The sequence below is a fragment of the Perca flavescens genome, chromosome 13, assembly GCF_004354835.1.
Source record: "Perca flavescens isolate YP-PL-M2 chromosome 13, PFLA_1.0, whole genome shotgun sequence".
Classification (NCBI taxonomy): domain Eukaryota; kingdom Metazoa; phylum Chordata; class Actinopteri; order Perciformes; family Percidae; genus Perca; species Perca flavescens.
In genome coordinates, this window is record NC_041343.1 from 28,129,842 (window position 1) to 28,272,258 (window position 142,417).

The following is a 142,417-nucleotide window of genomic DNA, read 5'->3' on the forward strand; positions in this document are numbered from 1 at the left end:
AATACAAGTATAAGCATCATCTATATTTGAAAGTACCAAAAGTACTCACTATGCACAATGGCCCATTACAGAATGAATGAATGAATGTATGTATGTATGTATGTATGTATGTATGTATGTATGTATGTATGTATGTATATATATATATATATATAGTCATCATGTGCCAGGGGGTGGAGGGACCGATAAAAAAAACATCACTGGATTATAATGACTGATGCATTCATGTGTAAGTGTCACTAATTTTGCAGCTGGTAAAGATGGAGCAAATTTCAACTACTTTATCTACTGCTGGGTAGCTTAACCTATTATAATATATCATCATATTCATATCATCATATTAGTTGATGATATTTTGTAATAAGTCTGCAAAGTAACTAAAGTTATCAAAAATGTAGTAGGGTAAAAAGTAAAATATTGCCTTCCAAAATGTAGTGGAGTAGAAGTATAAAGTATCATACAATGGAAAAAGAAACATTTCAATTGTTCCTATTTTTTTCTAAATAAAAAATAGAAAAGTATCTCATAATTGTAATTGAAATTGAAGTAGTAGTGGCTATAGGTAGAGAAAAATACACAAAAAGTGGCTATTGATATAAAACATATGTAACAGCAAATATGATTAAAAAAAATAAAGATCCAAGTCTAAAAAGTATTTTATTTTCTGTGCTGCATCAGTTTGTAAAAGCCTCAGTGTCTACAACTCTGAAAATAAGACTATTTACCAAAATCTGAGACAAACAGTGACTGTACAAAGAATACAATACATGGTGATACCATACTTAGTAGGCATACTGGCTTTGCTCCATATTAATTACCACATAAATCCATATTTACTCAATAATCACAAACCTTATTCTTTACAAAACATAAATCGCAAAAGACAGTTTTCTTCACTCTGACTTGTTACAGTACATCATAATCATATCACCAAAACACAGCATGGAGGCTTTCACACCTGCCTCATTTAGTTTGGTTAAATCGCACTAGAGTTTGTGTTCCCCCTGGGTGCAGTTCATTTGGGCAGGTCTGAATGCATCAATCGCACTCAGATGTGCACCAAAAGCGGACCAAACTCGCGTGCCTAGACCCCCTCATTAGGGAGGTCTTGGTATGCTCTTAAACTCTGGATCGGTTCGTTTCTGGTGATAATGTGATCTGACCTCAAACTGCCCCAACTATGTGTACTCAGCAAGTCTGAGCTAAACAGTTCCTGTAGTCAGGTTTGCTTTGCAAAAACTGTAGCGGCTTGCAGTGTTTCTCTTACAGAAATAGACGCAGTAACGTCTGGTTTGACCGCGGGGATGCAAGACATATGCGCTACTCGAGTACACAGGACCCTCTTCCCGTATTTACTTCCTTGCTCCTGCCCCAGACGCATCGGACCAGTAAGCGCAGGTAGTGATGCATTTTGGTACGCTTAGATTTTTCTCTGAGTGAAACGAAACCAAAACCAAGGGGAAACCGCTCCAAGTGTACAAACTCAACGGATTCGGACCAGAGCACACAAACTATAGGCGTGAACACACCCCTAAATGTGCAATATTTAAAAATGGCAACTCGTACTTGCTGGTAATGTTGCTACTATTCTACAGGGTAGCTGTAAGCCATTTGGTTGTTTTCATGTATTTGACAGAGTGACAGTTCTTCACCGTTTTTCACACCTATGCTGAGGATTCGATCTGGAGTTGGGAGGTGGTGTTGACGAGGTCTCTTGGAAGACTTTCTCTGGCCTCGTGCATCTTTCTCCTGGCCCTCTGGAAGGCCTCTGACAGAGAAAAAAAAATACTAATTAACAATATGTAATTAAAAAAAAATAGTTAAACTACACAGTCAAAAATTAAAAATACAACTTAGCTGTCAAATTGATATTTAATATTCCAAATACTGAATAACTATTTGAGTGAATGTCTTTACCCAGGATGGTGCAAACAGCTCCTTGCTGACTAAATCCTCCCAGCTGCTCAAAAACTTTCTGCCTCCTCTTCTTCAACATAGTGGCATCAACAAAGGCCCTGAAAAACATGCATACATTAAACCACACTGTAAGTAAACTAAAACAGTTAATAGTGTGATCAATAATGATGGTTAATGAAATATTTTGCAAATAGTTTGTACACTTACAAAGACTGAGCATAATTCATTTCTACACCCAAACTGACACATTCAAGGTGTACTTACCTGGCTTGCTGGAGGCAGTGCAGATTAAAGGTGACACTTCCTGTGGTTTCAGTGCAAAAGCCAAAGCGACTCAGCCTCTCTCCCTGCAGCCATATATGGAAGTATAAAAATAAAAACAACGACGACGTTATACATTAGTGCAATTTAAGTAACGTAGTAGTGATCCTACTCTGGGTTTCCATTTAGCATTAATGTAAAGCAAAGATGCAAACGAAGAAAAGAAAAATGCAATTATGTTATTGTATTTATTTTGTATATTACGAAAAGAATTAACTGGATTGGATCAGACTATGAAAATACAATTTGATGAACAAACATTCTGTATTTTCACCATCTAACTACTTGCAGCATAATCAACAGCAGCAGAATATGCAGCTTTTTTTTTTAAATGTTCTACCATTTTTCTCTTCACTTTCTATTAGTACCAGCATATTTTCAGACGTCCCCCGTCGTCAGATGACCATATTTACTCTAACTGTTCTGACAGCCACAAGAAATGTATGTAAACATAAATCCAAATGAATCTGTGCTTCTTTGAGAGACAAGTGGCAAAAAAAGAAAAGAATGACCTTAAATTGTACATTCCTTCTCCGCATCTCTAGAGCGCTCCAGAGGTTTGAGCCTACCTTAAAGGTCCCGGGTATTCTGACATAGCTGTGGTCTTCAAGCTCTGGAGAACCTCCAATAAAGAAGCGCCTCAGTGCAGACCCTGTCCCCGTCTGAAGGGGTCTCCACGTATGGCATGTTATTGTATGTTTACCTGGCACACACAGAAAACACAAAATGTGGGAAAATAAGACAAAGGAACTGATTAAATGTGTACATGCTTTTGTCTTGTGGGATAATTAGTGATTAGTTCAGCATCTACATTTCTAATCCCAAAAGATAACTTCACACGTTCCTTTAAAATATAAAATGAAAAGTGTCTTTTATTAATGTTAATGAGAGCTGAAACAACAGTAAAGTAACAGCAAATATTTTGATAATCGATTACTCATGCTAAACATTTTTTAGTTCCAGCTTCTAAAATGTCAGGAATTTCTGATTATCGTTGTCATTTTCTCTATTTCCTGACATTTTCAACAACAACAAAAGGACAAATCAAGAAAAAATTATCGGCAGATAAATCTACAATTGAAATAACGCTACCGTCCTCATTTTAATCCAACAATTTTGCAGTGTACACAGCATACCAGGCATGGCAGGAAAAAGCAGATAGCCATAGCCTTCAGTTCGATAGCGCTGCCAGGAGTCCAGAGAAAGAACCTTGAAGTAGATCACTGGCCACTGGAGAACTGACCCTAAAAATAAGGAGAAAACTCAAACTAAATCTCTCATATTTAACTAATGCATGAAACAAACACAACATTCCATGGCTGATACTTACCCTCACTCTCTTTTTCACTCATGTAAAAAGCCTCAAAGCTAAAGGGGTAACTGAAGAAAGCTACATTTTCCTGTTGGCAGAGAGAATTTTGAGGGTTTAACAAATCTCTGCAGCCATTCTTTGAAGCCGTTAACCAGTTTATTGTACAGTATATCATACAGACCTTCCCTAATGTTTTGGCCCGGCAGGTCTGGGTAACACCTGAGAGAGACTGAAATGGCAAGCTGGACCAATCTAAAACAAACAAGAATAACACAAGTTGAACTGATACACTGAATTTAGTTTAATTGATTTAAAAAGGTATTGACATACCTAAGTATCAAAATGTAAAGAGTGTCATATACTGTATGTGACTTACTATTGGGCAGCTCCATGAAGAAGTGGATGTATAAGTTATCATATTCAAAGCCTTTGGCCGAAACTGGGTAAAGAGAAGAAAGAAATTGAAATGGCAAACATGGGCATTTTAGAAATATATACATCAGTGATGGCCACAGCTTTCATACTCACCTATCTCTCCATTCATCAGGTAACGCAAAATACCAACAGGAGGCTAAGGGAGAGACAAACAGACCACCATAAGAAGTGTTAGGTAGTAAGTCCAATGTTAATATTTGATTAGTCTACATCCACGACGTTTCACTTCCAGGATTGCTCCGTTGCCGCCGGAAATTCCGCTGGATGTCCCTCTTTTTGGCCGGATGTCCATTGCCTTCCGCTTTCTTTGTGTTGTAATTCTAACCTCCGGTGGATTTGTGAAGACTATTGGTTAACTGCTCCTCAGACCTCTAGAGGGTAAATCCAGACAGCTAGCTAGACTATCTGTCCAATCTGAGTTTTCTGTTGCACGACAAACAACTTTTGAACGTAGCACATGTTGCACCAAAATAAGTCTCTTTCCAAGGCTATTTTGCAGCTTACCGTCACCCATGACGATTGTGCCTGGTTTAAAGAAATGCCAATAAACCAGAGCACCTATTTTTCCCATCCCGGAATGCTGTGTGGACTAGCCATACCCTCCTCCGCAGCGCTGCGGAGAAAGGTCTGGCAAAGCTAGACTAATACATGATCAATTATTTCAGTCATTTTCAGTCAGTGATGTCAAACATGTTGGTTTCAGCTTCTGAAATGTGAGGATTTGCTGCTTGTTGTAATATATGACAGTTTGTCTGCTCAGACAAAACAAGCTATTTCAATATGTAACCTTGGTCTCTGGGAAGCTATATAAAGAGCTGCGAGCCCTATTTTCAGATCAAAGTCAGCTTTAATGATAGTTTATTTAATTACTTACCATCTCAAAGTCTTGTCCAACAAGGCTATTGAGGTACTCCTTGTGCCGTATGTACAGCTAGAGACAGAAAAAAGGGGATGTGTCAATTAGGCATGGGCCGGTATGAGATTCTGACGGTATAACCTTCAGCAAAAATATCACCATTTCACTGTATTGCACTTACAGCTTTAAAATGTGTTATTCTGAAATTTCTTGGTTAAAAACTTAATATAATAATACATGTTGTTTGACTCCATAATCAGTAATATGAACATGAATATTAAAAGCTATACTGTTCAATTCTGCTCTGGTCCTGGAGGAAAAATGATGGAAATTAACTCACGTCTTTGTACATGTTCTGCTCCCTCTCCTGTTCCTCTGGTTGCATGGCTGCGCATACATTCTCCACAGTGAGACGCCAGACTTCTCTCTTCTCCCCCGCTGTTACAATCCTGCACAACACACACACCAGACTGGTTGTCTTTTCATTTGTCCAAAAAACATGCATCCCTTTATCCTTATAAAAAACATACTTTTGTTTTCTTTGTTTGGTCACAATACATCCAAAATTTCTCGACAAATTTTAGTCTGGACCAAAGTGGTTGACTTTTAGTCAGGATGAGTGTGGCTAAATATGCAGAGTGTAGCTTTACATTGTACATTTCCTTTCAGATCATACAGTTGTTTTAAAAACATGTTGAGATGATATTCATCAATACTGGAGCCACAAACTGTCATGTTGTGAACTTGCCTGTAGGGCTCTTTGCCTTTGTTGAAGTCAGGTTTTACAATGACTGTTCCGCAGCCATCTGTTTTTATGGTTACCAGCAAATATTCATTATCTTTCTGGCCCAGCCTGAGAAACCAAACATGGAGAGAGAAAAAAACAACTGAATCAAACAACATCAACAGGTAGATTTTTTTTTTTTATGCTGTCAATGAAACCTGCTGATAGCAAATGGTTCCTTTACTTTGTTGGTTTCCGAGCTGCAAGACTAACCTCCTAAGGGGTAGAATCAAGCTGTCGAGGACAATACCGACCGCAGGGTAATATTAGATGGAAACTGATCAATGGCACTAATGGATGAGTCCACATGGAACAATAAAAAGTGAACTGAATGGAAATGGGGTCTTACCTTCCAGGGGGAGCCAGGTCTCCCATGATGTGCATGGTCTGCATGGCATTATTCACCACATGACTGCTCTTCACAAACTCCTCTGTGGGCTCCCAGTTGACGATCTTTGACTTAGGAATACTACAATCTCTGCAAAGTATGCCAGACCATCCAATCACATGACTGTGACATTACAATACTGTCTTTGATAGACGTAATTTGGATGAAAGTTACTTAATGAATTTTGATCTTAACTGCATTGTATTTACACAATTCAATGCACATACTGTATGTTCATAAAGTTCGTTACAAGGGGAGACTCTAATTACATGCATTTTGAGAATTGACAAATAGAATACAGACTTCCTCAATGGAAGATAATCTGGGTTACCAATCCGTCTAAATAAGTGAGCTTCACCTACATGGTGCGTCTGTCCTGCCGTCGGTGTCTCACACTGGCCATCCTTTCAGCCAGGAATGTGGGGCTGGATTTGGTTGTGGTCAATAAGTCAGTGGAGTGCTGCTTTCAGGATCAAAGGAACAACACGCTACTTACAAACACAGTTAAAAAAATAATCCTGAATACAGTAGATTTTTGTAATCTTACCATTACAGTGTTTTTTTTTAAACATATTTCATAACAAGATATTACTTTGAAGGTACCTGCGCAACAATGATCACTGTACACCAAAGATTGTGCTAAATAAGTAAAGACATGAATACAAGAAACTGCGATAAACTGACCCACTCTGTTTCTAATAACTTATTTAGGCTTCACTTTTATCTAAATATATAACTCTGTAGTGTTAATTATTGGATGATGGTGTTGACATTATAGAATGCAGCACAACCTACCAGTTGGTGCAATGGAAGACAGCTGGTGTAGCGGTCATGATCTGTGTATGTGAAAATCCTGTGATTACGTCGGCCCTTAGACTTGTTCAGGGCCTTGACTTCTGTGTGATACTGACGGTCCAGAGGGGTCTGACATGCTGCCTCGCTCTGGAACAGCTCCATCTCATACTGGGACCACAGACAGAACGACATGATGGTATGGAGGAGGGGTACAATAATAATAGAAAAATTTGCCTTAACTCTTGAACTTTGAGTTGTTTTATTTTTAATCACTTTGAGCTATATTAAGTCATTATAACTTGCTGAAGGTTTAAAGTTCTACCTGACTGAAGAGTTTCTCCTGCCAGCCCACCACCAGCTCTTCCTCATTATCACCTAGACAGAGTAACACATATGTCAAGTTATTAAAATACACTTTGAAGGAACATCTATCCTGAATACACGTACACATGGTTAAATAAAAGTTATACATAATGTCTTTTACATTCCTGTACACGTTCTGGTGTTATATTACAACATTATATGTTCATTTCTGTGGACTGCAGAACAAACAAAGAAATATATTTATTATTTTTATTAAAAAGAGTTTGTTTGTTTTTAGTTGCTTTTTGTAAATATATATATAAATGTAACGGATTGTGTTTAATGGGCTTATGTATGGTCTCGTATCGGTCCCAGGTCCCCGAATTGAATCAAAATCGCAGACTTTGGGAGACCAGTAAATACTGAATTGTTCTCCAAAGAATCTATATAATATCCTATCTTGATAAAACATGATTTACACCCCTACATCTTATCCTAAACTAAAAAGTGCTTTTGTTGCCAGCAATAGCTCAGCTGACAATCAAACCATTAAACAAGTCCTGACAAATGTGTAAGCAGAAAAATATACAGAGAGAATCAAAATGTTTACTAAAGATCAAGCAAAGAAGGCAAGCTGGTGGAAGTGGTGCAACACATGAGTAAAGTACAAGAGACAAAAGAACGTGTTAGTATGGACAAGTGAAAATAGTCTGTCTGTCCTATCGTGATCACCATCAGTCCTTCTCCCAGCAGTTCAAATAATTCACCTGTCTGGCCTCGTGAGGTGAGGGTTTCCAGTTCAATGTCCCCTCGGTCTTGTTGGGACAAAACTTGCTGCTGGAGGTGCTGGGAGAGGGCTGCTGTAGAGGTCACCTTCTCTATACGCACCCTAAAGTGGGAGACACAAATGAATACCGTGCTAATTAACTAAAAAACGTCAGCACGTTGGAGTCTTGTAGCTAAGCTAATGTTAACGTCACAATTAGCTATTTACCTTATTCTCAAGTTTTTGACAGCATCCCGGGACCGATACACAGCTTCTCCGGTATCTGTGTTCCAACTGTCCGCCATAAAGTTTGTATTTAGCAAGTAAACATTGAAAAAGCGCTATTGTTTTTTGATGTTAGTAAAGCTAGCACTTGTCGTTAGCTAGCTAGCTAGAGTTAATACGCAGCTACTTTCTCGTATTTTTCGTACACGCAACGACATGCAATTTGTTACCTAACTGCTTGCAGCGTTTGCAAAAGTACGCAGCAAGAATGTCGGCGAATAAACGGTTAATTTTGTAATTAACAGCTAGCTACTACAACAAGTTAACAAGTTTCCAGTCATGGACACATTAGCACTGCAAATTGATAGTTCTTCTTGTTGTGATTGTGAATGGCGGTTGGCAACCAGCTTTTGGAGCATTAGCCATCTTCTTCTTCTTCTTCTTCTTCTTCTTCTTCTTCTTCTTCTTCTTTAGAGTTTAACGGCAGTTGGCATCCAAGTCGTTGCATTACTGCCTCCTATTGACAATTTCTCAATATCTATTTATTCAGACCAATACACTACAATTTCCTAAAAACACCAGTACCTTTCAAAAACGCAAATACCGCCACCATCTGGGCTGGAGTGTGGTTCAAGAGGTCAACCTACACTTTCTTAAATCCTTATAAATAACCCAGTTATCTTCAAAAAAGAAAACAAAAAATTAAAACAAATTTCACCAGACCCTTTTTGCAGTATATCAGGTAAATGTAATGTCATCTGGTTTTCAACAAGTTGTGAAATCAATCTTTGTCTGGCTTGATGATATTTAGGACAATACATTATTACATGCTCTATGGTCTCTTGACTTTTGCAATATTCACACATTCCATCAACATGCTTTTTCATTATAAATAATGTTCCATTTAATCCTGTATGTCCTAGCCTCATTCTGGACACAATGTCTTCTTCTTGCTTACATCTGTATGCATTCCTGTTCTTCCCCACTTTTCCTTGAATTCTATACAGGTGCCTCCCAGACTGTTCCTTATCCCACAAAAACTGCCATTTAGCATTTGTTTTAGCTTTAATTATACTTTTGACTTCAGCTTTACTGTATTTAATATTCACCTCTATATCAGGCAGTTCTGCTGCTTTCTTCGCACACTTATCTGCTAATTCATTACCTCCTACACCTATATGAGCTGGTACCCATATAAATGTAGTACTAATACCGACACTTAATCAGATTGTTAGCTAGCTGCAGCATGTCATACACTATGTCCTGTCTAGACTCAGAATGAAGAAATTTAAGGCTTGTCAAAGCTGAGCTGGAGTCTGATGCAATCACAACTTGCTTAGGTCTATTGCTCTCTACCCACAGCAAGGCCATCCATATTGCTAACAGTTCTTCTGTGTATACAGCTAAATCATCATTAATTCTTTTAGCAGATTCAATGTTTAATTGAGGGATAACATATGCGATTCCCATTTTCGTATTGGTCTTCTTTGATGCATCCGTATATATAATGATTCCTTCTTTATATTTCCTTGAAATGTATCTCTGTACCCTGTAATGATCCACTTCAGTGACTTCCTTTTCCTCCAATAAGCCAAAGTCAACTGGAACTTCTAACAAAAGCCAAGGAGGAACAACTGGACAGACCACTGAAGGGCTTATGTCCAGTGCACTAATTCCCATCGTGATTACTTTCTGCCTTATTGTCCATCCAAAACTTTTAATTAGATCATTCTCTCTTTCTTGACATTGCCATAAAACTGACTGACTCAAATGTTTGTCACCATGACCCCCCAAATTTGCCCAGTACACAAGAGCCAGCTGATCTCTTCTAAGATGGAGAGGCATCTCCCCCATTTCTACCTGAACAGCTGCCACTGGAGTGGTCTTAATTGCCCCACAGCATAGCCTCAAACCTTGATTTTGAATTACATCTAACTTCTTTAATGATGTTTTAGCAGCAAACCCATACACTATACACCCATTATCAAAAACCGATCTCATAAGTCCTGTATAAATGGATTTCAGCGCAGGCCGACTTGCACCCCATTCTACTCCACGCAAACATCTCATCACATTCAACACTTTCTTACATTTATCTATAATTTTTTGAATATGTATTGTCCAAGTCAGTTTTTTGTCAAACCAAATACCTAAATATTTGAAGAATTCCACTCGTTCTAATTCTATTCCAGATAATTTGATTTTCACATTCATACTTATTTTCTTCCTAGAGAAGAATAAAGTCTTTGTTTTGTCTATAGAGATCCTAAATCCCCATTGAACGGCCCATTCTTGGATTTTGTTTACTGCCTGTTGCATCTTATCCACTACAAAATCTATATTTCTTCCCTTTTTCCACATTGCTCCATCATCTGCAAACAATGCTACCCCAACTGAATTTTGGACATCCTTAAAAACATCATCAATCATTATTGAAAATAATAGTGGACTGATAATGCTCCCTTGTGGGACACCATTTTCCACACTGTAGCTCTTACTTAGTTCCCCATTTATTTTTACTTGAATTGTTCTGTCTGACAAAAACCCTTTTATCCACTGGAACATTCTTCCCTTTATTCCCAATAGTCTTAACTTAATCAGCATACCATATTTCCACAACATATCATATGCCTTTTCAATATCAAAAAACACTGCCACTACAGATTCTTTATTCACCTGAGCCTTCCTTATTGTATCTTCTAGGTATACAATGGGATCCATGGTACCTCTACCTTTCCTGAATCCACTTTGATAATGTTGCATTAATCCTTTATGTTCCATCCAATATGTAAGCCTGTCATTTATCATCCTCTCCATAGTTTTCCCCATCTGAGACGTTAACGCAATAGGCCTAGATATTCGCTACATGAGGATCTTTCCCAGGTTTCCTAATAGGAATGATTATAGATTCAGTCCAGGTTCTAGGAATACACCTACAGTATTCATCCATATTTTATTATACATACTCAACAACACATCCTTCCCCTTATCACTTAAGTTCTCCAACATGGAATAACAGATTTTATCTGGCCCTGGAGAGGACTTGCCTAATTTCTTCAATGCCTTATTAAGTTCAGTCTTTGTAAATAATACATCCAATACCCCTCCTTCACTAACCTCATTGTCAAACACATACTGATATTTTTTAACTGTTTCTTCTCTACCTATCTTTTCTTCATGCTGTAAATTTCCTGTGCTATGCACTTTGGCTAATATTTTTGCCATAACCTCTGCTTTTTCCTTACTACTAGTGATATTTCTTTGCCCCTTAATCAGTATTGGATAACCATATTCCCTTCCATTCCCTTTCATTCTTTTAATCATGTTCCAAATTCTCTCCAATGGAGTAGTTCGACCAATAGAATCACAGAACTGTTTCCAGTAATCTTTTTTTCCTTGCCTTATTGTTTTCCTGACTACTGCCTGAGATTTCTTTATATCGAACTAAATTCTGAAAATTATGTGTTTTCTTTAACTCTTTAAATGCTCTATTTCTATCTTTTATGACTTCCTTACATTCTTTTGACCACCATGGTACTATTCTATTTAATGTCTTAGGCTTAGTCTTTGGAATAGACACTCCTGCTGCAACAATTATCCCACTGCTAACTTCACAAAATAATTTCTCGATATCATAATTATTATCAATAGATATCAATAATTCATCACTAGCTTCTCTATCCCAATCTGCTTTATTCAAAATCCATCTCTCTTCTCTTACTTCATGTTCCTTTCTTAATTCCACTCCTATCTTAATTCTAATAGGATAGTGATCACTCCCTACTGTATTGTCCCTCAATACCTCCCAAATACATTTAACTGCAACTGTTTTTGTGACAATAGTAAGATCTATTGCTGTCTCTGTACCCCTTGCCACATCTATCCTGGTACCAGAACCATCATTCAGACATACCAACTCTTTCTCTTCCATACAGTCTTCAATTACATTTCCATTAACCCCATCCCTCTCTCCCCATAATGTACTATGTGCATTGAAATCCCCACACCAAACAATTTTCCCTGTCAAATCCTTCCAAATGTCCTCCAGATGCCTCATCTCTATTTGCCTGCATGGATTATAAAAGTTTATAATAGTCACCTTATCCTTACTCGACCTTATTTCTGTAACTATGTACTCCATGTAATTTCCTGTCTTTATCTCTCTATACTGAAACCCGCTTTGTATAAAAATTACAACTCCTCCTCCTTTACCTATTTCCCTATCCCTTCTTATAGAATTATACCCCTTTATTACAAAATCCAGCCTTGGCACTAGCCATGTTTCCTGTGCACAAATAATATTAGGTTTTTCTTTGAAACTGTCAACATATTTCTTAAATTCTTGACCGTTAGCAATTAAACTCCTAGCATTCCACTGGAGTATAATTAAAACCATTATGTATCCCCACCCCATGGCTGAGACTGTAGTACTTCATCATTAAGAATATCTCTTACTCTTTCCCAAGGCATTCCCTTTGCATCCAAGTATTTTTCGGCAGCCTTAACAACTGGTCTGTGCCGAACAATTGATTATCTCAGCTATGAAGAGCACAAAATCACCTTTACTCACAATCAATGTCTCTTCTTTCAATTTATCACACTTTGCACATTCCCCTACAACTTTAGTCCTAGTCTTTATTGTCTCTACCGGCACACTTTTTGGGACTTTCTTAGTTGCTTCCGCAAAGGAAATACCTTGAATTACTTTAACTCGCTGTACCTTCTGCATTCTTTTGTTAGTCTCACAACCACCATATGCTGCACTATGTTCTCCTCCACAATTACAACATTTTGGTTTGGCCCCCTCTTCACATTTTCCATATTCGTGTTCACCACTGCATTTGCTACATCTTTGTTTACCCTTGCATATCGCAGCTACTTGCCCATATCTTTGGCATTTAAAACACCTCAGCGGTGGGGGTATGTACACCCTGACATCGTAACTCATGTAGCCAATGAAGACTCTTTCTGGAAGTTTCTCTTCCTCAAAAGTTAGCAAGACTGAACTGTCACATATATTTCCTTGCCATCTTGTTTTTAGTCGTTTTGCTTCCCTGACTTTAACGTTGTTTATTCCTTCTTTCACTGAATCCACTGACTCACTTAGAGGAATCCCTGAGATTACACCCCTCACAAACTTCTTATCAAATACCATTGAACACTTCACTCTCTGTCCATTTAGTGTATTTATCTTTATTGCTTTCTGTTGTTGTTCCACATTTCACCAGTAAAGAACCATTTCTCAATTTTTTTAGCACTCCTTACCTCCCCAATATCTTTGTGTAGCACTTTGGTTAGTAGGATTGGACTCCATTTATCAAAAGGAGTCCCCTCTTGCAACAGTTTGATAAATACCTTAAACTCATCTTCACTCCTTTTCACCGTATTTATTCCCTTATCGCTATCACTATCAGTCGTCATATCCCTGTCATTATTTTTTTTTTTTACTACTTTCCACCCTTCCACACTCCCGCGTCCAACATCCATCTCCCCAACTTCACTTCCTGATCCGTCATTACCTAACTCCTGACCATTCACAGCCCAGTTGTTGCCAACCGCCTGAAGCTCACTGCCAACAGACACACGTCTCCTCTCCTCCAGAAGCACTCATCGTCTTGCCTGCTCCATTGACTTATATAGGCCTGCTCTGCTCTCTTCCGACGCCCTCCAAATGGATAGTTGTCGTTGCCATAGAGATATGTAGGTTTTCTTCTTGGTTGGATTTTTTGGGCGGTTCGCAAATCAGCATTAGCGCCCCCCACTGGACCGGAGGATGGAGCGGTCCCATAGAGTGTAATAATATACAGTCTATGAGCAGTATTTTACATTACTATTCTAATGATGCTAGTTTCCTCTGCTCGCCAACACATTTTGTCTAAAGTGTTTTGATTGCAGTCGTGGAATGCAACTAAGTAGCCTACATTTACTCAAGTAGCCTACTGTAATTTAAAGTTCAAATTCAGGGTAGGCCTACTTTACTTGAGTATTTCCATGTTATACAACTTTATACTTTCTCCACTACATCTCAGAGGAATATGTTGTTTACTTTTTACTCCACTACATTAGTCTGACAGTTTTTCCTCCCCTTCCTGTCCAGTGAAAACCACGTATCTCCAGATGTGTGGATGTTGAATTTTTTTTGATAAACTGGAGGATGAAGTGTTCCCTTTATGTTGAGAAAATTCTCCTACTTCTTAAGCTTATTAAAGTTTTTAAAAAGCCTCTCAGATCAGCTGGAAAATGCATTGTCACAAAGCTGAAAACAGGGCTGTTTTTTTCTGACACCATGAAAAGTTTTAAACTTTTTAGAGATACGTGGTTGATGATGATGCATTGCTGTAGATTAAACTACCCAACAGCAAAGGAGTTAAAAGTAGCCCAACATTAAACATCTAGAGCAGTAAAATGCAACATACATATTAATGCAGCAGTATTATTATTAGTAGTAGTAAAACACTGACAGGAACATTTTACTGCACAATGAGTAGGCCAGGTCCAGGTACCGGCTACTATTACTTTAAGTACATGTAGCTGGTAATACAATAGTTGCATTTTACTTGTGGTGTAGTAGACAGGGGGGTCGGACTGGGGGTGTAAAGGGGACTGAGTACTAAAAAGATGCTAGAATGAATAGCTGTGGATGTGGGGTGGGGCCCATAGAGAATTACTTACAGGGCCCAGCTTTTCACAGTGTGACATTAGAACTTTTATTACTAACTTATTTTATAATATAATAATATATACATATAATATATATAATAATTATTATTATTAACTTTTACTGAAGTAAAGGACCTGAACAGTCCGTTACATTCCTACATTTTTTTTTTATTGCAAAATATTTCTGTTACAATTTGTCAAAACAAATAGATTGAATTTGTAGTACACAACTCTTTTCGTTACAGAACATGTTTTCATAAAAAACAAGAAACATAAGAAAGAAAAAGAATAAAAAAAGAATATAAATAATAACAAAAAGGTACATAGCCAGAGTATCAGACATTAAATAGCAGTTAAATTAATTATAAAGTTAAATCAGATAAGCATTGCATACATTTTGATGCTGCTTTACCCTCTAATCCAGAAATACTATCTATATAATTTTTTAAGTCAAGTTTAAAGACATTGAAAAGAGGTTTATTTTTCATAAATTTCGATTTATGAATAAAGAATTTTCAGTACAGAGGAGTTGGAGTCAGAAAAGTAAAACAAGATATCAAAATTAGATAAATGTATGTTTGAGCCAAGTTGTCCATTAATGAGACCTTGTATATCATTCCACAGAGAAGAGCTATGTGAACAGCTATAGAATAAAAGGTCTATTGTTTCTGTTTCCATAAAGCAAAAGCTGCATTTTTCATCTACGGTAGGGATAAATTTAGAGATAATCTTGTTACAGGGGTAAAAAAGGTGAAGAATTTTAAATGATATTTCTTTTACTTTGTTTGTAATTAAAAACCTATGTGGGTTACTCCATGCTCTATTCCAGTTAATATTTTCATATAAGTGGGCCCATTTGTATCTGGAGGCAGAGATAGATTTTGCACATAGAAGTTTTTGTATTACTTTGTTGTTGACTTTTCTGTCTAGAAAAGATAGACCATTTATTGAAATATTGTGGGAGAGAGATATATTAAATTGATCCAGATCTGTCTTATCTCTAAGCAGGGTGATGATCCCATGGGGTATAGCTCTGGTTACAATATCAAATTCTTTTTTTGGAGGATGGAAATTAAATTTATGGGTGAAGTCATCATAAGATAAAATGTGATTTGAGTTATTTAATAATTGGGATACCAGTAGAATATCATGTTTAAACCAGTTTTCTATAAAGAGTGTCTTGTTCCTATATATGATGTTCATGTTGTTCCAGATAAAACATTTATGAGGGGAGAAATTGTGTTTGTATAGAAGAGACCAACAAGTTAGAGCTTGTTTATGGAAGTTTGACAATTTAACTGGCAGTCTGTTAATGGAGTATGGGAATTGAAGCAAGAATGTGATTTTACGAAGTTTTTCAAAGATAAAATTTAGCACAATGTTCCACAAACTGTTTGGATTTTTCAAAAATCTTTTAATCCAGTTGATTTTTAGTATCTCATTGAAAAGTGAGAAATCAATTACCGATAAACCCCCCTCCTCAATTTTATTAGTCAAGATGTTTTTCCTAATTTTATGTGGCTTCTTTCTCCATATAAAGTTATATACTAGTTTATCTAGATTGGCACAATGTAGCTTAGGTATTTCAATTGAAGTAAATAAATATGCTGCTCGTGAGAGACCTTCTGCTTTAGAAAGAAGAACCCTGCCATACATAGATAAATCTCTTGCAAGCCAAGAATCAAACTTTTTGTTAATAGAGTCGTGTAGTAGAGATATATTACTCTCTGTCATCAACTTTTGGTTATGACTGATTTTTATTCCAAGATAAGTTACTAAATTATTTATTTAACCCAAATGTTTATTTTTAAGAGAAAACAGCTCACATTTTGAAAGATTTAGATTCAAGCCTGAGCTTTCAGAAATTTGGTTTACAACATTTAGTGCATCTCCTATTTGGGATTCATTTTTTAGAAACAGGGTTGTGTCATCGGCCAGCTGTGAAATTTTTATTTCTCTTTCATTCAATGTAATTCATTTGAATGAACTTTTGTGAATTAAATCACATAGAATTTGAGCTACAATCAAAAATAGAAGAGGCGAGGTGGGACAGCCTTGGCGGATACCTTTGTTTATGTAAAATCTGGGTGAGGTTCCATTAGCCAATTTAACACAACTGTTTCCCCTCATGTACAGAGTTTTTACAGCATTAATAAAATTCTTACCAAAATTAAAAAATTTAAGGTGTCAAAAATAAATTTGTGGCTTACTTTGTCAAAGGCTTTTTGAAAGTCTAAGAATAAAATAAGGTGTTCATCATCTAGAAAGTCTTTGTATTCAATCAGATCTTAAACTAGGCGAATGTTGTTGGCTATGTGACGATTTTTCATGAAACCAGATTGGCATTCATCCATTAAAGTGTGTAATTTAGATTTGAGACGTTTTGCTAAGATAGATGCTAGAATCTTATAGTCATTATTTAGCAATGTAATGGGACGCCAATTTTCAATTAAAAGCGGGTCTTTGTGTGGTTTTGGGATAAGGGTTATGACACCTTGCCTCAGAGAAGCAGGAAGCTCCCCTCTGTCAAGAGATTCTTTGAAGACAGCTAAAAGAAATTTACCTAGAGACTCGGAGAAACATTTATACATCTCAGAGGTCAGACCATCACAGCCTGGAGATTTATTGTTCTTTAATTGAGTTATTCCCCATATAAGCTCCTCAAGAGTTATGTCCTGACAGCAGATTTTATTATATTCTGCATCCACACAGTTTGGTGAGTTAAACAAGCTAAAGATATCCTTTGGATCTTTGAGATTAATATCTCTTGAGTAAAGTTTTTCATAAAAAGCACTTATAAAGTTTGATATCTCTTTACTGTCATTGCTAATCTTTTCCCCAATGTCAAGTTTTCTTATAGAATTGATTTCATTTCTTCTTTTTTCCATGTTAAAGAAATATCTACTGTTTTTCTCACCCTGTTCCATCCAATTCCTACGTGACCTTATAAAAGCTCCTTTTGCTTTGTTCTCATATAAAATGTCTAGTTGGTTTTGTAAGTCTAATAAGGTATTATTATCTTCTTGGCTCAAATGCTCTTTTTCAGTAAGTTTGTTAATATTGTTGATTAGCGTGTATGTTACATTTTTCTTTTTTTGTGCCAATAACTTGCCATAACCCGAGCAGACGCCTCTAATTTTATATTTGAGAAGTTCCCACGATGTCCCAAAATGATTCCCTTTTCTAGCAGCCTCCCATTCTTCTGAGATAAGGAGTTTTATTTTAATTTTTAGCTCTTCATGAGATAGTAGAGAATTATTTAATTTCCAATAACCGCTAAAGAATCTCCACCTTAGTTCCTTGCTGACCTGAATAACTAAAAAAATGGCCTTATGGTCTGTCAGAACAGCAGGAGAAACAGTGCATGACTCAATGGATTTACGTTCCTACATTCAGCACACGGTGGCGGTAACAGCACGGTATGATAGCACGTTACCATCAAACGTGAAGCGAAGAAGAAGGCGACATCTCCGACCAATCAGACCGCCTGGCGGGTCCTGGGCTGTTTTTGTGCTGATCTGTCACAGTTTTGTAAAACATTATAACGTTCTTGTAGAGATACAGCATGGCGTCGTTTGTGACTGAAGTCCTCGCCAGCTCTGGTAAACTGGAGAAAGAGGACCTGTCCAGCAAAATAAGCAAAATGTCGCGCAAGGTGGAAGATACAAAGGTAATCCACTAGCTAGCATAGCATTGGCTACGTAACGCTAAGTAAAGTTTGAACCAGCGTTAGCAGTTAGCGCTAACACTGAAAGTCATGAAACCTCTTTTATTCTTTGACAAACGTTAGCTAAATGTTTACGGTTCTTTCTAAAATAAGACTAAGCTGCAAATACGTATTAGCTAATACACAGCGGACTATTGAGCTAGTTTAATTTAGGGCATTCTCGTTAGTAACGTTAAGACTTAGCTAGCTGCTAACGTTATATTTGCTGTCAACTCAGTGGTGACATCTGACTACGTGGCTGTATTTAAATCCTTAAGAAAATAACTTTATATTAGCTGCACTAGAGTTGTCTTACAGTAGGTCGCTGTATTGAATAAAGTCAGTGGTGGAATGTAACTAACGTTAAGTACATTTGCTTAAGTACACAGTTGAGGTAACGTTTCTACTTCTTTTCTTTTCATGCCACTTCTACTTTTTACTCCACTGCATTAATAATTTTTGCTTTTTTTTTTTCTGTGTGCGTTTATATTCTCCTTTTGTCTTTCTTGTCTTGTGAGGACTCTAAGCAATGTCACATGAATGCATGTCCTCAGTTTTTTACTTTGATGTCTTATTATGAATCAGTGTTTTTGATGTGTGTGTAAAATGATTAATAGATGCATACAAATTGTGTATATTACATGACGTGATTATTTCCTGTAATATGCTGCCTGGAGAATGCCACTCTTCAAGGTTTTTTTTAGGCAATTCTCCTATACATTCTCTTTCAAATTATTTATTACATTTATATATGTATAAATAAAGAAACAAAGCATTTATCTGGCACTTTTAGTTACTTAACAAGTTAAAATGTGTGAATAGAAAACATATAAACAGCTTATTGAACAACTATATAATCATGTAAAAAAATGTAATGGTTCAAGCTTCACAAATGATGAGATTTGTTGGACAAAACAAATATTGTGAAGGTGTCATTTTGGGCTCTAGGTAATTGGGCCGTCATTTACTGTTATCACTGTTTTTAAAAACCAATCGATTGAGTAATGTAGAAAATAACCAGCGGATAAATCCATAATAAAACTAATCATTAGTTAATAGCTCCAGCTCAACCAACTCCAACAGTTAAATCCTGCTTTTACATTAATGCTGAGTAATAATAATCCAATGATAAAATGTATAATATTATAACCGCCACAGAGGACATTTTTATACTTTCAATACTTTAACTTCATTTTACTGATTAAACTTACATGCTTTTACTGAAGGAACATTTTCAATGCAGGATTTTTACTTGTAACAGAGTATTTTTACAGTGTGGTATTACTTCAGTATAGGATATAAGTACTTCCTCCACTGCTGGATAAAGTTTACCATGAGTGCATCAGAGTTTTTCTGACTTAAGCTTTGTGCATGTCAATGGCAATATATCGATATTATATCGATATCGTGATATGAGACTAGATATCGTCTTAGATTTTGGATATCGTGATATGACGTAAGTTTACTCTTTTCCTGGTTTTAAAGACTGCGTTACAGTAAAGTGATGTACTTTTCTGAACCTACCAGACAGTTCTAGCTGTTCTGTTATTTGCCTTTTCCCCACTTAGACATTATGTCCACATTATCTGAAATCTAAGTGTGAAGATATTTTGTTAAAGCACCAATTGTCAACCCTAGAATATCGCCGCAATATCGATATTGAGGTATTTGGTCAAGAATATCGTGATATCTGATTTTCTCCTTATCACCCAGCCCTAATGTCGAATGTTGTATATGAACGTTGTCAAAATGGCCATTAAAAGAACGTAACTAATTGTAAGTTTTTGAGGGTCTGAATTAGTTTTATCATAGGTAAGTTATGGACAGGAGATGTAGTGCTGAAACCATCAACACAACATTGACAAAGAAATGTACACCATCAATCTCTAGTAATAGCTAGTAATACCCTTGCATATGAAACGTCACATTGCTTTTCGGTTATATTATTATAAATGGAATATATTTGATTAAATGCACTTTATTGAGCTGTGATTCCTCTTTATTGTAGTTATATATTGCCTCTGTGTGCTTTTGTTGATGACCTTGTGTTATCCTGGGTTAACACTGTTGTTCAATAGACTGATTCAGTCATAATTTGATGCACTAAAGCATGCATTAACTCGTGATATAGACAGTATAAAGACTGTATTTTCTGTTATTGTGTGGATAAGTGTTATGATATACTTACAGTCATACATTATTGGCTTTAAGTGTACACAAACTGCAAACAGTCATGGTCAGGGCTTTAAAAAAAAACAATACATTGTTACAATGTATCTATTAACTCTGTTTTCTTCATGTGTATTTTATAGGAAGAAGTATGTGACATGATAAACAAGCGGTATGGTGACTTCCTCCCTAGTCTTCAAGGATCTGAGGAGCTTATGGTACAGGTTGATGAGGTCTCCAAAGAAATGGATGCCCTCAAAAACTGCATTGAGACTGAGGTATGTAGAAGTAGAAGGGAGTAGAAGGGACTGGATTCAGTTCTACTCTAGGTGGATTCACAGTAGTATATATTTATTTTAGTGTATCAGTAGCCTAACGTGTCTCTTGTCTTTTCTTTTTTTCTTAATTACTGTTCCCTTTTTTTAATTTATTTTCTCTCCTCATTTAATTGTTCATTTCTTCTGTCCCTTTTTTTTTTTTTTTTTTTTTTTTAGACTGTTTTTTATTTTATTTTTTTAGGTATTTATTTTCTATATGCTACCTTTCTTGAATACTTTTAGAGATCCCAACATGTAAAGCCCCTTGAGGGGTGTCTCGGTTTCCTTTGCATATCTCTTTTACTTATTTAGTTTTTTTACATGTGCTGAATAAATTAAATCAATGAAATAATTGTTAACGTTGGGTGTTTGTGTGTGTTGACACAGGTGCAGCAGAATATCCACGTGGCTGTGGCGGAGTATGCAAAGATAAAGCAGCAGCTGGAGAAAAATACCATCATAATGACAATGCTTGGACACCTAAAACAGGTACAACATACATTGCAATTTATTAAGTAAAATGTAGTCACAAATTATTAATTAGACTATATGTGTGTGTGTATGTATGTGTGTGTATATATATATATATATATATATATATATATATATATATATATATATATATATATATATATTAAAGTAACTTGCTTTTCTACATCTTGTTGTAAGGATACTAATGTCACTTTCTTGAACATAAAAGATAATGTACACTTTTCAATTAATTTCTTTCATTAATGAGCTCATAACAGCTATTATATGCATTGTACTGGTAGGGGTTTGGGTTTGCCATACATTAAATAAAGGTGTAGACTTGTTTTAGCAGAGAAACCGTGGTATTAGCATCCATAAGTGACATGTTTGAATCTTACTGTGTCATATCTTGTGTGTGCGACTCAGTTTCACAGTGCAATGGAGGAGTCCAACAAAGCTTTACTGGACAAGAAGTATGTTGATGCAGCTAACCATCTGGAAAGGGTGAGAGCATCTTAATCATGTCTGCACATCCTTACCTCCACTCTGAACTAGGGCCGGGCAGTTAAACGAAAACTGAAATCACGGCACACTAACTGAGCTGATTTAGATCCTTCTGTATGTACGGTATATTTCTTCAGGCAGGCTGTCAACTACCACTGTAATAGATCAAATTACATATCACCCATATCACCCACAACAAATCACTGCCAGTCACTGTTGTGTGCCGTGAGTGTTACTTCCAAAAAGAAAGAGGATGTTGTGACTGCACTTTTTTTACCGTGCAGTGCAGTTTTCTTTGATATAATTGATCAGGAGGGCCCAGTCTAAAGTCCAGGTGAGCCTGGAAATTGGCTTTAACTTGTGTAAGGAAAGGACTTAAATGTCAAAAGAATAGATGTAACAGGGAAACATGCCATGTTGGTGTGCAAACACAAAAAACACATGCGTGCGTGCGTTTTTGCAGCAACGCCATTCCATTCAATCATGTGAAAAGAGTGTCTGGATCAACTGTGATGACTGAAAACACAGCTGAAGTACCTGTGTAGACAAGCTTTTATACAGTTAAAATAGGCGCGCCATACCTTTTTTTAAATTAAGGTCAAGCATAGGAGAGGTTATGTTGGTGTATAATGTACACACATCAATTGCATGTCTGTCCGTCCAGGCAGAGAGAAAGAAACCTCTGGTGCTCTTTCTGAGCTTTTTTTCCAAGGTTTAGTGGAGGCGAGTTTTTCCTTAACTGAATCAAGGGTCTAAGGACAGAGGGTGTTGTATGCTGTACAGATTGTAAAGCCCCCCTTTGTGATATTGGGCTATATGAATAAAATAAAAATCCATATAAAAATACTGATTGATACGGATTTGACTGATTGTTTTCCAGGCAAGGGCCAGTGTGGATTCACTGAAGGGCTGGAAGACTTCCCAGCTGCCGCTGCTCAGTGCTCTTAGCTCTGAGTTGACCGTGCAGAGAGAGAACTTAATTTACCACCTGGGAGATGAATGGAAGCGCCTTGTCATCTGGAGTTTACCGTCCTCAAAGGGTAAGACTTTTTTCTTTTCTTTTTTCAATGTGTGTGTGTCTGTCTGTCTGTCTGTCTGGTGTGGTACTAAAACAACTATATGAAGTATAGTCTGTACCGTACTTTGCTACAAAAAGTAGGTTCATCAAACAAAATAAGCCAAACTTGATACAAATGCTACAGTTGTCAGTGTTGTCTCAAAGGTCAAAGACTTTACTTAGAGTTCCTTTCCTTTCTTACATCATCTACATGTGATACTGATCAGTCAGAGGATGTTGCAGGGTACTCTCTGGCTCTCACCTTTCCCATAGTATCGCATTGCCAGACCTATCTCTACAATGCTGTAGAGTAAGGTCTGGCTCTACCATACATACATTCTGGGATAGGAGAAAAAAACGCTCTGGGTTGTTTGCATTTCTTTAAACCAATCACAATCGTCTAAGCTCCAAAACTCCAAAGGTAGCAACGGTGACTCTGCAAAATAGTCTCGGAAGGAACTTGTTTTGTTGGAGCATTTGCACCCTGCAAATGAAAACTCCACATAAAATATTAAATTAACTGTTCACACAATACAGTAACACAAGCTATTTAAATTAGCTGATACATGGTTAAACGTCTTTGCTCTTACCAGTGTACGGCCGTGTGTAATTCGTCCACAGCAATAACCACCAATCGGTCCGAAGTTTGTTGTTGTTTCCCGAAAAGAGAACCGCAGCAACACACATCGCCGGAAGTTCCGGCGATTATCGTGGAAATTAATTGTTGTCGATCCAGACTACCTTTCACCTCATGACATTAATTCCAGTCATTGTCTCAAAAAAAAAATCACAGAACATTATCTGGGATCTCTCCAACCCAGCTTGTACACATTGGTCTATTTTATGAACCATGTTTTTTTTTTTTTTTTTACTTGTTAGTATTTCTTGTTTTGCATATTTCAAAACCGGACAGCAAACCTATCTGAGGCATTAGTAATGACTGATGGATGTGTACCACCAGAGCCTACAGGTCTGAAGTCGTTCCTGAAGGTGAAGCTGAATCTGAGCCATGGGTGCACTAAGGACGGTGAAGCGAAACCAACAGCTCTGCTCTGCTGCGTCCTGCAAGCTCTGGCCATCCAGGGAGACCTTCAGCACAAGATCAAACTCTTCAGTAAGAGCAAGCAACACTGCTCGCTGTTAAATATGCAGTACTTTCATAATCTATTATAATTGTGTTTTCATACCTTTTCTTACAACTTCACAATAGAAAAAGGTTATTCTAGGGTTAGCACTGTGGGAATATCAGCTGAACATACTATAGACTGACCCATCACAGTTTAAACATCTCCAATCTAACCACTGAGTAGACTGCAGAGGGCCCAAAGAAAAACACAACTCAACATTTAGAGCCACATTTTGCCGTTGCTTAAATAATGATCAATGGTCACTTATGCTTTTCTGGACTGGAAAACTAATTCAACATCCACATTGGAACAGTATTCTCCCATCATGCAACACTGTGGACATCCACTAAATGAAAGTTTGAATCATTGAATTCCTCTTCTTTTGTGGCCTATTTCAAATGTAAATAATACATTTGGTCTCTGATTTATTCTGTTTTTATCTCTGTTAAACAAGTTATAACTGAAGGAAGGAAGTAAAAAAAAAACTTCAAGATAACAGCTGATTACAAACTTTAGAACAGTCTTGTATTTGTTTTAAGCGAAACATTTTACATTTGACAACTGGAACCAGTCAGTGCTCTCTGGTAGACATGTGTAATGGAGACATCGTTTTGAAGCATATTTTTGGCATTTCTGCTCTGCAGTTTCTTGCACCTTATCGGCTGATATGTTCATTGATATTTATGTATCTGCAATAAGGTTTTATCAGCTGATTTATCGCTCTAGCTCTACAGCACAATGTATCCAAGGTCAGAATGTGCTCAGTGCTGCTGGTTTATGTTGTCGTTCAGGTCAGGTGCTGATGAAGACCATGCTGAAGCCGTTGGTGATGTACCCGTCACTGTCGGTGAGGGTAACAGAGCAGCAGGGTGAGGGAACCGTCTTGGCTTTACAGTGTTTGGAGGAGAGCCACAAGGAGAGGTCCACTCCTTCACAAGTCTACAGCAAACTGCTCCTGGTGCTCAGGACACTGCACTCACACCTGCTAGGTATAGGTCAGCTGGGCCCATAACGAATAAATGTATCATGCTTAAAGCTTGCTCTGTTTCACTGTGTTTTACTTATTATTCTTTTCAGATGTGTCCATTGGTGATAAAAAGCTCTCGGCTATCTTGGGGGAGCTTATTTGGGAGGAAATGTCCAAGTGCATCATCCATGAGTGTCTGCTCTACTCCATCCCCACCAACAGCAGCCAGCTGGAGAAATACAACACTGTATGTATGGGCCTGACAGCAGTTTGCATAGTACAATGCTATTTCAATGACACATAACAGAATTCCATTTTTTACTGAATATCTGTTTTGTTGTACACATTCAAGGTGATCAAGGAAACGGAAGAGTTTGAGAAGTCTCTGAAGGAGATGGAGTTTCTGCAGGGCGATTCTACAGACCTGCTCAAATACGCCAGGGATGTGAACTGTCACTTTGCCAGCAAGAAGTGCAAGGATGTCATCGTGGCTGCCCGCAAACTCATGACCTCCAAGATGCACAACACCGTCAAAGTATGTGTGAGCTAGGGCTGAGTGTCTGGATGAATAAACTGGAGACTGGGGATTGACTCAGCTGCTACAGACTGACATGGAAAACAGGAAACATTAAAAATGGATGTTATTTACTTAGCAAGTCTCAGTAACAAGTTTTTCCTGGGGATGCTATTAGTCAGGGGCAACCTTGAAGCCTTTTCTCTCATATAATGAACCATGAAATATGTCTACTTCTGATTGATTGATGTAAATCTCACATTTGCAGTGCATGTGCAGCTAATACTTTGCTTTATGTTTATGTTCATGCACTTGCACTCTTCCCTTTCAGGCTCTTGGAAACGGTCACTGATTTTTTTTTTTTTTTCTTTTCTTCTAGCAGTTAGCATTTTTTTCAGACTCTTCTCTTTCTTTATTTGACATTGGAAGATGGATTGTCACTATTGGGCACTATTGTATTACATTGCATTGTGCTGCCGTCCAAATTTACATGAAATATTACCCAAAATCTCCACATTGCTTATTTGTTTGTCTTTTTGCACCAATTTTCTCTTAACTCTGTTAGATTACACCAGACTACAAGCTGCGTCTTCCCAAGCTGCCTGTTCCAGCTTCAGAGCTGAAGGTGAAGCACGAGACCACAAAGAACGAGATAACGATGGAGAACAAAAAGCAGCTGTCTCCGTGGAGTATGTGTCTGCCAGCCTGCCGCATCAGTGAGTCGGTGCAGCAGCTGATGGAGCTGGCGCTCAACACCCTGAGTGAAGCTGTTGGAAGCTCCACACAATGGTGTGTTCCAGTGCTCAGAGACCTACTGTAACTATCTTCTTTAAGAGTCAAATGTTTCTAAACGGAAGAGTCCCATTTCATATGCTGTAAAGTTTCAACATTATTTATGATTATTTGATCAACTTTTTTTTCATTCTTGTAAATTGGCTTTGGCGCACAGCATTGCTGATGTATCATCATTGCAAAACACTGTGAAGCTACATAAGTAAGTACAGCTGCAGTGGACTGTCAGGAGGAGGGCAATGGCAATAAAAGAAGCGACGTAAACAATACTTACATTAAAAAGTCCTATCAACATCACACGCAAAACAAGTTGGGAAAAGTGGTCCAAAGTGAAGCAGCAGCAAGATAACCTGACCTCTAGACCCGAGGCGGAGTCCATCTTCACTGGATCCTGCCATTTCCATAATGCATGTCGGAGGGTTGAGGCTTGTCAAAACGTCATCAATGAATAAGTGAATAAGAAATCTTTCTGTTGTTCTTTTTAGTGCATTACAACTCTTCTTCACCGTGAGAAACATCTTTCAGCTGTTCTATGATGTCGTCCCGACGTACCACAAGTAAGGATGTTTCCGTCGTATAACCGGGCAGATCAAAACAAACACAGTTCTCCTCGAGGTGTAAATGGTTGCCTTCTTTTTCTCTGCTACTCCATCTAGGGAGAACCTGCTCAAGTTCCCTCACCTGGCTGCCATCCAGCACAACAACTGCATGTACCTGGCCCACCACCTGCTCACCCTGGGCCACCATTTCAGAACTCACCTGCCACAGCCCCTCAGCGAGGGCATTGCAACATTTGTTGACATGGTGCCCGGATTCAGGAAACTGGGTAAACAAATAGTAATACAGCGGTCTGCCAAATTTGGTACAGAAAAAAAAAACTGTTCTCGGACATTCATGGCCCACAGACAACAAGTCACCATCGGGCCAAAATGTCCACTTTCAACATACGAAATAGAAACATCTAATCTGCAGAATACCTTGAAATATGCTGAGCAGCCTTTTGTCATTTCCCGCCAGGTGCCCAGTGCTTCTTGGCGCAGATGAACGTCCAGAGAGCTGAACTGTTGGAGAGACTTTCCACCGCTCACAATTTTGGCAACCTGGATGATGAAGACAGCTACATTGCAGCCAGCAAAGCAGTAAGACAGGTGAGAAGAAAAGCTTTGAAAATAATATGTAACTGTTGTAAAAAGGGTGTGTATGTGCTTTCAGGCTATAGCTATGACTGCATGAGGCAAATCAATAAATTCTTTTATTCATGCACCGCTTCTCAATCATACCGTGGTCATCTGTTCGCTTTATGGCAGGTCATCCATCAGTTGAAGCAGTTGGGCACAGTGTGGCAGGATGTCCTACCAGTCAGCATCTATTGTAAAGCCATGGGCAACCTCCTCAACACAGCCATCACAGAAGTCATTTCCAAAATCATGATGCTAGAGGTTTGGCTTTTTTCTTTTCTTTTTTTTTTTTAGCTACAAACTCTTAAATCCTAGTCACTAATAAAGTCCAGGTAAAAAAATACAGAGGGGAGATGAATTATTTGTAACTACTGTATAAAAAAGATGATTTACATTTCTACAGCACTAATCTCATCCCATCATTTTCTTTTATTTTGGATGTAGTCCCAGGTTGATTAAATACCCAAATGTGTTGAGTTCAAACACAGAATGGTATAAAATGGTATTATCTTGATATGATTATGATCAATTGTATGAAATGAGCAATAAGGATTTTATTTCTCACTTAACCGTCTACAGGATATTTCCTCTGAGGACGGGGAGCACCTTCACACTCTGTGTCAAACCATCATTGAGGAAGGTCCGCTGGTCTTCATCCCTCTGGCCGAGGAAAACAAGAACAAGAAGTATCAGGAGGAAGTGCCTCTCTACGTGAGGAAGTGGAGTACCTTCAAGGAGCTGGTCATCGTGCTGCGGGCCAGCCTGCAGGAGATAGTCGACAGGTCAGGAAACAATAAAGTATCAATAGATTATAGTATAAAGTGAATAAAAGCAAGGTCTGGGGTATTTGCTGACCTTAAAAAATATTAAATTGATTTTACATATATTTATTTTTTTAAATCAGTGATTATTCTCAGGCTTGTTCTGCTCATTTCCCAAAATATACCTATGTAATCTGGACTTTAATTAACTGAGTTCGAAGAATAATGTCCCGGTATTCCATTTGTTCTATTTTACATTTACTTTTGTTTCCACTAGCCTTAAAGCTACACTGCAGTGCAACTTAAAAGATTTCAGTTAGCAAGAGATATTTTTACAAAAAGAGTGGTCAAAAGCAGCTAAGGCGAAGACATCGCGACTTTTAGTCGTTAGGCTGAGTCAAACTCCAAAAACACTGCCACAGAAGACATTATACAAGTGTTTTTTTTTATGCTTGTTAGGATACTGACTTATGTGAGTGCCTTTTTGGTATTAAAAGAAGCTTCTGGCTACCATCATACTTTTTCCCCCTTTTTAATGTGTGTGATTGGTAGCCTGGAAATCCAGACCCAAATTCGAAAGATTAAGTGTCTGGCACTGAGTAATGAAATTTTGAATTTGAAAATCTCACTGCACACAATTGGATAACACTACGACCAATCATAACAATACACGCGGTGACGTACCCAGAGCCCCATACGCTTAGCTACCAGTGGAGCTAACTGGTAGATTAAACTGTCGTCATCTGTTTAGCTATATATCAGATACACGATGTGATCGGTGCAGCTCGGCTCCAAGGGCATAGTTAATGAGCATCATTACTGAATGCCAGAGTAACCCGCTGAGCAAATCCAAATTGTGCTCTCGCGAGAACTCTGGATTTCCAGGGTATGCGATTGGCTGATTTGTCTGTGATTCCTCTCCACAGGTGGGCTGACGGGAAAGGTCCGCTGGCGTTGGAGTTCTCCAGTTCGGAGGTGAAGAATCTGATCCGAGCCTTGTTTCAGAATACAGAGAGGAGAGCTGTAGCTCTGACCAAAATCAAATAGATACTTGGAGCAAAAAGAAAGATACTACAGCACTTTTTCCTCTGAGGAAAATATGATTTACTCCTTCATTCATTTCCATTTTCTGTTGCGTTCAATATATGCATTCACATGTATTTAGGTCCAACAGTTTGTCACAGAGGCCGTGTCTGACCGAGGTGCTGTCGCTATATAAGACAGTTGTAATCAATCTGTGGGATATGTTACATCTCAGCATCCAGACTGCAATTAGTCCTTCAGAGATTACACGAAGGCTTCTTTACATCCTGCAGCATCCAGTCATATAGCTCTTCGTGGGTTTACCATGACAAAGCCAACTGAGGTTGTGCCATCTGTTGACATGATGTCTTATCCAGGGTTAACTTTGCTGCACATTGTTAATCAAACTTCATCTGTAGCGTGTTTGAGCTTTTTTGTACGGATGTCATTTGCGGAGAGTTTGTTTGAACCTAAACAACCATTTAGTTCTGACAAAGATTCCCCTGGGCCTTGCATCTCAAGCCATTAAACTTAATTCTTCTGTCATGTATTTATTACTTGTCCAAATAAACCAAAAGACTCAACTTTTCAGAACCTCTTCCAGCTGTTTTTGATGAATATGATGATGATCTTGGTGGCAGGGCATGCCACCTTGCCAGTACACAATGATGAGTGTGTTGTTGGAAGAAACTGCAACTGCCTATACTTTTGTCAGCAGCTGTGTAATGGCCTTGCAAGCACTTTCCAAAGTTTAGGGTCAGTTCTGTGTCCTCTGCACCACATGTGCAGATCTCTAGTATATCCAAATAAGGTGAAAAACTAATGCCATAACATTAAAATATAATGGTAGAAGGGTGAGATGCTTGTGAAATCCTAAATAAGGATATGCATTCAGATTGCATGAAACCAAAAGTACTAGCTCTAAAAATGTTCATTCGTGGTCACTTCAAATGATAAATCTTTGTTCTTAAGGAATCCGCTCCTAGACACTAGTACTTGCGTACAATGCTGCAAACGGATTAGGCCCAGTTTACATCCAGGACGTGGTTAAACCGTACACCCCAGCTCGTCCACTCCACTCTGCATTGGCAAATCTGCTTTCTGCTCCCTCACTGCGAGGGACACCGAATCACTCAACCAAATCCCGACTGTGTGCTGTTCTGCCTCCTAAATGGTGGAATGAGCTCCCAATTGAAATCAGGACAGCTGAAAGTTTACTCATCTTCTGTCACAGGCTGAGAACACATCTTTTCTCACTGCACCTTGGCTAAGAAGATGATGGTTATAATAAAAAAAAAAAAAAAAGAATTTCACTTATGTAGGACTTTGTAGTTTGGCTTATTGAAGCTAATATACTTATTGTATTTGATTCTTGCTGTTCCGACACCTACACCTTCACAGTTGAATGGACTTTGAAATGCTAAATTAAATGTAATTTAATGTAATGTAAGGCACCTTTGACCTCCTCTTTGCGCCACTAGTGGGCCAAAATGTTCCCTTAAACAAAAGATATATCAAATGTAATGGGAAGGGCACCAGAGCATATTCCTGCTCCTCATAGGATGAGCCATTTCCACTTGGGCACTTCAAGGGGGAGGGAAACCTTAGTGTCTCCCAGGAGAAAACGTCAACTTACACATAATATCATGATAAATCGGAGAGATTGATGATTCGTAACTTTGTTAAAAAAAGTGCTATTAAAATAAATATTACACATTTTAATAGGAATCTATTGTCCCTAATGTCTGTGGAGCTGCAGCAGCCCCAACGTGCAGTGTTTTGTTTTTTGTGAATGATGCCGGCCGGGCCGGGGGGGAGGAGACAAACCGCTGGACAGTCCCACAGCAGAGCCTTGTCACTCTCTCCAACAGTGTCTCCTACTTCATCTGATCAGACCTGATGACTCCAACAAGGAAGTCACTGTAAGTTCTGTCAGTTGCTGTTTTCATCTAAAGGTGTGCTCTACAGAGGTATGTCATTATCTTCTCTTTTTGGATGTTCTATTCAGCAGATAAATCGGTGGTAGAAACCTGTTAAGAAAAAAAACATTTTCAACATTATGTATATTTGAATAGTTGAGATGTAAAAATGCTTTTATTTCCACTATATGTATACTATATACACTTATGAAAATACTCGATTTTATTTGCAATTCAAACTATACTACGTAGATCTGGAGTTTTCTGATCTTTCAACATTTGAATCGGTGTAACGCTGTAACCTTACTGCTGTACCCATTATGTCTGAAGTACCTCAGTTACTTAAGTTAACTTGGTTATATTGTGTAGTTAAGCTGTATGTTACACTGTAGTACATTATATGTACTTTTGTGTGGATTCAGAAACTTGTTCACATTTTGTATGTGTGTTATTGTTGTGATACAACAGTGACAAGGGAAGTTATCACAGTTCTCTTGGACACATCTGGACAATACTTTCTCTAAGCCTTCTGGCAGTAATCTTTTCAAATCCACCGTGTTCCTCCTTGATTTTTCTCTGATTAATTTTAGGATTAGTGATAATCCCTACATGTGTAGCAAATTGGAGCAGTGACAGAGACACTGATCAGCCTACTTCCGACTGATGAGACCATGGATATAGAACAATGAGACCTCATGTTACTCCAAATAAGGAAGTAAAGCAATAGTTGCTTTTGGCACGTCTTCATACATCAGATGTGAAAAACAAACAATGCAACTGATCTCAGATGGTATTCTGTCTATAATGGAGTGGAATGAAAATTTCTAAGTGACCCCAAACTTTTGACCGGTAGTACATATAGCATTTACATCTATATACATATACTACTATTAGGAATAAGAGGTTAAGACAATTTGGAATACTGTTAAGTACTGCTTGGCTAAGTCCATGCCCAGTGTCGATCCTATGTGTGACCGATGCAGGCAACCACCAGCCACCTTTTCACATAATGTATGTTTTGGTTTTGTCCAATTAAGATGTATTAAGATATTTTGGAAGTATCCACAGACCCTTCTGCTTCTACTGCAGTATTTGGAGTAGCTCCACAAGATATACATCTTAGTAACCAGGCAAACAATATGATAGCTTTTGCATCTCTTTTAGATTAAAGCCCTTTATCATTTGACATTGCAGAAAATTCGCTGTTCCACAAGAAGCTGTGCTAAGAAATCTTATGCTACCTGGCAACCACCAGTAAAAATGGACGCCACGAATATTGTATTGTAGTTTTATACTACTGACCTCATATTATATATTTTACTTATTTATTTATAACTCTGAAATTTCATTTTATTTTTGTATGTTTTTTTTAAATTCATTTATTATTATTTAGTTTTTAGTTTTTGTGTGTCTCACCATATTTGTCACATTGAATTTTTTTTATTTTTTTTTTTATTTTACATACATTCAGTGTGATTACTAAACAGTACAGTACTACTATTAATAGGGATGGGGCTCTGTTGGAGCAGAAATAGGGGGGATATATTGTGCAATGTGCATCCAACTATATCTGTGCTTTATTGCATTTTATATGACTTTAAATAGCTTACCAATAAAAAGACCTTGAGCAACAGCAAAATGTACATGAAGGTTATTATCAAAACCTCTTGATTGCTTCCACCACTGTCTAAATTATCATTGTGTTGTTATCCAAGTATTGAAGCAGCACTAACAAAAAAGCTTTGGTAACTGTTAAAAACTGACATATTTGAGTATTTAATTCCATTGCCCAAACAGAGGCAAAACCTGAAGAGAAATCAACAACGTGAGGACCTCAGCAATGATCTCCACCGAGATGTGCAGAGGAGAGACGCTACAAAACGGTCAGTGCAACAGTCACATGAGGCGCTCCGTCAGGATCGAGTCTCGCAGGAACTCCATTCCCCCAACGCAGACTCTCACTGCTAAACATCTGCTGGCATACCTGCCCCGACCACAGTCAGAATCAGCCCGCTACACTCCTTACACCTGCAAGGTACGGCTTTCTATATTATAGGATGTCCAACTCCACTCAAAATTTTTTTTTTTATTGTTACTTCACTTATTTGAGCTTCACTGCAAAGAGGTGTATGTGAAAAGTTTGAGAAGGCTCTTTTCATCCGCTGAAGTGAAAAAGTATCATTGTGCTCACCGAGTTTAACACGTGAATGCACAAGATGATTTTGAACTAGAATTGAAACCACCAATCGCGGTCCAGTATGCAACTCACAAAAGTGTGATAGATTAAGGATTTTTCAATGAGGGAGGAGGAGTAGTTAAAGAGAGTAGTTTCACTCTGCTTTCCCGAAATACACACACGTGCACCAACAAGACATGCATTAATGGAGAGATGCCAAAGCAAGGGGGCTGCCAATGGACTGGCAACTGCCTTGCTCAACAGCACCTCAGCAGTGCCCAGGAGATGAACTGGCCCCTCTCCAGCTACCAGTCCACACTCCGTACTTGGTCTGCACAGGGACTTGAACCGGTGACCCTCCGGTTCCCAAGACAAGTCCCCAAAGACTGAGCTACTTCCACACCCTAATTCACATAATTCAACTTTTTTGTAATAATATCATATCAGACACTAATGATCAGATCAGACCCTCACCGTCACGCTGGTCGTGTCTTCCAGTTTCTGGCACAATATGGCTGTATCACCAATATCCACACCCACATTTCTCTGCCACATTTTGGAGGCGCTTTAGAATTTGACAGCCTTTAATAGGACATAACTTATTAACCTACTTGTCATTTATTTAGTGGGTTTTATACTTTTTGTATTTTGTGAATAATATGCATTGTTTTCCTTCCTTTCAGGCTACAGCTAAATCTACTGTTTCTGCCACGATGACCACAAAAAGAGCCTCTCTCATCCACAACTTGAACTATGCTAAGTGCTCATCACTCCAACCACCTCAGGAGGCTTCTCCCTCCCCGAGTCCCTGCAGCAAGTCCTCTTGTGTTCTGACTTTGGCTGAGCAAGAGTCCTCCCAACCGCACACTATTCAATCAGCTACCCTGGAACCAGTAGAGGAGACGCCAAAGCGTCAGCGTTCGCATCGCAGCAGAAACCTCAAGCGTTTCAGCTCCAGGTGGCAATCGAGATGCTCCTCTGGCATCAGCAACGTGCCCGTCTCTGCGACCGAGAAGCTGCAGAGTCACATGAAGCGCTGGAAGCTGCTGGGTGACGAGCACTCCTTGCATGTCCCTTCTAGCAATCAGCGCCAGCGTTACGTCACTAAGGATGGCAAGTGCAGGGTCAATCTGGGACCTATTGCAGACAAGAGTCGCTTTATCTCAGATATTTTCACCACATTAGTGGACCTCAAGTTTTGCTGGTTCCTTCTGGTCTTCACTATGTGCTACATTCTCACATGGGTGGTCTTTGGTGGGATTTACCTCTTCGGTGCCTGGTTGCGTGACGACATTGCACATGTTCACGACCCACTATGGAAGGCCTGCTTCCAAAATGTAGACAGTTTCCTCTCCGCCCTGCTGCTGTCATTAGAGAGCCAGAGGACTATTGGGTATGGCTCCAGGATGGTGACAGCCAACTGCCCTGAGGGTACGGTGCTCCTGATGATCCAGTCCATCCTTGGCTCCATTATCGATGCTCTGATGGTTGGCTGCATGTTTGTTAAAATCTCCCGGCCACAGCAGAGAGCCCAGACGCTGATCTTCAGCAAGAGATGCGTCATATGCGAGCGTGACGAGAAGCTGTGCATGCTGTTCCGCATTGGTGATCTGAGAGCGAGCCACATGGTGGACGCCAAGATTAGGGCCAAGCTCATCAAATCCAGGCAGACCAAGGAGGGCGAGTTCATCCCACTGGAGCAGTCGGAAATCAATCTGGGCTACGACAGTGGGCAAGACAGGCTTCTCCTGGTGGAACCCCAGACCATCACCCACATCATCAATGAAAGCAGCCCTTTCTGGGAGGTGGGGTCGGAGCGTTTGAAGAGGGAGACCTTTGAGATCATTGTCATCCTGGAGGGCATCGTGGAAGCATCGGGTTTGTAGAAGTATTTTTAAGTCGAGTGCTGTTCTCCAAATAAGGTTACCTCCATAGTAACGCAGCTACATTTCAAAACTTAGCATCAGTGTTATAGTCAAAACCACCTAAGCCAAGACCAAGTCATCACCAAGACCAGAGTGTATCGTGACCAAGACAAGAACAAGACTTTTAGGGGTTGAAACCAAGACCAAGGCAGGGCGAGTCTCACACTGCATAGAAAATGCTAACCACAGGCACTCCTTAAAGGTGCCCTGCCACACAAAACCGTTTTTACTTGCATTTTTTGAAATATGTTAGGTCCATATGTTTTTGAGTTATGTTGTGAATGTGAAAATGAACTGCTACCTCCTCTGTCAGCTCTAGTCACTGACAAGAAATAAGCAGGGAAATCAGGCCAATTACAAACGCTGGTCAGTCTGACATCACATTGCCTGAGCTCATTACTAAGGGTGTGACGAGATTAAAACCTGACGAGATTTCTCGTCGAGGTGAAAAGTTGTCTCGTGAGGCGATGTGATTGCCTATTACTATTGAAGATCCCCCTGCCACTTTTAAATCATTTGTGTGGCAACATTTTGGTTTTCCTGCGGAAATAATAAACGGCGAAAGAGTGATAGACAAGACAAACGCAATATGTAAACATTGTAAGAAAAAAATGCCGTATACCGCGGCTAACACGAGCACTATGCAAAAACACTTAAAGCACCACCACAGCTCTCTACCAACTACAGCACCCGCGACGAAAACATTAAAAGGCCAAACAACTCTAAAAGCCTTTGCATCTCTGCCACCGGTAAGTGCAAGAGCCACGGCAATAACGAGGGACATAGGCGTTTTCATTGCAGCTCATATGAGGCCATTTTCTGTGGTGGAAAATGTCGGATTTCGGCGACTCCTCCACACACTGGAAACGAGGTACGTCATCCCATCACGCGCGCATTTAACTCGCACTGTAGTCCCAAACCTCTACAAAGAAGCCAAGGTCAGTTGAATAAAAAAACTATTTTCCATTCATATATTTCATCATTGAGGATTTCTTTAAAAAAATTTTAAAAATCTCGTCTCGTCTCGTTCTCGTGAACCCAATCTCGTGATGTGTCTCGTCTTGTGGAGTAAGCGTCTCGTCACACCCCTACTCATTACTATTCATTAGCTCGCCCAGTTGAGCTGGGTAAAGGATGCTGATAGCCAGGCTCTCATTGCCTGGCTGTTAGCCAATCAGATTCAAACAGCGTAGCTTGTTGAATATTAATGAGAACTGGCAGAAATCGAGCTGAGTCTTCCTGTAGGCTTTCTATACCACGCTAAAATGGCTTGAAACAAGGTAACCAAGGCATATTTTTCCACAAAAAAATGTTACAGAGTCCATGGTAGAACTTCAGACATTACCACAAAGTAATGAAATATGTGTGGCAGGGCACCTTTAAAACTGATCTGAAAGATCCCAGCTCTGTCATCGTTACATTGTATTTCTTTTAGATGTTGTTTTGAAAATGAACTCCACATGGTTATGGTTTAGTTAGCCAAATTATATTACCGACGGGGAGAGGGGATTAACAGTAACAAACTTCAAATTAGAAATGAGTCAAGTTATGGTTGCATTTGAGCAGGAAGTTTTAGGCTACATTCAATCACAGTAATGATGTTCACACATACAGTAGATCAGACAATGCACAGACAATTTAGTGATATCCCTGCAGTTGTGGTCTTCACAGGTCTTAAAACAAAATCCCAAGTCCTCTTTATCTGAGACCGAGACAAGATTAAGTAAAAATGTGTCAAATCCGAGACAAGACCTTCAAAAAGTGGTTTTGAGACCGGTCTTGAGTACTACAACACTACGTTGAATTTTCAGATCCTTTTCCGTCCTGTAAAAAGAGTTGTCGAACAGTTTAATGGTGCATCTAGTAGGTGTGGTTGGATGGAAAAACCATGGCCTCATCCTCACTTATTATGTGTTTCAGTATCACCGAATACCCAACACAGCTGTTAGCCTCGACATATCTAACAGCAAAAAATGACCATTACATTGGTGTAAAGAGTTCGTCTAATCCTGCAGCTTAAAAGATTTCTTCCATAGGGTGCTGTTTAGGATAAATCACACTCTCACTGCTAATGAGCAAACCTTGAGAAAGCTGTTCAGACAAACAGTGCTCACATTATGTTCCATACTTTGTGATTCTAACTTATAATAGGAATCTACATTTGGGAATGAAATAAACTCTCTTCCAGTATTGTAAGAAAAAACAAAGCACAAATATCCATCCATCCATCCATCTTCGTCCGCTTATCCGGTGTCGGGTCGCGGGGGGAGCAGCTCCAGCAGGGGACCCCAAACTTCCCTTTCCCGAGCAACATTAACCAGCTCCGACTGGGGGATCCCGAGGCGTTCCCAGGCCAGGTTGGAGATATAATCCCTCCACCTAGTCCTGGGTCTTCCCCGAGGCCTCCTCCCAGCTGGACGTGCCTGGAACACCTCCCTAGGGAGGCGCCCAGGGGGCATCCTTACCAGATGCCCGAACCACCTCAACTGGCTCCTTTCGACGCAAAGGAGCAGCGGCTCTACTCCGAGCTCCTCACGGATGACTGAGCTTCTCACCCTATCTCTAAGGGAGACGCCAGCCACCCTCCTGAGGAAACCCATTTCGGCCGCTTGTACCCTGGATCTCGTTCTTTCGGTCATGACCCAGCCTTCATGACCATAGGTGAGGGTAGGAACGAAAACTGACCGGTAGATCGAGAGCTTTGCCTTCTGGCTCAGCTCTCTTTTCGTCACAACGGTGCGATAGATTGAATGCAATACCGCACCCGCTGCGCCGATTCTCCGACCAATCTCCAAGCACAAATAAAACATAAGAATATAAGGAATCATGCTTAAATGTAGTTTTTGCCATTACAGACATTAGTTAGCTAAACTTGCCATGTATAAATCATATCATATTACTTATTTTAATTATTTTAAGCTACTAATGCTCTATTTGGTTATGTAATGAGATTTGATAGCAGCAACCTGTAGCAAATGGTACAAGTTTTGTGTAGGATCTGATGGTTGCGGATTTAAGATACAGAACACCAACAGTTCCAAACAGCAGACCCAGTGGTTACTGCTGGCTGTATGAAACTTCTATCAGTGATTTTGAAAAGTTTAAATTAGACCACATTTGAAAAAAACTCTCTTCTTGGTTTAAGGATGTTGGCCAAGTGTGGATGGAAGACCAGAAATGTAGAAGACAAAAAAGTTTTTTCCCTGGATAAAGTGACATTTACCTGACCCTGATGCTTTGTTGTGTTGCAGGTATGACATGCCAGGCGAGGACATCCTACACAGAGGACGAGGTCCTTTGGGGCCACCGATTTGAGTCATGCATTTCCTTGGAGAAAGGGGCGTTTCGTGTGGACTACAGTGCATTCGACAAAACCTTTGAAATCCAAATGTCCCCACTCAGTGCAAAAGACAGCAGCACAGCAAAGTAAAAAGTGTTTTAGAAAAATGTTGGCTAAGAGTGACTGTGATATTCCCTGATAAACTATAACCATAATGTGCTAATTTAGGAATATTAATCTCAGAGCGGCCCTCATTTATGTTGTTCTATTGTATGTGTAATAAGGTTTGCTTTTAATTTAATCTAGGCCCTATGTTAATCATTATGTAATGTTTTGTGTTGAGTTTAAATAAAAATAAACATCCTGGTGATCCCAGTTGTCTGTGGTCCTTTGTGGGCAATTGAAAAAGTAGTGAGGTAAAATAATCTCGAATCAAAAGTCCATTTACTGTCTTTTATTTTAAATTTTTTACCTCTTGGCCTGTGGGGGAAATGCTTTTTAGGCCGCAGATGGACTCACTTGCCACAGGGGGATTTTTCGTAGCAATACCGCCAGTGGCCTCCACGGGTAGATGGCGCTGATGCACCGAAAACCAAACCGCCGAACCCCCCTAAAATCTGAAGAAGAAGAGCCGCCAGAAGAGCGCATGATGGGATATGAGAGTCCTCCGGCGGCGCGCTGCCGCCATGTCACCTAGGGAGAAGCACTTAGCTGTTCTCTCTGCTTTAGGCGTAGTTAGTCTTGCTCTATATTATATTCCTACTTTTCTTTGCGCGACTTTAATTCTTGTAGTGTGTTGTATTGTGTGTTACTATCACAGCGGAGAACCGCTTCCCGCCAGGTTAGGCCTCAATCCGCGGGCTGGGCTGAAGGTCCCAGCCGTGCTCCGGCGCTGGTTGTGGGGTTGGGGAGTGACCGGCGTGTCCGTAGCCGCACGGGGGAGAAGAAAGAGCGGCAGAAACAAAAACGAGCTACCGGAGGCAGAGGGACACTTCAGAGGAAGGCTCATTGAAACCGGGATTTATCGTAGGGAAAGCTTGGCAAGTGACTCGTTTCTTTTCAGCCCTCGGGATTTCCTAATGGGGAGTTACATCGGGAAACCCGAAAGTCCAACCGCCGACTGCGGGAGGCCGAGAGCAGGGAGAAATCCTCGAGAGCAGCTGCGGGAAAAGCTGTCCAGACCCAACCATGCTGTCTATACCCCAAACAGGAGGCTGTCGTTTGCTGGGTACGTTCATAACCAAACCACGCTATATCAACGTAGCTAGCTAAGCTCTCAGTCCCTTAGGAGGCGGGGGCATGCAGAATATAACTTTAAATTTCTTGGCGGGTTTTAACGTTAATTATTAACTCTTAAGCCAGTTTGAGGAATAAAAGATTATTTATTGTTACTCAAATAAACAAACATGTATTTAGTAGCCAACTCTTGATGGATATTCAATAGAGAGACAGACAGAGACCTTTCTAACAATTTGTGAACCATTGTTAAAGATTTTAGAATTGGGAAACATCAACACTCATTGTTTTGGTTTGGTTTTCAAGATTTTCATATATTTATAAAACACATGGGGCGGGGTATCGTTACAAGTTTTCGATAACATTACTAGGGCTGTGTTCGATTGAATAAATTCTTAGTCGACTAACAATCAATTGTATCGACTAATCAATTAGTTGATTTAATTGACAGATCTGTAAATTGAGTTTCTCCACAAAGAGTTTAATTTGTTAAGATGTTATATTGTTTTTTCCCTACAGGGAACCGCCGGGCACAGTCGGCAGGTTCACCATCACCCCCCAGCGTCACTATCCCCTGCAGCAGCCGGGTCTATCGTCAGTGGGAGTCCTACCTCCCGTCAAGTGGGATGGCTTCATGAAGAAAAACATCCGTAGCCCTCGTAACTCTCCGGGTGTCCTCAGCCCCGTCACTGTGAAGATCGCCAGGCCAGACCACCACAGCTCCCCTGGGTCTCTACATTCATACCAACACTTAGTCTGCCATCATGTTTTTATGATTGTGTCTTATTACCTAGAGACCAACCACATAAATTGTACTTTACATTACTGTGTACTATTTTCAAAGCTTGCTTTCAGAACATGCTATTTTTCATATCCTGCCTTTAAGCTATCAATGACATTTTGTCAGCTAAAGTTTGATAAAATGTTAGGGATTATTGGTGGCACAGATAGCGATGGTGTTTTATTGGACTATATAATATTGATAGGATCTTCTAGTATTTTGGCATAAGTCCAGTGCTTTATAAAACCCTGATTTGTGGGTTGTGCTCTGCTGTGGCTTTGCTGTTTGAATGTTAACACTGACCAGAGCTTTATTGCCACCTGTGTTTTTAGTTTGGACCATCTGAGTTGTGCAGGGCTTCCTAGGGCCCCTGTGGACCCCTGCTCCAGAGAAAGTGTCCTCAAGGTGTTGAAGGAAAGCCGCAAGAGAGAAGTGGAGGATGAGGACCGAAGCTTTGCCTCTGAGCAGAAAAGGAAAAGAAGGTACGACGCTTTAAGTAGACTATGGAAGGAACGGTGATTAACAACACAGTATAAGCAATGTAGCCTGTTTACCAAGGCTACAGAAAGTTATCGTAAGGATAAGATAAGGTAGACTTTCTTGATCCCACAATGGGGAAATTCACTCGTTGCAGCAGCTCAATGCAAGACAACTAAATATAAATAGGATAGAAAAATATAAAGGGAAATGGAAAAATGCCTTTGGTTGTCTGTGTTTGCCATCCCTCGAGTCTTTATTGATCGCTTCCCTTGATGATGTAACCAGATACAGGTCGCATGTTTTTACAAGGTGCAAATGGAGTCTTAATGTTCAGTGCAAGTATTACTGATACACCACATTGATAAACAAAGCAAGCCTCAAAAATGGATTGACTGATCCATCCAAAAAATCTTAGACAGTAAACTATGTTGTTGGTGTTTTTGTATGAACCCCTTTTAAGTTAACCCAACAGCAATTTCTGTCTCACTTTCCCCACGGTACGAGTCTGAATTGAATACTGTCAGAATAACCTAAAGGCTTACGTATGCACAAAGAAGAAAAAAAATCTGTTTAATAAACCACTGTAAAAAAAACAAAAAAAAAACATGTACAACCACAGTAATGATCTGACGAGCCGACTCCTTATATTTTCACTTTTACCAACTGCATGGATGAATGAATATCCTGCAAAATGCATTAGATAAAGTATGCTGGCTCTTTCTGTAAATTTTGCTGTCATGTCTGAATGAAGCTTTAGGGAACATTAATGTTAAAGAACATACTGTATGTCTGAATGACAATCAATGTAGTAAATAAATGATAAAGTCAGCCAGCAAAGTTATATCTTGCATGTCTGAAAAGGCCCTTCCTGTTATAATATAAATCAAGACATACCAACTTGCTGCTATTCAGGACTTGGTTCATACATTCTGTCTGTAGAACTGTTATGAATGTTTGGAATTCATTTGCATTTCCCAAGGCGTAATGACAGCGGTGGAAGTGCACACTCTGCTTTTGAACCTCTTTTGCCCAATGGGATGCCATCGCAGCTGGTCCCTAAGTAAGTTTAACTTTCCTGAAGTGACAACATACTTTCAAATCTTGTCTTTGAGTTTTACTGACTGTGTATTTGACATTGCAAAGCATTGTGTGAAGTATAGTGGGGCTGTCTAAATGTAGGTGTAAATGCTTTCCCTTCCTTCCTCCAGGCCAGGAAACCTGAAAAGAGGTATGACTTCACTGGCGGAGGATTCTATCATGAAGAGGTCTCGCACCTCTTCCATCAGCTCTGGCAGTGGGGTCCATGCCCCGAGAGGAACCCCAGGCACCAGGAGAAACCCTATCCAGAGCTCTTACAGCTCTTCACTAGGCCTCAGCCAGGTAACTTACCCAGTCCATTAAAGTGAACATGACGCTGCACAGATAAAGTGGAGTTGTTGAGCTTTATCTCCATGTTTACCATCACAGTGGAAGAAGCGGTCAGCACCCAGCTCCCCTTTGTCCAGCCCCGGATCATCTCGCTCTCAGACTCCAGAGGGAGCCTCCAAAAGAGCCAGGTATGTCACTTCTGGTTTCCTGTTAGTCACCCACATGTATTGTAACATTACAGTTTGTAACTTGTAACTTCATTACCAGAGAGGACGACGGGCAGTCTCCCAGCTCAGCATCCTCGGTGAGGTCAGACCAGACAGCCTCAGACAAGGCACCTGTGACTTGTAAGTCTCATTTATCTGCGGTGACTGTCTCATGTAGTGAGTTCTATGCAACAGATTATGCAAGGCTGTATAATATTAGCAAAACATTTGAATTGATAGTTAAAACTTCATGAGGCTACTTTGCTCAGTCAGTGACAGTAAGAGGTTACCTTTTGTTGAACTGAAGTAATTTCATAGCCATTCATTCAGGTTAGCGCCATGTTGGAAAATGTGATTAAGAAATAGGTCTAGAAGTGATTATATCAGTACCTGTCAAAAGTTTGGACACACTTTATATATCACTTCTAGAACATTTTTGTATCAAATTTTCCAACATGGAGCTAACCTGTGTCTTTTCTCTACCCTACACTAGATTAACTGCAGTATCCCTGTGTTAAGCTGTTGACATAAGACGCACGTCTTGCAGTGTGTTACATAAATGGGTAGTTCGTACTGTAATGTGTACGCTGTTATCACACATGCCTGCTGTGAGTTTAACATGGCATCAAAAGTTAAGAATGAACTGATCTGACTTAATAATACAGATTCTAAACCGATGGTCAGTCCACCGTGACTGAATGTAGCTGACAGCAGAATAAATAACTTATATAAAGACTTACTTAATTTTTTTTTTTATATATGATGGTTTTGCAGCCAAACTGACTCCAGTCCCCAAGGTCCCAGTCACTACCTCAACAGACTCTACTGGTAGTGGTGGGAAAAGAAAACGGAAGATCCAGCTGGTGTCGAGCCACCGGGACGATCACATCTCTCTGGTAAGGAGTGTTACGTTTTCAAACACCCAGTCATGTGTCGTAGTGACCTAGATTTCTTGACTTAACTCCTGGTGCTCGCTGATTTGCAGCCTCCGCCTCCAGAGCTGGGCTACTCGATCACTGTGAAAGACCTAGATGAAGAGAAAAAGGCTGCCCTCAGCAAGATCCAGAAGGTCCTGGAGACACCCGGTAAGTGGAAGTTGCCAGAGGAATAAACCATTTAACTCTTCTTTAACTTCTTCACTGTTTGAGTCATGCTGCACTGTTACTCTCCATTCATACATATGGACTCAGATGCTGGAAGAGTGACAGTCTGCCAGTCATTGTGAATTTAACTTTGAAATTGTTGTTTTCTGCCGCCTACCACCATATTGGAAAGCATATATTTCCCTGCTTGTTTTGTAAATGATGTTAAAGTGATTTCTCTCTTGGCTGGTGTGTCAGGACCTTTAGACTTGACCCAGCAGACTGTGGCCTGACCTCTTACCTTCCTGTTGATTTGTCCTTGTTTAGCTCCAGAGCCGGAGAAGTCTTTCTCTCCCTTAGCCACCACTTCCACCCAGCCTGCCTCCTCAACCAGCTCTACCACCACCACCACCCTGAGCAGCCTTCTGGCAGCTCCTCTGCCAACCGCCTCCAGCTCTGCCATCCCAGTCATCAACCTGGATCCCAGCCCCGGCAGCAGTGTCAGCACAGCACCTGCAGCCTCCAACCCACTACTGGAAGCTCTGAAAATGAAAATCAGCATTCCTGCTAGCTCCACATCTGCTGCCAACACAACTACAGGTATGAACCAAAGGTGTTTTTAAGGAAAGTTCTGAAGTCATCTTTGCAATACAAACAACCTATACAAAGTAATCTAGTCGAAGCTGTGACTTTTTGTTGTTTTTGCTATTTTAAAGCTGAAAACTACAGAGAAATAGTTTTTCTTTATTTTTTTTAATATTATAAATTAGCAGCATAAAAATCCCAATTGAAGAATTAAAAGAAAATTAATTTTCACTTCTTTGTTCTGTTACTATTCAAGTTTTAACACCATTAAATAGTTACATTGTATATATCTTTTTGTTTTTTTTGTTTCTGTAGTGTCCGCATCAACCACACCGGTACTACCCAGCGGCTTAACCCTGAAGGTTTCGACTTCAGTGGTTGCCCCACAGCTCCCTCCTGCCTCCCAGTCTCAGTCCTCCTCTGCTGGTGTGGAGCAGCCCTCTGCCTTTACTCAGGTTCTGGGTCAGCTCTCCAAGGCGTCCAGCAGCACTCCCCCTGTAGCAGGAACAGGCGTGTTTGGACTGTTGAGCCAGATCAGCACCCCCACTGCTTCTTCAGCCTCTAATCCAGTCACCGTTACTGCAACAGCCCCAGCCAGCAGCTCAGGGTCAGTCAGTAACACCAACCCTCTGCTGGCTTCAGGGTTCAAGCCCATTTTTTCCGTCACCGCCACCACCACCACCTCCTCAGCTACATCAGCCCCAGACAGCAGACCTCCCGCCCAAAATTTCAAGCCTATCTTTGGAGCTGCCACTACCGGTGCTGGCTTTGGACCGCCTCCACCCTACACCACCTCTAACCCAGCTTCTACCGTATGTTCAAGTAGTGCATCCTCAATGTTTGGCTCAACAAGTAGCACCACAGTTACACCATCTGTCTTTCCTGGTATGACCAACACCCCCACTGGCACAGCCTCCACCACCTCCATCACAAGCACACAGTCTGCAGCCCAGCCAGCTGTGAAATCCCTCTTTGGAAACTGGTCAGCACCATCCACATCAAGTACCAGCTCAGCCTCAGCGCAGGCCCCTAATACAGGGAGCACCTTTCAGTTTGGAACTGGTACCACTACAACTGCAGCTGCAGGAGCTGCTGCGCCCGCTGCTGCTACCACCACCTCCAGTAACAGCACCTTCGCATTTGGCGCCACACAGCCAGACCCCCAAGCAGCCAACCAGAAGGTATTTGCCTTCGGCCACGCAGCATCCAGCCAGAACACAACCACTGCTTCATTTGGTGGCTTTGCCATGGCCAACGCAGCCTCCACTACTGCTGCCGCCACCACCCAGTCCACCTTCACCTTTGGAAAGTCGTCGTTTCAAACACCGGCAGCACAATCGACCTTTGGCTCCTCAACGGCAACGGCAGCGCAGTCGACCTTTGGCTCCTCAACGGCAACGGCAGCGCAGTCGACCTTTGGCTCCTCAACGGCAGCGCAGTCGACCTTTGGCTCCTCAACGGCAGCGGCAGCGCAGCCAACCTTTGGCTCCTCAACGGCAGCGCAGTCGACCTTTGGCTCCTCAACGGCAGCGGCAGCGCAGCCAACCTTTGGCTCCTCAACGGCAGCGCAGTCGACCTTTGGCTCCTCAACGGCAGCGCAGTCGACCTTTGGCTCCTCAACGGCAGCACAGCCAGCCTTTGGCTCCTCGGCGGCAACCGCAAAACCGTTCACCTTTGGAGGCAGCGGAGGAGCATCATCCACACCTGCCTCTAACACCGCCCCACCCCCTTTCCCTTTTGGGTCAGCTGCTGTCACCACAACAGCCGGTTTTGGGACCCCAGCTAAACCAGCATTTGGAGCGAGCTCCACTGGTTTTGCTTTCGGTGGCACCACTGGTCCCACAGCTGCACCCTCAGCTGCACCGAGCTTTGGTGCGGCCACGCAGACTCAGAGCTCCTCTTCAGCCACCTTCGCATTTGGCAGTGCTGCTCCTCAACAGGTTCCTTCCGGGCCTGCTCCGCCAGCACCCAGTGGATTTAACTTTGGCGCTGGTATGCCATGCCCCCAGTTTGGTACACCAGTTGCCAATAATCCTGCACCACAGATGGGAAGCTTCAACTTTGGGGCTGCTGCTACTGACAAACCAGCTTTCGGTAAGTAATAAAAACAACCGTTTTTAGTTTGTTTATATATAAAAACCCTGCTACAGTGACCTTTCTGAAAGATTCTGAAACACAATTTTGGCTTTGCAATCAGTCAAACTTAATAGGTTATGGCATTTAGGGCATCAAAGGTCCCTTTGCACAAAACCTGCGTGTTCTGATCAATTGCTCTCTGATTTTCAGACACAATATTAGTATTGATTTATAATAAGTGCGGGTGGGGATCTTTCCAATGATCTAATTTCGATTGTTTTGTTTTTTTCAGAATCCATTCTAAATAGTCAATAAAATAGAAAAGATGGCACTATTTTTCGGCTCTTACTCCAGTACGCTGTATGTCAAACGATTAATTTACAGTCTTTTAGTCTATTTGATTGCAATATGAAACATAACTAGCAGTTCAGTGAATTGGTCTGGATGAAAATCACTGTCTGATGGAACAAAAAAGCAGAGAAAAATACAGCTTTTTTTTTATTTGAAAACGTTAACTGCAATAATTTGGAAATGAATGCTCTTGAAGGGAATTGTTGGGTCTCAGTAAATTATAGTGTGTGGTCTTCACTTACTCCATCTGTAAAGTGTCTGTTATGATTTAACACTATAAATAAAATAAAATTTAAATGTGTTACAATCGTTTGACTAAAGGAGGATAATAAAATTATATGAATGATAATGTTTAATCTCATTCAAAACTAGAAACTGCTCATACAAAAATAGAGAAAGGGTGAATGAGAAAATTGGAAACCCATCGTTATCCACACTGCTGTATGGGCAAACTGATATTTTGCTTCAAGAACCGGTCTGGGTTTCTGTCCCCTGTAGAATTCATTGGTTTATCCCTAGTTTTTTTTTTTTTTTTTTTTTTTTTTTGGTTTAATCAAGTTGTGTTTTGCTTTCTCTACAGGGACGTCTACCCCATCCTTCGGCCAGAGTGCTGCTGCCGCAGGTCCGATTCCCTTTGGAAGTCCTGGAACTCCAGCCCAAGGCTTCAATGCTGTTCCGTTTGGTAGGTCATAATGTTGTTGTTTTGATAGGGGTAGATACTTGAGCCCAGCGGAGCCCTGAGCGACCACAACTATTCAGGCCATGCCGAGTGTTTTTTCCACAGCATTGGACAGCAAGGTAAAAGGTGATGAGTAGTAGTAGCAGTTGGATGAAGAGCTGCACACTACTTGTACTATTTCTCCCTGCAATCTGTAACTTCTTCACAATCATAACGTCCTGCTGGTTCGCCGGTGGAAATGTGAGGCCACGGCTGCTGGAAATGTTTGTTTTGCACCAACAGTAACTTGACACAGTCCCTGCATGGCTGAAAACAATCCACAGCGGTGAATTAAGGCTGCTGTTGAACAGGAACATAGAAGTAAAAGTAAACTCCAAACCACAGAGTTACAAAAGGACAAAACAAGAAAAAAAAGTATCTTTCTCTCTTGTCACCTGCACAGCCACATCTGGGATTAACACAAGACGCAGTATTCGGGCATGACACTATCACAGGTTTACAGCGGGCAACTCTGGGGTTATCTACTGCTGTGAAGCCGCAGTGGAAACGAACGTAGCCACAGCTTGGCACTATTAAAGTGGGCTAAACCGATTGGTTGAGGAAAAGAGCATAAGTTTGAAGAAGGAAACATTTTTGAGGCTGTTGCTCCTGCATGTTATCTTAACATTTGTTACTGTGGTTTTGGACCCTCATTCTTGTGCTGGCCTTGTCTGGACACGTATGTTTCCCATTGATAAATGAAATACCATGTTAAACATATACTGATTTGATTACAGCAAAGACAACGTCAGCAGTATTGACAGCAAAATAGGCTACAGAATATTTCCTTCTGTATTGACAGGTGCAATATTAGAATTATTTTTTTATTACATTTATATCAAAACCTAGAGACTTTCAAACATCAACGTCATTTATTAAAATGTATTTGTGTCTAAATGACATATAAACATCTTTTCCTATTCTAGTTTGCCTGGAAACGCTTCCAACACGCTTGCATGAAAAAAAAAATAGGCATCGGTCCTATTTCTAGCATGCACGTGTTTTCGGCGCGGCTCGAGCTGCGCCTGAGATGTGTGTGTCATGCAGGCAGTGTGCACGCTCTAACCTGTAAACATGGGAGCCGAAATAAAAACGTACACGCCACGCAGCTGACAAGCTCGCACGACGCATCCAGTGTGTAACCGGTAGAGATGGCCCGATACCACTTTTTTGCTTCCCGATACCAATTCCGATACCTGAACTTGTGTATCGGCCGATACCGAGTACCGATCCGATACCAGTGTGTCATATATTTTATTATGTTTTAACAGCTGTATACTACTATCCCTGTATGGATGTGATATGATTTCTATCTTTGTTGTCGGTCTGGTTCAGGTTAAACTCTTTGTGAAACATGAACAAACACAAACAATGAATGCCCCAGAACTTTCTTTTATTCTCCAGTTTGACAGTCAGTTATAACGGAAAAAGAACTTAAACTACTTTTAATGTAGATTTTCTTTAGGGCTTTATTACGTGGTATCGGATCGGTGCATAAACTCCAGTACTTACCGATACCAGCGTTTAAGGCAGTATCGGAGCCGATACAAACATCTCTAGTAACCGGCCTAAGTTTATACACCTAGCATTATCTTACAATTACCAAACTGCAATGTCAATAAGAAGAGTGATCTGCAGAAAAGTGAGCAGAGCAGCAAAATGCCCCCCCCCCCTTAACCCAGAGACTGTTTCAGGCAATAACTTGGAAAATTTGGGTGCAGCCCTTTTTAAAGCAGTCAACTATAGATATGTATGTGACAATGTTAGAAGTAGAAAGAAATGTTATGTCGGTCCTCAGAAATGACATTAATCACACTGTTTTTATCATCAGGGTCTCCAGCGACTCCCTCCTTCTCTATCGGAGCCGGATCAAAGCCATCTGGAGCTCGCCAGAGGCTGCAGGCGCGGAGGCAACACAACCGGAAGAAGTAACCTGCTACTTGTGTCCAGCACCACTTTCAGAGGACTTCAGCTGTTGCTGCTGTTGCTGCTATGGTTAATCTGGCTAACCTTGCTCTGTTGTAAGCCCAACACCCCCGCCCCCAACCTGGCCACCAGGCCTTCCGATTCCTTCCCCTCCTCCAGTGGGTTGAGCTGGCCCAAAACATTGTTTGCAGAGGAGCTAGAAAGAGCACACCAGCTTGCTGAGTTAATGCTGCCTGGATGACTACATGACCCAGTGAGGGAATGTAGCAGTGAGGAGACAGAATCCATAACAATGTACTATACTTAAAGAGAGAGAGAGAAGACAATTGAATAGTTTGATTCTGAACAAAAGCATATCCAAAGTTCTCTTTTCCTTTACAGTATGTAGACCCTCCCATTGGTTCGTCTTAAGGAGAAAGTTGAGTCCGGCAAAGACATGGAGCCTTGGCTCAAACATTTATTTTTTTACGTGGAGCGCTCACTGGTTTGTATGTTCGAGAATATTTGAGTACATTATCTGAATGAGTCTGAATAGGGTGCAATGCACATTTGATTCAGATAAGGTACACAACTCTGCAGTGTAAATGTAAAGTTATGAGACGTTTGCATTTTAAATTATTTTTTTAATATGCTCTCTGACCCTGTAAGTGAATGATGTGTTTCTGCACTTAAAGGGTGACTTAGTAAATGTCTTAATGTAGTTAGTGCAGACCCTTGTGTTCTTGTTTCATACTCTTTGTCATTGCAAGCATTCCCAGAGTCCTCCCATGGACGGCCTTTTTTGATTGTGATTGCCAACGCTGATGTAATTAGCAGGTCTGTATCTGATTAGGGTGACTCTTAACTTGCTGACGAAACCAAAGCCAATTCTTCAACTTCATGCCTGTGAAAAGAATCTGTGATCTTTATCTCCTCTTTAAATCCTGAGATGAGTTTGTTTGTGCCAAACTACCTCTCTTCACTCCAGGCACTGAATCCATGTTACTTCACTGAAAAATAAATCTGACAGGATTGACTAGATAGATTTAGGTTTTACGTTTTTAAAAACACTGTTACTGTTGATGCAGATGTACCTTTAATAAATACAGTGAGTGCTTAAACATCTGCAAAGCACCACATTATCCCCACTTCTGAAATATCACTGTTATAATAGATTATACCACATTAACGTAACATCAGATTTACTAAAAAATAGTCCGTCAAATTGGAAACCCTCATCTGCTTGGAAATTACAGAAATTTGTAAACAAGCATTACAGTAAACCCATTGATGTCGGCAGTCCATGTTATTTTATCAAAGATTTCTGTTCTCCGTAATAATCCCCTCTTCTTGTGAAAAGTAAGCTGTATCTGATGCAGTTTTTGATGGTTAATTTTGAATTAATAAAACTGAATTTTGGATGTGGATGTTCCAACAAGAACACATTTTAACCCTTAAAGGTCCCATTCTTCTGTGTCCTACGGAAGCCCTGAGAGGCAAATGTGAAAACATGTTGCAGTTAAATTCTTCCTGATGCTGACCTACGTGCAGGCAAATGGCGCCAGTGTCCGGAGGTTCACGTTTACCCACCGACGGGCAAAATAGGATCCATAAACTACACACTCAAAAAAAAATTTTTATTATATACATAGTACACACTTCATATAATTAAATGTGTTACTTTTTCAGTGTGAACACATTAATTACTGAAAAAACTGCTCAGAATTGGTATGTAGTCTGGTTTTGGGACACAGCTCATGTCTTTTTTTGTTTTTAAATTGTGTCTTTTGTGATCTTTGTGAGCTTTTGTGTGCAATTTTTCTATTTTATTCTATTCAAAATAAATAAATTGCAGAGATTACTGTTCTGTCGCCTCCAGTCCAATAGGTGGCGGCAGGTGGTGGCGAATGTTGATAGCGGAAGAAAAAGATTGTGGCGCATGCGCTTTCCACCTGTAGTAGCGTGTATTAAGAAGTAGACGTTAGCAGTGCAAAGTACGTGGCAGAAAACTTTCGACATGGAGGTAGCCGCGCTGTTCGCCTTGACTTTGTTACTGGGTGCACTAGTTATTCTGGTCGCATTAGCGGTAGGCAGACGGAAAGAAGAAATAAGAGAGGAAATAGAGCAAGCGGCGGAATTTACCGGTAAGAGCCACACTAGCTAACGTAACTCTAGCCGAAGCTGTGACTGGTGGGGAGGGCGGTGAGTCACCATCTCTGTCACTATCTCTGTGGTCTTTGACACACGCGGTCATTCATTCAGTCAGTCATTCATTCATAACAAGAGTGAACATGAGAGTAGTGTACCTGCTACTTTACGCAAACACGCAGACGTACGAAGCAGTTAATAGAGACTAAAGCAACTTTGAGCAACTGCCACCTGTCGTTGGCCAATCTACGAAGGTTACACTGACGGGCCAATGGGATGACTTCTTCATGTCTAGCTGTCTATTAATTATGTAAACGTAGATTCAATTTCAAATATTTGTTTTTGACCCTTACCTTACCCTACCAGCTTCGCCGCTGCCTTTAGGTTGTAGAAAGTCATCTTTACAAATGGATGCTGTTGTGTTTTGTAACTGTACACAACACTGTTCAACCAGACTGACAACTGAAAGGGTAGAAAGAGACAAATAATATTTATTCATATATGCATGACAACAATTAACAACAACATACAATGTTTATATACATGTCAAACAGCTTCTGTAACCAGTTACTTATTAAATCTTTAAAAAAAAAGTTATTCTTAAAAAGTTTCCTTGAGTTTATTTAGGATTTTCAAAAAAATGCACAATGGATTTCTTACCGAAACAGAGTGTGTGCAGCAAATGTTTTGTGTCTAATCGTTATTAATATGTCAGAGGTTTGATGTCTGTTACCAAATGCTACAAGCTGCAAAATCTATGTCATCACCACGTCCATCACTTGCTGTGTGTTGTCCAGTGTGTCCGAGACCTTCTACGACGTTACAAGAGAATCCTTCGAGATTTAAGTCAGTAGTCTGAATAGTTCCGATGAGTAGCCCTATGTTTTGTTTCCCAGCTGAAGGCAGTGTTGTGAAGGGCCTTGCATCGAAGAAACCAAAGCAGGAGAAGCAGCGCAGCCGCAAGGATAAAGCCTTACAGCACACTTTCAGTCATCATCTGTTGGCAGCATCACTGAAGGTAAACTGGAGTTGGTAAAAAAAAAAGTGCCTCGGAACACACCGAAGCGACGCAGACTAGAGCGTACGTTCTGTGCGTGTGCGAGACGTAATACGTCGCCATAACAGCTATGGTGCGTTCTTTTTGTCCACCGAAGCCGATTTACGAGTCGTTTTCCGGAGTTACGAACCAGAAGTTGCAAAAAGAACGCCCCCGAGGTCGTATATATATACGACTCGTCAAGTCGTCTGAACTCAGAGGACCCCGAGTTCACTTTCAAAGATGGCTACGTCGTGCATCACACGTAGTAAACATTGTGGTTTTCTACAATTTTAAGCACTTTTGTCTTTGTTGTAACCAAATGAAGAAGTGGTACACATAGTGCTGTATACTGCTACCTATAGACATGTCTCTACAGTCTTATTAGGAGTTAAACATAGTGGTGTATACTGCTACCTATAGACATGTCTCTACAGTCTTATTAGGAGTTAAACATAGTGCTGTATACTGCTACCTATAGGCATGTCTCTACAGTCTTATTAGGAGTTAAACATAGTGGTGTATACTGCTACCTATAGACATGTCTCTACAGTCTTATTAGGAGTTAAACATAAACATAGTGTCTCTACAGTCTTATTAGGAGTTAAACATAGTGCTGTATACCTATAGACATGTCTCTACAGTCTTATTAGGAGTTAAACATAGTGCTGTATACTGCTACCTATAGACATGTCTCTACAGTCTTATTAGGAGTTAAACATAGTGCTGTATACTGCTACCTATAGGCATGTCTCTACAGTCTTATTAGGAGTTAAACATAGTGCTGTATACTGCTACCTATAGACATGTCTCTACAGTCTTATTAGGAGTTAAACATAGTGCTGTATACTGCTACCTATAGACATGTCTACAGTCTTATTAGGAGTTAAACATAGTGCTGTATACTGCTACCTATAGGCATGTCTCTACAGTCTTATTAGGAGTTAAACATAGTGCTGTATACTGCTACCTATAGGCATGTCTCTACAGTCTTATTAGGAGTTAAACATAGCGCTGTATACTGCTACCTATAGGCATGTTGCTACATATTAGGAGTTAAATACCGCCTGATTAGTTATTTTGGAGCTTGTGCAGCTGAAATTGGCTAGAGACGCTCGGTTGCTATATGACAACAATGGCTTTAAGCCGAGCCTTGAGCAGAAAGCAGAGCAGTAGCCGAACGTTAATGTTAATCAAAACGTAATTTCCATGTATCAAACTGTGAAATATATTTGTGTAATATGTCAATAACTGGGTGAATAGAATCCTAAATGTTACTAAAAATGTTACAAAAATCCATCTTTTCTCCGACTCGTAGTATTGTGTGACAAAAAGAAGGCAACAACCCCGCGGTTACTCGTTTTTCAACACGGATGTGACGTCACACTCGAGCTACTAATCGCGATTACAAGACAAAAAGAACGCACCACTAGAGATAGTCCGATACCATTTTTTTTCTTCCCAATTTCGATACCTTAACTTGCGTATCAGCCAATACCGAGTACCGATCCAATAGCAGTGTGTCATATATTTTATTATGTTTTAACAGCTGTATACTACTATCCCTGTATGGATGTGATATGATTTCTATCTTTGTTGTCGGTCTGGCTCAGGTTAAACTCTTTGTGAAACATGAACAAACACAAACAATGAACGCCACAGAACTTTCATTTATTCTCCAGTTTGACCGTCATAATTAGAGTTATAACTTATAAATAAACGATTTAAAGTAGTTTTTCTTTAGGGCTTTATTACGTGGTATCGGATCGGTGCATAAACTCCAGTACTTCCCGATACCGATACCAGCGTTTTGGGCAGTATCGGAGCCGATAGCAATACTGGTATCGGAACATCTCTAATAACAGCAGGCGGCGCTAATCTGTATTGTTGCCCAAAAAATTAAAACCGGCAGCTGATTGGATGAACACGTCACATGGGTCTGGCTGCTCCCGGATTTTACAACCGGGCATAATGGCGGCTCGTTCAGAATACGATCTCATATTGTACTAAAATAGTTCACCGAAACGTGTTTCTGAAAACATGTTAAGTGACAAATAGGCCGTGATGCAGTTGCTGAATCTGTCTTTCGTTTTGTTTTTTAGTTGTATTTGAATGCATTAGTTTTATCTAGATGGACCTTTTTTATAAAGCGTGTATTTGTAATATTTTCAGAGCCACAGTGCAAACGTGACGTGCCTGGATTTCAGCAGTAACGGGAAGTACCTGGCGTCATGTGCGGACGACCGCACCGTCCGGATCTGGAGCACCAAAGACTTCCTGGAGCGAGAACACAAGTGTCTGAGGGCCAATGTGGAGCTGGATCACGCCACGCTAGTCCGCTTCAGCCCGGACTCCAGGTCTCTTTTGATTTGGTGTCTTGTTGTTCCTTTTGACCTTTCTATAACAGGTTCATTCGTACAGACTATTCTCTGAATGAGGATGTTTTGTAATTTTCAAATGTAGTGTTTTATTTCTGCAAAAGCTGTAATATTGCACAAACCAGTAACATACGTAACCGGAGCAGAATTCCGCTTTTGTCGAACAGAAATGACATGATAATCCCATCAGCTCCTTTCACTGACTCTTACCTTTTGACTGCAGGGCGTTCATCACCTGGTTGGCCAATGGCGATACCATTCGAATCTTCAAAATGATCAAAAAGGACGACGGCACTATGACTTTCAAAGCTGCCTCTGAGGACTTTCCACAGAAACACAAGGCCCCCATCCTCAACATCGGCATCGCAGAGACAGGTACGCACAAAATGTCTTAAAGTCACGAATGGATCTGTAGTTTTTGTTAGTATGTTAAAGGTCCAATATGTGGGAATTTCTCCCATCTAGCGTTGAGATCATATATCGCAATCAACTCTCTCGCGCCGCGCAGTTCAAAGTACGTATTACAGCTACGGTAGCCTTCACACTTCAAAAAGCTTTTCAGTCTCCTTTTTTCTTTTTCTGGGCGGAGAAGAAGAGGACTCCTTTTCCTGAAATTTGGATTTTGAATACGTGTGGTCCTCCATGTTTCCTTCTTCAAACTTGCCACCAGGGCTGGGAAGCTACGATACCCGTTAGTAGCATTAGCAGCAGCTGTGAGTTTATCATGTGACAGCGAAAAACACGAAAGGTGGAGCAATATGTCCTGTTTGTCCCTTACCGGCTAACGTATTTCAAGATGGCGCATGAATATGGAGCGTCTACCCCGGTTCTCTTAATACATCCATGAGTTCATGCAAATGTAAAATTTCAAGCCAAAAGGAATACTTGGAATTGATGGTGGTGGTAAATATTTATGAAAAAGGACAAGTTTGAGAAGGGGCAACACAGATTTTGATAATGAACAACTAAACACGTTACACACTGGACCTTTTTTAAAGTCAGTATAAAGTAGTAAAGATTTATTTTTTTATTCGCAATGTTTCCCTGAAACAATGGGTGAATGTTTTTATGGTTATTTGTTTCTTCTTTGGTATGTTACCATTCAGCAAATTAAGTTTTTCTTTCATTCATTCATTCGCTCGCTCTCAGCTCATCAGCTGGCTCGCCCAAGCCCTCAGACAGTCCTGCAAAAACTGCAGATCTTTCCATTCATTTTGAATGAGGATAGTGTGTTTAAGCTGCGGCAGGGGTTGCCGCAGGGGGGACACGCAAAACAAACGCATGGTTTGAGGCAGAGTGAGAGTCCCATACAGTAAACCGGAAACATCACACACCTCTATCGCTGCCACAAGAAAGTTTTAAAGCACTATGAGTGTAAAAAAAAAAAAAAACCTGCGGAGAATCGCCGGATGGCTTTTTTTTGATCCGAATGCTTAATGCCAAGATGGGCTGATTCTATGTTTCCTCTCCGCAGGCAAGTTCATCATGAGCGCCTCCACCGACACCTGCATCCACATCTGGGACCTGAAAGGAGAGGTACTGGCCTCTATCAACACTAACCAGATTACCAATTCTTATGCTGCCGTCTCCCCGTGTGGCAGGTCAGTCCCACCCCGCCAAATGGGGATCACCTCCCCTTTTTTTTAAAAAAAGTTTTTTAATTTTTATTGTCCTACTACACTCTATAAAAGTAGATTTAATGTGTCTTATTCGACACTGATCAACAGGAAAATACTCTGTAATTTAAAATTGATTTCTGCAAAGTGATACTTTTTAAGGCACTGTAAGTTTTCCTCCCTTTTAAGTATCGTGTGGAAGTTTAATCCGATCTGATGAAGTCATTATCATTTAGCCTAACAAGTTGACCTTTTCATGTTTGAATTTTTTGATGTAAGTTAACTTTTACCCAACATACATGTGCTCCAGAAGGTACTCAGTCTGCTCTGTATTTTCTACCGCACAAGAGGCGTGATCAACGGGCAATGTTCAAATGACGCAATTGGATAGTCCTTCAACCAATCGGATCAACGATCCGGGTTTCTGCGCTTCAGTGGCCGCCTTGTTGAATGTAATCAAAAAGCTGCTTGGTCGCTTCTCTAGCGCCATTGTGTTAAACCCGCCAATAGCGCGCCAGGTGGATAAGCCAGTTTGTGATTGGTTCCTGGAAATTTGTAACTGAAGCAGGTAGATAAATGTACAGCTCTCCAGCCTGAGCTGCAGGGCGAAATCAAATCTCCGGCAGATCGGGCTGGGTTTACCCGGTCTAGCTCTGACTGCATTTGTGGTAATTTTCTCCAAAACAGTTTCCGGTCAGGTAAGGCTGGACGATATGAGACTCATACTTCACTGACAAAGTTTGCACTGTAAACTTAGGGCCGGGACACATCAGGCTGATTATCGGCCGGGGGACAGTCTGGCGAGGTCAGTGACTCAGATCTGTTGGGTGTGTCCCGTGCCGTCGTCCGTCTGGGGGGGGCTGTCGGCGTTCATTTTGGCCGACCTGACATGTTCGGTCGGCGGCAGGGCCGTCGGGACTCGCCCGGAAATGATGAGCGAAATGAGGTGACTAGAGTCTCTCAAAATCTGACGAAAATCTTTTAAACTGACCTTTGTTGAGCTGAAATGAAGACCGATTCAGCAGCTGCACGGCCTATTTCTCGCTTAAAATGTTTTCAGAAACACGTTTCAGGGAACTGTTTTAGTACAATATGAGATATCGTATTCTGAACGGCCGCCATGACAGTCCAGGTCTGAATATCCGGAGAAAACAAACCCATGTGACGCGTTCGTCCAATCAGCTGCCGGTTTTCATTTCTTGGGCAACATTACAGATTAGCGCCGACTGCTGTTATAGAGATGTATTACGTCTCGTCTTTTTGGTCTGTTCTGTGGCAGTTTTTTGGACCTCGGGGACGCGACTGATCATATCGACGGGGTTCTCTGTCAACGGTCGGCCGTCGGCTATATGTCTCGACACCATTAGCTAGAGTAGTAAAGGTGGGATATTTTCTTTCCTAAAAGAGTGCATATTATCCTATCTTTGTGGTTTTTAAAATAATTGAAGGAAATACACGCACACCCAGATGAACTATTTATGGTTATTTATTGAATATTTCGAAGAATTAAAATCAAAACCGGTTTCCTAAAAAAGTAGAAAATAAATAACTAAGACGCCAGAACGCTGTGACATCACTGTTGGGTGTCCTTTGGCTGAAACATCAACTTCTTCTTTAATAATAAACTCCTGGCATCATAATTATCGCTCTGTCAAATAAGCGGTTGAATACAGCACAGGCTACTTCTACAGAAGATAAAAACAAATGAAGTCTTGCGTGATTTGAGTGGAGGTGTAACTGTGTGTGTGTGTGTGTGTGTGTGCTGTGTCTGTCTCTGGGCTCTCAGGTTTGTAGCGTCCTGTGGCTTCACTCCTGACGTGAAGGTATGGGAGGTTTGCTTCGGGAAGGGAGGAGAGTTCAAAGAGGTGGCGCGAGCTTTTGACCTGAAGGGCCACTCTGCAGGAGTTCACGCGTTCGCCTTCTCCAATGACTCTCACAGGTAATGAAGGCTTTTCTTTTTTTTTTTTTTAAGTCTTTTTATTGGGGTTCTAGTATTCAATACACACATTTCTGTTCCAGCTATGTATAGAACCACTTTTTCCATGAACTGAACATATTAGGGAAAAAACACAGAAGGGATCGGACTATACACACATCCTATAAAACAAAAAAAGAAAAAAGAAACTAGTTTCCATATCTTGATCAATCCATTGAAATTGTCATGCAGGGTATGAGTCAGTTTTTCCAACGGGAGTATTTGCAATACTTCCCTATACCAATCGTTCAGTGTGTGGGTGTTCTTAGAATGAAGGCTTTTCTGATTACAGTACGAAGCCAAAGAGGTGGCTCACTGGGGGAAGAGTTTGGCATTTTGGGAAGTATGCTTATTTGCTTTCTTGCTGAGAATTAGATGAGAAGATTGATAACACTTATGTCTGTACGCTGAATATGGCAGTAAAGCTTAACTTTGAAGTTTGGAAAACAGCTGGCTTTGTCCAAAATTCTAAAACTTTTAAACCTTTTGTAATATATTATACACTTTACTTTCATACGGGTTAAATAAACAAGATCCTATCCTCATCATCTCTTTTTGTTTTTAATATGCAACATAATTGACTGTTTACATGCAAATAATATTCAGGTTTTTGCCCTTTCTCCAAAAAAGACAATATTCCGTGTAGTTGTGTGTACAACCATAGCAACACACAGACCTGACCAGTAAGGTCTGTGTGCAAAAGGCCATAAACGGTTTCAAACTGCGGTAAAAACCCTGATTGAGATTAGAGGATGGATACCCGACCTGAGCCCGACGGTACCCACCGGGCCGGGTTCGGACAGATATTTAGAAATGATGTTCGGGTCGAGCTCGGTCACATCAGCGCGATAAGGCATTGAACATTTTAAATTTAAAACAGCTTATTATGTAGGTAGCCAATGGGCCTGTTTCACTTGAAAGGTTTAGTTTTTGTGATTAAAATAAATTTTAAATATTACCCTTACATCAATCTTCCTGTGTGCGGAAATTTGTTCATGTAGTTGTGACAACGAAAAAAACACAAACCACGTTTTAATTGGAAAATGCTAAATTCGGAAAAAGGCCTTATTCAAAAATATCCAAACGGAATATGCTGTCTTACGTGACCTGAATCAAATTCAGAATATAATATTTGAATAATAGTGGAATAGTTGTGTGCGTGTAAACATACTCATTGTGTTCTTTTCTTTCTTTTTTTTTTTTTTTTTTTTTTTTTTTTTGTTGATCAGAATGGTGACGGTCTCCAAAGACGGTACGTGGAAGCTGTGGAACACAGATGTGGAGTACAAAAAGCAGCAGGACCCCTACCTGCTGAAGACGGTACCCTGCGTGTCATCGGAAGGCAGCCGGGTGGCCTTGTCTCCAGACGGCCGGGTGGTGGCCATCAGCGACGGCAGTAACCTGGCTCTGTACAACGCCGCCAGCGGGCAGCTGGAGGAGGAGCTGCACGGCGTCCACAGCGAGGAGATCAACGACCTTAGATTTGACATTAACGGGCGCTTCTTGGCGTGCAGCGGCGACAAGGCCATCCGAGTGTTTCACAACGCCCCGGGCTACCGGGCAGCCATCAGAGACATGCAGGACATGCTGAAGAAGGCCCAGAACGAGGCCATGAAGCAGAGACTGCAGCAGCAGATCAGAGAGGCTCAGAGCACCCTGGACACGGTGCTGGCTGCTCCTAGCGACTGAAAGAGCCCCAAAAAACTACACCCTGATCGGGATGGTGTGTCTGACTGACTGCTAATCTTTTGCGCAACCTCAACTCTCCCCTCTGCCACTAAATGATCCGGTCTGAGAATCTTCAAATCTGCATGCAGTTTTAATAAAGAACATCTTTTTATGGAAAAAAAATAAAACAATTTGAGTTCAGATCTTGTTGTCCTGTTTCGTGTCCAATAATGTCTTAAGCTTGATCCCTGCTGTGGTTGTCTTTATATTTCCCTTCCGCACCTTTTAGTTGAAAGTCTGACTCCACTCCGAAATGTGTTTTTGTTTTATTGTTCCTTCCCTTGGAAGTTTGAATTTCACTGTGCTGTATGTTTGTGCAGAGTTTGACACCAGAAGGCTGTTTTCACATTCATCCGCTCAAAGTTTCTCTGTCTTCACTTTAATTCCTTCACATCACAACTAGTCTGCAACCATGGTCCAGGATGTAACTTACACAGGTGTGTTGTGGAAACTTGAAAGTGTTGATCAAGTGGTAATTGTATAGTTATTAATGTATTTTCCCCTATATATTTAATAACCTAGACTACTGAAACCAAAACTATCTGCATGGCTAGATGAATGTACTAGAGGTAAGTGACAAAATGTGTTTTTCACCATTTGGCTGAACTCACACTTTAAAATAAAAAAAAGCGACCAGCTGTGCCACACAAAATGTTGTTTCCTACTGGAATAACCTAGACGAAACTCTGGTGCTTATATAAAATATTTCATTTTAAATAAGGTGAAGGAAGTCACTTTTTAAAATGAATTGTTTTTATGTCCCCAGCATCTTTCTACAAAAATAAATATAAGGACATTGATGTGGTCTGCTCAATTTTTCAAAAGGTTCCAGAAGATTTATGCCATCCTTTTTCGTCATGTCCCCAGTCTAGAATTTTCTCAAACCTATATTTATTTCCCAATATTTTGACTCTGAATTTTCCCTTTCCTATAAAAATGTATTGTTTGGCCTTTTTCCTTACTCTGCTACCAGAGCAAATCACTGCTATATCTATTTTACCTAATTACTCTCATACGGAAGAAGATTTTTCGACATTATGTCCCAGCTTTTTGTAGCAATTCTTTTCTGCGTTGTTCAACAAAGTTTCTCGGAATTGAAAAAAAATGTGAACGTGGTTGAACCGGAAGCAGTATCCGCGCAGTGAGGCACGTTTTCCTCGTGCAGCAGCATGGCCAGCGGTGGTGTGAGGAGATGTCTGTAGAGATGGTGGAGCTCTCCATGAAAGCACCGGAGCCGGTCCGAACGGCCGGGATCCTGCAACAGAACCGAGTCTTCCTCGACTTCTTCTGGGACTTGGCCAAGCCGGACCAGGAGGTCCGGCTGAAGGCGGTGGAGGACCTGATCCAGTACCTGAAAACCAACAACAAGGTGAGGCGGATCCGACCACTGACGGGCTGGACGGGATCTGAACCAGCGTGCTTATCCGCTCAAGTTAATATAGTAACAGTTGTATCGTTAGCAGTGGGGCGACGTATTCAGGAAAAGTAGTCATAATATAAAGAAATACGCGGCAGTCCTACATTCAAAATGTTACTTCAGAACAAAAAGTATTAGCCAAAATATACCTGAAGTACAAGAAGTAAAATCATCCGATACGGAGAAAATCAGATATCATGATATTATTGACCAAATACTTCGATATCGCGGCGTTACTTTACTGTAATGCAGCCTTTAAAACCAGGAAAAGACTAAACGTATGTTATATCGCGATATTACGATATACAAAATCTAAGACGATATCTAGTCTCATATCACGATATCATTATAATATCGATATATGGCCCAGCCCTATGCAGAATGGGCCCTGTCAATGTGATATATTATAGACATGTAAACATACTATTCTTTTCGCTGCCTTATATGCTTTTGGGTTGTTGAAGCTATAACAATAAATAAGTTTTGAATGTAGAACGATTTACAAAGTAACTAGTAAATAGCGGTGTAATAAATACTCACATACTTTACTTAAGTAAAGTACTCCACTACAAGTAAAAGTCCTGAATTCAAAATGTTACTTGAGTAAACGTAGATGAGTTGTATTTATAAAATGTACTTAAAGTATCACAAGTAAAAGTTATCATTATGCAGAATGGCTCCTTCCACAGTGTTATATTATTATAGAATACTGTATTGTGTTTTTATCACTAACAAATACATGTGAGAGCATTTTAATGTTGTAGTTCATTAACATGGAGCAACTCTTAGATACTTTGTATACTACTTGGTAGATTATTATTATAGTACTGCGTTATATAATGAGAACATAATATGTTTTATGTAAAAAAGTAGTAATGTAGGTAACCGTAGTGCAGTAAGAAGTACAATATTTCCCTCTGGTGTAGTGGAGTAGAAGTCTAAAGCAGTAGAAAATGGTAAATTACTAGTGTATCAAAACTGTACTTAAGTACAGTATTTGATTACTGAGTACTTAGTTACTTTCCACCGCTGCTAGTAACTACAGCTGTGAAAATAGAAGTACAGTATTTCCCTCTAAAATGTGATTTATAAAGTTGCATTAAATGGAAATACTCCCATTACCTCAACATTGTACTTGAGTACAGTACACTATGTTGGTTGATAACATACCTTGGAAGCTATTTTGCAAACTATCTGATCCCTGTAACCTTTAGACATGTCACATTGTAGAAGGACTGCAGTAGGCCTGGACGATATGGAGAAAATCAGATATCGCAATATTAAGATTTTATTTATTTATATTAGGACAATGCACATTAATGAACATTTCTGTAAATGCGCCAGTGTTAGCCAGTCGGCTATATATTCTTGTCCTAATACCTCGATGTTGATATTGTGGCAATATTATAGGGTTGACAATTGGTGCTTTAACAAAACATCTTCACAATGAGAGTTCAGATAAATAATCGTCATTGTAGATATAATGACTAAGTGGGTAAAGGTAAAAATAATAGAAGAGCTAGAACAGTCTGGTAACACAGAAAATGACATCACTTTACTGTAATGCAGCCTTTTAACACCAGGAAAAGACAACACTTAGCCATTTACGATATCCAAAATCTAAGACGATATCTAGTCTCATATCACGATATCGATATAATATCGATATATTGACCAGCCCTAGACTGCAGTGTTATGATAAGTGTGCCGGACAGAGAAGAGGCTTAACTGCGTGCATCATGGCCTGTTTCTCTCTGTGCTCTGCAGGCAGATGAGTTGGATTACACCTTTAAAAGGCTCGTGGATGGACTGGCTCACACACGGGAGGCTGCCAGACCTGGATTCAGCCTGGCTCTGGGACAGGTGAGTGGGGACCAACATCTGAACCCAACTCTTAATGCAGTTACTGTCTTATGGATTGACAAATCCACGCAGACGTGGCCAATATGAGTTTATCGCCGATATGTCTGTGTTGGATTATCATTTTATATGTCGGTTGATAAGTAACGTGGAATTGCAGTACAGGAGATTTAAAGATGTGTCCTTTTAATCTGTATTGGAACAAACTTCCCTTTCATATCAGGTCCTCCGAGATCTTTAAGTCTCGTCTTAAAACACATTTTTATTCTTCGGCGTATGATGTTTAGGGACATTAGTACAGAAGTTGTTTGTATGATGTCCATTGTGTCTATATGTTTATTGTCTTCCTTTGTTTTTATAACATAATATAACTTTCTACAGCAAGTAATTCAAGTAATTAACATTTATTGGCTTTAGCATGACGCACAATTTTTGTTTTTCAGGTCTTGAGCACCTTTGAAGTCGTCTCTTTGCAGAGTATACTCGACCGAATCAAGGAAAAGCACAACTTGCAGACAGTAAAAAAGGTGAGGTTTTTTATGCTGTCTCTGTCGGCTCCAAAAGTTTCAAGAATGGGCTCTTTATGAATTTTGTGGTCTTCTCTTGTTTTTTTTCAGAAACTTTTCAGAAATGCTGCGTTCGGAAACTTGTTTGGCGTCCTCGCCCTTCATCAGTCCAACCGCCTCTCTAAAGTAAGCACTATGATTCATCATTTTTAAAGGAGGGGTCCAGATTTGTGTGTGTTTGCAGAATAAAAAGAGCGAGAGAGACCATGCCTGAATCAAAACGTACATACTAGGGGTGTGAATCTTCGCTGGTCTTACGATTATCCTTTTCTTATCCCTTTCCTGCTTTTCAGCAACAAACTCAAGCAGTCAGATATATGAACTCCCCTTTTTATTGTATCTGCTCTTAAGAAAGCCACTCCCTGAATGTAGCGGAGTCTGAACACAGCAGACAGAAGGCAAAAACAAAACAAAAAAGTAACATCAGTAGGCAATAATCGATTATGGTCTGTTGCTGCAGCTATGCAGAATCGTCCAGGTCTGCATCGCGATGCATCGATGCCATGATTAATTTCAACACCCCTAGTACATACTTTGTGGACCGAAATGAACAATGAATCTACAGCCGCAGACTCTGTGTGTGTGTGTGTGTGTGTGTGTGTGTGTGTGTGTGTGTGTGTGTGTGTGTGTGTGTGTGTGTGTGTGTGTGTGTGTGTGTGTGTGTGTGTGTGTGTGTGTGTGTGTGTGTGTGTGTGTGTGTGTGTGAAGGCTGTTGTGTTGTCTGATCCTTTTGTCTTGTGTCCTTGTGCAGGAGCCGGCGGTGGTGTTGGGATGTGTGCAGCTGCTGCAGAGCCTCACCCAGCACAGACAGCACCTGAGGGACCTGCCTACCAAGACCATGATGGACATCCTCAGTGAGGTGACCCCTGCTGCTCACTCATATCAATACAGGGGCCATTCAAGATTCAAAATCCTTTATTATTAGTCAAATGTATTTACAGTATTCCACAGTCATCGCCATATCTCTATGATCATTATACATACATAATGCACAAGGAGTTTTGTTTTAAGCTTTAACTCAAATACTGAATTTCAATTTTAGTAGTTTGATTCTTTTATTTCTACAAATTAAAAAAAACATTTGGTTAGGTCGGCAACCAACTAGAGCTGGGCAATATATTGATATTATATCGATATTCGTGATAGGAGACTAGATATCGTCTTAGATTTTGGATATCATAATTCCTGAAATGACATAAGTTGTGTCTTTTGTTTGTTTTAAAGGAGTGATAGAATGATTATATAGAGTATTTCACACTGTTCCTTATGGTAACATTGGTTGGGCTGAAAATGGCCTGGTTGATATTTTATTGGCTCTATGCATCCCTGTGTTTTGGCCCTATTTGTAACAAGAGCTTTTCTTCCAAATATGGTATGCTCGTGAATATTTAGATGAGCTGCGCGCTGATTGGTTGAGCGAATTGCCATAGGCAGACATTAGAGATGCGCGCTAATTGGTTGAGCGAATCCCCAATACACACACATTAGAGAAGCGACAGAATCTCATATTCCAGACACTGCAATGTTTCCTTACCAAATTCACTTCTGAGACTTTTTTATGTGAGAAATCAACTATATAAAGCTCAAATATGGGCCGTTTTACGAAAATTGATGGCTAATTGCAAATATGGTAAGACCAGCCTTCCTTCACAGACCCCGGCCTGCTGTGAGCTTCGTTAGGCTGGCAGCCCTGACAGAGCTCCAGGGTCTGTAACTCCCCTCTTCCTGCTAGCTAAATGGCCCGTTGTGTAAGAGTGAGAGCGCGGTCAGCGAGCTTGTTACACCAGCAATCTCTTACCACATGTTACACACAATGTCACGCCACTTAGCTATACAACATATACCTAAATGTCTTATAAAGCTTACGACGGTGTCCGATTTCAAGTTAATTAATATTTGTGAAGTTTAGCTAGGTGTTTCGTTAGCTGCAACTGTCCCTTCAATCCTATCTATGTGTAGCTACAAATCACGGATAGTTAGCTTCATTTTTGGTTGTAATTCGAGTATATTTACAGTTAGAATTTTGTCACGCCACTTACACAACATCTAACCAAATGTTTTATAAAGCTAACAACGGTGTCCGATTTCAAGTTAATGAATATTTGTGAGCTGTAAGGGTTTCGTTAGCTGCGACAGTCCCTTCAATCCTAGCTGTGTGTAGCTACAAATCACGGCTAGTTAGCTTCATTTTCGGCGTAATTCCGAGTATATTTACAGTTTGAATTTCGTCACGCCAGTTATACAACATCTAACTAAATGTCTTATAAAGCTAACAATGGTGTCCGATTTCAAGTTAATGAATTTTTGTGAATTCCAGAGGAATTCTAAGAAGAGGCTAGCTATAGCTAGCCTCCTCTAGCTATAGCTCCATCCAGCCGCAGGCTCTATCAATGAGACTCGCGGACAAGAGGCGTGTATTTCACCGATCGTTTGTTTAAATAACTCAACACATTATAATTACACACATTATAAGATTAACTGGAACCTGTGGTAAGAGATTGCTGGCGTAACAAGCTCGCTGCCCGCGCTCTTACTCACACACACCTGGCATTAGGAAGAGGGGAGCTGCAGGCCCTGGAGCTCTGTCAGAGCACCAGTGTGTAGTAGTCCATTTGCCAAAAACCGGTGACTTTGCGCGGGTATGGAGTGTTGTGGGCTGCCAGTCGTAACGGAGCTCAATCGAGCTCAGAGCAGGCCGGGGTGTGTGAAGGAAGGCAGGCTGGGCGGCGAGGCAACAACACAGGCAGCACCGGCGCTGAACACCGACACAGTCCGACAAAATTTGCAATTAGCCATCCATTTTTGTAAAACAGACCATATTTGAACTTTACATAGTTGATTTCTTGCATAAAAAAGTTTCAGAAGTGAATTTTGTAATGGAATAGCAGAGATCTGCGTGACCTATATTCAGAAGACTACCTGATCTCAGGTCAGTTGTGTAGCCTATGTAAATGTTGGGGCGTGACCTTTCTCTTAATACACCCATGGGCTGACAAAGGCTCCGGTTTTTGGGAGGTTGACGTCAACTTCCAGCTTTGTTGGGATTCGCCCGTTTTCAGCGGCAGTTTCAAAATATGAGATTTTCATAGTAAAGGGGTGTCAGTGGGACTTTGAGCTTCTATGTATGTCCTATTTCAACTATGACAGGGTAAAATCGGTTTTGCATTCTATCACCCCTTTAAAGGCTGCATTACAGTAAAGTGATGTACTTTTCTGAATTTAACAGACTGTTGTAACTGTTCTTTTATTTGCCTTTACACACTTAGTCATTATATCCACATTACTGATGATTATTTATCAAAAATATCATTGTGTAAATATTTTGTGAACGCACCAATAGTCAACACTACAACATCGTTGCGGTATCCATATCGAGGTATTTGGTCAAAGATATTGTGATATTTGATTTTCTCCATATCGCCCAGCCCTACAACCAACGATTATTTTCATTTGCGATTAATAATCTGTTGATTATTTTCTCAACTAAAGGATTAGTTGCTGGTCTATAAAATGTCAGAAAATGGTGAAAAATGCAGATCAGTGTTTCCCAAAGCTCAAGATGACGTCCTCAAATGTCTTGTTTTGTCCACAACTCAAAGATATTCAGTTTACTGTCACAGAGGAGAGAAGAAACTAGAACATTTAAGGAGCTGGAATCAGAGACTGAATTGATTATCAAAATAGTTGCTGATTAATGTAATGGTTGAGAACTAATCGATTGATCTTTGCAACTCTATAACCCATCCATCCTTTCTTCTCTAACACCGGTGTGTATGTCCGGTCTGTCAGATCCCAGAGGAGGTGTTTGAGGAGGTCCTGCTGAGCGCGCTGCAGACTGACCTGGCATCAGCCTTCAGGACTCCGGAGCAGCTGCAGCTGCTGCTGGTCGCGCTGCAGCGCTTCCCGCAAACACTCAAACCCAAGAAACTCAAGAAGCTGCTGGGCTCCTCGACCATCATCAACGCTGAGAACATCCCCAAGTAAGAACAGTGTGAGCCCCCCCTTCACACATACGCTTATTTAATATTTTTTTGTGTGGTCTATATCGACAACGTTCCGGCAGATGTCCCTCATTTTCGGCCGGATGTCCCTCAGCTTCTGCTTCCTTTGTGTTGCCGTTCTAAACTCGGGACGATTCGGGAAACATCCTCCAAGCCAGAACGGACTATCTTTTTTTAAGTACTGTAATCAATTTTAGCCACATACTGTAGGTTTTAACCTTGTCAGATGAGGTGTTCTGTTAATTTTTTTGGAGTAAAATTCTTGTCACACACTCGACAGCCATTTTAATTCCAGAGCTCGCCCACCCTACGTGCACATGTTCCACCAAAACAAGTTTGGCAGAAGGCACTGTACCTGCATCCGGTGCTCAGCACCGCCCAAGACCATTGTGATCGGTTTAAAGAAATGGCGATAAACCTGAGCACGTTTTTTTTTTATTTATTTTTTTCTCCCATCCCCGGAATGCTGTGTGGACTAGCCAGACCCTCCTCCGCAGCGCTGTGGAGGAAGGTCTGGCAATGCGAGACCTTTTAACCAGAAATGTATACACCAGTTTCCCCTGCCTGGATCATGTGAGCAACATGTGGCATCTCTCAGGTTGACGGAGGTGTTGAAGATGGCGTCGCGCTCGGTGAAGAAGGAGTGCGTCCTCCCGGCGGTGGCCCTGGACCTCCTGAAGCTCTCTCTGAAGGAAGACAGCTTCCAGCTGTTCTGGAACAACGCCATCATCAACGGCATGTTAAAGGAGCCGCCGGGGCCAGCTCAGTGAGTCCTCACGGGGAGAACGGCCTTTATAGCGGGAGGGCAGCAAGGGGCTAAGAAATATGGGATCCTACCATCCAGAGATGAGGTCATTTCTGCTGGCCGTATCCTAAATTATTATTATTATTATTATTATTATTATTATTATTATTATTATTATTATTATTATTATTATTATTACTAGCAGCAGCATTAGCCAGGCCCAGTTACTGTCATTTATGGCAACATGTTGCCTTCCCAGTGAGTGAGTTATGGAAAAACTCTGAGAAACTCAAACTGTTGTTGCATAGTACCCTTCTGCTATCTAAAAAGTTTAAAGTGCTCATATTATGCTTTTTTGCTTTTTCCCCTTTCCTTTATTGTGTTATATATCTTTTTTGTGCACGTTATTTGTTTACAAAGTGAAAAAGCCCAAAGTCCCCCCCCCCCAAAGGGACTTACCATCTCCAACAGAAAACACTGTTCACCAACTGCTCCAAACAGCTCTATTGTAGTCCAGCCTTTACTTCAGAGACCAACGTGGTCACTTTGTAACACACGTTATAATGCTCGCCTAGCTGCTAGCATGGCACGCCCTCATACTCTGCTTCTGACTGGCTAGTAGTCCTTACCTAGCTACTGTCAGGGCACGCCCTCATACTCTGCTTCTGACTGGCTAGTAGTCCTTACCTAGGTACTGTCAGGGCACGCCCTCATACTCTGCTTCTGACTGGCTAGTAGTCCTTACCTAGATACTGTCAGGGCACGCCCTCATACTCTGCTTCTGACTGGCTAGTAGTCCTTACATAGGTACTGTCAGGGCACGCCCTCATACTCTGCTTCTGACTGGCTAGTAGTCCTTACCTAGCTACTGTCAGGGCACGCCCTCATACTCTGCTTCTGACTGGCTAGTAGTCCTTACCTAGATACTGTACATGTGCGACTCCCAACAAAGATGGAACAGAAGTGAGATGCCTCACTCTGTAGCTAAAACAGAGAGCTCAACACACAGGGTGAAAAGAGGAGCTGCAGCAATGTGTAGTACAAAAAAAGATGGTGTTTTTTGAAAATTAAACCATGTCTAATATTATGATATAACCTCTAAATACAATTATGAAAATGAGCATAATATGAGCATTTTAATCGAATCTTGACCTTAAAAATTAAATTGAAAATCAAATTAAATTGTGGATTTGAAGAAACATGACACCCTGACATTCAACTGAAGCCTAGTACACAGTGCTGGGGAATATAAATGCTTTAAACCCTCCTTCCCACCAATCACAGTCTCTTGGCACTCACCACAAAAGTCTTTAGAATTTAGATAATGTCCCCAAAGAAAGGACTTGGGGCTCCCAGTCAGGCTGACATAGAACATGTTTTTCTCTCTCTTATGTCCTATTGTCGGCTCCTAGTTAACTCCGTTCTGCTAACATGTCCCTCTGGCGTTGTCCTGTGTGTGTCCAGTTACCTGAGCTTCCGCCTGCTGGGCAGCGCCCTGCCTCTTCTGTCCGTAGCCCAGCTGAAGGAGGTGTTGTCTGGAGAGGTGATGATGCAGTACGGGGAGCATGTGGTGTCTGCTCAGGTCAGTGGCCTCGTTTATCCACTATAAACAGCAGGTTATGATGACAAATGAAAAAAAAAAAGTACTTGATGCAAGAAAATCCTCATGTTTTAGAAACTGGAAAACAATCCAAACAGTTCTGTCAATCAACTTAGTGTTCGTTCGGCTAATTATTTCAGCTGGACTTGTAGGTCAATGCATTGTTTGGCAATGGTTGTTTTTAATAAATGACGTGTGATTTGTGCAAATATCTTAATTTGTAAAGTAACTAGTAAATAAAGCTGTCAGATTAATGTAGTAAAGTTAAAAGTACAATATTTCTTTCTGAAATGTAATGGAGTAGAAGAAGTAGAAAGCGGCATGAAAAGAAAAGACTCAAGTACGGTACAAGTACCTCAACAAATGTACATAATTACATTCCACCACTGGTTTTAGCATATGCTCTGGATAACTATCTGTGTTATGTGTGTTTTTTAATAGCAATCTATGTCAAATGATAACAAAATGCAGAGCTGGTTACTGTACATTTTCGAGTAGTGACCCCAGTGGCAGAGAGAAGCAGGCCTTTAATTTGGCTTATATCAGACACCGGCTTTTATTTTTAATTCCCCCAGTTAATGTAAGCTCAAAATGTGCTCCATGTCTAGCTGTTGTCTCAATACATTCAGTAATAATGGCCGTTTCCACAGCAGTATTTTCATCGGTACTGCTAGAGGCATGTCAGCCGTTCCACTTTGCCGTTCTCCCCCAACAATGCTTAACGACATTGAATGAAACTCAACACTTCCTCCATCATTTTCACTTTAAAATTCTTGCAGCCTTCCCTTTACAGGACGTCTTTTTGTATGAGATATAGTTTTGTTGACTGTAGCGTGATATTGTTCAGGACCACAGCCTGAAGTTAACACTTTTCTGGCCACCAGCCCCTGCTGCAGGTGGATTTTAAAATGCGCTAGCCACACAGGCTTTTTACTAGCCATTTCTGTTTCGCCTCATGAAGGTGAAATGCACGAGCATCGTTCTTGAACTTGTTAAGAATACACATTTGAAGTGCTGTCATCAAAGTTATTAACCAAATGAATACTGCACCATATACAAACAATATATACAAACAATATAACTATAAAACAATACTGCACTGTAGTTTGTTCTGTACTGCTGTCGTAAATCGGCCACTCGCCAACCTTGCCGTTGCCGCCGACTGTCCACTTGGTATTTAAACGGCTTCCTTTACTTATCTTTGAATCATCTTCATCTTTTTGTCGGTGGCTTGTTTCGGCCGGCCTCTTCACCCCAGTAATGTGCCCCCACTTTTCTGAGCTCTAATCCAAGGAAATGGCAGACTTGGTTGAAACGTGATTGAAACAACCGTGGCAGAAAAAACAACTTATTAATCACTCCATTCTCATCGGCTTTCGGCGAACGTGGCAGACGGATCGGCAGTTTCACCCAAGAATGGCAAAATTCCCCTGCGTTTACCGCGTGATGGGTGTTGATTTCAGGCCCTGAATTAGTTATGATTATTATACTTATTAATTACAGCATAAACCCATTATTATAAAAAGAGAAACTCCGAGCAGCACATGGAGAAAATGACACACCCAATAAAGTATTATCAGCTTACTAATAGGGCTGCACAATATATTGTTTTTTTTATCGTCATCGCAACATCAACTGGCGCAATATACACATTGCGAAAGGCTGCGACATAAAACAGATTTTTTTTGTGTTAGTTGAAAGAAAATATCAGAAAATGTCATTAATTTTCTTAGTGGTGCTTTAATATTCAATTTGTCCATAAAAGAATGTGAAAATGATTTTTACTTTTATTTGTTTTAAATTCAACAAGCAATTTGTTGTATTGTAGAAGAGTACTGAAAGCAGCAGAAATGCAGAACTGAGCACATTTTAATATCCGTTTATGTATCGCGAGTAATATCGTTATCGCGCTAATCAACAACATTATCGCTTATCGCATATTTTCCTCCTATGGCGCAGCCCCACTGACTGATATCAATCATGTTTCTCTCCCAGAAAGCGGACCGCTTCAAGCTGGCCCCGGAGATGGACCGCTACCTGTCGGACTTCTTGGAGGGGTGTCAGGACGCCGACAGACAGCTGGCGGTGATGGTGGGCTTCTCCTCGCTGATCAACAAGGGCAGCCCCTTGGTGCCGCCGGTGTGGAGGGGGGTGCTGCACCTTCAGCCCGCGGCCCTGCAGCAGTACGTGGAGTGGCTGAAGAACATGTTCCTGAAGCCTCAGCTGGACAAGCTGCTGGACTGCAGCACTCACAAGCAGAAGGACAGTCGGGAGGGAAAGGAACAGTGAGTGTGCAACGCCTGTCGGGGTTGTTTATCAGCGTGTTGGTCTGTCTGCACGGAAACTGGATGAATGGAACTGTTGATTTTCCGTCCTCAGGAGGGAGAACTCCATATTCTATCTGAGGAAGTGGCTTGCCTCCCGGCTCTCCTCGGTCGTTGACAACCACCAAGTGAAGAAGCCGGAGGATCTCATCATGGATGTGGCCAGGTGAGACCCGCCTGTAGTTGAACGATGTCAAGGCCTCTGCGTTTTGTAAGAAGAGAGGACCATCAGCTGCTGTTGTGTTGTTTCTTTTCCAGGTTTGTCTTTTTCCACGCGTTCTTCAGTGCCAAGAAGGCCTCGGCCAGCATCCCAGAGACAAAGGGGAAGCTGTCTGTCCCACTGGATGATAAAACCAGAGGCGTGCTTGTTAATCATTTCTTTGGGTGAGAGATTACATCTTCTCTGCTGTTCTGAGACAGCCAGTTTTTTTTTTTTTATTTGCACAATAAAATCACAGAACACAACAAGAAAATTAAATTAAAATTAAAGGATTGTGCAGTTGAGATTAAGAAAACCCCGTAGAGAAGGAATCTCACCTAAGGAAGAGAAGAAGAAAGCATTTTATAATGAGCATTACAATTACCAAAATCCTAAAATCTACAAACTGAACACTAGTAAGTTCTGAATAAAAAAAAAAGAAGCAAAAAACAAGTATAATGTTGGCTACATAAAACAACAAAGGCATACAATAAATTACAAGAATATAGATAAAATGAGGATGTGTGGACTTATGTGTGTATGTGTGAGTAGTTAGGAGAGACAAGAAGGCCAAACCAAACAGATATGAACAGTTCCGATCAATACAGAGAGTTAAATGTGGTTTATCTTTTTATAGTTTTTGGCTGGAGTTGACTGAGATGCTGTGTTGATATAACGACCTAGTACAGTTTATTTATATAGCACCTTTGAAACAACTATGAGTCATATTTCACTATATCTGTATCAGTGTCTGTGTCCAAACTGGCAGTGACAGATGCCGCCCTCAAAGAGCCTGGGTCTGTCTAAGGTTTCCGTCTAAAAGGAAGTTTTTCCTCGCCACTGTTGCACTAAATGCTCGCTGCATTGTAAATTATAGAGTGTGGTCTAGACCTACTCTATCTGTAAAGTGTCTTGAGATAAATCGTCACAGGTCGGATTCGAACCCTGGACCTCTGCGTCGAGGCATAAACCTCTCAGTATATGTGCGCCAACCCGGCCACGTAATGCAGACATTTAACCCTTGTGTTGTCTTTCCTTCGCCCAGGCAACGTTTTGGTCGTCTTTTTCAACACTTTTGTCACTTTTATCCAATTTTTCTTTTTTTTTTTTTTGTCTCCAAATGCCATTTTTAATTGAACACCAAATTTCAATGAAAGTTGTGAACTGCTCAATTATTTTACTCGTGAAGAGCGTTCCACGTTACATTTTTTGACAGTTTTGGGTGAAAGAAACCCAAATTTCTGATATAGAAACTTTTTGAAAATGGGTCAAATTTGCAAAGTTTTATTTTATAAATTTTAAAAACATAAGACTGTAAAATAATAATTATAATGATATTTTAGCTTTTGAAATTATGCTAAAATCTGTTTGCTTTAATACCACTAACGAACCGCACCAGAGTCCCGCGTAGAAGCAGACAGAGACGCTGCTTTTTTTTAAACGGTCTTGGCCTGATTTTTTTTGGGTTCACACTGTCAAAATTCGTCAAAAATGACGTTCGAATATTCCCTCTAAAATAACACAGAATATTCGAACTATTCGAACATCTGGTTGCGCATGCATCCAAGGTGGCGCGCCACATTGTGACGTCGAAATGATGCAATGATGTATAAATAGTCACGGCGATCTCATGATGTCACATGTGTATGCGCCAGCTGGGCTGCGTCCAGTATGTAACGGCTTTCAGGCGCGCTAGCAAAGTAGACAGCCAGACAGCCTCTGCTACCGCGAGCGTTTTTTTAATAATTTTTTTTAATTCAAATATTAATTTTCACCTTCGAAATTCGTTTTTTTAAAACTATTCGAATATATATTCGAATTTAGAATATTCGTTGACAGCCCTAGTTCACACTGGGGCTCCATTGACCGCTTTCACACCAGCCCAAACAAATCTGCACTAACTATGCAACACACAGTAGATACCACTTTAACCAAACCAAACATTAGCAAACCACAAAATGAAAGCAAATCTGATGTTGTGCGTGTAATCTCATAATCCGGAGTGAAACCCTTTTTGTCTAGGTCGGCAACTACCGATTATTTTCATAGTCAATTAATCTGTCGATTATTTATTTCCTTGATTAATTGAGTCATTTTTTGGTCTATAAAATGCCGATCAGTGTTCCCCAAAGCCCAAGATCCTCAAATGTCTTGTTTTGTCCACAACTCAAAAATATATAGTTTACGTTCACAGAGGACTTAAGAAACTACAAAATATTCACATTTAAGAGGCTGGAATCAGAGGCTCTTTACAGTGTTTTTTTAAATTTATTTGTATTATTATGAAATGACTCAAACCGATGATTTGATTATCAAAATAGTTGCAGATTAATTTAATAGTTGACAATTAATCGATTAATCTTTGCAGCTCTAGTTTTGTCCAAAGACCAAAAGGCTCTTGAGGTGTCTCGTGGACACCGCTGCGTCCCTTTGACTCTCTGTCTGTCCCCCCCTCCAGACTCCTCCTGTCCCTGCACCACCTTTCTCCGACCGAGGACTCGGACAAAGGCACGGCAGCCAACCAAAAGCGTGTGCAGGGCGTGCGAGCCGACGGCACCATGTGGATCTATCACCTGGTCCAGTACGCCCAAGTCCTGCTCGACCAGCCGGAACTCGCCCAGAGCAGCCAGCCCTTCAGCCCTGAGCAGAGGGAGGCCTGGGACAGGTAGGACAACAGGGTCTCCTCTGAGTATGGCCTCTGTGATCCCAGAGCAAGACAACAGGATACAGCTTAAAGCTATAGTGTGTAGTTTCTGTCGCCCCCATGAGGAGTTCTAAGTAATAACAACAAAACTGTTGTCATTACCGCACTTGCTAGTAGCCAAGGAGGACATGGAGGATTAAAAAAACATGATGGACTCTTCAGAAGAGGTCATTATCTTCACTCAAGCTTCTGCACGGCAAAGTCACATGACGACACAATCTTCTGAACATAGTCATACTGAGAAATCCAGAGAGAGTTGTGTGGAGCTGATAGTCTTAATTAGCTTTGTAGCAACTCATTTGGCGATGGCTTGAATGTAACGGACATTCATTAATATCAGAAATTGACGCACTAAATCTTTAAAGGACAATTCTGGTGCAAATTGAACCTAGGGGTTAATAACACACGTGTACCGAGTCGACCGTCCTCTGGAATATGTTTTCATGCTAATCGAATGTGACCAGTTTTAGGGCAAACCGCTAATAAGCTAATAACGCTAGTCGTCGGGGCCACGCAAAAGTAAAAAGAAATAGCACCACACTTCCACGGTAGCATAATGAGGGTCCCTACATGTAAACCGAAGCATTGAGAACTTTGTAAGTGTACAGACAGTTTATTAAAAAGGTAGTTTTCGTTGTTTGACTGATCGTGACGGTTTTCCCAAGATGGCGCCTGCCTGTATACATGAACGCTACGGTCTTTCTAAACTACAGTACAGGCCAAAAGTTTCTCATTCAATGCGTTTCCTTTTTATTTTCATGACTATTTACATTGTAGATTCTCACTGAAGGCATCAAAACTATGAATGAACACATATGGAATTATGTACTTAATAAAAAAGTGTGAAATAACTGAAAACATGTCTTATATTTTAGATTCTTCAAAGTAGCCACCCTTTGCTTTTTTATTAATAAGGGAAATAATTCCACTAATTAACCCTGACAAAGCACACCTGTGAAGTGAAATCCATTTCAGGTGACTACCTCATGAAGCTCATTGAGAGAACACCAAGGGTTTGCAGCGCTATCAAAAAAGCAAAGGGTGGCTACTTTGAGGAATCTAAAATATAAGACATGTTTTCAGTTATTTCACACTTTTTTGTTAAGTACATAATTCCATATGTGTTCATTCATAGTTTTGATGCCTTCAGTGAGAATCTACAATGTAAATAGTCATGAAAATAAAGAAACACATTGAATGAGAAGGTGTGTCCAAACTTTTGGCCTGTACTGTATCTTTTTAATAAACTGTCTGTACACTTACAAAGTTCTCAATGCTTCGGTTTCCATGTAGGGATCCTCATTATGCTACCGTGTTATTAACCCCTAGGTTCATTTTCCGCCAGAATTGTCCTTTGATATTCCGTTTCTTCTAGTGGAGTTTACAGCCACCCTTACGTATGTAGTTGTACAGGTTTTAAAGAATAATTCAGTTCAAATTATAATATCTATCTACATTTTCTGGGTTAAAGATGCAGTAAGGTGTGCAAAGATTGTTGAAAATTGAACTTAACTGCCAAACAAATACAAAAATTTAGATTTTTAAAATGAATTCTTTATTTCACAGGTAACTAATACAGGTGAGCCAGAACAGAAGTGATGTGTTGTCTTTTCCTTGTTCCAGTTACAAGTCTAGCGGCTGCATTTTGAACTATTTGGAGTCGGGGAAAGGGTGGAGTGGGTCAATGCCAAAATACAGGGAATTACAATAATCAAGCGGAGAGGTGATACAAGCATTGATAAGTGTTTCCAGGTCCCAGGTAATGCGCACTGCTTAACTAGTTAGGAGTGCGTTTGATAGCGTCTACGTGTGTTTTGCAGCATGCTGAAAATGGTGGAAAACCTGAAGAAGGAAGTAAAGAAAGGCCCGGCTGCAAGGACCAGCGCGTTCCAGCAGCTCTTCCTGTTGGTCGCCATGCACCTCTTCAAGGTACTGTTTTTGTTATTGCAGCCTTAAGGATGTACTGTAGTTTCTTTTCCAAGCAACAAACACCGCCCGCTGACACAAAAACGTTCTCCTGAAAGGCCCCCGAAGAGCTGCTGGGCATCACCAAGGACCTGCAGAGCTGCATGGACAAAGCTCAGGAGAAGAAGGCCAAGAAGAAGAAGAAGAAGAAACCAGGTGAGGCCTCATGATGCAGCTGCTGCCTCCATCATCCTTTCACATCTCAGTGTACAGGAGTTCTTCAATCAATCCATCAATCCGATTTACTTGGCACATGAAATCCTACAGGCTACAATTCCAGCGAAATGAAATCCCATCCGCTCCTTTTTTTTTTTTTTTTTTTTTTTTTGATTCAAGTCCAGTAATTAATTATGTACATTTATGTTAAGTATTGTACTTAAGTACAATTTTGAGGTACTTTACTTGAGTATTTCCATTTTCTGCTACTTTACAGTCATACTTCTACTCCACTACATCTCATTTCAAATTTATTTGATAACTGAAATTACTTTGCAGATTAAGATTATTAAAACAAAAATATGAAGAACACTTTAATGCATCACTAATTAGATCCAAATTTTATAAAAATATATTATTCTGAAATGCGCCATTCTGCATAATGAGTAGTTTCACTTTTAGCGCTTTAAGTATGTTTTGATGAAAATACTTTTACTTAAAGGGATACTTTGTTTCTGATTTAGATTTTAAATCCTCTTTGGGAATGGTTTTGTATGGACCGTATGTCATGGCATGATTTCATTGTAGTGATTGTCAGTTGCTAGGTGAAGTGAAAACCCTTGAAAAAGGGTACAGAATTGGAAAAAAAACAACCAGTCTCGCTCTCATCGGCTTGTTTCCAGACGCAGCAGGCAGCTGTTTTCAGCAAAGAAAGCTCTAAAACCCCTGCTGTGCCTGTGCGGTACCTGCTTAGCATAAAACTGCATACAGACACAGTTGGCGACTAGCTGGTGAACACGGTGAAGCATTTAGAGCCAGATAGTTCTCTCAGAAGTTGACGGAGAGCAGACACGGAGCTAAAACGGGAGTGAATGTTAGACTTAACCAACCAAAAGGTTGCTCCATGACTGCTGCATGTGTAAACAGGCAACCGTGTGCTAACATGCTCAAACGTTCGCCATTACAACTAACCGAGGCCGATGATTTGCCAGATGTTGTGCTACGGCCAGTTCCTCTGCCCCAAAGTGGCCAAAGAAAAATCAATGAATACTCATTAATTTAAAGTAAATGAATGAATGTGTGTGTGTGTGCTTTATCCCTTGGTGCAGCCACGGAGCAGGAGGAGGAGCCCGAGTGGGTGGAGGTGCTGGTGGACATCTTGTTGTCCCTGCTGTCCCAGCCGAACCGGCATATCAGACATGTCTGCAGAACGGTCTTCTCCTCCATCTGCCCCCACATTACTGCAGCGGCCCTCACCGCCATCTTAGATGTAAGTACAACACACGTGCCATGTCGATTTTAACTCTGGTCTCTGATAAAGTCAAGTGTAGCTAGAAATTGGTTCACAGTTGGTTTTTCTGGAGCTTTCAGCCACATCTTGTGTGTGTGTGTGTGTGTGTGTGTGTGTGTGTGTGTGTGTGTGTGTGTGTGTGTGTGTGTGTGTGTGTGTGTGTGTGTGTGTGTGTGTGTGTGTGTGTGTGTGTGTGTGTGTGTGTGTGTGTGTGTGTGTGTGTGTGTGTGTGTGTGTGTGTGTGTGTGTGTGTGTGTGTGTGTGTGTGTGTGGCCTCATATTGTGGCTTTGCACTGGAAGCTTGTTGAAGTGACTGTAACGAATGAGTGTTTCTGGGCTCTGTGTAGGTCCTGGACCCAGAAAAGGATGACGAGGAGGACAGTGCTGTGGTTGTCACGGACGACAACAAAACCCTGAAGGAAAACCCAAATGAGGAAGATGACGATGAGGCGATGGAGGTCAGTTCTTCCCTCGCTTATTTATTTACAACCTGTGCTGGGGCCCGTCTCTGCCGGGACTCCCTTTTTTAAAAAGAGGTTTTTAATCACAGTGGGACCTATCCTGGTTAGATCAAATGTTACAGAACCTATCAATAACATCAGCTTATTATCTTATGTCTTGTATCTTATTATGATTTGAACTTTTATTTACTGATTCCATTTAATAAATGCGTCTTTACTGTAGAACTGCAAATGTTAATCAATTGGTTGTCAACTATTAAATTAATCGCCAACTATTTTGATAATAGGTTAATCAGTTGGAGTTCATTCTTTATGAAAATAATAGTCATAATTCTCCATTCCAGCTCCTTAAAAGTGAATATTGTTCTAGTTTCTTCTCTCCTCTGGGACAGTAAATGAATATCTTTGAGTTGTGGACAAAACAAGACATTTGAGGACGTCATCTTGGGCCGGGAAACACTGATCGACTTTCTTTTTTTAACACCATTTTCTGACATTTTATAGACCAAACAATTAATCGAGAAAATAATGTACAGGTTAATCGACAGTGAAAATAATTGTTCGTTGCGGCCTTTCTTTACTGTTCCAGTTCGATTTTTGTACTGATTTAGAAGAAGCGTTTGAAATCCTAAAATGTGTGGTTATTCCTCTGCCAGGAAGACAAGTCTGACGGATCAGATGATGACTCTGATGAGGAAGAAGATGACGAAGCAATGGAAGAGGATGAGGAGGAGGAGGAAGAAGAGGAGGAAGAAGAGGGCGAGTTAGAAGAGGGAGAGGTGGACCAAAAGTTCCGCCAGGAGCTGATGAAGGTCCTGCAGCAGCAGAATGCTCTGGTGGGTTTTTCTGATGTGGTCTCCATGTGGGTTTAAATGGATAACTACTCTTGTTTGTGTGTGTGTGTGTGTGTGTGTGTGTGTGTGTGTGTGTGTGTGTGTGTGTGTGTGTGTGTGTGTGAGTGTGAGAGATTGCCCCTTGTGGAATTAATAAAGTTGTCGAATTGAATTGGTATCTGCATATACGTATCTCTGCGTATATATCTATTTTATTGCTATTGTAACACTGCTAGATTCATGTATTCATGCCCTTGTCTCTTATGTGAGGACTTAGATGAGGTAAACAGAACAATGTGGGTCAGATCCCAGTTCCACAGCAGACTCTGCAGCCCTGTTTACATTGTGTTAAAAGTCCTGTGTTGTGCTGCGTGTTCAGGCCACCGAGGAGGACGGAAGCAGCGATGAAGATCTGGACGACGACGCCATGATGGCGCTGGATAAGGGCCTGGCGGCGCTGTTCTCGGAGCAGAAGAAAAAGAACCAGGCCAAGAAGGACGAACGGACCAAAATGCAGAAAGAGAAGACGCTGGTCCGAGACTTTAAGATCAAGGTACCTTATCCAGGACTTGTAAAACACTTTGGGGAAAATAATACTTGATTTCTGGTCTCACCCCGAGTCCGATAAGAAGCCTGATATCGCCTCCAGAGCCTGGCTTAGCTTACAACCAAGACTAGAAGCACATGGAAACTGCTAGCTTCACTGATATAAAAAGTCCACCTTCCACCACCCCCTAAGCCGTCTCCTTCCCTTGTTTGGCCTGCTGTAGGTGTTGGAACTGGTGGAGGTGTTCGTGTCTCGGCAGGCTGGCAGTCCTCTGGTTCTGGGCTTGGTGGAGCCTCTGCTCGCCATCATCGACCGAGGAATGAGCGCCGACAGCGACCAGCAGGAGCAGGACTTCCTCCGCCGAGCTGCCGATATCTTCAGGTAACGCGTGCTAGCTGTGGTGTTTTTTTCACTGATTTAATGTTTGTTGCCTTCATCCTTTTGTTTCTTTTGATTTCTTTACATGTTTGGTGTTAAGCATGATTATGGATTCAGTTTGAAACGCACTTTTTAGGGTGTTTTTTATTTTTTTTTTAAATCCACCGGAACATTGTGTCCAGTACTCTGATGTCCCTCGCTCACATTTTTGTTTTGATAAATCTTAAATTTCGGTTTAGACCTTAATTACGACAAAGAAAGTATTTTCTTTTTTTTTTTTTATCGATTATTTTTTTGGGGCATTTCCCTTTTGTTTGAAAGTGGATAGACATGAAAGGGGGGGGTGAGGGGGGGAAGATGAGGGATGACGCACAGCAGGTGCGCCGCTGCAGGACTCGGCCAACATGGGGCGAACGCTCTTACTGGGTGAGCTAGAGGCCGCCCCGACAAACAAAGTTCACTTCAGCCTCTGAGTTGTAACGTGGTGATGATACCTCCCTCTCGGCGAAACAGAAATGTCAAGAAAAACGCCGGCAACGTGACTGCAAGGATCCTCCATCGCTGTCAGTTGCATCTAAATAAAATCTAATTTTAACCCTGATATAATTGATTTGGCTAATTTAAAAGGTGCCCGGTTTATTTGTGTCTTGTTCAGAGATGACACTTAAAATCAACCGGCCCAAGCTGATGTCTTTGCCAGAAAAGATGTTGAATCTGAAACAAATCTTCCATTAAGAGCCGCTGCTGTCTGGCTCAGCGAGAGTTTCAAACCTCTCGGTCTTTGTGTTGGATGGTGTGCCGATCGTTACTTTTAAGTGAATGCATGTGCCTCTTGTTTGTGATTTTTCAGGAACCAGCTGTGCAGGTCCAAGGTGTACTGCAGGACCGTGGGTGACAGACAGGGGGAGCTCCATGACCTGCTGGACAAACTGATGACTAAATGCCAGAAGCTGTCCGACTCCTCAGTCTGCCTCTATTACTTCAGGTACAACTTAGTGTTTAACACACAATATTTGTGAATGTGTGACTAACGAGGAGTTGATTAGTCTTTTGTTGACATGTGGGGGGAAAAAGGTCAATGGTACAGAGAAAATAAAATCAGATCTACAGTATATTGAAGCAGAGCAAATGGAGGGTATGTCCAGCTGATATATTCCCACAGTGCTAACCCTAGACCAACCTTCTGTTCCCTGTTGTGAAGTTTGAAGAAGAGCTTTGCTAAAGCTAACGTCGCCCGTTAACTCCAGCTTGTTATAGGCTGCAGTATTGTGCACTTGACACTGAAACAGGAAGCTGTTCCTATTTAAATCTGCACACATTTTGATGCTAAGCTTCCTGTTTCATTTACCAATAACTGCTGGTTTCTTCTCTTCTTATTCAACTGTTGCTCAGAGGGATCTTGGTCTCTTTCTGCCCTTTCAGTTGTCAGTCTGGTTGAACTGGTTGTACAGTTTTATGTTCTCCATGTCCAAAACTAAATAACATCCATTCGTAAAGGGGACGTTCTACAACCTAAAAGCATCAAAGACCATTCAGAAATGTATAGAGTCGAGTACATTGACTCAAGAGTCTGTTCCGGGGGTTCAAGAATGTAATATTTAGGGCCGTACACATCATTTGTTGTCTTTTGCTGATGTTGAACTGTCCTTGCAGTGCATCTTTGTACGTGGTGAAAGTGCTGCGAGGAGCTCCACCTGCTGAGGCCAAAGAGGAGCCGACGGCCGACGGAGCGGCAGCAAATGACGTACGTTCACACACCGACTGATTCATTTGTCCCCTCGCTTTTCATTCGCTTGATTTCCCTCATCTGAACCTCCTTGCAGTGGGTTGCTGCCGTGTTTAGATCACTGGAAGAAGTTGCAGTTGTTATCTCACATGTCCAGCTTCACACCAGAAACATTCCAGGTCTTTTCCTTTATTTTTTTTTAAACTGGGCCACATAGTGGGCCAGTCCTGGATAACTTGTCCCCCTTATGAGAGTTTCTTCCTCACACAGACTTTGTGTTTGTTTTCATAAGTGGTATGTCATCATTTTTAAGTTCCAGCTTCTTAAATGTGAGTATTTGGATTTTTTTTCCTTAGTTTTCTGTGATGGTTAAGTGAATATCTTTAGATTTTGGACTGTTGGTTGGACAAAAGGACACATTTGAAGTAATTTTGTAGCTCCTACGGAATCTCTGCGGTTTGAAGTTTAGTTTGCATATTTATTTTACAGAGCAATATTACGATTATTATTAAGACCTTCCTCGACCGCTACGCGGAGGAGGGTCTGGTCCACACAGCATTCTGGGATGGGACAAAAACGTGCTCTGGTTTATTGCCATTTCTTTAAACCAATCACAATCGTCGGACGGAGCCACGGAACCGCTACAAAAAAGCCTTTCAAAAGTAGTTTTAGTCGTGCAACAGAAAACTCCGATTGGACAGATAGTCTAGCTAGCTGTCTGGATTTACCCTGCAGAGATCTGAGGAGCAGTCAACCAGAGTTACCGGAGTTTAAAATGCCAACACAAAGACGGGTAACGGACATCCGGCCGAAATGAGGGATATCCGGCAGAATTTCCGACGGCACCTGAGAAATCTCGGAAATAAAATGTCGTTGATACAGACAAATGCAAATTCCTGCCTTGCTGGGCTAATGTGCCCAGCCGACACATGTACGGAAAAAAAAACCCTTAGAATCACACCTGTCGTCAGAAAGAAAATCTGAGCCCTGACGTGTCGTTTGCTCTCGTGTGGTTTGTGTGCAGTTAAGGTTCATGGGCAACTTGGACGTGGATCGGGTCTCCGGCGTCTTCAGAGACGCCCTGGCCTCCTTCATGGGCAGGAGGAAGAGCCCTCTGACCGCTCAGATGTTCACAGACTTGTTCGCCAGATTCCCCGTGAGTACAGCGACACGTCTCGGAGACGGAAGCCGTGTCGGCGCCGGCAGCAGTAGCTCATGTGCGTTTCTGTTTCCAGGGTCTGTGTGTGCAGCTGTTGGATCCAGCTGTGCAGCACATCACATCGGGGGTCAGAGTACACCAACAGGTAAAGGAGACCCTCCTCCCTCCATCTCCGCAGCTGATAATTCATTTATTTGAACTACGTTCCTGTTGATGGACATTGTTGTGTGTGTTTGTGTGTGTTTAGGGCCAAGCGTGTGTGTTGGTGTCGCGGGCGATGCAGAGCAGGGAGGTTCAGCAGCTGCTGAGCGGCGCCCCGTGGACGGAGCTCTGTGCGAAGGTCGCAGGTCAGCTGGCGGCGGTAGGTTGACACAGCTCCACATCCCCGTCCCGGGATACATCACAGGGTTAACGCTGAGATGCATGGGTATTCATAGCATACGTAACTTTCTGTCCCTCTTGTGGTTTTCCAAGCTGTGGTAGGCAGTTTATTTTCAGCGTTGTTGGGCAAACAATTCCATAATAACCAGCATATTGTAATTCAAGTGGTCTGAGCGTAAGCTGGACTTCTGCATCGCCTCTTGGCTCGGTTTCCCGGCTTTATATAATCTAGACGTGACAGGAGACCTTGGCCAATCACAGAGAGAGAGAGAGAGAGAGAGAGAGAGAGGGAGAGGGAGAGGGAGAGAGAGAGAGACTATTAGCTGTTCTGTGCATGCAAAGAGAGGTCTCACTCTAATTGAAATTCTGGCGGCGATGTTTTTGCTATCTACCCACTGCAGCTTTAATTTTAGTTTTAATTACGCTTAGTACTGGATGTTTCTTTTTCGGTTTTAATGTTTTCCTCTATGCTTGTATTGTGAACTTATAGAATAGGATGCACTGCTGTAGATAAAACTTCCCCAACTGTATATAAAGGAGTTAAAATGAGCACAACCTTAAACATCTACAGCAGTAAAATGCAACATTAATGCAGCAGGAATATTAATCCAGAAACATCAGATAGAAAACATTGACATTGTTTGACTGCACAATCCATACTTTGACTTTTAATGCTTTAAGTACAGTACAGGCCAAAAGTTTGGACACACCTTCTCATTCAAAGTGTTTCTTTTATTTTTATGACTATTTACATTGTAGATTCTCACTGAAGGCATCAAAACTATGAATGAACACATATGGAATTATGTACTTAACAAAAAAGTGTGAAATAACTGAAAACATGTCTTATATTTTAGATTCTTCAAAGTAGCCACCCTTTGCTTTTTTTGATAACTCTGCAAACCCTTGGTGTTCTCTCAATGAGCTTCATGAGGTAGTCACCTGAAATGGTTTTACCTTCACAGGTGTGCTTTGTCAGAGTTAATTAGTGGAATTTTTTCCCTTATTAATAAAAAAAGCAAAGGGTGGCTACTTTGAGGAATCTAAAATATAAGACATGTTTTCAGTTATTTCACACTTTTTTGTTAAGTACATAATTCCATATGTGTTCATTCATAGTTTTGATGCCTTCAGTGAGAATCTACGATGTAAATAGTCATGAAGATAAAAAGGAAACTCATTGAATGAGAAGGTGTGTCCAAACCTTTGGCCTGTACTGTACATTTTACTTGTAGTGGAGTATTGTCACAGTTTGGTATTGGTACTTTTACTTCAGTAAAAGGATCCCAGTGCTCTCTTCTTCCCAATTAAAATTCTGTCAACCTCTGAACTGATTAAAATTATTTTCCCATGTGTAATATAAAACGTGAGGCTATAACTACACATCAGTTCTTCACTACAAGTGGAGCATCCTTTAATGATATTGTTCTTGAAGGTTTATGAAATTGCATCGTGCCGCGATGAAGGATGATTAGAGCTGCCCTCGCTGCCCTCTGTGTGTCTGCGGGACAGCTGAGAGGAAACGCATGCATAATGATATGCTTCTGCAGTCCTTTACCGGACCGCCTCACCTCTGCGCTGCCCCGTCTTTTTTTCCTCCGAGACAAAAACACACCTGCCAAACAACCTATCTCCTCCGTCGCGTTTTTTCACCTTCAGTTGCCAAAAATGTGTCACTGATAAGATTCAACGTTTTCTGAGCTGCTTTTCTTTATCGAGCTTAATAAAACTTTTTTGCCGCAGCAATGTTTCAAAAATGACTTTTACCAAAAACTTTACTTTAAGTCCCCCTGTCTAACATTCATAATCAGTAGAGATGGCCCGGTACCATTTTTTGCTTCCCGATACAGATTCCGATACCTAAACTTGCGTATCGGCCGATACAGAGTACTGATCCGATACCAGTGTGTCATATATTTTATTATGTTTTAACAACTGTATACTACTATCCCTGTATGGATGTGATATGATCTATAACAGCTGTATACTACTATCCCTGTATGGGTGTGATATGATCTATAACAGCTGTATACTACTGTCCCTGTATGGATGTGATATGATCTATAACAGCTGTATACTACTGTCCCTGTATGGATGTGATATGATCTATAACAGCTGTATACTACTGTCCCTGTATGGATGTGATATGATCTATAACAGCTGTATACTACTATCCCTGTATGGATGTGATATGATTTCCATCTTTGTCGGTCTGGCTCAGGTTAAACTCTTTGTGAAACGTCAACAAACACAAACGACGAATGCCACAGAATTTTATTTTACTCTTTATTACGTGGTATCGGATCGGTGCATAAACTCCGGTACTTCCCCCTACCGATACCAGCGTTTAAGGCAGTATCGGAGCCGATACCGGTATCGGAACATCTCTAATAATCAGTATATAAACATTTAATAATAGGTTTTCAACACACTATAATGTAGTTGCAAACCGATGTTTATTTATGTATTTGTCTACAACTTCAGTGGACACCCATAAGTAATCCTTATAGCTGCGTGTGCGTAACTACATTATAGTGTAACCGTTAATTACAAAACATGCATTAAATGTTTGTATACTGCTGATAAATGCTTAGTAGGAGGACTCAAAGGCATACATGACCTTGGCCTTAACCTCGGAGTCTTCTCCTCTCAGAGTCTTCAGCAGGCGGGCCGAGCGGAGAGCAAGGTGGTGAAGGAGAAGGTGGTGAGAACCCTGGAGCTCTGTCAGTTCCTGGCCAAGCACGTTCACCAGCAGGTAGGTGTGGGTCTGCCCGTGGGAGAGGTAGGGAACCGTTGATGTGGTCTCAGTCAGGACTCAAGTCTCCTCTGCCGCCTGCTCTGTGTAGAAGCTGTCCGTGGACCTGGAGCCCCTTCAGAAAGTCCTGCAGTCCCTGACCAGCGCCATCGCTTTCAACAAGACCGGCAAGCTGGAGGACACCTACTGGGCCGTGATGAAACACTTTGGAGTCATGTGAGTGGTTGTGGTGTGAACTCAAAGGGTGGGGGGGTCTCATGCAGTGTATGTTTGCATGCACACATAAGTGATCAGGTTAGTGGGAGAAATCAGGTTACACAGGTAATCAGGTTTCGGTGAAATCCTTCTATACATGCAGGGGGGGATGCAACGCTACCCAGCCACGGCAGAGCACCGTGCGTCGCCACGACGTGTAGTTAAATTTTTCAAGAGGTGCACGTCAGCGTAGGCGTGGACGCAGAGGGGTCTGCAGGGGTACACCGTTGATTCGACGCACAACCATAAAAAGGCCTTTAGTCGACTAAGACTTCTTTAGTCGATTTGTCTTTTTTTCTTTTCATGCTGAGTGACTTTATTGCCAAGAAACGTATGAGCACGTCTAAAGTGTTGCTTTTGCATGATTCTTTGTGGAGCAACTCTGGTTTTACTTGTTTCCGGTACGGGACTCTCACACCGCCTCAAAACACACGACAAAAAAAAACTAAAAACACAACACTGATCAGCCGTTACACGATTGGCCACCGCAGCGTGATGTCGGGTTGCGTTTCCATCACTATTCAGTTTATTAACTAGTCCTTCCAGAAAAATGCCGAGTTTTTTTGTGATTGTTGTGGGCAAAAATCCTTGATTATGCGGCACGTTTTCTTAAAAAATGCGATAGAACATGCTATATGATATTTATGCACTTCTATGCGATGAAAATGTGGGGACTTGCAAAAATTTCGGGGACGTGCAAAAACTGCGGTTTGATGAAAAAGAAGGAAAAAAAGTTATTTCCCCCCCAAACATCCTGCTTTTCGATGATGTTCATGTTACGTAATTACGTCCCTTCATAACGTTGCCATGGCAATGGGAAAATGGCTGTTCTTGTGTGAAGTAAACGCAAAATTTTCAACTTTCTGCTAAGATATATATGTGACTTTTTTTGGAACGAAAATGCGGGGATTATGAAATCATGCAAGCCCTGCATATTTTGCACAGAAATCAGCAATGTATGCGGCAAAAGTGCAGCGTATTTGAAAAAAATGCGGCCCCCGCATAAATATGTGGACTTTGGCTGATTGGTTGAATTAAGCGATTGCATAATCACGTTTTTCTGGAGGGACTGACTAACTGTTAATAATATAACCAATAAATAAACACAACTCCATAGAAAACGTTGAAGTAGAGGGCTTTAGCACGTGATGTGTGTGTAAGGAGCAATTTCATCCAACGATTTCTTCATTATTATTTCTAACTAATTTGTAATTTATGAATTAAAACAAGAAATGTACATGTTCTTGTTCCTTCACCCAAGTGAAGGTGTTTTTTCTTTTACCGTGTATTGTCTTGAAGCCGTCACGTTGACCTCGCGTGTGTTCACATTCACAGGAAACCCAAAGTTGAGAAGACCAAGCCTGACAAGGAGGCCGAGCAGCAGCAAGTTCCGAAGAAGAAAAAAGGTTTTCTGCCAGAAACAAAGAAGCGTAAGAAGCGCAACCAGCCTATTTTAGAGCCAGCGGCAGCGGCGGCAGCAGCAGCAGCAGCGAGCAACTCGACCTCCAGAGACAAACCGGGAGCAGACAAAGGACAAGCCAAAAAGAAACACGACAAGAAAACAAAACCGAAGCGACCGGCCGACGGCGCAGCGGCTTCTCAGCCCAGTCCGGCCAAGATGAGCAAGATGACGCAGTCTGAGACCAAGACAGCCAAGAAGAAGAAGAAGAAACCCAAACAGAAGAAAGAGGGAGGAGGGCAAATGTAAAGTGGACACTGCTATTTAAATGTTTCCTTTTAAAAGAAGCGTTTCAGTCTGTGTTAATTTTTCTACTTTTCAGTCTGTTCAGTTCAGACAATATGTTGGTATGTTTCCATATGAGAGATTTGTATACAGAAGGAAACCCTGAGATGTGCGGGACATGAATTAAGATGGATTGTTGTTTCTAATGTGTGACTGATATAAATCAGAAAAAAAATGTCTACAACAATAAATTTCATTTCTCTTCCTGGAAATCCATCACAACTCTGTCCCCACCTCAGAATAGTTCTATCAGCTATGCTATCCAACGTTAATATGCAACTTTAGGGAAAAGAACTAGATGAGCATGGCATGAGCTAGTCAAAGCCCACAGTCATGATCCCACAGGTCCATCCAACCTACAGACGGAACCTAAAACTCTGTTTGGAGTGTTTGAAAATCAGGATCGAGCTCCTTTCATCATCACTTCTCCATACTTTTTTATATATATAATTTTTTTTGGGGCATTTTAGGCCTTTTATTTGTGACAGGACAGCTTAGAAATGAAAGGGGGAGGAAGGACATGGCTGCTAGTCCGAATAGAACTGAGCCTCTGTATATGGGCGCGCGCTCTACCAGGTGAGCTACCCAGGCGCCCATGGTTAACATTTTTAAGGTTGATAAGCCAGAATATAAAAGAAATTCCCTACAAAAGTACAGTAATATACATATTTTATATACCAGAAATACCAGAATCAATCCCCAGGTTGCTAAAAAAAAAAAAAAAAACTAATTCTCAGGGAAACTTTTTTGGGGGGGAATCTGCCTTGAATTCACCTTAAGCTATAGTGCGTAGTCGCCCCCATGATGAATTCTAATTAATGACAACCACCCTGTTGGCGCGTCCACATGACAAAAGCCTCCTCCACGCAGTTGCTGGCATGGAGGATTAAAAAAACATGATGGACTCTTCAGAAGCGGTATTGATCCTGTAATTTGTTCGTCCTCAGGTTGTCCTTTCTCAGCGGTGACGTAAAACGCATCCCTCGAGCTTCTGCGTGTGAAAGTCGCCAGTTGGCACCATTTTGTAAACATAGGCCATAATGAGAAATCCAGAGAGTTGTGTGGAGCTGATAGGGTTAATTAGCTTTGTATCAACACATTTGGCAATGGCTTGACTGTAATGGACGATATTAATCTAAAATAGTTGCGCACTGTAGCTTTAAATTGTGACCTATGTATGTTTTCACCTGCTACAGGATGAACAGGTGAAATATACAGCTTAGCTTTTTACTAACGTGTAAGGAACAAAGGAAAGAAAATATTCATTATTGACCATAAAATCTACAAACCTACCAAACCATACCACGTCTGTTGCCCCTTGACGGTCCACTTCTGGGATTGCTCCGGGCCGCAGGAAATTCGCCGGATTCATGTATTTTTCTTTTCCTTCCGCTTTCTTTATTATTTTAAATTTGGTGGATTTATGAGGACTATGGTTAACTGCTCCTCAGATATCTGCAGGGTAAATCCAGACAGCTAGCTAGACTATCTGTCCAATCTGAGTTTTCTCTCGCACGACTATTTTGCAGCGGCTCTGTGCGGAGTTCATCACCGCCCATGACGATTCTGATTGGTTTAAAGAAATGCCAATAAACGAGAGCACGTTTTCCTCCCATCCCCGAATGCTATGTGGAGTAGCCAGACCCTCCTTCAGCGCGCTTTGGAGGAGGGTCTGGCAAAGCGAGACTACCCTGTGCTATGCTTTTCACTGACAGAAAACCAATGCTGTTGTCATTAATGATAATGGTTGTGCTTGATTTGGGTTTCATTAGCATTTTGCTAAAAATAAAGTGGATTGAAATGATTGTGAGTATGTGTCACCAAGGCTCCCAGCGCCAATAAAATTAATGCTATCTTCTTAAACCTGCAAGAACTGATTTTTTTTAATTGATGGCGAACTTGTTAGCAAACAGTTGCTCAATTCCATCATCCAGCAGTTACAGAGCAACACGATGACTTTTTAGTCTTTGTGTCCAACTGATGAAAGTCAGTCCAATCTCTGTTTTAGCTGTTTTTGGTCTCCACCAATTCCTGAGGGAAACATCTGTCTCTTTAGCTGCTAAATGCGTACAGTGCCTATTTACAGCTTTTTCTTTGAAAACGACGCTTTGAGAGCGCCAAGACTGAACCACAACAGTAAAGTTGCAGCCAGACAGATAAACGATGAGCTAAAACTCCATAAAGCCGAGAGGCGCTGGAGATTCAGCTGATCATTCTCTCATTCACTGCATATCACTAAACACAAAGAATCAATCTTGTGTTATTCTATATTTTTGTTATTGTCCTTAAATCCTAGCAAATAGACCAAAACCAACAATGTGTCCGTGACGTCCCTTCTAACTGTGGCACTCAGCATATACAGTAGTGGGACTCCTTTAAGTGTTTCTTTTGTAATTGTCGTGAACCAAAAATGTAATTTGTCACTGAGAAAAACCAGGTTTCCAAGACTGCCTAGCATATTCTTTGTTACAACTAAACAGTAAGAACCTTTACTGAAAGATGTGGGAGGACGTGTGTCAAAATACACCTTTCTGTGTCACATGTATTCACGTACAGAAATGTAGCCCCATTATATAACATTCTTATTAGGAAAAACATCACTGGCCTCTGCACAGGATTTGATGTTGCAAGCCTTTGTGCTGTAAACTAAGGTGTGCAATCACACAGAACCCTAATTCAGCTGTCAGAAAAATGATGCAGCACCCCATCAATGGATTACTATACAGGACATGAAGCTATGCTGCCTGGATTACTATACAAGACATGAAGCCATGCTGCCATAAATCTGCAGGCGAGCCAGGCAGGTATCAGCGCCATCCATCAGTTTATCTCATCTTAAAGCCCCTCTCCACTTCAGGAACCTTCAGTGGTGGGTCTCAACAGGAGCAATCTTAATCCAACGCTGTGTTGTGTGGTGCTGTACATGTGCATGCATGGTGGAGTATTTGTTTTTGTGTGTCCTAACACAATATCAGTTTTAATCTGGCTCGAATTTATACAATTTGAATCTTAAAGCTGCTCTAATCAACATGTAATGTATATTTATATATTTACAATGGATCACATGACTACTTGTATGTCAAAATTCACCCAGAATCACCCAAGTCTTCAGGTTCTCTCATCTCTGCAGAGCATTTTGGCTTCAGTTAGCGCTTTGTTTTGCTTTTCTGGCTCACAACTGTTTTGATTAAGGCTCACTGCTCTCAAACTCATTTCCAGTGACAGTAGGCAGATGTTTTGAGCAAAAAACACTAAACAGCAGAGACACAGTTAGAGATTATTAAGACACATATTTACTTTAAGAGTTGGTAGAGACCAAAAACAGAGCTAAAAGAGGAGTGAATATTGGATGATCATGGTCAATCATTCACATTTGGGTAACCCCATGATCTTTTCTTCCACCTTGGGTCAAAATCTTAACTTTGTTTTGTCCAAGCTACATTTTTTCCAAATAAAAGGAGGCTATTTACATCTAAGTTCAAAGACCACTAAATTCCTTCAGATGCATCCTCTTGGCACCATGTATCCGATCACCAGAGTCAATAGGGTACATCGTCTGGGAACCATACATGTCTGTAACACATTTTGTGCTTATCCGTTATTTGACCTGCTGGTTGCACTAAAGGAAACATCGCCAAAGTCCTTATGATTCATCCTCTGGGAACCATGAATGTTTGTACAAAATGCTGTCTTAATCCATCCGATAGTTGTTGAGATATTTCAGTCGGGGATAAAGTGATAGGCTGACATGTCTATCCTCTAGGGCCTAGAGCCACACTACAGCTAACCATCGCTAAATATACTGGCAAATAAAGCCATGTTTTATTTCTGTCACATTTGTACATTTAATAAATCCTGTAGTACATCTTTCAGTGACCGTATGATTCCTATTTAAATCAGCAAGTTCCCTAAACAATGCTGCATATCTCAGTGGTTGTATAATTAGCTGTGTCAGTAATGGTTCTAGTCAAAATTAGGTATATATGAATGACAGGAAAAAGAAGGCAGAGAAACTGTATGTACCAGATGGTAGAACTAAGGATCATGTTCAAAAGCTCCAACAAGAAGTTTAAACAAGACAAGGCTGATCTGTTATTCCTTCTCTGGCCTACAGAGCAGTGGATTTACTTGTCTGGGTTCAGTATCCTCACAGCTACAGCTTAAACATGCAGTAATAAAGCATGTAAACAGACGCTGGGGGTGACAAATCATCCACCTCGAACCCTGACGGCAGGGGTGAGAATAGGAGCAGCGGTGTCCTCTCTTCCTGACAGTGAACTGTCACTTGTTGTCGCTTTGAGTTGAGATATAGAGCAAAGAAGCAATCTGCTAATGCAGCTCAGAGAATAATCAGAGTGGGTTGTAGAGTTCAGGGCAAAGTCTTATCAATATGAATAAGCTGTAACTGGATGCAGGCCGGATAAATCCCCTCACCTCGTGAAGTATTTTGTATCACCCATGCTGCTTTCGTTTAAGTGTGGCCCTTTGGAGTCTGATGCTCCACAGCAGGCTTGTTGGCAGGCTGCTGGCAGGGTGTTAGTTCTATATTGAGTGCAACCGGAAACTATTAATTAGTGCACCCAGTGCTTGCCAGGCCTTGTAGGAACAACCAGAGTTGAGTTGTACCATTACTTGGAGTAGGCCCAAATCTGCAAGCCTCACACAGTCTCCTGTCGAACACCTGCTGTGCAGAATTCTTCCTGTTCAATTCAATTCAATTCAATTCAATTCAATTCAATTTTATTTATAGTATCAAATCATAACAAAAGTTATCTCGAGACACTTTACAGACAGAGTAGGTCTAGACCACACTCTATAAATTCCAAAACCCCAACAATTACAGTAATTCCCTCAAGAGCAAGCATTAGCAGTGGCTATTGCGACAGTGGCAAGAAAAAACTCCCTTTTAGGAAGAAACCTCGGCAGACCCAGACTCTTGGTAGGCGGTGTCTGACGGGCCGGTTGGGGGCGTGATGAACAGTGGTGATAACAGTCACATTAGAAGTCACAGTGACTTCGAAGGTTATCGTGGAAGTTCATGTCATAGCAGGGCACATCGTGTCATACTGAGTAGTGCAGTCTCCTATACCGGATCCTGACTACTCTGTGCATAGGAACATCACAGCAGGGCGTTGCGGGATGTAACGTGGCGCTGCAGAGCACGGGTGGGTGCGGCGGGTGCAGCAGGACGCAGCAGGACGCAGCAGGAAGCGGCCGGGAAATGCCGAGAAGAAACATAAGGACTCCGGGGAGCTAGATTAGTAACAAGCAAGCATTTCTTGGACAGGATGCATACAAAAGTAACAAGTAGAGATGAGAGAGCAGCTCAGTATATCTTAGGGAGGAACAGCCTCCCCGGCAGTCTAGAATTGTAATAGCATAACTTAAGAGAGGCAGGTTAAAGAGAGGTGCCTGGTCGGGCTAGAACTCTCCCCCACCGGATCGGGCTGTACTGGCCTGCCTCCCTCTACTCTCGCTAGATTATTAATTATACAGTATATAAACTGATGACTACGAGGAGAAGCAGGTGGGCCGGGTTAGGTGGACGCTGCAACTCCTCACTCCTTAACTATAAGCTTTATCAAAGAGGAGGGTTTTCAGTTTACTCTTAAATGTGGTGACGGTGTCTGCTCCTCGAACCCAGACTGGGAGCTGGTTCCACAATACTGGAGCCTGATAGCTGAAGGCCCTGGCCCCCAGTCTACTTCCAGAGACTCTAGGAACCATAAGTAGCCCCGCATTCTGGGAGCGCAGTGCTCTAGTGGGACAATAAGGTACTATGAGCTCTTCTAAGTATGATGGTGCTTGACCATTTAGAGCTTTGTAAGTCAGGAGGAGGATTTTAAATTCGATCCTATATTTCACTGGAAGCCAATGCAGAGAAGCTAATACAGGAGAAATATGATCTCTTCTCTTAGTTCTCGTCAGAACACGTGCTGCAGCATTCTGGATCAGTTGGAGAGTCTTAAGGGACTTATTTGGGCAACCTGATAATAAGGAATTGCAGTAATCTAGTCTAGAAGTAACGAATGCATGGACAAGTTTTTCAGCATCGTTTTGAGACAGGATATTCCTAATTTGTTCCTGTTGTTATCATGTAAAAGACCATACTTGTCTACACAACTCATACCGTATATTTTATAAGTCTGACCATTTCCAAAGCAAGCACCAAACCAAGGATTGCCAACTCGAATAAATGTATAAGTGTCTGCAAGTTGATTGTCATACTTCTCAGAAATGAAAGGAAATCAATGGTTGTCTGAAAAAAGTGGACCAACAAGACACATTCAAAAGGGAAGAAAAAATAGTGAACACTGTGTGTGTTCAACAGATTAGATTCAAAAACTATTTTAAAACTAAGACACAAACAAGGTATAGCAATCAATCATCACCGATCCTTACTAATACTGGGGCTAAAAATGTAAACTTTGTCCTTGGGGTGGCACTAGGGGGGATGCCTGGTGGGCCAATAAATACAAGTAAGTAAGTAAAACTTTATTTATATAATACTTTTCAAAACCATGACTTGATTCACTTGGGAGCACAAAGGCTCACTAAATCTCCCTATTAGATTATATGGCATTCACATTACACACAACCTTAATAATTCTATAATAAACAGCCTCAGAGGACCTAATCCACTCACTGGCCAACCAACCCCTGCAAAGTCTATCTGCAGCACTGAGGAGCAGAACCCTGTGGGACTACAAAACCCTGAAAACCGGCCTCATTAATTCTAAATGAGGCTATTCACAATAACTAGGCTATTCCCAGAGCAAACACTAAAGTCTCTCCCAGTGTCTCTCTCTCTTTCTAATGCAGCTCTATATGTGTGACAAGAAATAAGAGCAGACCTACTTCATCTACTGTATCACCTACTAATGACCTCCATCATCTCATCCATTCCCAACCACTGACATCTGATCTTCATCAGTTCCTAGCCACTGACTTCTGTCCATTTCTAACAACTGGCCTTCATCATATCTGGCCTGTCATGTGATGCCCTCTGGCCCAAAAAGACTTTCCCATGGACACATCTGTAAATTATTGGATACATTTTTTTGAGCGTCAGAATTTCAATTTCTATTCCGTTCGAAAACATTTGGAAAGTCTAGAAGAGCTGCACGATTAAATAATGTAATCCCCATTCAAGTGAATAAAGCACTAAACCCGGAAGTAGCCAGCTCGGCCGGCTGAGGTCTCTAGGAGCATTGCCGATCATCTGGGTAATTTTTGGCTCCATGATGGCTTCATCGGCCACTAAGCAACTCTCATAGGAATGAACAGGGATCTGCCTCAAACGCTGTATCCAGTTCTTATAATAAATCCATTCCATGGACCATTGATTTCTAACTCCATTGTTTTAAACAACTGACCTCCATTGAATCATGCACCAGGCTTGTGCAAAATTCAGAATTTCAGAATTGGATGTGGGTCTGGCTTGTCAGGCTAAGATCACTCTTTAAGAGAACAAATATTTCTATTAATTCCACAATTGACAAGAATTATTTTCTTGATTTACAATAAGTTATAAGTAAAACGTGTGCTTGCATGCTTTTAAACACATATGCTATCCAGTGTTGGGGGTAACTCCTTACGAAGTGATGCCATAATATAATCCCATTTGGCTGTAACTGAGTAATGTAACACATTAATGTTACTGTTGTGTTGTGAGTTGAAGGTGTGTTCAAGCCCTTTATGAGCTATATGCCAGGCTCTTGCTGTGTTGCGCTACATTAATGTAATGAGTAGAGTAATGAGTTACTATCCATAGAGAATAACAAGTAAGGTAATGCATTATGGGTTTTTTCAAGTGAATAATGTGTATTATACGTTCTTGAGTAGTGACCCCAACAATGATGATATCAAATATCAGTAGCATAATGGTTTTCAAAATAAAAGACTGTCTGTCTATTAACTTACTTGTAGATGCCTTTTGAAATTTGAAGTAGCCTTGATGGAGCCACAGACTGGAGCACTGCCGTACTTGCATATGGCTCTGTGGTTTCCAGGTGTTGGAATTGGTTCTTCAAAATGAACTAGTACAGATGACCTTATAGGCCTGCTATTATTTTCCATGTCGCTGCTATTACAGGTGTCAAATCTATATTAACGTTTGTAATCTGAAGTTGTAAGGGACTTCTGAAACTTAAAAAGTCCAGTGTTGTCCATCAAATTGTGTAGAAAATAAGCTTTCAAACAAATGTCCACCTCAAATTGTTTGGCAACCATTTTAAATACTTGGTTAAATTAAAGCATTCTGGGAAATGGATTCATGTTCCATTATGTTCCAAAAAATTACAATTACAATAAATCAAACTTAATTATTTGTTCTGTGACTAGAGCTTTTAACATTCATTGCTGGGGGAAAACATTTCCTGTTAATGTAATCTGTACAAGTAGTTCAAACTAATATCATTTATAGAATATGTAATGCAATCATATCTGACATATGTAAACTCACTTCACTGAAATTATGTATATGAATGTTTTTGAATTTTTATTGAATTGCAATTCTGCTTCCTTAAATTCAAATTTGAATTGTTATTCTAGATCCTGTTTTTGACATCAATTCAAATTCAATTCAAATTCAAGAATTTAATTGGAATTTAGGAGTCATTCTCAATTCATTTCTGAATTTTGCACAAGCCTGATAGCCACTGACCACATTCCATCCCCAGCAACTAATCTGGCATTGCCAGACTGACAGTAGTGGTTAAATGTCATTTGCTCTTACCATTGTATCGCTGTGTGTACTTTGTCCACAGCAATCCCACCAATCCGTCCCAAAACGCCCCAATTAGAGAATAAAAGCCGTAAACATATTCTTTGTAATTGTCTTTCTATTGTCTTTACAATCATTCACTGAAAGGACCAAGCAGGTCTGCCTTGTTGCACGATCCAAATGCGTGTAGCTTGCTAGCTTAAAGTTTGTTGTTGTTTCCCGTAGCAAAGGGACTTTGAGAAGGTAAGTTATAAAGACTCATATATCCGGCGCGCAATTAATCCAGGCTAGCTAGCCACTAACCTCCATTGATTCCTAGCAACTGAGCTCAATCCATACCTAGCCCCTGAACTTTATACATTCCTAGCCACTGACCTCCACTAATTCTTATCCACTGACCTCCATCCACTTGTAGCCACTGACCTCCTTCCATCCCTAGCTACTGAGCTCCCTGACCTCATCATCTCCTAGCAACTTACATCTACGCACTCATCCATCTCCAACTCCCAGTTTTTTAACATTGACAGCCAGACAGCTTCATCCCTCATCATCAGGGGTGTCAGACTGGGGGTGGGAATGGGACTCAGATGATGCTAGAATGAATAGCTGCTGATGCGGAGAGGGGCCTATAGAGAATGCCTTTCTACAGGGCCTAGAATTTTGTGCTACGCCCCTGCTCATTATACCTTGCTGGCTGCCACCCCCCAGCCTCTTCTTCACAATAAATAAAATGTAACTCCACCTTTAGCAGATGAAAAAGTGTTTTACAGCCAGGTCATATGAGAAGATATGTATTTCAACAGGATGGCTGAAAGACAAATATATTTTCATTATATCTGGTTGTGACTACTGCACACTGTCCCTGGTCTCAGTTGCTTGGAGTTACACAATTTTCAATGCATCCATGTATCTTTATTACAGAGTGGTGCTCCATTGAATCCGTTTATTTTTAATTGTTTTTATCCTGAAAACATGTATGATGTCTGAGATCCTAATCTATACATCATTCTGAAGGAAACATACGTTGAATGTAGAATGCATTAGTCATCTTTCGTTGACTTAATTCCAATTTCCCTGTGAAGATAAATGGTTTCATTCTGTTGCACTTATGCCAATGAGATAAGATAGACAGGCAGTCTGTCAGTGCATCTTCCAGCGCTGGAGCCTTGCCAGAGACAGCTTCATTTTCCCTGGCCTTTTTCTTGCTGGGGAATATTAGGAACATGGTGTCCTGGTACCTGGCCAACACTAACTGATGCTGATTCACTTCCACTAACCTCCAACAAGACAGGCTGTGGCGCCATTAGGGGGGGATGTTGAGATTAAGGGTGGAACTTCTATGGATGACCTTCATGTCAATAAATCATGTAGAAAAATGGATGGGGTCTTTACAGTAGAGGTGTGAATCACAGGGTACATCACGATACAATACATGGCTCACAATAGCAATAATATCATGATACAGCCATTCAATTCAGTATATTCCTAGAAAATCCAATAATGATACATCACGATATCGGCCTAACTATGAATACAAAATGCCCGTGAAAAGGTTAAGTGCAGGTTTTCTCTCTTTATTCACTGCAAGTCCAAACTGTTAGAAAACAGCGCAATTCTGCAGCACACGTTTTTCAGTCTGTAAATTAAAATTACAGAACTATAGAGCAACTATGGGTCCAGACTTTCAACTTAAACATGTTTGGGGCATCTGTTATTTTTCTCAAACTGCTGTCCGCCATCCCGTTAAAAACCTCTTCATCTTCAGCTAATTGACTTATGTTCAGGTTTCCCTCATTCATGTGTTGAGCGCGAGAGCCATGAAGTAGTGACGCTGGGAGCAGGGAAATCTAGCTATCTAGAGCAGCTTATTTTATTAATTAAAATATCGATATTTGGCGTCAGCGTATCGATTCTCGTATCGCCAGAAAAAGGACGATATATTGCAGTATTGATATTTTGTCCCAACCCTAATATACAGTAGACATTGTTCTATATGCAGTGCATCTGATTGTACAGGGACAATGTAGTTTACCTGGTCCTATGTACCATATAAATTGTGTAAGCAGTGATTTTTTTGTACCTATTGAGGGTCTTTATGCAGGAGACCCTGGGTAAAAGCTATGGATCTACTTTAGGAAGGTCATTTGTGACTTCATGAAAATCCCTCCAAACATTTGCGTCACGTATTATATTGGGTACATTTTTTACCAGTAGTAGCAATCATGTTTGTCATAACATGAATGCAATAACATAGCATTTTTGTTGTTGTTGCAATAACACAATGTGAAAAATCTTCAGGTGCAATATTGTCTATATTCATGAGTATTTTTTATACAGTGTATGTTTCAGGTGCACTTTACAATAATAGGATACTTTTATCTTACAGCTGTTTTCTCTTTGTTTTTCTACTTTATATGTCCAATGTGGTTAGAGTTCACCTATACCTATCAATTAACCCTAATGACAATAAACATCTATCCAATTGTTAGATTATAGTCACCAAGTGTTTAAGGTTACTGACACAATCAAAGGGTTAACATAACGTCATTTATTTATAAACTTAGAATATTACATATTTTCCTTTGATAAGGCAGGTTATATGAACTCCAGAAAGATGATGTTACTGTAAAACATTCCAGCTCTTATTAATGGCATACATGTACAGTGAATTCATGTAATAAATGACACAGAATTTCTGTTAGGCCCACTATACAATATGAAGGATAAATAAAAAAAAGACGGGCTTGTACTTAAACCCTCTGTTGGATTCTCAGTTTATTACATGTCAGAGAATACATTATAAATACTCAAAACTGAAAATACTGCTTAGCGCTAAAACTTACGATCTGACACATTTAAAGAAAAATCTTATGTGCATTACTTACTACAGCAAAAAACGTCTTGCATCCTGTCAGGCTAAGAGCTACCTACAGATGTCTAACAGACATTGGAGGACAGTCCTGTACTGTAGGCAAATATGCTAAGTCACTTAATTGAAGGAAGAACTACTACGCAAACAAATAAGCCATTTTCTACAGCCTATATGCAGCTTTGCACTGCCTAACAGCACCACAACATCAATTATAGTCTAACTACGTACTGGTAGTGTGTCAGAGAGACATGCCAAGGAAGATCAGCGAGCCATTATGGTCTGTGTTGTGTCACCAAACTCTTAATAATTTAACACAACCGTGTGTCACATCCCGGGGAGGATTTAAAGTTTAAACATCTTTGAGGTTTAAACAACGTTTTAGGCTGAGGAAGAGGAAGAGGAAGAGGTCCAAAAGTCAAAGCAGGCAAATACTTTACACAGTCCCATAAGGAAGTAGCCTACCGGTTGGCTAAATACTAGTGTAGCTAGAAGGAAGGTGTGTGGCCACATAGCTATATCCTTTACGCCACTGTACTAGGCTGACTATTCTACTCAGTATTCTGCATTGCTGTTTCTAAGTCATCTACAAGCAGCCGAGATGGGTGTGTGTGTCTGTTGGGGGTTCTTTGTGCCTTATTGCTTTTCCTGTTTATTCCACAGTCTCATTCCCTGAAGTTGCACTAAGTTAACAGTCGAGAGCAACTGGGTCGTGCCGCGCCGGTTCGCCCTCCGCCGCTTCGCTGGCGTCCGCGCTCTCCGCGCTCTGGCACGAGAGCCTCTCCACATCGCATCTCACCGGACGGACGATGACGCACGGCCTCGCGGGCTCCCCGCTCGCCCCTGCGCCGCCACCGCGCGCGGGGCTGCGACTGTCGCGCTCGTATTCCTCCTGCGCGCGCAGGATCTTCCTGTTCCGAAGCTTCCTCTTGTGGAAGTGGAACGTTGCCAGGGAAACGAGGATGATCCCGACGAGCACGGCCACCAGCACGAGGAGCGCGAGGGTGGAGGAGAACGGCGGAAAAAAGCTGAGGTGCTCCGCGCAGGTGCCGTTATCGGCCTGGAAACCCCCGTGACAGCGGTGCAGCGGCACCGACAGCCCCGAGGCCTCGGAGCTTCTGGCTGTCATCCGGTCCACCTTTCCCGAACCACTCTTGTCTCTCTGACACCCCCTGTACCCTTCGTGCTCTCCGGGGCTCAGCGCGGTGACACCGGCCCGCGCATGTGGTTACCTGCACCGAAAAGAAAACACATGAGAGCCGCTCGTCCAGCTCCAGAGGGGACTGCCTAGTAGCAACAACCAGAAACCCGCCCAGCAGCCCTCATTAACTCGTCCAGGCTAAATGAAACCATTAACATGGGCAGTTCGCACCATTTGACACACAATGCTAGATAAAAAAACCCTGACAACAGTTTATGGAGCATATGCTATAGTCTATGCTCATAATCAGTTCGAAAAATCGGACGTTGCTATGAATATAAGATTGGGTAGAAGTCGGGACAATGCATCATGTAGCCTTTTGTAACGTGTGTAGGCCTTCAATATTTAGCCAAACAGAAGCCACCCTTTCCTGCACTCATCAGCAACACATCATTTTAAGACACTAATGTCTGAGAATATATGAGGTCTGCATTTGTTGCATCTCAAGCCCCAAAAAAATGTAAATAAAGGCAATTCTTACCTGATGAAATCGTCAGTGCGGGGCACAGTCCGTGAGTGGAGAGCCGATGTGTGTAAATGGGAGAACAGGATCACGGTGACGCATTTCATACAATGAGATGCTGCTGCTGAGTTCCGATCACTCAGGACGCTTTGATTGCCGCAATCAGCTCAGTCTGCATTCAATACAGCGCTTCCCCGGCTAAATACTACACGCAACACGGGGAATTCCTCCGTATACATCAAAGGGGGCTTTAAAAAAAAAATGCGATTAGAGAAAGAGCTGTGGTCTGGTTTTTGCTAGAAAAGCGTCCCCTCCTCCGGTCATCCGCTGCTCCACTCAGCATCTGAATGAAGCGCTGCAGCTGCATTAAAGGTCCCGTATAGTCAGCTGGCAGGGCTGTTTTTTTTTTTTCTTCAAATGTAGTCTGTGTGTTACCCACACCAGAGTGCTGATGTTCCCCTCTAATCACTATTAATTAATGCGTATTCACTTCATACTTTACTCATGTAAATTAGTTTTGTATTAGATTGGTAAACCCAGGCATTCCTGAGGGTGTGGTCAGTGAAATGCTGCATGGTTTGATGCTTTAAGCCTTGTTAGACTATTATGAGAGGTATAAATAATGTCCAGTTGTCATGCATTAACTAGGCATGTGACAATTATTATTATTATTATTATTGGCCTTTTTCCCAGAATCTTAGACATGAAAACTTGGTAGAAAGCAGGTATTTTTGGACATCTACCCTTTATAGACATGTAGCTTCAGATATGGAATATGTGCATGGTAAACATTAATGCATATTTATTACAAATGTACATCTGAAAATTGCTTTAATATCAGGTGCTAATTTCATATAAGCGTTTAGATTTTTTTGGGGGGGCTTTTTCCCCTTTATTTCAGAGTGACAGTGGATAGACAGGAAAGGTGGGAGAGAGATGGGGGATGACACACAGCAAAGGGCCGCAGGTCGGATTCGAACCCGGGCCGCTGCAAAGGACTCAGCCTACATGGGGTGCACGCTCTCACTGGGTGAGCTACAGGTCGCCCCGTTATCAAAGTTTTATGTCAACTTACGCAGCCTGTCCTTCACAAAATCTTTGCATTTATTGAACTCCATTAAAAAAAGTCCCAGTTTCTTAAAAGCTCTTTAGATGTCTACCACTTTGTCATCGCCACACAGACTTTCTTTCCATTCCAAATGTGGCTTGTCAGGCTTAATGATGATGATGTGTGATAAACCAAACTCAACTGACAGTTGCCTTTGACTTTGTCCTTCTGGAGACTTTAATATCCAGTAATCTTAGTGCAGCCATGACGGAAATGTTCTAAATAAGCAGCTTAAAATAACTGTTAAGCACTTGATTTCACATTAAAATTACACTTGAATAACACGTTACACCCTCACTTTTACTTCTGGTGGAGGGATTAAATCTTTTACATAATAATTCACTTGAAATAAATTTGAAAACCACAAATTCAGACCTCCACCAGATTAAGCGCAGCTCCTCCCTGACTGGAAGATTGCTGCAGGCTGTGTGGCATGTACTCCAAATATAGAAGTGTGTGCAGCAAGGAGACGTCTCTACTTTGGGGCCACACCTTGACCTATCTTAAAGCATTGTGAAAACACACTGTCTGTCTCTACACTTTTCACATACAAAAAAGCCTTTTCCATTTTATGTTTTTATGACTCATCGTGACTGCAGTACCAAAGTTTCTTGGTATCGTACAGTAGATGATCTGCATCTCAACTCCACACTTCGTACTAGGTCTAAAAGGTTTGAGTATGTAGTGTGTTCACACCATAGGCGTTATTTATGGGGGGGATGGGGGGTTTCACAACCCCTCCAATAATCAAAACTGGACAGTGCAATCCTAACCCCCAAAATCTATTATAATTTGCACCACAAATTGTTGCAGAAAAATTCGTGAAAAAGTGTTTGACGTTCAAAATTAAAATTTTTCTCAAAAGCAAGATCTTAACCCCCCACAATGTTGAACCCAAAGTTATACCCATGGTCACACTGGAAGAGTGTTAACAGTATTCATACTAAAAATGGCAGATTTTTCAGTGTGGTGTTGATTGATGACACCATTATTCCAGCTCTCACGCTGTAAAACGCAACATAATTTGGACTGACTTAAAACAGCTTTGTGAACACAGCAGAAAACACCATCTTGTAACATGAGCACCTTATCTCTCATTTTGACCTTGTCCCACTGAAAGATGATTGTTGCCATATTAACGGAAGTAGATTTCAACGATAAAGCCTGACACGTGCTGGATGTCAGGCTTTGTCCCTCACCTTTCGCTTCAGGGAACAACAACCTCCTTCGAGCTAGCAAGCTACACGCTGAAAATGGCAAGTTTTGAAGAAAATTTGGATCGTGCAACAAGGCAGACCTGCTTGGTTCTTTCAGGGAATGATTGTAAAGATTTACAAAGAATATGTTCACGGCATTAACAATCTAACTGGGACGTATTAGGGGCAATTGATGGGATTACTGTGGACGAAGTAACATGTCGATACACTGCTAAGAGCAAATTACGTTTAACCATGTATCCAGCTAATTTAAATAGCTCACCTTACTGTATTGTGTGAACAGTTAACTTCATTTCACACTTTTCTTTTGTGAAAATGTTCCAAAAAACAAGTTCCTTCCCGAGACTATTTTGCAGAGCCACTGTTGCTGCGTCCGGAGCTTAGAGCCGCCCAAGATGATTGTGATTGGTTTAAAGAAATGCAAACAAACCAGAGCGTTTTTTTTCCTCCTATCCCAGAATTTATCCGGTGTAGCCACACCTTACTCCACAGCGCTGTGGTGATACTGTAGGTCTGGCAATGCGAGACTATTGTTGCCATGAAAACCTTCCAAAGCAGTGAAATCCTTGTTAATGATATTTTAAACCACCTATGTAGTATTTTTGCATCTGATAATCTTTTCAACTCACAAATCTATTACTCACACTGGACTTTCAGGGTCGTGTTGCATCATCTTACTGGTACCTGAAGCTCCTTGCATTGTCGAACACCCTCTAAGGGGAACTCCAATCGGGGATGACTGACCCGTCATCCCCAACCGGCACCGTCAGACACCACCTACCAAGAGCCTGGGTCTGTCCGAGTTTCTTCCCAATAGGGAGTTTTTCCTCGCCACTGTCGCACTGCTTGCTCTTGAGGGAATTACTGGAATTGTTGGGGCTTTGTAAATTATAGAGTGTGGTCCAGACCTACTCTATCTGTAAAGTGTCTCGAGATAACTCGTGTTATGATTTGATACTATAAATAAAATTGAATTGAATTGAATTGAATTGACCAACACCAAATGATATCGCCAGACAACAATGTTGATATTGAACGATTCTGGAAAACCTGGGTAACGTTAAATAAGGACGTTTCTTGGCAGGTACCAAGTGAGAATTTCATTGGACTTAAGTTTACCAGAACACAAGGATCAGTCTGAGACAAAGAGTTCAGCTAAGCAGACCAAGTCCTGCACTTAAGTTTACAGAACACAACTGTGGGTTCACAAAACGACACTAAGTTTCCCTAACCGCAGACAAAGGTATATGGAGTTCATAGTCAGCAAAGTCTATGTCAGATTATGAACCCCGTCTAACCATATTCCTGATCTTTTATCATCTTACTTGAAGGCGCCAGCCTCTCTGTCTCCAGGCCGTTCTACCTCTCCGTCTGGTACAGAAAAACTGTTCCTAACATATCCTCACATTCCTGAACTATAAGGTAATCAAAGCTTAAGCTAAACCTCTGTGTGTGAGTCTATTCATTGTACAGGGAATACAAATGTGTCTGTATTTATACTGAGAATAACACATCTAGATTATAGAAATATTCATACAGCAACTACAGCATGGTTACGGTTAGGGGAAAGATTGTGGAATCAACAACACTTGACAACTCAAACTGCCAATAACTGATTTTTTGGCCACTTTGGGGCAATGGAAACAAATTTTTGGAAACAATGGCGAACTTGTTATCAAAATTACATCAATTTATACATCCAGCAGGAGAAGGAGAAGGAACAGGGGAGTCTTCTCTCCTCTGTGGTCCACCACCAACCCCTTTGGCTTTGTGATGGAGAGCTGCAGGTGGTTCAGCCCACACCAGCACACAATCCTTTCCACACCGTCTCTATATTCAGCCTCTTGGTCCCTGACGACAAAAACCACAGCAGAGTCATCCGAGAGCCGAGAAAACACTGTATGTGATGTCTGAAGTCTGTGGAGCCTGTGGTGTTTGATAAATGTGAGCATTTGTATTGATTTGTGTATAGTACAAGTTTTTTCAGCTGTTTTTCTTCATGCGTTATGATGAGTTTATTTTGTGTCTTGAATTTATTTTCTGTAAATCTGTCTTTGGGGATATATATTTATATATCATTATGTCTAGGGAACAGTTTAAATCAGAAATTATGAATCTTAATACACAGATTGCTTTCAGAAATCCAATATTTCTGATTTGTTTTAAAACTCTTCTCGCAGCACAGTCTCAAACCACCAGCATTGAGCTGTGAGGAAATGTAATGATTTGGGGGCACTATATAGTTGATACTATTGTAACGCTAGTTATTGTTAACGTTAACTATTAACTCGTCGTTATTAAATATATGTAATGTCGGGCCGTGGGTAGAGTAAGAGCACGGAGACAGCCTCAACTGTATAACTTGGTTCACTTTAATGACACTCTTCAAGTGTAGGACAACTCAAGACTCATAACAAAACAAACATCATATCCCTCCGCCAACATAACTGTTACTGAATTACAGGCAGGGTATAACATGTTAGATAGCTCCCTTGTTAACTCAAGGAACAGAATACACTATAAAGCTACAATTAATGGAAATATGTTACCAGTAACCCTAAAAAGGTAATCTGTTAACTAAATAGTCACAAAATAAATCTCGTCTTACACTTTAATAAATAAGGGACTCTATGGTTACCTAAAAACCTTTCCCAAAAGTCAGATCAGAGTAAGAGTCAGAGTAATCCCCAAATTCATTAGATTGTGCAGCATTGTGCTTAAGTCAAACAACTTTTTATTAAACACTGTTTATTAATGACAGATAAAAGCAAACAGGAACATTTTCATCAGATAAAAGTCTCTGTGCTTTCTTTGTGTTGGTACCACAAGTCATTTCCCGGTGCTACTTGTGGACATGCTCCATCACCAGCGGGGCTCCATGAAAAATGAATGGCCTCGGAGAGAGAGAGAGAGAGAGAGAGAGAGAGGGTCTCTGGATGATGAACTCACTGAAGATGAGTGCATACTGAAAGATTTATACAGCTATTCATGCACAGTTTAAAGCCTGGCACATGTTTTAGGGCTGTTAAATGGAGAGTGATTATAGCACTTATTTTAAAATTCATATGGGTCCGTTCAGTTTTCCAGGTCAAACTGACCCACATCAGACCAGAGACCCAGGAGCCACTTAAGCTTCAAATAAATGGCATAACTTAGATAAAATATATAAAAAATAAATAAAACTTCCCAGGCCAAACCCTCTTTGGGGCCGTAGAGGTCGATATAAACTCAAAAAGAGATTTAAAAAAACTAAAAACCAGAAAAGAAGCAGCTGCATTTTCTGGTGAGTTTAGAGAGAATGTGTCTTTCAAGGATTCTTTAAACAAGATGCATATTAAGTGTTGGCTAGCGGCATGTCTGTTGAGTCTTGACGTGATGAATCAATGGTAATAACGATGCACACATTCAGACAGTCTCTCTTTGAAGGCCCTCGCGGCGTTTGCACTCTAGTTGTACACACAAAAAGGTGACAGAGTGTGAAGAATGAAAAAAAAGCTTGAGAGAGAAGTTTAAATCCTGTCCAATTTCACACCTCTGCACACTGTGTGCTACCGGCCCACCGCCAAACAGCAGTTGGTTTATTGGTGCTTTTTCACTGCCCGCTGAGGCTGGAAACGAGGTTGATGAACAGAGAAGATGTGGGCCGTAGAAACCCAAACAACGAGCTGAAAGATGTTGAAACAATTTGTACAGCTGCGGGGGAAATGAGTTAAAATCTTCTGTGGGTTTGTTACACATAGTCATTTGATCGATTGTTAAGTAAAAGTATAATACCACAGTATAGAAATACTCTGTTACTATTAAAAGTCCTGCATTTGTGGCCGGTTTAGCTCAGTAGAGCAGATATAGAGGTTTACTCCTCGACGCACCAGCCACAGGTTCGACTCCGACCTGTGGCCCTTTGCTGCATGTTATTCACCCCCTCTCTCTCCCCTTTCATGTCTTAATCTGTCCTGTGAAAATAAAGGCCTAAAAATGCCCCTAAATACATTTATTAAAAAAAATAAAGTCCTGCATTTAAAAGTAATTTACCAAAAGTAAAAGAACTCATTATGCAGAATGACCCATTGCAGTAGAATAGTATATATTATATTCATTGATTCATTACAAAATGTGTTCATCACTTTAATGTTGTAGCTGGTAAAGATGAAGGTCACTTTAATTACTCTACTGCTAGGTCATTTATTATACTATACTGATATATCATCATTTATTGTTTACGTTCTTTATTATTAATCTCAATCTGCAAGTAATTAGTAACTAAAGTTATCAAATAAATGTAGTGGAGTAAAAAGAACAATGTTTCCCTCTGATTTGTAGTTAAGTAGAAGTATAAAGTTGTACCTCCAAATTGTACAGTGCTGAGTAAATGTATTAGGTACTTTCCACCACTGTCAGTGTGTATGTGTGTGTGTGTGTGTGTGTATGTGTGTGTGCGTGTGCGTGTGACATTGTGCATCTTTATATGAAGGAGCTGATATCTTTAAAACTGCAGGCAATCTCCAGGCAGCAGCCGTCCTCTTGGTATTCCTTTCACACTCACAACTGCTTTCACTGCAAGTCCCTGTCAGCAGAATTTCTAATGAACTGCACAAAATCCAGTTTACCATGCATGCACTCATGCACGCAAACACACACACACACACACACACACACACACACACACACACACACACACAGACCAACTTTTCTTTTGTGCACTACCGAAGGAAAGAATGAGGCTTTATGAAAGAATGAATGAGGCACGCAGAAAGGAAATGTCTTTCCAGTTTCCACAAATTGATTTAGCTTTTTTCTTAATGATGACCCTGTCACCAAGCTGGTGTGTGATAAAATGTGTGGATTTACCTATGATATGGATTCTAAATGAAGACATACAACCTGGTAAATGGCTTAATTGGATAGTGACAGTAGAGGTAGAAAAAAGGAAACATGGGGAGGGAGTGAGTTTATCACGTCCTAAGCATGAGCTGAACCGCGGACGTTACATTAGCAACGAGGTGACCAGGACACCCGCCTGCAGAGATTGAATATATACATATTTCAGGTCTACTTGAAACATGAAGAAATGATTACAGCCGCTAATAATTCTTTCAACATGGGCATGTGAGACTTGAAAAAAATGTTAACCTCTCCTTTAAATAGGTTGTTGACACTGTCTGAGAGGTGCTGATTGAACTCATCTCTGCGTTGGGGGTCTCTCCGGCTAATTGGTCACACACGTGTTTCACTGTTATAACAACACTCTTCACACAGTTCCTCGTAGCTCCACGATGCACTATGGCAACCAAGACGTTCATACATGTGTCAGCAGCATCAACGCACGCTACCGCAACTCCGACAAGAATACTTCGTCTCAGGGGCGATTCTAGGATCAGACCTTTAGGGGGCTCAGCCCCTAATTAGAATATGATACGGATACAGTGCCTTGCAAAAGAGCTAACCCCTCCCCCCAAGTCACAGTAATAACGACCAATTTGACTCAATGTTCTAACGTTCAGCAATTTTAGTTGCTTACGTTTCAATTTGGGTTCTAATCTGCGCCATGTAATTACCAACTTCTTCTTCTCTGGGGACTACCAACGTTAAACTTCACAACCGCACTCCTGCTCTCCCTCTGACAGATTAGATAGAGACTCAGCCAAAGGCGGGAGTCTGGCACAACCTCCTCTGATTGGCCAACACTACGTTTCTGTTAACCCTTTCCTTGACGGGGTTACAGGTGCATAGCATAAAAAAAATGTAAGAATGTATGTCTCTTGATGTACGACAATAAGGCAAATGGAAATCATTCTTTTGCTTAACTTGAATGTGAGTGAATATCTGAGGAGAAATTTAAAAACAAATTGTAATGTATCTGGGAGAAGTTGCATGCAGTTCATGTATTTAAACATAAACATGCATGTTTGAAAAACATTTACCTTATCTATAGACAGCAATACATAGTTCCTGAATAGAGATGCAGATGGATCTTGTCTGTTAGAATGTGAAATTATTCTCACCTCTTCTGATTACAAGTAGTTTGGTAAGAAATGAAGCATATGTAGCAGCCCAAACAATATTACAGTAAACCGCAAACAGGACACATGCCAAGAGTGATTTATACTGCTAACTTCCTGGAAGGAGGCCACCTGAAAAAGTTCTGGCTCTAAAAACTGCAGTGCACCCTGGGATGTTTTTTGGCCTAACATACTTCAACAGCATGCTGGAAAAGGCTCAATCAGGTTGAGTAAAACTCATTTTTAAAATGTGCTCTACCAAACAGAGCATTAAAGGGAGAATGTCCACACTGTTTCCTACTGAAAAACATTTGTGTTGCCTGTTTATAAATGCATTTAATAAAACCTCAAACTTCTATAAACATCCTCTTCTTCACAGTTTGCTCACTGACGTCGTTATATATCGATTTTTTTCTTCGGCTGCTGGATGATACATCATAAGCAGCTCACCTTTACCACCCACCTCCAGGCTCTTTGAGCATCATAGGAGCCCTGCTCGCATTCACACGCAAGTTCACTTGATTAAACCCACACTTTGCTCAGAAGTGATCACACCCCCAGTTGATGAACAATTCTGTTCCTAAGCAACTGATCCTCTCTGTGCGTGAGGGGTTTGCATGTTCTCTGTGTATGTGTGTCTGCGTGGGAAATCCTCCAGGCGCTTACACTTTCCTCCCACAATCCACAGACATGCAGCTCAGCTGGAGTGAACACTTTAAATTACCCCTATATGAGTGAGTGTGAGTAGGTGGTCCGATGGAGTGGGTGCATATGCGTGTACAGTGTGAAAGGCTCCATCCCTTTGTGACAACTAAAACTGGAAATTAGAGCTACAATTCAAGCGATTTGTTGTCATCTATTACATTAATCGGCAACTATTTAGATAATTGATTAATAAGTTTGAGTCATTTTTTTAGGATTCCAGTTTCTTAAAAGGGAACTATGCAGTTTTCTTTTTTAGCTTAAATTACCTTACCTGAACAGCTTCGGAGTCATTGGAATGGTTCTATGACTTTTTTCGAGTTGAATGGTGGTCGTCTCGCTCCCCCCTAGTGCCTGTGAGCGGAAAAACCACCCTTGCAACTTTCGGCTGGCGAGCCGCCGTCCTCGGCGTCAGGGAGTATGGCGTGATGTCAGGTCTCGCCATGTAACGAATTGCTTCACGGCACTGCACACATACGCCCATTCAGGAACCGGCTAACAAGGTAGCGATGGAGTTTTTCACACTATCGTCAAGGCCGGAAAAAAAGAAGCAGAAAGCTAGGAAAGCATTATCGGAGGAACGGAGAAAGAGAAAACAGTAGGCTGACCGAGCGAGGAGTCAAAGACGAGTAAACATCGGAGCTGCCAAATATCTATTCCGAAGCTGTAGGGGGAGCTCTATAGAGAAACCTGCAAGCAAAAAGCGAAATGGCCAAAACTGCATAACGCCCCTTTAAATGTGAACATTTTCTAGTTTCTGCACTCCTCTGTTAGCCTGACAAGCGAGACCCACATCCAGATGTAGGGTCTGGGAACTCACCATTGATCAATCCGAGGGGCGGGATAAACGGAAGTCTTTCAAATTCCCTCTGCACGTAATAGGATAGCGCTACAACCAGGCAGAGCAACGAAGAAGGTAGCAAAGCTAGTTGATAGATTAAACTTTTGCCGTATCCGGTCGGCAAAACTCCGAACACATCTTCATTTTTTAAGAATGACTTCAGTGCCTTTCTTTGTTCTTTTATCAAAGAAAAGCTTAACTCCAAGTCTTCCAGAAGACCGCTGTTCCCAGCAGCAGCAGCAGCCATAAGCCCCGCCCACCCACTCTATACAAGATGTGATTGGCCTGACCAAAATTTGGTTTTTTGAGCTCGCAAGCCAACAGAGAGTGCCTAGACTGACCCTGACTGCAAAATAAATTTGCTGCCACTAGGGTGCGTCTAGATTTCTAGGCTACTCCTCTGTGACAGTAAACTGAAAATCTTGAGTCGTGGACAAAGCAAGACATTTGAGGACGTCGTCTCTGGCTTTGGAAACACTGATCGACATTTTTCACAATTTTCTGACATTTTATAGATCAAACAACTAATTGATTAATGGAAAAAACAATCAACAGGTTAATCAAGAATGATAATCATTGTTAGTTGCAGCCCTACTGGAAATAAATGGTGGAATGATGAACACTCAAAGGTCTCTGGTATTTTTCTTAGCCTAACCCCTCCAGTTTTCATGCATCTGTATATCGGGGGTAAAAAATGGTCCTCTGTACGGCATCAAAGAACAAGTCTCAAACTGAAAAGATTAATCTTTTAGGGAGCGTTGCTTTGCTCAGTAAATGTCATGGTAATCTGCCAATTACTGTAGCTATTGATATTTATTTATTGTTGTTCTGGGGCACTGGTGGAAATGTCACGGGGGGTCACCAGTCTCTCGGGACCATCTGAGGGACATGCCTCTTTGACCTCTTTGGCTGAAGAAGCTCCCTCTGGAGCGTTGAAATAAAAATAATAAGCATTATGTCACTGGTATTATTGCTGTTCTGCTTCTTCTGTTCTATAATATTTTGATTATAAACTCCCTGTTCATGCCAATCTAGAGTCACATTGTTATCGTGTATAGCAGCAGTCACTGGAATTTTCCATGTTGCATTAGTTAGTTCTGCTATTTGTTGGTGTATGTCAAAATGTTAAAAAACTACTTATATATCAAAATCCTCTTTTCTACAAAGAATGGCAGGCATCATGGACAGGAAAAAAACTAATTTGTGCACACAAATAAATAATTCATGCTCTCAAATTTAAAAACTGTGTTACTAATTGGTTGTTGTTTGAGTGATTGGCTGCAATCTGCCAACCCTCTAAAATGGCCGACCCCTCCCACCCTGGACAAACGCTTGAGGCACTCCCCTCTGGCAGGAGGCCCATTAGGACCAAAATCTCAGGTCACAAAAACCATCTGCAGCTGGCCTTATCAACATAAATAAATAAATAATATATATTGTCATCATTATAATAATATCTTTTCATGCTTTTATTGTAAATTTTTAGATTGTATTCATGTTTCTTGATCCTATGTTAATTGTTATTCAACACAACACCAAGGCAAATTCCATTTCTGTAATTAAACCACTTCCCATTTAAATGTCTGTGCGTGTGCCTGCCAACCAGCGTGGCAGTGTGGCCAGTAGGATGGTGTTCTTGACCCAAGTGTAGGACAGACAGACAGTTATTGGGCCAAGGGAAAGACAGACAGACTCATTCTGGATGATTTTGTCCTCTAACTGTCCTGTCCTGTCCTGTGCCCTTTTTTAATAGTCAACAATGATGTTGTGACATTCCCCGTTTGTCCTGATGTTGACATTGCTCTCTTGTTGTCTTGAGCCTGGAGGCTTTAGTGTTTGTTAAGCTGTAGAACATCCCTCCCACTCTTCCTCTATATCTCTCCCTCCGCTATCAATTATATTAACAGCAGCCTGAAGCTTCCTCCTAGCATGTTGCTCCATGTTGTGACAGGAAACATTTCTGCTGTTACTTTATGGCCTCGTGCTACATCATTGCACTGCACTGGTAATAGAGCTTATTCTCTATTCTACAGGCTTTGCTCTGCAATCCAATTTGTCTTTCCAACACTAGACATTTTTCTGGTGACAATGAAGCATTTTTATGGCCGTGCTGATGTCATCACATTTCTGTTTGTCCCTCATCTCCGGGGGCACAGCTTACAGGGAAATGAATTATACAACACAATGGAAAGGATGGATGTTCTGCAGTGATCTTGAGGCCAATCTGCCCGAACATGACTTGGCTGATGTTTCCATAGAGCAGTACAACTAAATAATCTTCCATTATCCTTTAAGAATTACGTTTCCCTGCTTTCTTCCTATCATGTTAATTATGTATTACCACTAAGGAGCTGGTGGAGCCATGTGTCAAGTTTGCCCTTAATTGGCACAAAGGCCAAAAATAGCACATCAAGCATTCCTAAGCTAATTGTTAGTCATATTCATGCCCCTATATGCATTGTATAACCACATACCATGTGAATCCACCGAAGAGACATAGGCCTTAAATCATTCATTCAGCAGCTCAGGCAGAAATATGTTGGACAGGCAGTACTCATGCATGCAGGCTTTGAGCTTCCCACAGGGATTTTAGGGAGCGACTGGTGTTGCACGTCTCCGTGTGCATGGACCGTGTGTTTTTCTTGAGCTGCTCAATTAAAGGTGTTTCCGTGTTTCTGAAATATTTAGTCAGATCTTGTTTGTTGGAATTTGTATCACAATGAAAAATATGCTAATGTCTCTTATCGTTAAACAATAAAGTCCATATGTACATTGAAAGTAAAATAAAGTGCAATAAACACCCACTGTAGCTGTAAATTATACATTTTACAGTTCAGTTCACAGTATAGTTTAGTAGAAGTTAATGTGAGGTTTCAGCAGTCTGAGTTAGTGGAATAAAATGTGTATCTTCTAAACTTAGTCTTTTAGAGTGTATCCCTAAACAGTGTTCCTTTAATGAACTACAGTGTAGATAATGTACAGTGTAAGGTAATTTTAGAATCCCAATAGGGATAACAGGGAATCTCTTCAGGGCCAATATGGACAAGAGGAACATTTGCAGTGACTCTTTTCACTGTCATATGGGCATGTGAGTAAAGATCTTTTAATATAATATGAGGTATGATTAAACCATATCACATGATCCTTTGATTTAGCTGGAGGATATTTACAAGGTGCATATCAAGGACATTTGACCATGTACCATACTGTATGCACACAGATTTATATAAAACCCATTTATTTTTTATTTATATTGTATTTCAATTGGGCTTTAGCATTACTTGACTTATTTCTGCACATATATTACACATATATTTGAGTGTGCACAATCAATTTATATAGTTTAGGTGTTGTATGTATGTTAAATGTATTTAATGTAAACTGATTTTTGATGTCATATTTTTATTTATTTTATTTCATTCAGGTAGTTCCTTATCTGATGTATCCGTATCTAGACCATGTTATATTTTATTCTGAAGGATTTCGCGTTTGAAGTTTCTATTTTGAAGGGGTGTTACTGCCGGCGGAAGTGGTGGATGTGTGTGGCTGCTTGTCTGTTCTGATCCACTAGCCGGCCAAACTTTCGTTTTTTCCTGGTAAACTTAGTGATTATGGCGACGTTTTTCGGTGAAGTTTTGTCGGTGTATTCTCGGGCCGTGGATGAAGATGAAGAGGAGCTCGATGAAAATGAAGAAGACGAAGAAATCCGCAGACAGCTGGAGGAAAAGAGGTAAATAACGTTAGCCAGCTAGCATGGAGACAGCAAGCAAGAAAGCATGAAAATATTAGATCAACGTTGGCTAAGAAACGTAAGGTAGTTTCATGAAATTAAGTGAACTTGATTTGAAATGGCTTTTTAGACGTAAAACTGTATGTGTTTTCAAATTTTGTTTGTAATGTTACGATACGTTGATATAACTTAACTAACGTTAGCATCTCACGGTGGCTCTAGCTAACATGACACATGACATTTCAGTAACGTTAACAGTGTAACAGCCACTCCCCCCTCCCTATCTGACACTAGTAAGCATATAACAAATATAATTACACTAGCAAATAATACTCTGTGACACCAGCTGATGTAACACACTATAATGTAGTTATAGATATAAACATTATTTGGCTTTCAGCAGACAGTAAGGCAAGGTGGCTTCATTTATATAGCACATTTCAGCAACAATGCAATTTAAAGTGCTTTACAGTCAACATTAAAGAGCAGTTAGATACGATTAAAAGCCTGTATTAAAGAGAATATAACCACAGCTCAAATTTAATTAAAAAAAAAAGTATAAAATACAAGAATTAAAGTTACGGTGCAGTGTAAAAAGTACAGTACAATGCAACAAGTTAACAATATATATAAAGTGTCACCCACCAGCTTAACAGAACGTTTCAATGTCATGTATTTATGGTGGAGGATGAGGTGGAGTCTCACAGCCTGAGGAAAGAAATGAAGGCATGTACACTATTTATTAGAACACCCATCTAAGCCAATGTAGCCTAAACAGTCCTGCATGAAGGTTAACATTTTCAGGTTTATTTTAAACTGTTTTAGAAAGATGTTGATTATATATGTACGTAGTATTTAAGTGTTCGACTTTTTTCTGAGGTGGGGGGGAGGGGGTTGAGATACTTATTTTCATACAATCAAGTATCAAAAACTGAGGAGGACACGCTGTTGGATGCTGTCCTCTTCTCCTACTCTTTCTTCAATTCCTGACGAATCTCTCTCTTTCTCTCCCAGTGACCCTGTCTTTATGATTGAGCAACACTGGTTGAAGCCTGAAAATATTGTAAACAAATTAGGGCTGGGCGATATGGACCAAAAGTCATATCCCGATATATTTTGGCTGAATATCAATATACGATATATATCCCGATATTTTTTCCGCAAAGTGAGAGCAAATGTTCAGTCAAAGCCAAAATCAAATATGACATGTCACATGTAGTTTCATAGAAACAGTTGCAAAATCAAATAAATAATAAACCGGTTTCTTCACCTGGTTCATGATTAAATGCTCAGCTGTTCAAATAACAATAAAATGTAAACCTAAATACTGTATAACAGGAGTACCTTTTTTGAAATCAAAGCTCCATATTTGTGATTCGTTCCAAAGGTCAATTAAGCTTTTGATATTAATATAATCTACTTTGTTCAAAATGTAATGCCTCATGCCTGTAAGCCTAGGTTTATAGTCCCATTCTTCCACTTGATACTGCTTCCACTTAAGTAAACTAAAAGATGAACTATCGACTACAAAACAAAGAAACTAATTAATGTGTTAATACAAAGAATATTTATTATGATCGGTTCACAGATCTGAGTCCAAACGGAAACTTCACCCTTCTGAACTAAGAGTTTCTGCTTCAAGGTGAAGTTTAAAACAGACTGAAATGTCCAGGCTCATTCCTCCACTATTTATTTCTGTATGTATTTATGCGTTACATGTCATTTTAACGGGCACTGAGCTCCAGATCCTGCAGCTGCAGACGGTCTCTGCTGCCCGCTGTAGCTTCTCTCCGTCCGCCTGCCTGCCGCAAACTTAGTGGAACTTTCCGCCGATATATCGACATACAGGTCGTCCTGGACTACGTGTAAGATCCTACCGATCACCACTCTGTCTTTGGCTGGTCCGATTTGGATCAGCGGGGACCCGGCGCAGCAGCGAGGCAAAGCTGTGTTTTTCCCGGGGAAGAGACGCTGCGGCCGGCCACGGAGCTCTCCGCCTCCCGCTGCCGCCGGGAGCTCAGATTGCTGGTCGGGCGGCATACATAATCATAAAACACATTGTCACCTGTTAAATGTTATTCATTGCGGTTTGTTCTTTTCATTTCCTCTATCGAACATAATTAAGCAGTACAAAAGTCCGGCATCTTTAGCGTTGATCTGAATGCTTCGGACCCCTGTTCCAAGATGGCGGCGGTTTTGACGTATGTTTAGAACTTCAAGGCGACATCTGTGTATATATCTATGGGAGCAAGGATCACATTTGAACTATATCGATATATGCGATATGGTCTAATTCCATATCTCATTTAAAAATATATCGATATATTTTTTATATCGATATATCGCCCAGCCCTAAAACAAATTAATAACATAACTAACTACAATGGTCGGACTGTTCAGCTCTGTTTCAGACTGATACCTCCGGTTCAGGCTGGTCCTCATCCTCAACACGTGCCTTTTTCAGTGCAAGAGTAAAAAAATTACATAACGTTATATATAATAAGTTTATTTGATTCACAGCTGCTACATTGAGTGACAATCCAACTGCATTTTAATGGAAACTTGCGACTAGTTAACTTTGTAAAGCAGGCGCAATCGCTTGTTTGCTGAGAGTCGGGTCGGGACTCCAGCGTTAACACACTGACAACATTGTATTCAGAATATAACATATTTTAATAGCACTTTTAATGTGTGATTGTGTAAAGGTGTTCACGAGGTACCAACATTTCGTGAATTTCGCCAGCCGTCTTCTCCTGTCGTGTGTGTGTGTGTGTGTGTGTGTGTGTGTGTGTGTGTGTGTGTGTGTGTGTGTGTGTGTGTGTGTGTGTGTGTGTGTGTGTGTGTGTGTGTGTGTGTGTGTGTGTGTGTGTGTGTGTGTGTGTGAGAGACAGAAAGACGGAGGAGAGCAGGGAACGGAAATACAGCTGAACAAAGCTGTGTGTTTTTAAATAGCGTTAAAAAAAAGTTTAATAATGAAACGCAATGTGCGGTGGCAGGCCACCATCGCCACGAAAACGGTGTGGGAAACACTGCAAGCTTACCTTAAAACAGGTGTTTCTTTCAGTTTTACCTTAAGGCCGTCATCATGGCAGCAGATATTGGTGCATTGATTACTGGTGCATATTTCCACATAAAGTTACATTGAATTACAGACCAAAAGTCAACCTGGGGTTTATGGAACCTGGGTTGCACGGTTGATAATCCATCTTTGACTACAGATGTCAAATACATGTTAAAAAAAATAGAGTAAGTGGCCAGGTTGGCTCAGTGGGTAGAGCAGGCGCACATATACTTAGAGGTTAATGCCTCGACACAGAGGTCCAGGGTTAGAATCCGACCTGTGATGATTTCCTGCATGTCTTCCCCCCCCCCCTCTCTCCCCTTTCTCACCTAGCTGTCCTGTCCATTAAAGGCGGAAAAGCCCAAAAAATTATCTTTAAATAAAATGGGGTAAAAAGGACAGTATTTCCATCTGAAATGTTGTGGACTAGAAGTACAAAGTAGCATAAAATTAACAAGTACAATACCTCAAAATTGCTCTAAGTACAGTACTTGAGCAAATTGAATACACTTGTTAGGAGATGGTGTTCTGGTTATTGTAGCCATGGATTAAATGAATTTGAATAGACACATACTGTGTTAATAATAAAGCATGAGGAAAACTTGAGAAATAAACCCATTCAAATGTTGGTTGAAATCTGCCCACATCGAAATACTTGATTTTATGGAACTAATGGTGGTTACTTGCGGGTACCTGCATCCCCGGTGGAACTTAATAAAAGTCCGCAAATATTTAGTTGTACACTCTTTCCCACAACTGTTCCTACTTCTCTAACCTATGTCACTTTTTCATCAGGGAGGTTAATCTGCACTGGAGCCCTGAAGTCTCAGAGTCGCTGAAGTCCGGAAACAAGTTGCAGTGTTCAGACTTCATCCTTGCTGTGGGCCACAACGCTGCCAGTAAGTGTATGCTCCGTTACCTGTGATGAGCTTGTAGTGGAAGTTTCCTTTGCAGCAGGGGGAAGAGTTTTCAGAGTTTAGTAAATTGAAACAAATAAGACAGTCTGAGACTAGAACCAAGTTGAGTTTTTGTATTTTATTAAAAAAGATATATTTGCAAATATAGGATCAACATGATTTCACAAAAGGCCTCAGCCCAGTGTGGAGTCAGTTTCTCAAATGAGTGAACAGAAACACCAGGCTTATATACATCTTCAGAGTGACAGCACACACGCACTTGGCTTAGTATGACGCTACAATTTTGACAGGCAATCTGATACACGTGAAGACAATCAGAGAAATACAAGAGACATCTTGGAGTCATCTCACCTCCTCCTCCCTGTATGACTTTCACCCCCCCGTTACATCTTAACTGGCATGGGAAAACATGAGATAGTTTTGGGGTGACTTTGTACCTTTATCGGTTCAGGCTAACAGTGCTCACATAATGTTCCAGACTGCATGTCTCACAAAGTTAGAATCAAAATCTACCTGTGGGAAATGAGATAAACTCTTTCAGCATTTGTGAAAGAAGTAAAGTACGAATTAAACATAAAAATATAAGGAATTGTGCTTAAATGTAATTTTTCCATTACATTCCACCCTTTTGATTACAACCTAATCACAATACACAAATTACTTTAGTGATTACATATTTTTTTGCAAATAGCGTCTTCCATGTCTTCTATTGTCAGAGGTTGCTAGCACTTGACAAATCGTTGTAAACAATCTTTACCGTGTGTGTGTGTGTGTGTGTGTGTGTGTGTGTGTGTGTGTGTGTGTGTGTGTGTGTGTGTGTGTGTGTGTGTGTGTGTGTGTGTGTGTGTGTGTGTGTGTGTGTGTGTGTGTGTGTGTGTGTGTCTTGGTTGTTTTGAGCCTCTGTTGTTTTGAGCCTCTGTAAGAAGGAGCATTTAAACACACTGCTTTTCAAAGTTTGATCTATGTCATCATTGATTCAAAAATATTGTTACATTGGGGTTAGTCAATTAAACAAGGTTCATACAGATAGTTATAGTAAACATTTTCTGTTACCACCAATATTCCATTAAAAATATGTACTTAAGGTTCTGTCAATCAATTAATTGATTTAGCAACTAATCATTTCAGTTGGACTTGTAGGACTATATATTGGTCGGGCAGTTTGATGACAATAAAACATTATATTTCATAAACATATGTTTTGTGTACAAAAATCCTAATTCTTTTTAACCCTAATATGTCAGATTACAAATAGCATCTGTAAGCATTTGACAAAATTCTGATATTAACTTTTTTGTCTTTGAAATCCAAATGAGTTATTCCTAAAAATGACATAATTTGTCTTTGAAATCAAAAACCAACTGTTTGTTTATCACCTATATGACATAAGAAAGATTTTATTTAGCCCCCAGTGGGGAAATTATTGTTATAAATTCCCTCAGATAAAAGCAAGAAGTAGGTCAAATATAATTGACTTCCGATTGAGTGTAACTGTTAAATTTAACTCCTATACAATCCATCAATAGGAAACCTATTATCCTAATTCAAAAGTACTTTTAGCTCTCTGGTACCAGCAGGAACTGGCCTGAAAGGCAACTTCTTGTTTTTTCTAAACTTTTAGGCATTTGAGTCAATTCAAGTTTTTTATGTTGGTGTGCTGAAAGCTCAGAGACACAAGGCCTTGTGTCAGACTCCTCCTCGCTGGACACGCCTGCTGTAACCTGAGCCAGTCTCTCATAGACTGGCATCCAGTGCACTTCTCTCTAAAGCTCTTGTTTCCTCTAAGCTTTTCCTGACTGAATTGTTATCCCTTCTATTTATAAAGTATATTATATATTATTATCTTTATGGTATAAAAGTATTATCTTTTACTGTTTATAAGAGTTATCTTTAACTTATATTTTACTTTTCGTGTAAACATATAAATATGAGAGTAAATATTAAATGAATGTGTATACCATTGTCTCAGTACATTACTCATAATGTACATCATTAAGCAGTCACATCAACATTAAACATTTTCATTCAGATATTTAGTCTTAATCATATCTCCAAGTTGTTGATACATTTAATCATCATGGTTTCAAACCCCATCTCAGCACTTACACAACTTACACAACTTACACAGGTCACCAGGAAAGATGCAGCAAGTGCAAAAGACTAGAAAAAAACAAATTAAGGTATTCCCCTTTTCAAACCAAGTTTCTAGGAAGTCTTGAATGGATCATTTATGCCTGTATTTACCCCAAAATAGTTTCCAGATGTTTTATGTCAGACTTTACCTAAAGCCAAAGTTATTTCTATCAAATTTTCATCAATCCAATTCAGATTCGAACAATGAAACGTACTTTAAACATTTCCTGACACACCAACTGAATACTTATCTTAAAACTGCAGCTGGAGGGGGAGCGAGATGGACGCGACTGACACAAATGAGGCGCCGTGTGGCACAAAACAGAACTCCAACAAGCATTATTTGTTCTTTTATCAATATTATCACTTGGAGTGAATATCAATAATTATAAAATCGCATTTCTTTCCCTTATGCTGGTTTAACTCTATAAAATCCATACAAATTGTGCTAAAACGGAAACACTGGTTTTGTAACTATTCTCTTTTAGATTACTTTAAAGGTTGTGTTTCTGCAAATAGTGAAAGTCAATTAAAAACAAAACTAAATTTTCTTTAGAGTAGTTTTTAAATTTAAAAAAATTATGTGAACACCCTATTTATTAAACACCTTATTTATTATTGCTACTATCCCTTCTATTTGAGGCATGACAAGCTCATGACTCAAAAATGCAGCACATATAAATAATCTGTTCAGTGGTTTAGCCATTAACACTGTCCTGTGTTACACAGCAAAACCTCTTTAAAAGCAACAAGAAGTTCAATGAATCATTCTTTAAAAGAAAACCATTCAACAAAGTGTTTTCAACGTCAACATCAATTAATCTAGTTTTAACCTATTTGTGATATAGCAAATCAAAATGCAAACAAAGTCTTTAGTGCAGTTTTACTGAAAAAAGAAGAAAAACAAAAACTCACTAGAATACAATATTAAATTAACTGTTTTCAGACCGAAATCTAACCTGTATTGGTTTCAATATAACCAATAAAATAAGTATTAAACAAAAATGATGTTGTTTATTTTCTTTTTATCTTTAGTTTGCAACCCAAAGTTATACTACTCGCTGTCTGGTAGTTCTAAAAATCATTACGAATTAAAGTTTTTAGGCCTATAGAACAAACCTAAGTACTTGTAATTTGACCTCTATTTATCCAATCTTTTACCTGATATGGGAAACATATCACCTTCTGTAATTAATGACAAAAACTATATCAAAATCATTGCTGAACCATTTACTGTACATGCATACATGTTGCTATGCAGCTCTGCAACACCATTGTTTCTCTCTGTCAGCTGGTGTGTGGAGAAGAAAATCAGGGTTAAGAACAGTGCATCTGTTAGAGTGACATTTTGCAATCTAATAGAGTAGTAATATCTAAGGTACCTGGCCACAGAGAGTTTTATTCTGTTCCCACAAAATGTGTGACACAGAATGTGGAACAGGGCGTATTTAATGCTTTGAGTGGCAGAATCAAGTTTAGCAGAGAAATTTGCAACCGGACGGAGTTTTGTCGCCGTGGTGTTGCAGCAACACAGAGCCACGCAGCTCTTGTGCTTATCAACGGTCTGCATAAACTGTTTTTAGGGATCTGGCAGTCCCAGCGTCGGGGAAGCCAGTTTCATATTCACAAACGCTTCATTAGCTCTGGCAGCAAAAAGTCTTACAGTGACCTCAGGAACGTGTACAGGCATTTTTACGTGACAGGCTCAAGTAAAAAATCCTAATCATTAACACTAAACTGAAAAAGCTGCTATTCTGTTCATTTTACATGAAAACAGCACTGTACCAAAAAACACTCTCGAGGAAGTCAGAGGCAGGGCTGATTACAGACGCCGCATCAGTGAGGTCATTTTAGCCACACTGTGATTAACAAATGTGGTTTTGTTAGATTCATCATTATGAGAAATTCTCAATCCATCAGGTGTTGAGGTTAAGCCAATGTTAAAAGTGTACATTAAATCACTACCTGAGCAAAATAAGTGGACATAAATCAGACACCAAAAAAAAGTTTTAATTTTAAAATTTAATATAAATAAAAGCAACTTTACAGCTTCAACATTTGTTTTGCAGTGTTGGTGCTTATGATTATTAAATCTAAAGATGGCTCTATTCCATTCAGTTTGTCAGTAAACCTGCAAGATGTAAATGTAATGCTGCAAGCCATTAACGTAGAAGGGCTACATCTACCGATTATTTTCATTACCTATTAACCTGCTGATTATTTTCTCAATTAATTGATGGATCGTTTTGTCTATAAAATGTCAGTGAAAAATGTGAATTGTGTTTGATGAATCACAAGATGTCTTCAACTTGCTTGTTTTATATTTTTTACAGTCTATGGTTTGTCTGACTAACGGTGCCAATCCCCAAACATGTTCAGTTTACCGTCCCGTACGCTAAATTAAAGCAGAAAATCCTCAGTTGTTTATTGATTTTCTGTCGATGAACTAGTCCATTCTTTGTTTCGTCTCTAATCGATAGAAGTTAGACCTGTCCCAATGTCTGCTGTGAGAAAAGTCTCTAATTTGTATGCAGGTCTGTCTTACACGTGAGCTGTTGTTGAATGCTGAGAGGATCTATCTCCACAGGGTTTCTGTCAGTGTACGTTCTCACCTCTGAAAACTGGGACGCAGTGGGACATGCATCCGTGTGGAACGAGAGGAGCCGGGCAGCAACTGGGATAACCAGCGAGGAGGAGACGGCTTGTGTTTTCTACAGAAAAAAGGACAACCCATCAGTGAGTGACACACTGAGCAAAACGGCATGTGTGTGCTATGTGATTAAAGCCTCCGAAAGCACCTGAGCTTTGTAAACTCAAAAATAATCGTTTAATTTCATGAGTTTGCTCCTGATCTTTTATGAAATGAGTTTGTTTAAATTCTTGTGTATTATAGAAGAGCACGTTATAACGGCTGTGCCCAGTTCATTGTCGATCTACGAACAGGAGAAAAACCTGAATGAATTGGGACAATGTAGGGAATGCAGATGCCTCGATTGACAATAGAAATTCATCATAGAAACAATAATAAAGCCGTTTATATAACTGCATGAATCCAACTCTATTTCAGTCCCAATTCGGTTTTATCTCACGTCATGTCGTAACTGATCTGTTACAGCAGCGTTTGCGCCGTAATGCATTTCAAGAAATAAAACACGAAACCCCACTTCAGTTGCCAAAAGTTGGAAAGTAGGCCATGACACACAGGATTAATGAGCCCTGGTAATCCTCCGTCTCTTCCATAAACTGTCAGAATACGGAGTTATAACCGACCAGGCTGATGCGTGGACAGGCGTGTGTGTGGTTTCTTTCGATCAGCCTGGTGTCGTTTTCACATGATTTTAATTAAGATAAAGATGGTGAACGATTGTGTGTGAAGCGTCAGATTTATCACGTGTCTCTGTTCTGCCGCCTTCAGACGGCTGCAGGGATTTAATGAGCCGAAGGAGAAAACTTTCATACAGTGGAAAGCAGCTGTGAATAACAGATACTGCAACAGTCCCCCATTAATTCATAAATCACTAAATCAATTTACTGAAATTCTTGTTATGACAACCTTAAAGGTGCCCTGCCACACAAAACCGTTTTTACTTGTATTTTTTGAAATATGTTAGGTCCATATGTGTTTGAACTGCTACCTCCTCTGTCAGCTCTAGCCACTGAAAAGAAATAAGCGGAGAAATCAGACCACTTACAAAAGCTGGTCAGTCTGACGTGGTGTTGCCTGAGTTCATTACTATTCATTACTATTCATGAGCTCGCCTAGTTGCGCTGGGTAAAGGATGCTGATAGCCAGGCTCTCATTGGCTAGCTGTTAGCCAGTCAGAGTCAAGCAGCTTAGCTCGTTGAATATTAATGAGAACTGGCACAAATCGAGCTGAGTCTTCCTACAGGCTTTCTATACCACGCTAGAATGGCTTGAAACAAGGTAACCAAGGCATTTTGGTAGAACTTCAGACATTACAAAGTAATGAAATACGTGTGGCAGGGCACCTTTAATATTAAATGATGATTAAAGTGAATCTATAGGTTGGGGAGTTTTGTTTTTTTAAATATTTTTGGGCATTTTTACCTGTATTGACAACAGAGACTAAGAAGGTGACCCAGTTGGACACGAAGGGGGGTGCTTAATTTGACTAGACGAATCGACTAATCATTGCAGCTCTGTATGATATAGAGCTGCGCTGATTAGTCGAGTAGTCGTTTAAAAGAAAATTAATCGGCAAATATTTAGAAAATTGATTTATTGTTTTAAGTCAAGCGAAATTGACAAACGTTGATGGGTTTTAGATTAATTGCCGTGACGTCACCTTGTGCTTTTCCGTATTGTAATCTGCGTTTTTCAGTTTTCTGATGTTATGTAGAGAGAACAATTCATCAAGAAAGTAATCTGCTGATGAATCAATGCATAATAATCAATGATTGCAGCCCTAGTATGATACGTCAACTACCCACCAGGACACCACGCAGGCTGGAGAGTGTTTAATTAGGGCTGCAACAACGAATCGATAAAATTCGATTGCTAAAAAAGTTGGCAAAGAATTTCATTATCGATTCGTTGTGTCACGCAACTATTACGCCACTCAGTAGCAGAGATTAAAAAAAAATTGAGTTGCGCGGAGCGAAAGAAAAGAAAAAAAGCGCAGAGCGGGGGTAGAGGAAATACGGAGAGAGAGCGGAGAGACCCGTAACGTTTTTCTGAAACACTCGGCGGAGGCAGAGACATCAGTACGACCCAAGTCATCCAAGGTGTGGGAGCATTTCACACTAAATAAATCAAAAACGTGTTAATTGCAAGATAAGCAAAAGCGACACGGCATGGCACGGGCGCACCACGGTGATGAGTCAGCACCTAAAACATAAACATGTTGGAGTCCTTGATGAGGAGGAAGGGAGTTCAACAGCAGGGTAAAGTCACTACACTATCCTACTTCTGTTCCGGTCTGAAGGGAGGAACGTACCGTCCCTCCAGTAGCTCTTCTGGTGCTGCTGTTTACTCGTTATCCAGCTGACTAGCATGACAAGCTAGCGTTAGCTCGGTAATAACAGTAATAAAGTAGGTGTGGTATAGTTTGCAAGACTAAAGACACGGTTTTATTCACTCGCCTTTTTTGGCCCATTCATTTTTCAATCTGTTGTCATGTATATATTATGTGCTTTGTCCCATATCAGTTATTGTTGACAAATATATTAGTGTGTGGTGTATAAATGAACTTAACTTGCACTTACTACAATGATGGTAATAATTTAATGAATAAGTGTGTGTCTCTGCGTGTCAGTCTGTGTGTATCTGTATCTGCTATTTGGGTTACTTACCTTTACACAACTATTAATTAAAACAACAAGTATGTATGTATACTGAGTCGATATAAATGAATGTTTTTTTTTTTTTTTTTTATCTGATTCATCGATTCAGCGAAAAAATAATCAACAGATTAATCGATTATTAAAATAATCGTTAGTTGCAGCCCTATGTTTAATGACTATTGTTTATTTACGTTTATAAGCATTGCATTTACTCCAAGTAATACATTTGCCTGTGTTGACAGAATCACTAAATTGCCGGCGGAGTGACTTTTCTCCAGACGTAATTATTAGACGCCTATCTTCAGACCCAATTTCCACCAAAATACAACCAGTCTCTTTGTGCTGCCTCATTTAAAAGGAATGCGTCTCCACTACCTTTTGAGCGATTTGCACATGAAAATAAAACACAGACAGACAAAACGAACTTCCCGGCCAGGAAAAGACCAAACTGATCAAAAAATTGTCTCTGTATTTGTTTTTTCTTTTTTAATTTGTCATCCATCAGTATAATCAGTCCTTCCTGTCTTTGAGTTAGACTTGTACATTTCAGACAAGTTTGTCTCGAATCCACAAATGATGCATAAAATATCTCTTGCTTTCCTTTCCCTGAAGGTTTTGATATGTCAAGTGACCTGCTACATTGCGGAAGACCAGCTTTTTCAGTGGACGGAAAAGGTACGTTTATACAGCAATGCAAACGGACAGCAGAGTTACCGCCATGACAGGTTGGTTTTCTTACATTCATGAAGCACAATAGTGTAGAAACAGAAGATTACATTATTGGAGTATGTCAGCTCAAAGTCTATTGGTCAAGGAGCACACAACACCATTATAACACACATAGATTTATTGTTTTATACATAATTACAGGTTACAATATTTATTTGTCTACCGGTCCACTTACCAGTTGCGGTTCTACATTGAATTACACCCTGGGTGATAAAAAACAAACCCAATACAAACACAAACTTTCTGCACATACACAAAATACACATCTGCAGTTATATTTTATTATAACATTTGTTGTCATGACATGAAAAGACCAAAGCTGTCTCTTAATACTGTCCAACATTCCTAAGGCCATTTATTTCTACTGAAAACGTCTTGAACATCTTTAACATGCGTATAGGATGTGTGTTGGCGGCCTGGGGGTTAAAGAAATTTCAGTCAGTCTTAAAACAATTTGTAGTAAATGAATGCACCTTGACTTACATATTTACATGCACTGTAGCTACCTGTAGTATGTACAGTATGACCTGTGTACTATTAGCTAATCACTTCCTAACAACATGCTGCTCATTGATGTGTTTTTAACAAGATGTTGCTCATTGATGTGTTTTTGGAGGAAGAAGATTTATCAGGCTGTGCTTTGGGTCTTTTAATGGGATTTATTGATTAAAAAAATACAGACCATCACCAGCCTTAACCTTTAATCGATGAGAAGTTTTTTAAAGACAGAAAATACAGATTACTTTGTTGCTGCATTAGGACATCACAATCACTATATTTGACTACAATATCCCTAAAAGCATGTTTTAGGTGTATTTATATCAATATGGGGGTAATACTCAGGTGTAAACTTGTATATAAATTATGTGAAAATGTACCCCAGCACATACAGTAATGCTATGCGACGTCACAAACTGGACACATCAGATTACAGTGGTCAAAGTCAAACAGGCAGGTATTTTTCAGGGTGATATACACAATAAAGGTGATGCTGTGTTGGGCTGACTGTGTGTTTCTCTGTCTCTTGCAGGTTTTCGACTGTCTGCAGCACAGAGAGCTGAATGTGACTGTGCTGTCAGACAGCTCTGTGGCTGAGTACAAGACGGCAGACTATCTGTGCTGTAGCTCTGCTCCCTTCCTGCGCTCTCTCCACACCGGTGCTTTCAGTGGTCAGCCTGTCTGCCAGTCACTGGAGCAACCCAACATAGTTACTGGGCTTCCAGCTGCAGGTACTACTATTTTATTTATTTTATTTTTTACACTTCTAGTTTCTCTAATTCTTGTGTCATAAACTTGCATTCCCTGGGGTCCACTGGCCAGGCTTTTTTTCTTGTCCTCTCTCCCATTTTTTAAACACAACAACACTTTAAAGCTGCACAACTTGGCTTTCCTTCTTTAGTAGAGTAATGCCTCTTGAGATTTGGAAAAGGGCAGCTTTCTTCTTGCAGATTAGAAGGGAGGCATTTGCATTAAACCTCTCTTAAAACTCTCTGTGCTCCAGGTCGACCTTTCTTTTTTTAAGCTTTTGAACTTCACAAGCAGAAGTCCCAAATACCATGTGAGGACCTTAAGAGCTGCGATTCCTCTTCAAGTTTCTTATGCTTGCTGATGGACTCCGTAGTCTTCTTCTTTCCAGTAACGCACATCGACTGTAGCAAAGACATTAGACTGACCTTCTTCTCACTTTGATCCCCGCTCTTTATGAATTAGTGAACCAAAATGCTGCGACTGCACAGCAGTAGTCTTGAAAGCGACCTAATGTTACCTAGATGTAAATTTAAGAGTGTAAATCATGATACGGGTGACTCTTATTTACCCCTTGTGTGATATAAATCCAGCTTTTGCCAGATTTTATTCTTTACTCTTCGCAAAGTGTCCTTGAGCGAGGCACTGAATCCAAAATTGCTCCTGATGTGTGTATATGTGGAGTTGGGAGGAGGGGGGGGGGGAGACTGGGAACTGTAAGTCACTTTGGACAAAAGCATCTGCCAACTGAATGAAATGTAATGCCATTAGTGCTCCTCTCCACTCACTGAGCTCACATAGTCTTTTTGCTGCTAGTGCACTTAAAGACTTTGAAAGTCCAAACAAAGAGACGGATCAACACTCAGGACCTCGAGTCAAACTGTCTAGTCTTCAGTTCTGATTGTTTCAGTCTTCTTCTTTTGTGCCCTTTCATAAGTGCTGAACCATTGCGAGGTCCACCGCATCGCCACTGTTGTTTACCAGTGTTACAGTGATGTCACTGGCCCCGACTCTGTCACCATGGAGACCTACAAGCCTGCACTAACCAAGCTCAGCAAGTCAATACAGGTGAGCTGCTTTTTACATCTGAGGTTGCTCGCCCGAAAGGTCAGAGTACGACTTAATGCATCTGAAGTGCTTCCCTGTTCTCCCTTTTTAACATCTTTCATCTTTTTCTTTTATTTTCCTCCTCAGTTGGACCCGGCTCCGAGCACAGACGTCCTCCGCAAGTTTGTCAGAACCACCAACATTCAGAGTAATCTTTATATCTGACGATGTCCATGTTGCACACATTTAATTATATTGTCCTTTAGTAAAAAAGTCATTTTTTTTTTAAATAAAGAAATTAAGTAAACAAAGCTGAAAGTTTAATGATTTACTGAATTCATATTGTCAATAAGGGGTGTCATTAGTTGCTAAAGAGTGGGGAGTTGTAATCCGGATTTGGTCATTTTGGTGTTCAAATTTATGAATGAATCAAATGCATTCTAGAAGGAAGCCACAATCACAGTGTGCTTGCATCGTACATATCTCCGTAAATCTCTTCCTTCTTTTCACTACGAAGATATTTCCTTCATTTTGCATTTGCTTTTCTCGAGGGATGTGAATGCCAGTCAGCCGGTCGGTCCCCCACTTTGTTCCAGAGTTAAAAGTTAAATATTGGACAGATTACCTATGAAATTGAGTACAGATATTCTTGCTCCCCTCAGGATGACTTGTATCAATTTTGATAATATATAATAACCACATCTAAATATCAAATTTAGGTTACCCCTGCACTGTAATCTCTGGTCACATTAAGCCTTTTAGAATGACCCACATTCAGAAGATCCTTCCTCTGGCATTATAAATTGTGTTGCCTGTTAGTGTCGGTGATATTCAGGAGGCAGTTCAGCACAAGAATAGAAAGCATTTTATCTTTATGCCTGAGCACCGACCAGTGGTCAGTCGGCGAAGGACTTACAATGCTATATAACATAGTACACTATGCTATATAGCAGCTTGTGAGTTTCACCAAGGGATCAAGTCTACTTAGCCTACTTACTTTCTACCACTGTAATGGGAGCTATAATTGAAGCCTCACTCCACTTGCTGTTGTAAGCTATATGTAATCATTTCAAATACTATTAAGTATTTTTTTTAATTTTTAATAGTTTTTTTAATATATGAATGGTTGGATGGATAGTTGATTTGTCCCTCTTTCTTCGTGTTAAGGCATAATGAATTTCCATAAAGTATTTGCCTGTCCGGATGGGGGCAGTAATGCGCCAGTCAACTGTTGGTGAAACGCCGGAAGCTAGAAGAACTGAAGAAGATGAAGTGAGCGAAACTCAAACAATTCAGTTGGTGTTTACTAAGCTTTGACAAGCGTTATAGTGATTTTTCGTTGTTTTCTCGTTGAAAGTTAGCGAATATTATAATACTGTCGACAAACCCACTATAACGTTACGATTATGTCAATGTATAACTACGCCAACCGGATAACGAGAAGATATCTTTAAGCAGTGAGTTAGCATCAGGTTAGCGAGGCTAACGTTACAAATGAGTACCAGCCGGCTTATAACCTCGACAAACGGCAGGTGCAAAGCGTCAGTCAGCCGCAACAAAGAACACCCAGTCCCCAGAGGTGCCAACAAGGTGCTGGCCCAGAGGAACCATGCGGTGGTGGCGGTGGGAGCCTGGGTGGAGGGCGGGCAAGACTTCGTGGAGCACCCGTCTGTGAGTTTGGCATTTAACGCTAATTAGCAAAGCTAGCTGTGAGTCTGACTGTTGCCAGGCTGCTGACAAACCGTTGTCGATGATGACCAGGCAGCCTGCAGGTTTAAGTTTAGCTAAACGTTAACCGGGTGTGGAAGAAGGATTCAGATCTGTTACCTAAGTAAAAGCAGCAATACTCAGCAAGGTGGACATTTACCCAAGTAATATACTTTTTGAGAAGTATTTCCATTTTCATGCTACCTAAACTTCAACTCCCCTAGCTACATTTTACAAGCCAACTTTTTTACTCCTGTACATTTATTTAACAACACTAGTTGCTTTGCAGATTTTGATCATTTATATATAATAATACATAGTGATATATTATTATAAATTAAGTTACCCAGCAGTATTTAAAAATAGTTTAAATTAGCTCCACCTTTATCAGCTGCAATATTAGTGATGCATACACATTAATGCATCACTAATTGTAATCCAATGATGGGCCATTCTGCATAATATAATTATGTTTTGATAGTAATACTTTTGTATGTAACTTAAGTTAGATTTGAATGCAGGGCTTTTACTTGTAACAAAGTATTTTAACTCTGTGGTAGTCACATTAATTTGAGTCCTTATTTTTCCTAAAGTAATCCAAACAGTCTTCCCATGTCTTGGTTCAGGCTCTGGCTCTGCTAACTGAGGAGATCCAGGCAGAGAAGAGGAGGGAGACTGAAGAGAGCCTTCGACGATTTCAAGATGAAGTACGCCATCGTGTGGCACAGCAAGCTCAAGTCAGCAAGAAGAGACAGCAGCCTCCGACAGACTCAGTGGTAAAGATTGATTGATTCATTTTTTTTTTTTCTCCAAATATGTAAAGAACAGAACAGCAGACAAGAAATCAAATCAATAACAGTTCACCTCCTGGGCACTGCCAAGGTGCCCTTGAGCAAGACACAGAACCCCCAATTGCTCGGGGCGCCTTTCCATGGGCAGCTCCCTCACTCTGACATCTCTCCATTAGTGCATGTAGAGGTACTGAGCATGTGTGTGTAATTCAGACTCTGTTGTAATAACAACAGAGTGAAAACATTGGAATCTTCCCTTGCGGGATTAATAAAGTAGTGCATTATTATATTATTATAGTTGCCTGTACTGCCGTTGTCCCTGCCTGATTGACCTTATTCTTGTAAATCTGCGTGTTTACGTCCAGATGAAACCTGAAAGGAGAATCCCACATCAGCAGGATCATGTCTGGACCCAGCATGTGTCCGCTGGCGAGAGGCTGATGTCTGCAGGGGATGCTGCACACCGGAGGCTGACGGAGGGGAGCCCTCAGGAGGTGAGACGGTATTATATTATTAAATAATTGAAGTTAGTTTTGTTTACTGTTTTGGTGTGTGCGCACCTTCCCAAAAACTGTTCTCCACATTAATCAATATCGCAGTATAAACAATATAAAATGGACAAAAGTATATGGACAATTATGCTTTGTTCCAACAAAAAGGAAAGTTTTACCTTTGGTAACAGGTGCTCCTGTTTCCTTTCTCAACATTGTTTATTTATTTAATTTTTTTCGGCCATCTGTAACGCACAACAGTTAATGCACTGATAACAAGCAACATAACATTGTTGCTTTTACTTCCACAAACAAATGAATAGACCAGAAAACAAACAAAACAACAATACTAATAAAATATTTATATATACAAGAAATAAACTGGACTGAAAAGGTGTAGGCTGAAGCCTGAGCTAATTACACCTACCCTTTTTACATTAATTATATTCTTTCATACGAAGAGGAAAGAGTGAAAATGCACCTGAGCACAAAGCCAGGTCCATAAAGAGAGGTTTTTCCCAGTTTGTTGTGAAAGAACTTGACTAGCCCGCACAGAAATCCATCCAAAACCTTTCGGGATGAACTGGAAGACCGACTGTGAACCACTGTGAAAAGGTTGAAGAGTGGAGGCTGTTATAGCAGCAGATTAATGCCCAGGGTTTTAGAGAGACATGATCAACCATTACACATGGCTGCATGTTTTGAGGTCATTCAGAAACAGTGTCTTTATTACACAGCTGGCCCACCAGAGAGCACTGGTGAGAAGTTCAACTGTAAAATGTCCCGCTCAGTACATTTCTTGGTCACAGTTCTTTTAACAACCAAATTTAAGAGGTCTTTACAAAATGTAGGTCTCCTGTCAGGCTCTTATGCTGACTGCGGAGGATCAAAGTCTGCCTGGGGACCAAGACAAACCACCATCTTCTGTCATCCCTTTGTAATGTACAGTCTGCCCTTATTTTCTTCAGTGTGTTGTGCAATGTGTGTGTTTTTTGCTGTTTCCTTGTGTGAGTGATACAATAATGTGACGATGATTAATCTGTAGGAGTTTTTATTTCCATGGTTTTCCAGTCTAGTGGAGGCATGAGGCAGGTCAGACTCAGACTGGCTGCCTGTCGGATGATCCCCCATGGGGAAATGTCGTCAGACCTTCCTGGAGGCAAATGGAATATCTCTTCCAACAGACATGTGAGTGTCTGTGTCTCACATTTGTTCCTCTTTTAAAAACACAGTGGTCCTATACTGTGTGTGTGTGTGTGTTCTCTTTCACATCCAAAGTGTAATAATACAGATTTTCCCCTGCACCCAACAGAAACCTGGATCTCACGTGCTGAGAGCAGAGCAGGAGGAGGCTGTTCAGGAAGAAGAGGAGGAGGAAGAGGGGGATGATCATCTCTTCACCAGTCAACATAAATGTCCCCTCGTTCAGCAGAAGGTTAATACCTATGGTGCAGCAGTTTCACGTTTAATTTTTTATTTTTTTATAAATTAATTTAGGATGCAGGATATGCAGACCTTTACCAATATCCTATAACAACATCCTACAGTTATTTCCATGGCTGATAGTTTTCATTTTATTGCAGTTTCACTGTATCAAGTAGGGATGTAACAAATACAATACATTATTCGGTTATGAACAGAAAGTGTTCTGAACAGATGCAAACATCCATGCTTGATCAGTAATACAAAGCTTTGTCTTGAGCTGTCACCTGACACGGTTTGCCTCAAACACACCGAAGACCTCCTCAGAGTCATAATTCAGTCAAATATGAACACAGACATCATGCTGTACGCATACAGCTAGGATCAGAAAAACTCACTTTTTCCACTGGTATCAGTGTTGAAATCCTTTATACATTCATAAATCTGCTTGGAAATCCAACAAAAAGGTGCTTATTATAACTTCAGATTTTGCCACATAATCATCAGATTCAGATTTTTCAAAAGTCAATCTAGCAATTGACGAGGCATGCAGCTAAAAACGCAGGGTGACTTGAAGCAGATTTGCCAAAACGTAAACAAATACAGGCTAAAAAAACACTGCGATGTAGATAAAAGTTTGACATTTCGATTTGTTTGTGATGTGATCCTCTCAAAAGCTAAACGCTCTGTTTACGGCAAACATAGCATTTAGTATGGCCAAATAATTAACTTTGGTCTCATCGTACCATATCATAAGCCTGGATTGACCAGATGCCACGTGAGTTATTAAGAGTAGCTGTGTCCCAGTTCCGGGGGAAGATGGGTCCTTCCTCTCCAAATGAGACAGTCCAGCATCACAAGACCTAAAACGTGTCTTCAGGTGGCTCTCGTCAAATCATAAACCCAAATAGTTCAAACTTTATGGCCTTAAACAGCTGACCGAGTGTAATTACAAGTGTGAAACAAGGGTCACACTTTATGACACATCACATGATGGAAGTGTACAAGGTTAGTGGTAAATTATTCCTATAACTTCCATTTCCCTGTAATGCTTTGTGATTCATTACATGTCCAGGATACTAACATGAACAACCACCCTAAATAGTGCAGTTTATGCCTAGTTTGATTTATCTACGCCCTGCTGCAGCTGAAGCATTTCAACAGTTAAAAGGATAAGGCTGCTAATATTCTATATTTGTGTTGTTTTGAAATGAACTAAACCAGCAACGTGTTAGTCCTTCTCTTCATACTTTCTAACTGCATCACTCCAAGCACATTGGTTCCCACCGAAGATATAAATCGTTTAAAACGGTGTACGCATATATTGTTACATTTTGTTAGTACTGTATATTGTAGTTTTTTGTAAACATTACTCAAACATGAGGAAATATTGTGTTTGTTGGCAATGATTCTCAGTCAGGAGTTAGAGTATTTGTGTGTGTGTGTGTGTGTGTGTGTGTGTGTGTGTGTGTGTGTGTGTGTGTGTGTGTGTGTGTGTGTGTGTGTGTGTGTGTGTGTGTGTGTGTGTGTGTCTTAATAGTAATGAAGAACATGTCACCCGGTGCAACGGTGTGGCTCATTGGTGTTTATTGACAACAATTAGAGCTCTATGTCACAGAGGAAGTATATGCGCATATCAGGCTTTGAATAAACACATGATACTTGTTTGAGGAATCAGTTCTTTTATAGGATTTGTTGACATAAGATATAACAAAAATATAGACTATCACCAGACAGAAGTGGGGAGCTTGAAGAGAAAATATGTTGTTATCTGACTGTGTATATGTTTCAGGTTAGTGGACCTGTGTTGTGGGATTCTGACAAATCACAGCCTGGTCCTGGTTTCAAGTCCAACCTCAGAGCCCCCCCGGTACTGTGGCCTCTGACTGACCAAGAAGAACTGAAAAGACAGGTATACATCAGACGTGTGCATGGACCTTTGACTTTAATTGTCCTGTCAGGACCAAATGTTACCGTAAGCACGTCTCTCTCTGCAGCGTCAGTCTCAGTTCCTGGTGCACCGCCGTCAGTACATGAACATTGAGAGAGAGCAAGTGAAGGAGAACAAACAGAACAGGAAACACCTGAAGAGGACGGCAAGGTGACAAGACTTCTATTTTATTCTGCCTCACTTCCTCTTATTGGTGCAATTAAAGTGATTCTACACCCGAAATCTGTCTTTAGAGTATCAAACAATCTGTAGCTTCGAAAGATGGCTGTTAAATGTTTGTTATGAAAAACCTCATTGATTGATTGAAACCTCAAACCTTGATTTCAAGTATGTTTAAGTCCTTTTATAATTCACAAAAGCTTGGTGTAAAACATTCAGACTAATTAAAATACTCGCAAATGACTGTAAAGTACTTGTGGTTTTTAAGCCTGGGTCTCCTCTCATATGTACCCTGTCTTCACTGAAGGATCAAAGCTGAAAAAGAACAGATTCGTTTGGAGGAAGAGAGAAAGTTGGAGAGAGTCCGGCAGCTCGCGGAGGCCAGACAAAGGCTAGAGGAGAGAGAGCTGCTGATTCTGGAGCGACTGAAGCTTGAGGAGGAGGAGAGAGCTGTGGAGCTGCAGAGGAGAAAAAGAGAGGAGAAAGGGAAAGTGACTGCAAGGTAATTAACGTAGTAATTTGCCAAAGCTTAAAGGGGAACTATGCAGGTTTTTTTTAGCTTAAATTACCTTACCTGAACAGCTTCGGAGTCATTGGAATGGTTCTATGACTTATGTCGAGTTGAATGGTGGTCGTCTCGCTCCCCCCTAGCGCCTGTGAGCGGAAAAACCACCCTTGCAACTTTAGGCTGATGAGCCGCTGTCCTCAGCATCAGGGAGTATCGCGTGATGTCAGGTTTCGCGATGTAACGAATTGCTTCACGACACTGCACACATACGCCCATTCAGGAACCGGCTAACAAGGTAGCGATGGAGTTTTTCACACTATCGTCAAGGCTGAGCCGGCAAAAAAGAAGCAGAAAGCTAGGAAAGCATTATCGGAGGAACGGAGAAAGAGAAAACAGTAGGCTGACCGAGCGAGGAGTCAAAGACGAGTAAACATCGGAGCTGCCAAATATCTATTCCGAAGCTGTAGGGGGAGCTCTATAGAGAAACCTGCGAGCAAAAAGCAAGAAAACAGCAAAGAAATGGCCAAAACTGCATAGCGCCCCTTTTAAAGGGGAACTCCGATTTTACACATCAAAGTGTGTTTACAGGGGAGTACAACTGCATATGTGAAAAAAAGTTGTGTGTAGCATTTTGTGGCTCCAGAGAAAGCTGGGAGAAGTCTGATAAAACCGCCTTCTAAGAAACGAATGAACACATCTCTGGTAAACACAAGCTTTAAAGTGATTTTAAAGCTTTAGTGCGTCACTTTCTGATAATAATAAACATCCGTTACATTCAAGCCACTGCCAAATGAGTTGCTACAAACTTAATTAAGACTATCAGCTCCACACAACTCTCTCTGTAGTTCTCAGTATGACTGTGTTCAGAAGATTGTTGTCTGGTGACTTTCCCGCGCAGAAGCTCAAGTGAAGATAATGACCTTTTCTAAAGAGTCCATCATTTTTTTTTAATCCTCTGTCTTCCTTGGCTACTAGCAACTGTGTGGAGGATGGGGCGCGTGCACGATCACGTAAAGGCCATTTTATAGTTGTGCATAGAATCGACGGCGCATGGTCCGGAGCCTGACGTGCACCTCTTGGAAAATGTAACTACACGTTGCTCTGCTGTGGCTGGGTAGTGTTGCATTTCCCGACTCATTTCCTGGTTCTTCTTCTCCATAAACATGAAATCAAGGAGATGGTTAACTTTTCCTCCTACAGATTTCCCACCGTGGTCAGAAAGAACAGGGGAGACACTTTGTTTCTCTCACTATGACTCTAGAGTCAGTACTCTCTTCTCCCTTGCTCACACACACACACGCACATGCCGGCTCGACGCACACACTTACGTAGGCTTCGGTGAAAGTTCTGCGTGGAGCCTACGCAGAACTGCAAAACAGCCTTAAGGCTTGTATCATGGGGATGCGCTGATAGTTTTGTTGTCATTACTTAGAATTCCTCATGGGGGGCGACAGAGACTACGCACTATAGCTTTAAATGATTCTTTGTAGAGTAACTCAGTCAACAAAATCATATGAGTGTTAGTCGACTAACAATTTCTGTATTCGAGGACAGCCCTATACAGTTCAGTAAAGTGGACTATGGACCACCAGCTGGACCAAATGAAGTGAACTACATGTGCACCCTAAATAAAAGTGTACGTGGCTCTGTGAAGCTGATCACCAGGCTGATTGTAACTCTCCAGGTTCATTGAGGCTCTGAGAGCTCAGATGAAGGAGCGACTGTCTCAGGAGAGGCTGGAGCCGCCTCCTCTCTGTTGCTGTGCATCCTCTTTCTGGGACTCCCACCCCGACACCTGTGCTAACAACTGTGTCTTCCACAACAATCCCAAAGGTACGCACTGCACACCTGCCTCACACACCACCACCACTGAGCTTTAATAGAACTACACATGAAAACATTCAAAGCACTGACAGTCATTTGTCTACTCCACAGCGTATGCCAAGGCGTTACATTCAACAATGTTGAGTTTGGAGTTACAGTAAAGGATGCTGATGAACTGAAACAGACTCCTTACAGGCCAACATTGATATTATTTTTTATCTCCAGACGGAAATATCTCAACAGATATCAAATGGATTGCCGTGGCATTTTGTCCAGGCATTCGTGTTTTCCACAAGATGAAGCCAACTGACTTTGATGATCCTTGACTTTTCATCCACTGATATCACAAGACCCAATATCTCAACATCTACGAGACGGATTGGCGCAGAATTTTGTCCAGACATCATTGGCTCTTAGATGATGTATCCTATAGACTTTTCCTCTTAGTGCTATCATCAGGTCCTGCAAAAGAGAGGCTGCATCTCAGTGAACCTTTCCCAAAAAAATAAAATACAATACAAAAAGGTCAAATTGTCACTTTGTCAAGTTATACATATACATACACCACAAGTTTGCCTCAAGGGGTCTTTACGATCTGTACAACATACAACACCCTCTGTCTTTTGACCCTTTGACTAAGCGGGAAAAAAAAAATCCCCCACTTTTAACCAAATTATCCCTTTAATGTTTCCATCACTTTAAAGTTGTAGTTGGTAAAGTTAGAGCTTATTTCAACCACGTTATTGTTGGCTGGGTGATTTAACCTTTAATAATATATCATTGTGTATTTCTGGATTTGCATTTTATATTAATAATTCAAATCTAGAAAGTAACTTAAGCTATGAAATAAATGTGAAAAATACAATATTTGACTCTGAAATGTACTAGAATATAAGTATAAATAGAGCTGGGTGAAATGGAAAAAATCTAATATCACGATATTGTTGACCAAATACCTCTATCGATATTGTAGGGTTGACAAGTGGTGCTTACAAAAAAATATTTACACAATGAGATTTTTGATAAATAATCATCATTAATGTAGATATAATGACTAAGTGGGTAAAGGGAAATAATAGAAAAGCTAGAACAGTCTGGTAAGTTCAAAAAAATGACATCATTTCACTGTAATGCAGCCATTAAAACCAGGGACAGATAACCTTGTGTCATATTACGATATTACAATATCCAAAATCTAAGACGATATCCTGTCTCATATCACGATGTCGATATATCAATATATTGCTCAGCCCTAAGTATAAGTAGCATAAAATGGAAATACTCAATTAAAGTACAAGTATCTCGAAATTTTGCAGTACTTGAGTAAATGCACTTAGTTGCATATCACCACAGCCTGTTTTTCTCATTTCTTATTCCACATCAATAATCATCTTGCCATCCCTATTGCGACCTTTGAGAAGGGGTCCCGACCGGGTCCCGACCCTCATGTTGGGAACCTCTCGCAGCTCTCAGCTGCTTCCTGTTTGCCGTGACGTCAGCTAAGGATGATCACGTGGCCGCCGGGGCTCCGTCTGGAAAATCTTATGGAATTACACATTTAGGCTAATAATAATCCTTTTTATTTCAATCATAACGGACGCCTTTTTTTGAAGTTCTACAGCAGCACAGATGTAGGCTGGCTCTCCGGACCCGGTGCGTAATATAAACTCTCAGTATGGAGAACTGCTGGATGTTTACGGACTGTGTCTCCCACCACGAAGCTGCATGGCTACTGCTCTATTCCTTTAGTTAGCAGCTGGGGTCTACTTTGAACCGGTAACTAACGTTTGCTAGTACAAAACCAGTAAGTGTTTTTTCCCCAAGGCTAGCTATCTCTCTTACCCGCATTGTGCCTTTACTACCCGTTAATAAAGCCGGTAAATTGGCTACAAACGGTGCCTTTAATTGTCCGATAATATCACGCCGAGGACATGCCTGGAATCTAAGTATTTTTAAAGTTTGACGCAAGTTTTCATCCAAAAAAAAAAATGAAGTCGCCCCTGGCTCCTGGCATACGATTTACCACGTCTTTCTCTCGAGATAGCTGGTAAGTTTCCATGATCATCCATGCCTATTGTTCTCCACAAACTAACCCATTACAGCCGTTGGTCTGTGTGTGTATGTGCGTGTGTGTTATCTCCCCTGTTGTAAATGATTGTCTTAACCGCATCGATAAACACACATTCTGTGAATTTGTAATGCGGGCTATTAACCCAGGGTTCACTATATAAATACATAATTTTCTATATCCTACTACCTTACAAACTCATTACTACTGCTGGTTTTTATTGGGCTATGTGCGCCAGGTACGTTTCAGTTTCGATGAGACTATCAACAGCCACGCCAAATCGATTTGGTAAAAGACAAGGGGCATTTTATTTTAATAACCTCTCAGTTTCAGTCACTTCACACTGTGGGGGTATTCATTACTGTTTTTGTGCCGATTATCCAGCAATCAAGTCCCTCATGGTTCAGCACTTTAGTAAAAAAGAAGCCCATTCTTCACAAACTAATGAAAAAAAAAAAAAAAAAAAAAGTAGGACTAATTATGTCCAAATAATTACTTTGTATCTTCTAACTTTGATTTACTAAGTCTGAATAATAAGACAGTGTTATACTATGAGATAATCACAGCAGGTCTGCAACCAATAATTATTTGCATGATCACATCATAAGGGCCCAAGGGGATGCCTGCCAAAAAAAAAAAGAAATTGACCATCAAAAACGCAAATATTTTTTAATTGACCATAATGTAAGACTGGAAAAAGCATAGAATCCACACATTTGAGAAACTGAAACCATCAGATGTTTGCATTTGATGTGTGCTTGCAAATTGACTGATCAATTATAAAACAGTTCCTGCTCTGTTATGAGAATCCCAAGTAAATG

The 142,417-nt window shown here is 40.7% G+C and overlaps 10 protein-coding genes across 17 annotated transcripts in view; 8 read left to right on the forward strand and 2 right to left on the reverse strand.

Annotated features, from left to right (window-relative positions):
* Positions 1-638: 638 nt before the first annotated feature.
* On the reverse strand, positions 639-8,734 carry mks1 (MKS transition zone complex subunit 1). 2 transcript variants are annotated; one of them, XM_028595517.1, is made up of 18 exons: positions 8,106-8,734; positions 7,879-8,000; positions 7,131-7,183; positions 6,809-6,976; positions 6,376-6,473; positions 5,975-6,103; positions 5,590-5,694; positions 5,182-5,290; positions 4,860-4,916; positions 4,079-4,121; positions 3,927-3,989; positions 3,732-3,802; positions 3,569-3,638; positions 3,375-3,482; positions 2,808-2,941; positions 2,182-2,264; positions 1,918-2,015; positions 639-1,768 (listed from the first exon to the last, which is right to left on the reverse strand). In XM_028595517.1, exons 1-18 carry the CDS (start codon positions 8,180-8,182, stop codon positions 1,665-1,667), a joined length of 1,692 nt encoding a protein of 563 aa, XP_028451318.1. In that variant the 5' UTR covers positions 8,183-8,734; the 3' UTR covers positions 639-1,664. The 2 variants fall into 2 exon arrangements, with proteins under 2 accessions (XP_028451318.1, XP_028451317.1); XM_028595516.1 differs by having other exon boundaries at positions 6,376-6,476; positions 8,106-8,728.
* A 9,436-nt stretch (positions 8,735-18,170) lies between these two features.
* Positions 18,171-29,942, forward strand: zw10 (zw10 kinetochore protein). The gene is made up of 16 exons (XM_028595267.1): positions 18,171-18,432; positions 20,781-20,915; positions 21,342-21,443; positions 21,852-21,929; positions 22,810-22,969; positions 23,948-24,100; positions 24,905-25,102; positions 25,191-25,327; positions 25,433-25,615; positions 26,160-26,383; positions 26,872-26,943; positions 27,043-27,212; positions 27,404-27,534; positions 27,694-27,825; positions 28,144-28,346; positions 29,252-29,942. Exons 1-16 carry the CDS (start codon positions 18,328-18,330, stop codon positions 29,370-29,372), a joined length of 2,304 nt encoding a protein of 767 aa, XP_028451068.1. The 5' UTR covers positions 18,171-18,327; the 3' UTR covers positions 29,373-29,942.
* Positions 29,943-33,107: 3,165 nt separating this feature from the next.
* On the forward strand, positions 33,108-38,798 carry LOC114566239 (G protein-activated inward rectifier potassium channel 3). Its single transcript, XM_028594565.1, has 3 exons — positions 33,108-33,302; positions 34,127-35,321; positions 38,620-38,798. Exons 1-3 carry the CDS (start codon positions 33,108-33,110, stop codon positions 38,796-38,798), a joined length of 1,569 nt encoding a protein of 522 aa, XP_028450366.1.
* Positions 38,799-39,214: 416 nt separating this feature from the next.
* On the forward strand, positions 39,215-50,881 carry pom121 (POM121 transmembrane nucleoporin). 3 transcript variants are annotated; one of them, XM_028594803.1, is made up of 14 exons: positions 39,215-39,876; positions 40,404-40,613; positions 40,998-41,147; positions 42,125-42,205; positions 42,354-42,525; positions 42,613-42,701; positions 42,781-42,860; positions 43,485-43,615; positions 43,705-43,804; positions 44,129-44,401; positions 44,702-45,847; positions 45,908-46,480; positions 47,394-47,495; positions 49,363-50,881. In XM_028594803.1, the coding sequence occupies exons 1-14, from the start codon at positions 39,305-39,307 to the stop codon at positions 49,461-49,463; spliced, it is 3,780 nt and encodes a 1,259-aa protein (XP_028450604.1). In that variant the 5' UTR covers positions 39,215-39,304; the 3' UTR covers positions 49,464-50,881. The 3 variants fall into 3 exon arrangements, with proteins under 3 accessions (XP_028450604.1, XP_028450602.1, XP_028450603.1); XM_028594801.1 differs by having other exon boundaries at positions 44,702-46,480; XM_028594802.1 differs by having other exon boundaries at positions 43,494-43,615; positions 44,702-46,480.
* Positions 50,882-51,350: 469 nt separating this feature from the next.
* On the forward strand, positions 51,351-60,458 carry tbl2 (transducin beta like 2). Its single transcript, XM_028594804.1, has 7 exons — positions 51,351-51,580; positions 52,481-52,602; positions 54,793-54,977; positions 55,222-55,373; positions 56,473-56,599; positions 58,401-58,553; positions 59,819-60,458. Exons 1-7 carry the CDS (start codon positions 51,454-51,456, stop codon positions 60,276-60,278), a joined length of 1,326 nt encoding a protein of 441 aa, XP_028450605.1. The 5' UTR covers positions 51,351-51,453; the 3' UTR covers positions 60,279-60,458.
* Positions 60,459-61,414: 956 nt separating this feature from the next.
* Positions 61,415-89,596, forward strand: mybbp1a (MYB binding protein (P160) 1a). Its single transcript, XM_028595575.1, has 27 exons — positions 61,415-61,686; positions 63,502-63,597; positions 64,038-64,121; positions 64,212-64,286; positions 64,912-65,019; positions 67,950-68,140; positions 68,760-68,927; positions 70,371-70,488; positions 72,502-72,791; positions 72,886-72,996; positions 73,089-73,214; positions 75,488-75,694; positions 77,554-77,662; positions 77,758-77,854; positions 78,964-79,124; positions 79,493-79,603; positions 80,263-80,442; positions 80,819-80,992; positions 81,210-81,367; positions 82,215-82,349; positions 83,018-83,108; positions 84,115-84,246; positions 84,326-84,394; positions 84,497-84,610; positions 87,284-87,385; positions 87,477-87,601; positions 88,976-89,596. The coding sequence occupies exons 1-27, from the start codon at positions 61,510-61,512 to the stop codon at positions 89,346-89,348; spliced, it is 3,882 nt and encodes a 1,293-aa protein (XP_028451376.1). The 5' UTR covers positions 61,415-61,509; the 3' UTR covers positions 89,349-89,596.
* A 12,068-nt stretch (positions 89,597-101,664) lies between these two features.
* LOC114567383 (uncharacterized protein C11orf87 homolog) lies at positions 101,665-102,954 on the reverse strand. Its single transcript, XM_028596483.1, has 2 exons — positions 102,661-102,954; positions 101,665-102,210 (listed from the first exon to the last, which is right to left on the reverse strand). Exon 2 carries the CDS (start codon positions 102,105-102,107, stop codon positions 101,667-101,669), a length of 441 nt encoding a protein of 146 aa, XP_028452284.1. The 5' UTR covers positions 102,108-102,210; positions 102,661-102,954; the 3' UTR covers positions 101,665-101,666.
* Positions 102,955-115,996: 13,042 nt separating this feature from the next.
* psmg1 (proteasome (prosome, macropain) assembly chaperone 1) lies at positions 115,997-130,986 on the forward strand. Its single transcript, XM_028594459.1, has 7 exons — positions 115,997-116,239; positions 120,096-120,199; positions 124,938-125,086; positions 128,267-128,329; positions 129,414-129,612; positions 130,566-130,696; positions 130,823-130,986. The coding sequence occupies exons 1-7, from the start codon at positions 116,121-116,123 to the stop codon at positions 130,898-130,900; spliced, it is 843 nt and encodes a 280-aa protein (XP_028450260.1). The 5' UTR covers positions 115,997-116,120; the 3' UTR covers positions 130,901-130,986.
* Positions 130,987-131,885: 899 nt separating this feature from the next.
* Positions 131,886-140,054, forward strand: ccdc15 (coiled-coil domain containing 15). Of its 5 annotated transcripts, none has more exons than XM_028596516.1 (10): positions 131,886-132,346; positions 132,988-133,158; positions 133,539-133,667; positions 134,736-134,852; positions 134,977-135,099; positions 136,879-136,998; positions 137,084-137,187; positions 137,504-137,698; positions 139,389-139,537; positions 139,754-140,054. In XM_028596516.1, the coding sequence occupies exons 1-10, from the start codon at positions 132,170-132,172 to the stop codon at positions 139,852-139,854; spliced, it is 1,386 nt and encodes a 461-aa protein (XP_028452317.1). In that variant the 5' UTR covers positions 131,886-132,169; the 3' UTR covers positions 139,855-140,054. The 5 variants fall into 5 exon arrangements, with proteins under 5 accessions (XP_028452317.1, XP_028452318.1, XP_028452321.1 ...); XM_028596517.1 differs by having other exon boundaries at positions 133,009-133,158; XM_028596520.1 differs by having other exon boundaries at positions 131,886-131,947; positions 133,009-133,158.
* Positions 140,055-140,997: 943 nt separating this feature from the next.
* Positions 140,998-142,417, forward strand: part of slc37a2 (solute carrier family 37 member 2) — a 17,648-nt gene continuing 16,228 nt past the window's right edge. The window contains exon 1 of the mRNA XM_028596378.1: positions 140,998-141,575. Within this exon, the coding sequence (XP_028452179.1) occupies positions 141,517-141,575 (59 nt within the window). The 5' untranslated portion in view covers positions 140,998-141,516. The remainder of the gene's footprint in view (positions 141,576-142,417) is intronic.

Bases quoted from the DNA above. Each gene is read 5' to 3' on its own strand.
- tbl2 (XM_028594804.1), top strand. From the start codon at position 51,454: ATGGAGGTAGCCGCGCTGTTCGCCTTGACTTTGTTACTGGGTGCACTA. The intron at 56,600-58,400 runs GTCAGTCCCACC...CTGGGCTCTCAG, and splicing joins GCCGTCTCCCCGTGTGGCAG to GTTTGTAGCGTCCTGTGGCT. The intron at 58,554-59,818 runs GTAATGAAGGCT...TTTGTTGATCAG, and splicing joins TTCTCCAATGACTCTCACAG to AATGGTGACGGTCTCCAAAG.
- pom121 (XM_028594801.1), top strand. From the start codon at position 39,305: ATGAGAGTCCTCCGGCGGCGCGCTGCCGCCATGTCACCTAGGGAGAAG. The intron at 42,861-43,484 runs GTAAGTCTCATT...TTATATATGATG, and splicing joins AGACAAGGCACCTGTGACTT to GTTTTGCAGCCAAACTGACT. The intron at 44,402-44,701 runs GTATGAACCAAA...TTGTTTCTGTAG, and splicing joins TGCTGCCAACACAACTACAG to TGTCCGCATCAACCACACCG.
- mks1 (XM_028595516.1), bottom strand. From the start codon at position 8,182: ATGGCGGACAGTTGGAACACAGATACCGGAGAAGCTGTGTATCGGTCC. The intron at 7,184-7,878 runs GTGAATTATTTG...TACTCTGTCTAG, and splicing joins CACCTCACGAGGCCAGACAG to GTGATAATGAGGAAGAGCTG. The intron at 1,769-1,917 runs GTAAAGACATTC...TTTCTCTGTCAG, and splicing joins AGCTGTTTGCACCATCCTGG to AGGCCTTCCAGAGGGCCAGG.
- ccdc15 (XM_028596516.1), top strand. From the start codon at position 132,170: ATGAGTACCAGCCGGCTTATAACCTCGACAAACGGCAGGTGCAAAGCG. The intron at 133,159-133,538 runs GTAAAGATTGAT...GTTTACGTCCAG, and splicing joins AGCCTCCGACAGACTCAGTG to ATGAAACCTGAAAGGAGAAT. The intron at 139,538-139,753 runs GTACGCACTGCA...TTTTATCTCCAG, and splicing joins CTTCCACAACAATCCCAAAG to ACGGAAATATCTCAACAGAT.
- mybbp1a (XM_028595575.1), top strand. From the start codon at position 61,510: ATGTCTGTAGAGATGGTGGAGCTCTCCATGAAAGCACCGGAGCCGGTC. The intron at 61,687-63,501 runs GTGAGGCGGATC...TGTGCTCTGCAG, and splicing joins ACCTGAAAACCAACAACAAG to GCAGATGAGTTGGATTACAC. The intron at 68,141-68,759 runs GTAAGAACAGTG...GGCATCTCTCAG, and splicing joins AACGCTGAGAACATCCCCAA to GTTGACGGAGGTGTTGAAGA.
- zw10 (XM_028595267.1), top strand. From the start codon at position 18,328: ATGGCGTCGTTTGTGACTGAAGTCCTCGCCAGCTCTGGTAAACTGGAG. The intron at 24,101-24,904 runs GTAAGAGCAAGC...GTTGTCGTTCAG, and splicing joins GCACAAGATCAAACTCTTCA to GTCAGGTGCTGATGAAGACC. The intron at 28,347-29,251 runs GTCAGGAAACAA...TCCTCTCCACAG, and splicing joins CTGCAGGAGATAGTCGACAG to GTGGGCTGACGGGAAAGGTC.
- psmg1 (XM_028594459.1), top strand. From the start codon at position 116,121: ATGGCGACGTTTTTCGGTGAAGTTTTGTCGGTGTATTCTCGGGCCGTG. The intron at 128,330-129,413 runs GTACGTTTATAC...TGTCTCTTGCAG, and splicing joins TTTTTCAGTGGACGGAAAAG to GTTTTCGACTGTCTGCAGCA. The intron at 129,613-130,565 runs GTACTACTATTT...CCCTTTCATAAG, and splicing joins TACTGGGCTTCCAGCTGCAG to TGCTGAACCATTGCGAGGTC.
- LOC114566239 (XM_028594565.1), top strand. From the start codon at position 33,108: ATGATCTCCACCGAGATGTGCAGAGGAGAGACGCTACAAAACGGTCAG. The intron at 33,303-34,126 runs GTACGGCTTTCT...CCTTCCTTTCAG, and splicing joins ACACTCCTTACACCTGCAAG to GCTACAGCTAAATCTACTGT. The intron at 35,322-38,619 runs GTTTGTAGAAGT...GTTGTGTTGCAG, and splicing joins GGGCATCGTGGAAGCATCGG to GTATGACATGCCAGGCGAGG.
- LOC114567383 (XM_028596483.1), bottom strand. From the start codon at position 102,107: ATGACAGCCAGAAGCTCCGAGGCCTCGGGGCTGTCGGTGCCGCTGCAC.